The sequence below is a fragment of the Zeus faber genome (assembly GCF_960531495.2).
Source record: "Zeus faber genome assembly, chromosome: 9".
NCBI classification, from domain to species: domain Eukaryota; kingdom Metazoa; phylum Chordata; class Actinopteri; order Zeiformes; family Zeidae; genus Zeus; species Zeus faber.
In genome coordinates this window covers 4,085,791-4,229,969 of record NC_137197.1, presented here as the reverse complement: position 1 = coordinate 4,229,969, position 144,179 = coordinate 4,085,791, and the positions used below count along the sequence as shown (strand labels likewise).

The following is a 144,179-nucleotide window of genomic DNA, read 5'->3' as shown; positions in this document are numbered from 1 at the left end:
GGAGCATCAGTAATGACTCTCGGCAACTGGTTGCTCTTCCAGAAGGACCCCGCTGTTGCCATGACGCTGGTTTCGGTTTTTGTCCCGTCGGGGCGGGATTGGGCGGGTTGGGGGGCTGAGGTTAGGTGAATGGATTATCTTTTTAGTTTTAAAAGCTGTTGATAAATCACCAGGTCACTCATTTACCAGCCTCTCAGCCCTGTCTCGTGCACGCTCTGCTTGCTGCAGGGTGCGCAGCCCGACGCTCCGGGGAAGCTCTGCGCGCTCCGCTCTTATTGCCGCTTTGTTGATAATCGCGGCGACGGCCGTGTTTGGAGACGGAGTGTTTGTTCTCGGTTTCCATGTTCGTCGCTGCCGCCGAACGCTACGCAGCTCGCCGGGTGTTTGTCGCAAAGTTCAATATTTGTGCTTCGCTCCGAGCTGGAGGGACTCCTCCTCAGCTCCTCGGCCTAGTGCTGCCGGAGTACCAGGATGTGCAGGCCTCCGGGTTACGATAAGCCCTCCCCCACTCCCCCGCCCTGCGCTCCTCCATTAGAAATGTCATAGTTTCCAGAGTGGGATGGAGGCGGGGGGGGGGGTGCAACTGGACCGCAGCAACTATTGCAGCCAATAGCGTAGCGGGGGATTGCTTCCGCGGTTGTTGTTTTTTTTCCTCTCTGTGTATCTGTCTTTTCTTTTTTTTTGGGGGGGGGGGGATTCGTCCCCCCTCTTCCCCTCCCCCCCGGCCCTTGGTGACCCCTCTCAAGGGGCCCCTCCAGTCTCAGCAGTGAGAGCTGTTCTGCTTGGTTTGTGTGTGTGAGAGGGGAGGGGGGGGCTTTTTGGGGAGGGGTTAGTGTGTGTGTGTGTGTGTGTGTGTGTGTGTGTGTGTGTGTGTGTGTGTGTGTGTGTGTGTGTGTGTGTGTGTGTTGGGGTTAGGAGAATTGGGGGTGGGGGGATTGAGTGGGGGGGGGGGGGATTTGGCAACTCCTTTGATCAGTAAAGCATAAACAAGAGGCTTGAAAATGGGTTGGGGTGGGTGTGTGTGTGTGTGTGTGTGTGTGTGTGTGTGTGTGTGTGTGTGTGTGTGTGTGTGTGTGGTTTGGGAAGGGGGAGGGAATGCTGAGTCAGGCTCAGTGTGGGACAGACAGACAGACAGACAGACAGACTGGCAGAGAGACAGACAGACAGACGGGCAGACAGACAGACAGGCAAACAGAGGGACAGACAGACCGACTGACGGACAGAGAGACAGACAGGCTGCATTACCGCAGGGACCCAAAAACTCTCCCTCACTCTCCCCTTCAGTCCAGCTGTTCCAAAATCTGCTGTTATGCGCTCGTGGATCAAATTAACTCGGAACTTGTGAGATCAGTCTGTTGCTTCCTCTGAATGTCGGCGCTTCGGGATAATGTTACGTAAAAAAAAACCCTAAAAACAACTGTGACTCCGCTGACGTTACTGTGCTGACAAAGACGGTGGTTTACTACGGTCTGTTTCATTACTGTTTCATTACTTCTGACCAAGTCTTCAGACTGAGATGAATGACTCCAGATAAAAGTGGAGCAAGTAAAAAGCATAAATACTTACTCTTAAATGTATTTCAATTATTAAAAGTAAAATTTCTTGTCATATCCAATGACCTGATATAACAGAGCCTGTAATACTACCACGCCCTTTTTCCCCCACGCATGGTGCTCATGTCTACTCTGATTATCATTTACAATAAAATAAAACAGGTGGAGTCAAATGAATCACCGATCATGAAGTGACGCGACCGTTCGAAATGTAGTAAAGTAGAAATATCTCCTTTGAAATGTCGAAGTAAAAGCGGAAAAGTCAGTACACTGTACAAAAGTACGGTAACTAAGTACTTAAAATTCATTACCTTCGACCACTGTTGACTAACGTAAAATAATATATTTATATTTCATGTTTTTTTGTGTTATCTTATATTCAACGTGACGCAAAACTTGACGGTCCAGTCTAAAAATAAGCCCAGATTCTGTTTCGTTGCTGCTGGAAAGTTATCTTTGGGTAAATATAAATGTGTATATCTTGTTGGGTTTCCAGTCCGCAGCAGCGCAGTAACCACCGGCATGAAAGGCCGCGGTGGAAACAGTGGCTCAGGACGGTTTTTGGGGGAAAAGAACAAGTGAATAGCGGGTTTTTAGGTCGTAGCTCAGTCTGTGCCTTTGTCCAGCAGGTGAAAGCTTTGTAAATGTGGCGCCAGATTGTTAAAGCCCCCTTGCACTCGGCAGTGTCCGGGCCCTTCCAGGAAAAGGGACCCCCTGCGTGGAGGCCCGGGCCTGACCCTCCTGAATGGAGGAGGGTCCCGCTCGGCGGAGCAGGGCTTCCTGTATTAGCTTTCCATCTTAATCAAGCAACAAGTACCAACAAAGCACTAATTATCAATGCCCTCGCAGAACGCAGCACAATGCTGCTGCAGGGCGCGCCCACCCTGCAAAGGGAGCACAGAACAGCCCCCAATTCTGTTTGCAGCCAATCAGAGCCCCTGTTCAACTGCGAGTTAGAAGAAGTATAAGTTAAAGGTTTTGTTGTACATTGTTCACTATTCCTATTTTTTCAGCTGTTATGTTTGTGAAGATTTTTGATTATTTATACCTTTAATGTACAAGAGCGTTCTGTGACTCCCCTTCCACCTTTCAATATTTTAACCCGTTCGTTGCTGCTGATGGTAATATACACGTTTATTTGGTTTTGCTGATAAGTGTAACAAATCAATCTTAGATGATCTTTTTTTAAATCTTTAATTCCCCCCAGCCTCAATAAAGTTTTTATTTTTATTTTTTTTCGAACACTTAGTGCCGCTCGTTGTTTTCCTATTTGTCATTTACTTTGGGCTGATTTTCATGTAGTCTTTTTTATAGTATTTCACTGCAGTTGACTCTTTCCGTCTAGTGTAAAACAGACTGAGTTTATTCAGTGCGTTTAGGTTTTTCCAAACAAATACAGCCACTCAAAACACTTTGCAGCTCATGCATCTCAGTTTCCATCTCCTGGAACATCAACACATAGTTCACACAGTAACGGCACAGTGCGCTGTGAGGGGCAGTCAGGGGTGAAGCGCTTTCCCCGCCTCCCCATCGAATGCCGTACACGTCTCTATGTTGTTATTATGAATGTAATCTAACGTTGTGGTTTTTGTTTCCTCCCTGCAGCCACATCGACCAGTCTACCACCTGGCAGGACCCCCGCAAGGCCCTGCTCCAGATGAACCAGCCGCCCCCAGCCAGCCCGGTGCCGGTGCAGCAGCAGAACATCATGAGCCCGGCCACTGGTACGTGCACGTCTCCAGATAAATATTTGTTTTTATTTTTGCAATATTTTTTTCCTATTTTTTCCCTTAATTTTAGTTGAAGAAAAAAAAATACTTAGCTTTAGGACTTAAGGACAAAAAATAGGAAAAAAACTTTTTTCCCAGGTTCTATATTTTATCCCTATTTTTCTCAATTTTTATTTTCATCCAGACGTAAATATTCTTGCTGCATGTATCATATATTAAATATTACATATAGATTAGATTGAGAGAGCGGTAGGGGTGGATCTATAGCTACAGTGCAGTATATAGCCAGATAGATGATCCATAGATCATCTTTTTCCATCTTTCAAATCTTTTCATGTCCTCCTATACATCTGCCACGAGTCCCAGGGAGCCGGATCGTTCTCGTTTTTACTTGTCGCGGATTGCTCGGCGTTCCTCCCTCTGTCCGTGCGGCAGGAATTTGCCCCGGGTGGAGTTAGCGAAAGGTAGAACGTGACGGCTCCTGTCAGACATGTTTGGGAGCTCTTGGCGCAGCTTGGATCGGCGTTGGCGCTCCGTGGAGATCGCTGTTCTAACGAGCAGCGAGAGACTGGTCTCCATCAGCTACTCATGGTTCCTGTGGTTTGCATTAAAAAATAAAAAATAAATAAAAAGCTCAAACCAGCTGTCATTCTATTCTGTATATGATTTTGTTGGGCGGGACGAAGTTATCGCACTACTGTGTTGTCATGAAATGTGGACATGGTCAAATCAAGCAGTGTTAAATAAAGGATGACAATATATAACCTAGAGTTCCTCTCAACTTGAAGTCTGAAATATTTGCGGGACTTTTATTTTGGAAGAACAAAAAGTGATATTAAGTGATATTATCCGAGGATTTAACCTCAATTTGAAATTTTAAGCCCAGTTAAAAATCCCGCAATTATTTGCTTGAGATTTTATATTTTAATCCCCGAATTTGAGATCCCAAACAGATATCCTATTTGTTGATGAGTTTTTGGGTGTGGCCCCACCCCCCGTGGATCAGGGACGCTCTGCACCGAGTGACTTGGGGACCAAACGCGGCGGAGGAGCGAGCAACGACTTGACCCCCTCGAAGCGGCGATTCCGTTCACGAGAAATGAGTCGGATTCCTGTTAGGGCTCGGTGTCCAGAACCAGTGCCGCTACGGAACCCGTTCCAAATTCCCTGGAAGCGACGAGCCGCCTCACTAACGGATGTATTTCAGTTTAACAATTCCTCTTATTGGTGGCGACCAGCCCGATGCTATGCACCCTTTAAAGCCGTCTCTCGGTGTCCAGGGGCTTGAGTTTGTCGTGAAAATGGACGAATGCAAGTGACGGCCGACGGGGGAGAATCGGCAACAATTCGGAAATACGCTGCCCTCCCAAAAACAACTGATTTCAAGCCGGCGGCAGAACTATGAAGATGTTAAAACGTTTGCGTCACTCAGAACGGCATTCATCTACGGGAGTTCACAGTCTTTACGTCTTAGCGTTTTCTAAAAGTAATCGAGGCTAAAATAACCAGCGACAAGCTCAGGGAGTCAACGTTTTCTCGAAGGCGTGGCCTCCTGATCCCGGCGGTTCGCGGGCGCCGACCCAACGAGGGACTCATTAGAGAAGCGGACCGATGATTAAAATAGAAATCTATAGTTTTAGCGATGGCAAACTAACTTGGTGCCCGGCCTCCTGCAGGTCCTCTACCTGAGGGCTGGGAACAGGCCATCACGTCAGAAGGGGAAATCTACTACATCAACCACAAGAACAAGACCACGTCCTGGCTGGACCCCCGCCTGGACCCCCGCTTCGGTAAGGACCGGCGCCCCGGAGGCCTCTGTGTGTCTGTTGTGGATCTGCCGCCGTTCACATTCTCTTGACTGAAATGAAGGGGTCGTATTGAGACGCCCGGCCGTGTTTCACAATAGCAGCTGTTATTGTTTTTCATTTTTTTAGGAATTATACATTTTAATGGGGAAAAAAGTTTGGAAAGACGCGTTCCAATACAAACAATAAGTCCTTGAATTTTTATGAAAGTCATTTCAAACATCTGATCCCACGGCTTTTATTAATGGAACGCGGGGGGCTGTGGCTTTTTTTTTTTTTTTTTTTTTTTTTAATGATGGTTTTGATTGATTTATGCATTAATGATAATCATAAATGCATAAATCTGTCTGGAAAAAAGCTGCAAAACGATGTTTAACGGTCATCAGAAGTTCCCCGAACCGAACAAGACGTCTTGAAATTGCTTCGTTTGCTCACCCAGTAAAACAGCACGTATCAGAAACGTCAGTACGTCATTAAACCATTATTCACTTGCTAAAAATTAAATGTGGCTTCTTCTTTGGTCGATCGATTAATGAGTCATTAATTTAACCGATGATACAAAAGTTGATCGGATCAAACGTCAGTTCATCGTCAGAGTGAGGGGCCGGGGGGGCGGGGCCAAACCTTTTGTTTCACGTTTTAGTGTTTGAGCAACAGCTGAGTTGACCATTAATCCCTGAGGCCGAGTTCCGCAGACAGAGACGGAGAGACACAGACAGGTAGAGAGCTGACTGACTGACTGACTGACTGTGTGTCTGTCTGACTGACTATCAGTGTGTCCGGTTGTCTGTCTGTCTGACTTTCTAACTGACTGTCTGTGGTACTCCTTTTCCTATTTAAATGTTAAATTAGGAAATGCTCTACTGGTTTGATCATTTCTACTGTGAGCATCTGGAATTGAATGAAACATCATAAGTAATGATAAAATAATAAAAACAATAAATCTGAATCTCTCTCTCTCTCTCTCTCCTAATCCCTCTGTTTGCCAGGAAGGCTTACAGAGATGGAGGTTCCTGCTTATGTCACTCTGATTCATTTACGCTCGAGGTGCCGTCCTCGGAGCCGACATGTGTGAACAAGCTCGCAGCCTGTTATCTCTTTAATTTTACTTATTCTGACTGAGACGGGGCACTTAAAGGAGCAAGGCTTCCCCCCTCCCTTTTCCTACGAGTAAACTGTGCACCCCGTTCTGGAAAGTGCAAACAACGGGGGTAACAGGAGGAGCGGGGCAGCTGGGCGGAGGAGGCGGCTCCGATGGGGTAGAACTCTTTGAAGATTTACGAGAGAGAGAGAGAGAGAGAGAGAATGAGTTAACTCATTACGTGCCGTCAAAGTTCGCCATTTTGGTTCCATGTTACACAAAAGCTGCACCATGTGACTGGATTTTACAGTTTGAGAAGTTGCAGAAATGTCTCCCATCACTCCTGGTCCCTGTTGCCAGTTTCTTTTTGGACGTTAGAACACGGAGCCTGCTGGTTGTGGTTTATTCAACGTGGTACTAAACCACTTGTAGTAGTCATGGATACACAAACCAGTCTTTCCCCTTATCGCTCTGTAATATCCAGCTGTTCAGTACCAGTTGGAGCTTTACGGGATGGTCGGAGCTCCTTTAACGGAGGAGCTGCCGCGGGCCCCTCCTCCGTGGGGCCCAGCGCAGGCTCGGCCCCATTCTCCTGCCGCCTCAGACAGACTTGAATATCTGCCAGGCCTCTTTATTCTGCGGTCCAACTCTTAATCTGTTGCAGACCTTTTCAGTCAAAGAGCTCCAATGTGAGTTGGGGGGGGGGGGGAGACCCCCACCCACCCCCACCCCGTCCAGCCTTTTAAGACCCGGGGAGGCGGTGAAGAGCCAGCGAGCTGAGGGGGAGCCGGGGCTGCGGCACTCATGTTGCTGTTGTTGTTGTTGTTGTTGTTGTTGTTGTTGTTGTTGTTGTTGTTGACGACAGTGAGGTAAACACAAGAAAGCAGAAAATACAGTTTTTCCTAGTGATATTTTTAAAGAAAATAACTTTAAAAATTTGTTGTTTTTTATTTTATCTGGCATTTCAAAAGTAGTTGGTGTTCAACGTGCTGGTGCATGTGCTCCTCTATGTTCTTTCCATTGTCCGGGGGGGTCCGCCACCACCAATAAGAAGTGAAAGGCAGCTGCGGTGAATTTGCTAAAGCAGCATAAAGAAAGTGATGGAATTGTGGAACTTGTCATCCAACACGATGATCTAATGGATCGTCACTTTCAACGCGTAAGGTTGAATGTCTTGTTTTTTAGAGAGTCTTCATCGTTAGCCCAGTTCGGCGCATGGTCATGTGATTTCTCTCTGGCGGCGGCGGCTCCGCCTCGGCGGGCACTTCATCGCGCCGCTCATCTTTTCCAGGGGTGTGTCCGGCTCAGCAGGGACGCGGTCCAAACACTTCGCCGGATTTAAGCAACGGGCGAACATTTTTGATTCCTATGTTTTCATTTTTTGCTTCATCGCAAAGACCTCTGTGGTCGTACTTAACACGATGCCGTTTTTAATTTTTTTTTCCTTTATTATTAAACTGAGGCCAAGACATCTGCGGAGACGCTGTTAATATTCTCCATTTTCCATGCAGCTCAAACTCCAGACTTCACCGCAGCTCCACGTTCAGACTGTTTCCCCACTTTGCTTTATCTTGCATCTAGATACGCGACACCTCGCCGTGAGCCCCCTTTTCTTATTTTAAAACTTGTTAAATAGACAGCGGGCAAATATTTACTTGGGCTTCAAAGCGGCAGCCCCGCGGGCCCCGGAAAGGGCTTCCCAGAGCCAGCCCCACCCCCCACCCGACCCGGCCCCGGGCCCTACCTGCACCCGGCGTCCCGGGGCGTCGATACAGTGCACTGATGGTCTGATAAAGCCTTGTGTTTGCAGCGCGTTGAGTTGCACAGGCGCGTGAAGAGGACAAAAGACAGACGGCATTAACTTGTCCCTTATCTCCAGGTCTACCGTGTAACACACACACACACACACACACACACACACACACACACACACACACACACACACACACACACACACACACACACACACACACACTTTTATCCTATCGCTGTGGCCCAGAGCTGAACCTGCTATCTCGCCCACAGTTTTAATTCCCTGCTTACATACGCTCGTCTCATCACTGGCGTCCTATCACTTTCTTTCCTCTTCGCTGCTTACAGTTGCCTGTTTGGTCTGTGAGCGCGTCCTTGGCTTTTTATTTTGGTGGAAATAAGTTGTCTGGCGAGAACACGGCGTGCCAGTCACCTTATGTTTTCTTTTACTTTGGTTTGTTTTCAAGTCGAGCGCTGTGTGTAACAGATTGATGGATCTTTCCCGGCGCTCTTCAAAGCGCGCGTCTGGGCAGATCGGCAGCCGCTGGCAGGGCCGGCGCACAAGGACGGTTAATGGATCCCCGATGGAGGAGTGATAAGGACGCAGAGCCGCCCCCCCCCCCCCCCCCATTTCTGCCGCAGATAAGGAGCGGCGCAGTGAAGTCACACTCTCCCAGGGCTGGGATTGCTGTGTGTGGGCGAGCGAGAAGGTGGTTCCCCCACTGTGTGTGGGTGTGTGGGGGTTAATTTGGCCTGGGGGGGCCGGCAGCCGGGCGGGGGATGGGCGGGGCCTCGCAGCTTCCCAGGGAGAGCTCTGAGCCGTGGTTCATTCAGCCGCAGAGATAGTGTAAACAGACAGTGATTGAGTGGTGATGAGTGGGGTGTGGGTATGGGGGCGGGGGCGCATGAAAACCGTGTCCCCGACAATGCTTTGTGTTCCTAGAGCCTCCAGCAAATAAGCAAACAGCACTTCTCATTGGTCCGGTTACTGTAACACCCCGGCGCGCTTGTCTCCATGGCCGGGATTTAGACGTGTGACCCACTTTGCATGCACAGGTCGCTGAAAATCCACTGGTGGGGAAAAAGGCATGAAATCCTGGAGTGGAAGCACAAATACCCTCAGCAGTGGAATAAGTCCCCCATTAAAAGTTCTACTTAAACTAAAGTATTAAATTAGTTGAATGCACTCGAGTACCTTTTTCTACGCAGTGACCTCATGTTTTGTGAAGAGGCATTCAGCCCCAAAAGTGCTAGACTGTGCTAAACAGTTTAAAACCGTACTGTATTAAACTGAAGTCTAGACCTAGAGCTGCTCTAATGGTTCTCTAAAACTTAACATATGCAAGGACTGTTTATTTTCACTGAAAGAGTTTTCATACAAGCTATGCAACCAATGTGTCCAAAAAGTTTAACCCCAAGATATTCCCTTTGAAATATAAGGTGCAAGCCCCCTATAATTAATTATAAATTACTCATGTAAAGTACAAATGCCTCAGAATTGAACTGTTTTTTGTTAAATCACTCCCAAAGTCCGGTCCTTTTTACTCACATGTATTATGTGTATATAGACCCCCCCCCCCCAGGGTTAAAGACCAAAAGGTCCTAAAAAGCAGAGCAGCTGTTTAGGTTTTCCACTACAAATTGCCATTGATATTCAAAGCAGGTACAGGTTTGTTGGTGCTTGATACGGGGGCTGTTACCGAAACAATTATTTCCGTGATCGATCAATCTGTCGGTCACCATCAGAGCGGTGGTAAATGTGCATCAAGCGCCATCAGAGCCCAAGTAGACATGTTGAATTTTCTCTATATGCCACGTATAATGTGGCTCAAAGACACATGCACATTTATTATTTTACGTGACGGATTGCTTCGCCAATTATTTGATCTTCAAAATTTAAATCGGATACATTTTCAGTCGACGGCTGGATTTCGGTTTCATTGTTTCACTCCGAGCTGATAGAATCAGCTGTATCAGCTAAAGCGTCATGCAAGGACTGTAAGTCCGCAGTGCGATGTGGAAGCTCGTCGGGCCGTGTGCCTGTATGAGACAAAGCTAAGTTCAATGTGTGCAAACGAAACGCAGTGAACAAACTGCCTCTGCTTGGGACGTGAGGCTCGGCCTGGGAAACCTCACGCCGCAGAGCGTTTCCACGTTGGTCCCCTGAATTCAAACGGAGTTTCGGAGACACGTCCGTCGGTCTGTGCCGAGGGATAAGCTGAGATTTGGGCTTGTAGAAAGCAAAGCGCACAATGAGTATCACTCATGACTGATGCAATGCACCAAACTAACAAAGCCCGTCTCAGTCGGGGAGTGGGAGGGATTCAGGTCTTACAGGAATAGCGGTTGATTCAGACTTGGCAGAAAAGCTCGGCTGGGCCGGCCCTCGTCCTACTCAACCTGCTGTACTGGCTCGGCTTTCCGGCAACTTCACCTCGCCGACAAATCACAGAGTCGTCACACTTGTTATGCCGCATGTGAACGCAGGTGATCTGTTTGGCCACCAGTCATAAAACTGCTGAAGCAATTATCTGTTACTCAATGAAAGTGGTGTAACTTCTTACTCCAGTGAGGGATGTTTTTACTCGTTTAAGTGGGCACTTGATGAAAGAATTGAAATGTGTTTCTATGGGGGTTTGGAGACATTCGAATGGGAAAAACTCTGTTAATCTCTTGTTTAATACTGTAACTGTGATACAGATATTGCACACATAACCTGACTCAACTTGAACCTGTCTGTCTACCTTGCAGCCCTGAACCAACAGAGGATTACCCAGAGTGCTCCGGTGAAGCAGGGCGGCCCGGTGCCCCCCAGCCCCCACAGCGGAGTCATGGGGGGAAACAGCCAGATGAGGCTGCAGCAGCTGGAGAAGGAGAGGCTCCGACTCAAGCAGCAGGAGCTCCTCCGCCAGAGGCCTCAGGTGGGACACCGGACCGGCCGTTGAGAAAAGACCATTGGAGTGAGGGAGTGAGGGAGAGAGGGGAGGGAGGAACAGAAACCCTGACAGTCAGGTGCCTGAAACCACAGGTGTGACCTTTTCCTACACGGCCTGTTTGAATTTACCGGTTCACTCAAATAGAAACCAAACTTTTTTTTTTTCTCTCTTTAGTTTTATGAAAGCGTTTTGATTTTTGAGATTTGTTCAAAAGGTGGCAGGATGTGACGATTCATATAAAAGGGACACGATACAAATCAATACAATTTTGACGAGTTTTTTTGTTTTTTTTAACCCAGCCCTGGTGCAGATATCCCACTATGTCTTGCATCTCGATTGACCAGCCCAGGGTGCAGGGAGGTTCTTTTCCTCACCGTATCATTGCCTTGAGTATATGGACTGTGGATCTTTTTCCTTAAGATCTTTCTTTCATTGTAGTGCACTAACTAGTCACAGTCTCTAAGACACCTCTGAACCACTCGCTCTCTAGTCATCAGTCAGTTCAAAGGCTCCCCAACCCAAACTCCTACTATTCCAGGTACTAAGTCGTAGAACCGCTTTGATCTTATCTTAATTGTTACTCTGCCCTAAAATGAAGGGCAGTGAGTCATCTGTGGTCGCTTTATCACTTCCTGACAATAGCGTGTCATCAGAACGCCCACGCAGGGCGGTGGAGCTCAGTAGTTTACACAGGGCTGTGTCACTGACAGGAACTGTATTTTTATGGTTATGAATGAGGGCTCCAACCGGTCTGTTGACAGTGGGATCCACGTTGCTCTTTTAAAGCTCCCCGTTTAGGAAGTGGCCGGGGATAAAGTCTACACACGCACAAAGCTACGAGGACAGGCGTGGCCTGCGCCGCCCATTCTGAGGAACCTGGGCGTGGCTTTGAGTTTCTACAGGACGTCCATATGTAGAGAAATGTGTTATTTGACAAGTTAAAAAAAAAACTAAAAAAAACAAGCCAACTTGCCACAGCTTTGGAAGAGTACATCCAAGCCTTTTGAATCTTTCAATTATCCAATTCCACATCCACACTGACCGGTTAACCAAAGGGCGTAATGAATACAGAAATGTGGAGATATGACCTCGAAGTGCAGCCATGGAAAGCGTGCATACACACACGGCGTGCACCAGTATTTCAGCAAAACTGACGTTTGATTTATGCAAACGTCTCCCAGGCCCGAGGTTTCAACAGTTATTGGGCTTTGTCGTGCTTGTTGAAAACGGCCAATTTTGAAGTTTTGCAGACTGCGTGGTGAGATAGAAGTTTAATTTTGTCGCCTGACACACCCAGCTACATCCCGCACTGTAAAAGTGTCAAGATTGGTAAATACGTACGCAGCAACCCCATAGTACCAATGCAGCTCTGGCGCTGATCTATCACGCCCAGAGGAAAGAAAAGAAAAAAAAAAAAAAAGACTCCATAAACGTTGTTTACAGTACGCAACCCTCACAATCAGCTGTAATCAAAAGCAGACCGTTGACATGTGTGCGTGGGACGGAGGGGGAAAAGGTCTTGTTGCTCAAGGAGGAAACGCACTCAGGTACGAGTGCATCTGAAAACACAAAGGGAAGGAAGAAAGAAAGAAAGACATGGAAAACATCCTTAAAACTTTCCTTCCTCAAGAGCTAATGAGCCCAACAATATGTTTTTTCCCCCCTTTTTCTTCCCTTGGAGGATACAGAGTCCATTTCCTCCTGGCCACAGCCAATAAAGGCCTCGGCTAACCGCTGGGCCGCCTCGCGGTAATTTAACACTCTCACTGAACACGTCATATCCCACTCGCTGCCTTCCCCGATGTTGTCCTTGGCTCGGGGAAAGTTTAATGAAATCTCAACTCGCACAACCAGCCAGAGTCAGTTGACTCGCCGTTCAAGGACATATAGCGCAGAAGGTAAAGGAAGAGGAAAGGAAAATATTTAAAGCGATAGACGCTTTGCGGAAGGTTTTCCGCTGGATAGAAGTAGACCTGCTGCCGTCCGCGTTTACCAAAAGCTTGTCGCTCCTCTCCGTTGTCTTGCATCGCTCCCACCAACCCTGTGTCAAAAACCTGTCCCTCACGCCCTAAAATATGAAGCAGCGAGTCCTAACGGCCCGTGCAAGTTCATCAAATAAAAACGACTCCCTGCGGAGTCATAACCGTGGTGTTATGTTGAGACTGTAAACACAGCACGCGGACAAGCTTTCGCCACTGAAATCAGTTCCTTTATTGACAATCGATGTCTTAAAGTGCACCGTCCGGTTCCTTTTTTTTTTGATGTACGACACAAACCAGAATTTGACGAGACGATCGGAACCTTCTCCCTACTTTAGTTTGCGACCCCCCCCCCCAAAAAATAAAAAGAAATAGAAAAATATGTTGTGCACCACGGAATCCGTGCTCGTCAGTGTCTGGGCTCATATCGAGGTAAGGATGTGTACAGTACCAACGTTCTGCAGAACCAGGGTTCCGGTGCGGGGCTTAATCCGGTGCCGCGCTCCGTCGGGCTGCAGCCTGTGTGTTATGTAAGTGGAAACTCTTTGTGTCGACGCAGAGGGCTGAGCAAGCAGCCGGCGTTCATGTAGTACCTAAATATAATATTCTGTGCAGTGACAGAATGAGTTCATCTCCCTTCTGGCGGGCAGGAGACGGATGAACTTGCGTTGTGGTGACACCGATATAGAACAAAAGGGCTTTTAAGCCGCTGTGATGTCCTCAAATTAAATAAACCAATTGAGGGGGAAGGTGGGAATGATCTGTTTGCCTGGAATGGTCCACAATTCTTTTTTTTTTTTTTTTTTTTTTTTTCTTTTCTCCGGGGGACTTCCAGTTGTAGAACAAACCCCATCTCAATTATTTTTAACCCGGGTTCTTCATGACTCCACTGCACGTAATCAATGTTAAATCTGAGTCATCGCCATCTTTGTGTGTTTTCAGGAACTGGCTCTCAGGAACCAGCTGCCAACCAGCATGGAGCAGGACGCCAGCACCGCTAACTCTGTGTCGTCCCCCATGGCCCAGGATGCACGCACCATGACGGCCAACAGCTCTGACCCCTTCCTCAACAGGTGGGTTCACACACACACACACACACACACACACACACACACACACACACACACACACACACACACACACACACACACACACACACACACACACACACACACACACACACACACACACACACACACACACACACACACACACACCTGTGACGTAGGCCCACGGCGTCTTTGTCGGCGTTGTAAAGTCGGTTGAGGGGTGAAGTTTGTCTGGCTGCGTTTGACGTCAGCGCTCTTGGCTCACGTTGCGATCTGGCTCTCGACTCACTGGACCGACCCAGTCCGCGGCCCTGGAAGTCTTTGTCAGTTTTCAGCTGCCAAAGTTACACAAGCGAGGGCCGGACTCGGGCTTAACCCGCTTCACATGGCGATGACTCACAGAGCCGTCAACACCTACCGGGGTTGTGCTGCACACTGTCGGCCCCCAGTGGGAGGCTGTGGTACTGCAGGGGATCTGGAACGGCTGTCAGTGGTGGAAAGTGACCTAGGACTGTTTCTAGTCCATAATTCTAGTGTCCGTGCTTACTTGATTCTACTCTGTTTCATGGACATCCACTCCATTACATGTCAAAGCAAAAATCTACACTTTTTAAATCTTCTTCCTTTCAAGGCTCTTTTGCATCAGGACAAGTACTTTATTAGGAATGTCAATGTGCAACTTTTACTGAAGTAAAAAGTCGGGAGTACTTCTTCCACCCCTGTCGGTGGTTGTAATGGGTCGAACCCAGTGAAAGCATCTGTCGTGCACCACAACAATAATACAATCATAAAAGAATAGTGATGTAATCAGAACAACTCAGAACAAACTTTTCACCAAGTTAAAGATCTGAAAGTGCTACAGAGAAAAAAATGAGGACGCACAATAAATTAGACAGTTTACGGCCCAGGTTTATGGCACCTTTTCAAAAAGCTCTGAGCTCAGCCTTCCGTCGGCCGGGGAGACAAAATGCTCCATTTCCAATGAAAAAAAATTAAAATAAAATAATAACCCGAATCCAACATTCGGAGTTTGAACGGCAGTAGACCCTTTCGGTAGAACCCGGAAGTGGCGTGCAGACCGTGTGAGCGCGGATCCCACTCACAACGGGCTGAATGTGGGTCTGAATAGCGAGCGGCCATGAGAAGATGTGGTCTAGTCAGTAGACGGCCTAATCTCCCCTCCTCCGCTCTCACAATAGCTTCATTCATCCCGCGTCCACCGAACCCGGCTTACATATTTCCCTCTGCTAATTAGAGCGGGCCTGTCAAATCTCTCTCTCTATTCCATTCTTCCGGTCTCTTACTCCTTTCCTCCCTCTCCACTGCTCTCTTCCATTTCCTCCGCCTCTTCAGATTACTTCCCTTTCTTGTTTTGCACAACAAAGTAAATGTCCATATGTGTTTCATCCTCCCATGGAGTTCGTTAGTTAGTATTTTTGTGACGCCATGTGGTCAATCGTTTGAGTAAAACCAGTAAACGTGAGTGTTTTTGGTGTGTTTCAGTGGGACGTACCACTCCAGGGACGAGAGCACCGACAGTGGGTTGAGTATGAGCAGCTACAGTGTTCCACGCACTCCGGACGACTTTCTCAACAGCGTGGACGAGATGGACACAGGTGAGCACCGGGTCGGGTGGAGATGCCGCAGCTGTAGGAGGCGGTTTTGATGCTGAACCTTACCGTATTTTCACGACCATAAGGCGCACCGTACTAAAAGGCGCAGTCTCAGTTATGTGTGCCATTACTGTATTTAACACACACATAAGGCGCACCGGATTATAGGGCGCGGGTTTTATATACCGGTACATATCCTCTACTACGTTTAAATACCTCTACTGCGTATTTAAAAATAGAGCGGGAGCAAAACTGAGTATGTTTGTGCTTTATTCATGTATTTATTACAAAGTATTAATCAAACCCATCGAAGTCATCATCCTCTGTTTCTGAATTAAACAGCTGCGCTAAATCAGACATGCCAGTTTCCCCTTCTTCGCTGTCAGAGTCACTTTCCGTGCTTTCTGGGCTCCTCGGAAATGATGCCGGCTTTTGCGAAAGCTCGAACAACAGTGCCAGCAGACACGTTAGCCCAAGCATCTACAATCCATCCGCAAACTGTGGCGTAACTTGCCCGGCGCTGCCTTCCACTTTTCGTGAAACTGTGGTCTCCGTCGGTCATCCATCGCTCCCACGCCGCTCGCAGCCTTACTTTGAACGGCTGCTTCACACCGATGTCGAGCGGTTGTAGTTCCTTTGTCAGACCTCCCGGAATAACAGCAAGCACAGCGTTCATTTGTTTCACCTTGTTTTTCACATCGGCTGTGAGATGGGCACGCATGGAGTCACAGATTAACAGCGATGGTGATGCGTGGAAAAAACCACCTGGTCTCCTTACATACACCTCCCTCAGCCACTCTTTCATCATCTCCTCATCCATCCAGCCCTTTTCATTTGCCTTAATAACGACTCCAGCTGGAAAAGTCTCTTTAGGCAAAGTCTTTCTCTTAAAAATCACCATAGGCGGCAGTTTCTGTCCATTTGCGTGGCAGCCAAGCACAACAGTAAACGACGCCTTTTCATACCCCGTTGTGCGTATCGCTACCGTGCTGGTCCCCTTCTTCTCCACCGTGTGATTCACCGGGATGTCGAAAGTGAGCGGCACCTCGTCCATGTTGGTGATGTGGCTTGGCTGGATGCGTTTGTCGGCGATGTGTTTGCTGCAGTAGGAGTGGAAGCTCGCCAGCTTTTCATTATAATCCGCCGGACCTTGCTGCGCTACTGTATTCCTGGTCCGGATGGAAAAATGGCACCGTTTCATAAAACGAAAGCACCACGACGGACCTCCTTGAAAATGTTCAATTTTCATTTCTTCCGCTAGCGTTACTGCTTTTAGTCGAACAGTGACCGTCGAAACGCTCGTTCTTTTATACACAATCCACGCCCACACTTCCCCCTTTAACGTTCTCATGGTGGTCTCAACAACGTCCGCAGTAACAACACACATAGGGCGCACCGCACTATAGGGCGCGCCGCACATTTTGAGGAAAAAAAAAGACGTTTATATGCGCCTTATAGTCGCGAAAATACGGTATATAACTACACACATGCTTTTTCTTATTGATCCCCGGGCGGGAAATGCAGGTGTTACAGCAAAAAGGTATATGGATATGCTGTATGTTTTATACAGTGTCAGGTGATTCAATATTTGGACTAATGTGAGCTTCAAGTACAGATTGTTGACATTGAGGAAATTGACATGAATATCGGTTTAATTACTTTGAAACAACGCTTTTCATGCAAGGGCCCCTTTCCTCGGGAAACCAAAAGTACAATGAAAAATCACTGTTATGTTGAAATAGGCACTCTTCTACTGGTTAGATATCTTTTTGTATGAAAGTGACTTGTTGACCTTTCTGACACACGACCAAACTTTCAGTATCTTCATCCACGTTGTCATCCAAGAGCATAAAACAACCTGTTCCACTGTAAACTGCTCATATACACCATCACCACAGTCAGGCCAGGAATGAGGGACTTGGAGGTTTTAGTTCTTCATCCATATCTCCTGCATTTCCCGGCTTGACGTGACGACCAGCGGCTCATTAAGCCAGTTCAGTCGAGTCTGCGGCTGAATTTCCATCGAGAGACATTCAAAGAAGTTGTTTTATGGTCTTTGGGGTCTGGCGATGGGCGATGTGTCGGACACGTCATAAACTCACTTCATATAAAAGATATCCAACCAAGTAATAAAAATAGTGCCTTACTGTAACAGGTAATCTGAGAAAGGCTGTTATTTCTAAGTTATGAAACCAGTTTTCATGTAAATACTCAGGTTGCAGCTGTAAATCTGTACTTTGAGCTTTGATTGTTAAAAGATTCAGTTAAAATACAGAACAACAACAGAAGATGTGTCAGAATACTATATTTAGGATTGCACTCAGCAGTAATGCAGTGGCCATGCTAATGAATATGCATCGAGCCATATTGGACAGATTGGAGACACATTCTCGTATAAATTGGTCTAGTACATAACCAGATACTTAAGATGTTGTCTTGTATATTAATGTAGTGTTATGTCTTTAGCCTCCCCCAGCAAATGCCCTGACGGTAAATATTTGAGCATCCATCGAGCATGTTGTGCTACTGTTTGAGGACGCGCATCTGGTGTCGCACGTAAAAGCTTGTCAAATGTTGCCGGAACACTCACCCGCCCCCGCGCTCTGATCCGTGCAGGGGACTCCCTCCCGGCCTCCATGGCGACGCAGCCCAGCCGCTTCCCGGACTACCTGGACGCCATCCCCGGCACCGACGTGGACCTGGGCACGCTGGAGGGCGAGAGCATGGCGGTGGAGGGCGAGGAGCTGATGCCCAGCCTGCAGGAGGCGCTGAGCTCCGACATCCTCAACGACATGGAGTCCGTACTGGCAGCTACCAAGATCGACAAGGAGAGTTTCCTCACATGGTTATAGAAGTCGTCCACCCCCCCCCCCCCCCCTCCCCGAACCGCTCCACCTGCTTCTATCTGTGAAGGACGCCTAGATGCTTTTTTTTCTTTTTTTTTTAACAAGACATTTCAGCACGCCTCTCGGACATCTCGTCTTCCGTCTTGACGTAATAAGACCCACCTCTCGTGAGGCAGCGACGCTGTGTTTTTCCCTTTTTATCGTGTCTGCGTTTTCAAGGCTGGCCCATGAACAGACATTCTTTTGGGGGTCCCCCGACATCCTACGGGGCTCGTCTGTGAATCGATATGGAAATTGGTTGCTTGACCCGGATGGCAGGGACCGTCTCCTCCCTCCCATCATGCTGAGCCGCATGCACTCTGAAACGACAAAGAGGACCGTCGCCGTCTGGAGTTACCTCCGGCGTAGACTCTACCCCTTATATTCGGCCTCTTCTGTCTTTTTTAAAAAACTCTTTAGATTTCAACGAGCCTGAGAAACCAAAAATGATGTATCTGAAGCGTGGAGAACAATACTGATTTGGAGTGAAGGGGGAGGGGGGGAGGTGTCGGACGGGGACCCACTACGCTGCTGCTTGGCTGTGCCAGCACGCCGCGGACAAACCTTCTCGTCAAATCAAGTGCCTTCTTCTGCGTTTTTACTTTTTTTTTTTTTTTTGAGCTACAGAGTCAAGAAAAACAAGCGATTTACCAAGTTTCCGTATTGCAGCAATAAGAACTATCCAGAGACTGTGTTCCTGAACGTACACATCCTATATACGCTCATGTTCAGTAATCACCTGTATTGTTGTTGTGTCGTTGAAAGGCATATTATAATGGGATTTAGGGATGTTTTTTGTTTTTTTTCTTTTCTATTAAACCCTAGCTTCTTTGTATCTCAGTCTTATCCAAGTCTAATTCACCGTTCGGCCTTGGTTTTTATCTTCATAGTAATCCTTTTATTTTAGGTTATGACATGTGTATTATATCTTAGATCAAACGGCCTCTTGCTTTGTGTTTCACGTGGATGAACGAAGACGCTTTCAACCCGTCGGCTTTTTACTCCGTTTCCTTGTACATGTATCGATGTTTAATCATGCGCCTGAATGAACACATTGCAGCTTTTCTTTTTCAGTTTGTGTAATTAACGTTGGGATGCTCTTTGAACATTAACCAAAAAAAAAAGGTAAAAAAAAAAAAAAAAAAAAAATTTAATAGATAAAAAATTCCGTAGGTTTAACGGAATTTATAACACTTTGATCGAACAAATGAACTAAATAATAAGGCGAGCCGGGGCCCCTCCAGGCGTGTGCTGTTCCGTGCTGGGAACGTGTTTTAGCAGGTCGGTTTGTGGGTTTCGAGTGGAAAAGTCCAGGGTTTGACTGAGTTACACAGCTTGTATGATTTCTCACGGAAAGAGGAAGAAAAGAGACGAAATTGGAGAAACAATCAGTTGTGATTTCGGTCGGGAATCGCAACGGCGTTTCCAAAGATTTTTAGTGACCGATGTTCCCGCTAAACCCTCTTTTTACCCAAACTCGGTATGATTTGTAATCAAACTTTATATGGAACAAACTACAAAAAAAGTGTATAAGCTAATGAGAAACGATGTAGGTTTTGTGTTTTTCTTTTGAACGGAAATGTCTGCATAGGTTTTAGGAGAACTTCCCGTTGTACAGACCAGATGGTTTTCGATAGGTCCTCGAAAATAGTGATTCCTCCGGTGCGTTCGACTGCAGTTTACATATTTCTTGGAGCGTTGCCACGGCGACGGTGGAGACAACACACAGAACGATTCCTCCTCACCCCCCCGCCAGCTGCGCCGGGCTCTTCACCAATATCAAATATTGATTATTGCGGCACGAGGCTGGACATCGCCCGGGGGACTGTGGTGAAAGAGCTTCGACGAGTCCATTTTGGACTCCAACAAATGCCTCCGTTTGGTTTTGCCCACGTGCAGTGAATAATCAACGTTTGAATTGATGTCGTTGTGTTGAGAGGATACTTTACTGGCAATTTCACCCACACGTGGATTCGATGAAATGTTGCACAAAAGAAGCGATGGCCACTCCCGGATTTGAGGCGTTCGGTGAAGATTATTGGGATATTCGACCGTTGTCAGTACCGCCCAGCGCTCGTCTCAGATGATCACCGTGTTATATCGGTTTAAAAATGTTTACATGATGATGACCGAGGTGCGTGCGCCTCCTGCCGCCGGTGGAAAGAAAGAACAAAGTGTGTTGAGGGCAGATTACTACACTACTACTACTACTACAGCATTATGTTAGATTTATCTTTATTGATCACGGCGAGAAGAGTAAACAGTGTTTGGAGAGAACAATGCAACTAAAAGGACTTTATACTTCCTTGTTTAAAGAGTGGTACACTACAGTTCCCGTACTGCACGACGACACTAAATCGACTAAATGACGCGTATTTGTCGCGGAAACACGATGATTATTTTGATGCTTAGTTGGCGCGTATCGTCATTGTAGCCGTAGAACTAATCACACGATTTTAAGGATTTTTTATTTTATTTTTTTTGTATCTAGACTTTTCTAAATGCACCTCAAATTACTTTTTTTTTTTTTATCCAATAATGATCTGTTCATTTTTGATAGATATACGTGCATGTGTTCTAGAACCATAAATTCTGTTACATTGTATCTTTACATATGAAACTTTGAAATTGGCCTTGAAATAAAGTATATACTTTGTGGTAAAACTGTCTTCTGTGCATTTCACTGTATTATTCATTTTGTTGAAATTTGCAAAGCTATTTATTGTTTTATATAATATTGGCATAGCTCTCGAGTAATATGCTACATTTTACTAAAGAAACAGCAGCTTTTATATCATTTATATATATATATATATATATATACACACATATGTAATTTATACATAATACATCATTGTTTTATTTCAGTAAGTGATGGTGACTGATTTGGCTCAAGACAGATCCATATTTTGGTGAAAGAAGATGAACTTAAGTCCTGTCACACAGGTATCGCACAAGACAGGATCATGGATGACGATGCCAAGCGGCGTTTGCAGTGAAGAGTTAGGTTGGTGTTTTGGCGCCACAGGTACACAGTGCAATATGTCCTTTTCCTTTACAGGTTCCACAGCCCCTTGAAATGAAATACAGTCACATACGTAATGTAACTTCAGTTCCTTTACTCGCAGGTTCGCTACGGATCCTAATTTATAGTTATGTGTCAAAAATGACTCATCGTAAAGACACAGGATGTATCATGAAATAACTCCGGAGATGCGGGAGGATGTGTCTGTACGATGGCCCGTGTTGACATCTAATTTAAACAAATAATTTGCTATAATTAGCAGCTATATTTTACAGCATGATCTGGGAAGCCCGAAGGTCACAAAAAATAAAAACATTTGCGACAGAATTCTCCAAAGTCTGAACGTGTGATATTTATCTTCCAAAATATATCCGCTCTTTCCGGGGGTTGGGCTGCATAAAGCAAAGGTCATGCAGGTTAAGGTTAACTGTGCACGAGTCCTAGAGGGGTATGAAGGCCTGTTAGAGATTTACAATTTAAAACTCCCTTTATAACCTCAGATATTAGGAAAAGACCAATCTCCATCAACATCACAGCCTGTGTCCAAATGACTGAACCACAATATCCATTCACACCCATGCTCACTGTCGCCTCCTGGTGGCCAGGGCCCTGAACTGCAGCCTCGCAGCCAGTCAGGTTAACAACATTCACTTGGAACTAATTCTCACCAAGTTATAAATATAATCTTTAATTTTCTCCACCACTTGACACACACACACACACACACACACACACACACACACACACACACACACACACACACACACACACACACACACACACACACGCACACACGCACACACGCACACACGCACACACACTTTGGGAGGTGCAATTAGTTTAGCCAGCATGTCTTTGGCCCTTATGAAACTAGGGCACTGGGTGGAAACCACCATGTACTCACAGAACCAGTGAGTTACATACAGACCCTAAACAAACCCACCAAGGTGTTTTTATTACATTTATTTTTATTATCAACATTAAAACTTCAACCTGGGGTCTGCCAATTCTCTCTTTTTTTTATTATTATTTTTTTTAAATGTCCAAATGATTTTTGTAAAATATTAAAAAATGTATTTTAGACAAAAAAAAAAAAAAACCAAAAGATATTGAGTAAACTCCAACCATTCATACAACTTTAATAATTCATTTTTATTTCACTAATCAACTGAAAACTGATTCGCAGCTTCTGATGTTATGCTGTGTTCAAAAACCTCGGAATTTTCAGAAGCGCACTGTGTCTGACAGACAGAACTGGTGCAAGGCTGAACTTCTGTAAAAACACTTTGTATTATTAAACAGCCTCTACAAACTTTTAGAGTCGTAAAAACAAAGAAAAGGTGGATTTTACTGTTTTATTCTACACACAGGCCATTAACACCATGTCTAGATCAATAAACTACTATAGTTATCGGAGTCAAACATGGACCAGATTATAAAAACAAGTACAAAAAGCATTTCAAACCCTAATGCAGAAACTTTATTATATTTGCGAAAACAAGAAAAAGGTGGATTTCACGGTTTTATTTCCATACAGACCAGACCAGACTAAATCTAAAATAAAAAAAGACAGAAACCGTAAGCATCATAGCTGAGTATATAAATAGGTTAATAAGGCATAATAGTAATGTTGTTATAGGCCAGGCTTAAAATGAAACACATTATATTTAAATAAAACCTAGGGGGTGCCTACCCACCAAGGGGTCCATGGACTACATAAACTATTTAAACTTGACAAAACGTTATCAAAAAGTGTATCGGTATTAAAGTGTTATGTTACTGTACAAATTGAAATGAATGTGTGAAAGTTAAAATGATGTCTGCAAATTTCTGTAATATAGCAGTTTTAATTTGAAAATGAGCACTTCCTAGTTTTTACACACACACACACACACACACACACACACACACACACACACACACACACACACACACACACACACACACACACACACACACACACACACACACACACACACACACACACACTCGGTCACCATGTAATATTACTTGAAGTCCCTTTAAAGGGAATTCAGTGATTTGCTTCTAACCACATTACTCATGTTAGAAAGTAATCTCTAAAAAGACTGAACGATGTTGGACTGAACTGTGGAGTTGAACTGTTTCTCACCACTTTTGTGCCTGACAGCCCGGAGTTTGGCGTAAAATGCTGTTTTAGGAATGAGCACCTGGAGTAAAAGACAGTCAATTCATGCCAAGCCCATCCCGTGGGCATCTCAGGGCCCCGTGGCAGCCGCCGGTGCTGCGCCTGCGGTGTCGCACAGCGGGGAGTCTTCGCTCCGGCAGGAAAATAAATCGGCTCCTTTGCGCCCGAAACAAACAAAAGACAGAACCATCCCGTTGGTTACGTTAGCACTAGCTGCATGCTAATGCAGCCCAGTCAGACAGCGGCGCTTTGAGGTGAGAAACTAGAGACACGGGACTGGGTTCAGCACAACATTTAAACATGGAAGTTACTCCGATGTAAACGTTTGTATATTATCATCACATGGTTAACGCGACTGGGTGTGGTTTCAGCGTCCTCATCGGAGCAGAGGGAACTGCCCTTTTTTTTTTTTTTCCCCCTCTCCCCTTCTTCCATGATTTTGAAACATAATTTTATATTGTTGCCGATTTATTTATTTTAAATCATTCAAATTTGGCTGTGTGGTTAATAACACATTGTTCTGTGGTGTGAAAAACTCAGAACGCAATTTTATCTTCACTTTAAAAGATACCTTAAAGAGATATATAAGATAATAAGAAGTATGGTGGTGCTTTGCTAATGGACACAAAGTGGGGCTGTGGATGCCGTGCTTCAATTCTCATGGAGAACTTGAAAACTTAAATAATGATAAGTCAAAGAAGTTGTGTGTGTGTGTTGTGATAGAGCTGATTGTAATGTATAATCATTCAAGTAAGTAGTCAAATTTAGAATACATCACAGTCTTTATCAGTTTGTGTTGGAAATGAAACATGTTAAGAAAGAGAATGAAAGTATTGTGTTCATTGTATAGTTTGCAATAAACTATGTATACACTGTTATAGGTCAAAGAATGTTTGCACTGAACAATTGTATGATGTATGTATTTTGACTTTGGTCACTTAGTGATTCACATTTCAGGTCAACAGGTGGCAGTAACTAGTAGTCCAAGAAGGAGGATAAGTAACATGTCGTGTGCGGGTGATAGAAGTTTGGAAAGCCAGAATGGCGTCCAAGGAAGGCAGACGTGGTAAGGACTTGAAGTCCACACCGCCAGCTTGGAGTATAAACGGCCAGGGTCGCTTCAAGGTGAAGGGTGTGGCCCGGAGGCAGGTGTCAAAAAGGTGCCGAGTTGGGTTTGTCGACCGGTACCGCGAACATCGTCAAAGCAAGAGAAAGTGTCCACACAGACGCTGCGGATGCTGTGCACGAGAATGTTCTTCGCCAAGTAGGCACCGACATGGAGGAGGGCAAGGGTTTCGTACCGAGGGACAATGGACTGGTACCGGGGCGGGGTCCAGGTCGGGCTTTGATTTGTGTAAGAGGCGTCTGGAACGGCAACCGCGGAGGCGTCGGAAGAAATCGCGAATCTCAAAGTGAGATGGGCCATGTTCCCGCCATCTGCTGAGGTGCCTCTAAATGAAGCAGCGGGTGACGCCAACGTGGAGCTCACCCCGGTTGTATGTGATAAAGTGCCCAACAACATATGAAATGAGGGGGGATTCCAAACCCTCTAAGGTGGTCCGGGGGCCATGCATTTAACATTCCAACGCATCCATCTGGTGAAGGTTAAGAGGAAAAGAGGCCAGAGCCGTAAAAAACACCTTTTTTTCCCCTCGCAAATTCAAATCCAACATCTCAACGTGACCCCAGCAATTTAAACCTACAGAAAATGATAACAACTGGGAAACCCTGGCGCTCCCCTACGGTACGTCAAGAAACTCATGAAAACTTACAGGATTTACCCAATTGCATCAGAACATGTCTCAAACGCGCACAAATGAGACGGAAGGACCCCCACGTAAAACATGCACATCGTCGTCTGACCAGCGATGGACATGTGTAACCAGGTCCCCGCGTGCGTGGTCGAACGCTGCCCACTGCTCCTGGCTGCCCCCCGGAGGAAGGACAAGCCAGCATGGGTCAACTGCAGAGGCCACATTTCACTGTCACTGCATGAATGCATGTGTTGTGCTGTGTGACAAATAAAGATTCTTCTTCTACACAGAACTAAAAAAAAAAAAAAAAAAGGTTAAAATGGCAGCTTGGGGGCCCCTAGTGGCCTCAGTGGCCCTATGCAATCGCATCGTCTGCATACAGCAAGAAACAGGCCTGAGTTTACAAAATGTTTCAGTGTGTGGGTCTTCACTTTTCAGTTCAATGTTGGTTTAGGATGTGTCTTTTACCACGTTCATTTGTTAGTTAATTATAAAAAAAATATAAATAAATAAACAAACAAACAAACCAAAAAAAAACCAAGGTCAATGGAGCTGTTACGGCCTTAGTGATGTGAAAACATCCTAAGATATTGAAATAAAACAATATATTGTCTTTTAAACACCCTTTGTAATGTATATTCAATGTTACATGTCTGCCACAATAATGTAATGTCTTCGAATTGAAATATCTTCATTTGGGGACTTTTCTCAGCAAATATTGATATATGTGATTATTTGTTATTAATTTGATTAATTAATTACAGGTCATGTAATTCATTAGATCATTGTTTAATCTATTGACAGCCCACATATATATATATAGCAATGTAGTGATTGTTGGAAATAAACTATGCTAATGGAAATATATCCTATACATCAATCTTAAAAAACAAACAAAAAAAAAACAAAAAACAGTTGTGTAAATGTAAATGTATTATATAGTAAGTAAATAAATGTTTCCATGTTTTGAAACGGCTGAAGGCAATGGTGCCAGCACAGTTCAAGTACTTGTGGAAGGTCAGGAAGTTAAAGATATCACGAAAAGCTGAATGAGTACACTTCAGATATTTTCATTTCAGGGTAGTGTCATTTTTAGTAGCACCTGAGTTTTTCCATTGTGAAATATGTTCCAAAGATACATATGTATGGATATGTTAGATTATATTGTTATTTTCAAATGCTATAGTAAGGTTATGTAAGGTTAGGTGGTCGTTCATTTTTTAGTGTCAGGGATAGTATTCAAACTATCATATTTTTATTTGTAAAGCTGCTTCGACGACAGTATCAATGTGCAGTTGGATCAGGCAATACTTATATCAGTATATTATAATGCATACTGTATATGTAGTTACTTTATTTGTACAATCTTTAGTATGTTTATAGTTTGGGTAATTTCAGTATAATTTAAAGTTGGTGCCTCTGTGAAAGCTTTAAAGGGCATATTATTTTTTTATACTGTGAGAAATTATAAGTCATTTCTGGTCACGAGGTTGATTTTATGTTGACAATATTTTGTTAATTTTTAGTTATGTAGAAAAAGGTGTCAGAGTGTGCACTGACCACCCAACCCCTTTTTAAAGGGTTTTTACAGTATGTTTGCAGATTGATGTCTGAAGTATTACAGTCAATTACTGAACAAATAAAAAAAAGTTTGTTACAAATCTGGCATTTGTTGTATGGTTTTCCTATGTTCAAATTGTTTCAACTTCAAGTGATTATTTGTCACAAACATACGGTCATACATACACAAACAGTGTGTGTGTATATATATATATATATATATATATATATATATATATATATATATATATATACATATATACATACACACACACACACACACACACACACACACACACACACACACACACATATATATATATAGATATATATATAGCTATCTATATCTATATCTATATATATATATATATATATAGAGAGAGATGTGTGTGTGTGTGTGGCAGCATGATGGTTGCAACACATGAAAATGTGACGTGAAGGCCTGTATGCGCTCACGTCACGCATGTACTCGTGCTCCCTGCAGAGCTCTCTTCCGGGCGTCCTGAAGGAAGTGACGCACGTCCTGTCCGCGCGCAACCTCGTTTCCGCATCGGAGGACCACGCCCTCCGCGTGGGCGGAGCCCCGTCCTCGTCGGGGCCCCGACACAACGGGCCCCTGCGAGGGTGTGGTCGGGGCCCCGACGCAACGGGCCCCTGCGAGGGTGTGGTCGGGGCACCGACGGAGCCTGCCCGCTACGGAAGTGCAGGATCTATTATTTACAGGTGAAGAATTCACGCAAAACACAGTTTTTACTCAATTAACTTGCACGGCAACGGGAAGCACCAGGGAGACGTGCGTGACGAGGCGCGGGACGTTTACATTTACACATCATAAATAACTGTGTATACATCTGGTGTGTGTGTGTGTGTGTGTGTAAATGTTTGGACGTTTGTAATGAAACTTAAGAATTGTATTATTTTGCGATATGTTCATGATGACTGAGTTACTATGACGTGGACGCCAAAAGCCCTTCGTTGTGATTTTGACCCGGCGGCCATTTCAATTTTTTTCGTTTCTTTGCCGAGACGCTTTGGAGCGCCTGGCGAGGCTGAACGTACCTGTTGGTAGCTGAGGTTTTGGTTGCGTCGACGAACAAACAAATAAGCGTTTACACCGGCATCTTTGTTTCTCCAAAATAATCGAGGTAATTTTAACAGAACGTGGGAAACAGGGTAAAAACGATGGACAACAACAGGTGAAAACAGTTTCCACCAGGTGTCTCTGATTGACGGATGCTGCATTCAGGTAAACTCGGAAATCGTTCATTCGGAGTCGATGGTCCCCGCGTGTCTCCGTTGCTCGGGAAAACATGGGACACGTACATTCGCAATGAATTAGCGTTTTTGTCAAGCCTGTCGAGTCTACAAGCATCTGCGCAGGAAATACAACTACAGCGTAGGTTCAATCGAAGATTGACGTGACTTCAGAAAAAATAGGAACTTTGAAAAGGAAACACTGTTCAATGTTGTGTGAGCCGGCATGCTGCCGCGACGTCACGTGTGTAGTCCCGGAGAACTCGGGCCGTCATTCTCCTTCCAAATTATAATTTGGGATTCGGATTTAAATGGTGGTTCCGTTGTAGTTTCCCACTAGCAAGTTGGATTTTTACGAGTTCCGACTTTAATGGAATGCAGCAGGACTTCCTGTCGGAACTTTGTTGTTGTACCACACTAGGCCACGAGGGGGAGGTAAAAAAAACTAAAAACACTTTAAATTAAAAAGGAAATATTTACTCAAGACCTTTTACTTAAGTAAAAGTACAAAACCCCAGCTCAAAATTACTGTCGTAAAGTACCACAATAAAATGTTTCCTCAGGTAAAAGTATATACAGTAAGTAATTCTCTTAAATGTGAAGGATTAAAGGTAAAAGTAATACTGTACTTACTTTCTGCAGACGAGTCTCATTCATATCCTGATTACAATTTACTGAATATCCTCCAAATACTGTGAAATGTATAAAGTGGGAATTTACAATGAGATTGTTCAAAAATAATGTAAATATAAATCAGTTTCGTGCGGTTCCTAACGGCACCCAGCTCTCATGGTCATGCTTGGAAGACATAGTTTGTTCAAATCAATTTTATTAATTACATGAATTACAATATATATCATTATGTTCCCGATATTTATTAAATATTACGTGGAGGAAATTAAACGGTTACATTTTATCTTTAATCGCATCAAAAACTACCACAGACGAAAAGTTCGAAGAATGCGTAGGAAAATATTTATGTGTGACGATATACTGCATATGGTACATAAACAAAACAAATACACTTCAAGGTAAATACCTCTTCATGCTAAATATCTGACGCCCATTCGGAAACTTAACTTGGAGTAAAATACCAAGATGAGCTTTGAAACGACGCGGCGATGGCTTTCCCTTCGCTCCTCCACAGTTCGGGTTTTCAACGTGGCGGTGGCAAAGGGGAACCTGGGGCCCCCAGGAACCAGGGGCCAAACCGAGTGGGAACTACAGACGCAACACAAAGTCTTTTCACAGGACTCCACACAAAACGATACGGAGAACAAATAATATAATTAGTTTATAAAATTCCATTTCAACATCCTTTACAATATGTAACCCCCCCCCCCCACCCGCCACACACACACACACACTGAATACCTACATACAGTATATACGTATATACATAAATATATATACTGCACGTAGGTATTCAGGGTGTGTGTTCTATTTGTTAAACTCTGGGTCAGTTTGTTTCAGGCTCAGGAGTGGCCGCCGAGGATCTCGTCTAAATTGATGTCTTTCATCCAGTCGTCGTTCCCGGAGCCGGACTTGAGCAGAGAGTCTATGAAGTCCGAGTCGGTGTTGATCCCCGGGACGGTGTTGTCTCCCTCGGGCAGGAAGTCGAACGTCAGCCTGTTGGCCCGGTTGCTCTGGAAGCTCCCGGACCCGGGGCTCGGCGCCGAGAAGCTCCCAGCCGGGACCCTCTGTTCGGGGGAGGCCTGGCTGGGGGCCCCGAGCGGCTGGGTGGCTCTGGGGGCGGAGCCTCTGAGAGCGGCGGGGTTGACGGGGAGCAGCCCCAGGTCCGGCGCCACCTGGTTGGGGGGTCCCGGGCGCCGCTGCTGGTAGGGGAGGCCCGGCACATCCAGCGGTGCATTCTGAGACGGCGGCGGGGCGGGAAGCCTCCTCATGCCGCCGAGCCCCGCCGCCGCCTGCTTGGCTTGGTTGCTCGGGAGCCAGCCGGCGCCGACGCCGGGCATCAGGCCCCCCAGACTCGGTCCGGACCCCAACGTGGAGTGATGGTCCAGCGGGGGCCTCGGGTGCGGCACATTGTTCACCGGGGGGAAGGAACTGCCTCCCTGCGCGCCGGGCCGCTGGAACCGGGCTTTGCTGTTCAGACCGAGTCGGTTCTGACTGTTCTGCTGCTGGAAGGGGCTGATGCAGGAGCCCCCGGAGACGAACCTCCTGTCCCCCGGTGCGGCGGCCATCTTGGAAGTGGCCACGTTGGACAGGTGGCAGGACAGGGACGGCAGGTTGTTCTCGGAGCCGTTACTCAGACCTGCAAGCAGAACAAAAGGGCCGATTAGAGTCCCCAGGGGGCCCGTTGTGGCTTCACTGAGCAACGTGCATGAGCGTGTGAGCGTGCACCCACCTGAGAAGAGGCTTCCAGGCTGCACCGCCACCAGACCCCTGCTCTGGTCCAGTCCCCTGCTCTGGTCCAGACCCCTGCTCTGGTCCAGACCCCTGCTCTGGTCCAGTCCTCTGCTCTGGTCCAGTCCCCTGCTCTGGTCCAGACCCCTGCTCTGGTCCAGACCCCTGCTCTGGTCCAGACCCCTGCTCTGCTTGTACTCGGGTGGCGGCCGCGTCAGGTGGCGAGTGAAATGATCCTGGGGGTCTTTGTCCTGAAACACAAAGTTAAAGAAGCAATGAAGGAAAGCGACCAGTGGACAGGGGGTCCACTCCGTAGTCCATGTGAACAAAGCACTATACACAAACCAACCTTCACATCATGACTCAAATATTATGACTAAAATATTTGACTAACTTAAAGGACCAGGCCGGCGTTTACTAGTCAGTACACACATTTGACACATTACCTCCTGACATGAAACCATGGTCATATATGACAGACGTATATGAAACATGACCATGATGCAAGCTCTTTTGACCCTTTTTTAACTTTAAACTGGAATAAAATCAAGTAACTTTGACGAACGTAGGTGTGAATATGTGCAAAAAACTATATTTCAATACAGTTTCTGGATTTCGTAAACGTGGAATATAACTGTATACGCCCAGACCCCTGAGGTACAATCACATTTCCTCCATTAGAGACATCTGATATTGTTCTCGGTGCCAAAGAAAAGCCGAACATCAAGTCACTTTTCTTTAATAACGGACATGTTGGCTCTTGTTATCGGATTTTTGTTTCGAGAAAATTTTCTCATGATTATACATTATTTCAGCCAGATATCAGACACTCGTAGCAGTACCAGTCTTCCCTAATTTGGCAACGTACAACACCACCCCCCCCCAAAAGTGTCATTTTTATTGTTGTTTTTCAGGTTGATATTTATCGTTGGGTTTCTTGAATGATATCATTTATATTGTTTATTGTTAATCTAGTTCTAAACTCTACAAACCCAATGAATTTGGGCTGATCAGGGATCCGCTTCTCACCGTTTCGCCGATGTGCCTTTGCAGCGCCAGCGTCTTGGCCGGGCCCTTCTGGCCGACGGGGGCCGGGGGCCGCTGCTGGGGCTGGGCCGACGCCCCTCCCATGGAGCCGTTACTGGGAAGCCGAGGGCCAGGGACCAGCGCCTTGGAGAGGGACACAGCAGGGGGGGCTGTTACTGAATAGTACGGGTTGGGAGGTGGATGCTGTGGCAGGGTGTCAGCGGGTTTACTGATTTTGGACAAGACGTCTTTCTATTATTTATATTATTAAACAAATAAGTTCTGTTGGAACAGGGGGGTCAGTATTGGGTAGAAACACGGCAGATTATGAGCTAAATAATTATATGAACTGTTATTAGAACGGTTTTCTTCAGGTCAGGTGGAAATGTAAGTGATTCAGAACTGTAAGATTCAAGATTCAAGATTCAAGATTCAAGATTTTTATTTGTCACATACATATACATACTTCCATACATATATGCAGTGAAATGTAATGCAACGCACCCGGTGATAGCACACAATATGTCCTAGGAAAAAATAAAAAATAAAATAAAATAAAAAGTAGAAAATTCCTTTCTAATAGACCGACTAACTGACTCCTAAAACGTAATACAGTAAGTGGAATACTTATAGAATAAGATAAAAATATAAAGAATAAAATACAATAAAAATAAATTGAAATAAAATGGAATAGATAGAAGGAATATGCCTATGTATATACAGATATGTGCATTTAAAGTGGCATGTGAATTAAAGTGGCATGTGAATGTGAATAGAGGGAGTAGTGTTTGGGATAATACAGTAATACATATAAGCAGTATTTACTTATTTTTACACTGAACTTCAGCCAGATACTTCCAAGGGTTTTGTTTAATTTCTTGCGATGTGTAAAGGTCGTATCTAGTGAGTTGGTTCATCTACAACAGGTAAGGGTGAGGATCGCTGGGAGGTTTTAACAACGTCAGAAAGGTGGATGCAGAAGAACGTGACTCATTTTGACAAAAAGGAATATATCATATCCATAAACCGAATTTAAGACCTCATCCGGACTCTCAAGGACTTTTGAAGGACGATGAAATGATCCGGTTTCCGGCGCGTTAGCCGTCAAGAAGAGAGTCCGAAACAGCTTGTTGATCCGAGGCGACGCGGGACCCCGAAAAACAAAACCAGGCGGCGACACCGACGCGCCACTAGAGGGCAGACCTCCGTCAGGAACCGGCACCGGGTGAATGGAGCCATTGAAGCTTCAGAATGTGGTGAAGGATACTCCCTCCCTCCCTCCCTCCCTCCTCAGAGGAACAGGGAGGACTAGGAAAAGAGAGAAGGCTTTTCTTTCAGGGGGAGGGGGAGTGAGAGTCCTTCTCAGGGCTTCTGCTTCCCCCGGATAATTTCGTCTAAAGAGAATGGAAGGAATCTCTCAGACAGACAGCAGGAAACGTGTGTCGATGGGGAGCTGGGCGCCACCTCCATTCCACAGCATCTTCCCTGCGCTCGTCCATGTTCGGGCCCGACCTCCCGAAACACGGGTTCAAAACGTCCAGAGAGCTTTTTATTTACTTTTTTGTGTTGAAAATGTATATATATATATTTTTTAACCTCTTAATCACATGACGCGTCGACCCAGAATTCACCCCAGAACCCTTCCCTCTTCCCGATGGACGGGAGACAAAGGTTCCTGGAGATGACCAAACATCTGTTTTTCACGTTCGCCGTAGAAAAGGGCTCGATCAACGGCAACGCGTGACGCCAAACGTTTCCTTGCGAACGCCGAAACCGGAAGGGATCGGGTCGAAGGGAGAGAATCAAACTCCGACCGGGAGCGGGGTCCTCGGCGCGGCTCCTTGTGGGTCAGGGAGACCCTGCAAAAACAAGCCAGAGCAGCGTCCGCTTTGAGCGGGACGTCTGTTTGGGTTGGCGCCGTTGCAAAATCCCTCGTTGACGTCAGCAAGTCGCACGCGTGCAGGACGTGTACGACCTCCCGGCCGCGCCGACACTTTACGGAGGGAAACCAGGACCGGGTGACGGCGGAGCGGGTTCCATCTCATCGCACCGAGCGGTAGAATAAAGTCACTAAAAAGGTCGGACCCTTGTTTCTACCCCCGCACAGTCCAGAGCCTTAGGGTACCGAGGCTCCCGGTAACAAGCCTCACCGTTCCGACACTCCTGGCACCGTGCCTCAAGGTACCGTGCCTCCTGGTACCGAGGCACCTGGTATCGAGTCTTGCGGTACCGAGCCTCACCCTACAGAGCCTCACAGTAGCGAGACCCCTGGTACCGAGCTTCATGGCACAGAGCCTCACCGTACCGAGGCTCCTGGTATCGAGGCTCACGGTACCGAGGCTCGGCGGGAACCGAGGCCCCCGGAGTTCCGGCCCAAACAGTGGCTGCTTCTGGCAAGTCATGAATCCACCGAGGTTGACCTTCAGAACTGTGAGAACCTTGAGCGGCCGCAGCGGCTTTCCCAGCGGGTAGCCACCGGTTCTGTTGGACCTGGTCCGCTGGAAGGGAGCCCCCCCCCCATGTACATCTGAGTTATCCTCTCTTTGTCATCCTGACGTGTCATAAAACTGTTTTCCACAGCCCCAGCCCCACCCCCAGCCCCACCCCCAGCCCCACCCCCACCCCGCTCATGCTTCACAAGCCTGCTCCTGCTGTAAATGAATACCACATGTGGCTGGAGCCTCGGAGAAGGAGGGGAGTGATTCATCCCGCCGTCCCGTGGCGCCGCTCGCAGGCAGCTGACGGGGCTCCGCCACTCGGCCCCGCCGGGCTCCGGCCCTCCGGCCCTCCGGGTCTGGCGCCATCCCAGGGGACGGGAGGCCTCGGCATCTGGACTTGGCCACGGCTCCCCGTTCCCACGGAAAAAAAAAACAAAACCAAAAAAGCAAAAAACCAAGCGCTCCCTTCACGGCAGCGCCGCCACAGTGACCCGGCGGGTCCGACCCCCACGCGGGCCCCATCGTGTCCCACGTCCCCCATGCAGCGAGAGCCACGGTGCCCTGAGAGTCACCAGCACCCGGGGCCCATGAGCCTCCTGAGACCTGGAGGGTGTTCAAAGTATACTGACTGTCTATCTGTCCATCCGTCTGTCTGTCTGTCTGTCCATGCATCTATCTATCTATCCATCCATCTAATACACTGATTTTCATATCTACGTCACATAGAATCTCTCCCCAAAACAAGTCTGGATGGGGTCTGATCTGCTTTGTTCGAGGCTCTGTCTTCAAACAAAGCAGAGTCATGATTCCACTTGATCATTAAAGTTAGAACCTTAATTATCATGGTGACTAATGTAGTGGAATAGAGGAGCCTCGCCCCCAACACAGAGCTGCACTGTGCCACCGGCGACGGGACTTTCCCTTTGAAACGCTGGAACGCCTCTTCTCGCAAAACGCTCCCTCCAACGCCGCAGTGTCCTCGTCTCAATTTGTTTTCCTTTCTGGGGATTTTGTCACACCCCAGACTTTCTCTGTGGGAGTTGCGGAGGGTGTCGAATTTAACGTCTGGCAGGTTTGAGTCGACGGCCTAAGATTAGGCTTCATATTGGGCCTTAAAAATAAATAAATAAATAAAATAAATATTAAGTCCCCGCCCGGCTGAAGGGAAGGGAAGTTCCGTCCCACTTGAGTTACACGGGGGCATTGGAGCCCTGTTTCGGGACTTTAAAAAAAAAAAAAATTATTTCTATGGCATCACTAATTCAATTCACTGTGGGAAGCGACTCCACTCGTTTCCCCTTTTTCCCTCTGTGAGAACCCCCTCCCCGCGCGCCTGGCATCAGCTAAGCATTTAACCCCTCACATGCCAACTGCAGAGCTGAAAAACTGGGAGGCCCCAGAAGATTTAGCTGTTTTTTTTAACTATAATATACTGGAGCATGGTGATTATTTATCATAGTTTTAGTAGTAGCACATAGTTCTTTTAGTCTAAAAAAATGCATTCAAGAGGTATGCATATCGAAGGCTGCAACTAGAGATAATGGATGGATCTGTCTGTTTTTTTAGGTTTTTTTTTGATAAGCTGATTTATTTGTGCAATTACTTCAGAATAACTGAGCCACAGAATGACAGTAGAGCCAGCTTCACACCCAAACCGTAATCGCACACGTAATCCGTGACCCAGTTCCAATTAAAAACCTGACCGACGGCACTTCTGGTCGTAGTGTCGGACCCGAATATGTCGCATCAGTTGGAAAATCTGAACACATCCCGGAGCCCGGATAGCACGCGGAAAATCCAACTGGTATTGTGGATTTTTGTTTTACTATGATTTTGTTGCCTGTTTATTGATTATTGCTTTGTGAAAAAATTTTTAACAATCACAATAAATAAAAGAATGACAGTATTATTTGGTAATAAGGTACAAAATGACGGTAAATTCTCATCACAAATGATCTGAATTGAAAACAGACATCTCGAAATTGCCTAAAATTGCTCTGTAACTTTCCATTTTCAGGTAAAATTTAGTTTTTTAAGTAGTTTAAGCAAATACATTTTCTGCTGATCGACAAAGCATTTATTCAATGAATTTAATGAATTAGGTCAAAGGGTCATTTCCTGTTTTTGCCTGGAGAAAGGGGCCGATGGTTATGACTTTATTCTGACTTTGACCTTAATGCATTTTGAATTGGGGGGGAGGGTCTTGAACGGACGCGGGATGAGATTGGGAAACACATATTTTAGAAACCATTTCCATCAGACCATATGTTACAAACTGTGGTTAAAGCCACATCAAATGCTGATCCTATAAAGCAGGGGTTTCAAAGTACAGGCCCAAGGGCCACATCCGGCCCACCACACAATGTGATGTGGCCCGCTACAAGTTTATTATATATTCTTAAGTTTGGCCATAAAATACATTTTAATTGCATGATAAATGCATACAATTTTACTTAATGTTTTCAGAATCTAAAACTGAATAAAATATAATATTTTTAGAGGGTTTTTTAAGAAATACTATCTACCATGATCTACTACTACTAACCTTTTTTTTCTCCATTATACTGTTAATACATTTATTATTTCCCCATATTTCCAATTTTTGTTAGAATGTGAATTGTTGTTACAGAGGTTTAATGTTTATGGTTAATGATCATCTTTCCATCAGCCAATTCACGGATGTGGAAACATTTATTTTTCCTTTGATGTTCAACGTGGCCCCCCAGGAGAGCTCAATCCGCCCAGTGGCCCCCAGGTAATTTGAGTTTGAGACCCCTGCTCTAAAAGGTTAATAATGATTTGCAGATTTCGAGGTGTTTCTCTTTGTGTCCACGGTGTAAATGCGGAGCCGGCGGTGGAACAGGTTGCGTTTTGGCTGGCGGAGGGTTTGTCACCTCGCCCTGTTTGCTCCGAGTCTCCGCGCCTCCCTCCTCCCATGTCACCCGGGTTCCTCGGCTACGAGCGCCAGCTTGTGCGGCTCGAATCATCGCGTCACACGAAAACGGCGAGAGATACCGTTTGTGCAAAAATCAGAGAGATAGAGAGAGAGAGAGAGAGAGTGGGGGTGGGTCTAAATCTCCCCAATCATAACAAATCAGTGATTCAACCTCCAGCACCGGGCGAAGCAGATTACTGTCATTTTCCACCACTTGTCCCTTGTAGCGAACAACTTCCAATTAGCAAATCCCGCTGTGCATATCCGCGGTGCTGACGGGAAGCCACCATGACAAGCAGAGAATTAGAAGTCCTGCATGTTAATCCACCACGCTCTGGCAATCTGTGTCACCGTCAAAACACTCAGAGGGGAAATACACATCAGAGGGAGTCACGGCCGAGGCAGCCGCCGCCGCCGCCGCCGCCACAGCTGTATCTATCTGCTAGGACCCCAAACAGGAAAAAAATAAAAGATAAATAAATAACGGTGTCGCATCGTCCCCGGTCGCGAAGGTTGACCGCCCACAGCCGAGCGAGGAGCATGAGAGATGATCCGGGAGAGCAAAGACTGAATCCCATTAGGATCATCGGGGAGCCGGCCCCGTGTTAGTGCAAAGTGCCGGGAGGGTGCAATTAATTCTGATTGGAGCAGAATAAAGACGCCGTCATTAAGAATATCCTGGAAATGAACGGAGGAGGGGAATAAGATGAGGATTCTATAGAGCGGCAGACGATCAGACTCAACCTCTTTATTGTTAATACCAGCGGTTGGAAGAGCATTGAATATCTGCACTAGAGTAGATGGAGCTCCACCAAATACTCAAACTAATTACGATTAAAAGTCTTAAAATGAATTAGTTACTCAAGCATAAGTAAGAGCCACTTTATTTAAAGAAAAAACGTATAAAAGCGCTTTGGATATAGCCTATACAGTAAACATTCCAGTCAAAACCCAGTAGTTAATCAGCAGAGTTATCCGAATAATGGGATTTTCAGGAGAGCCTGGACCGATCAATGGAAATGGAATAATGTTTAAAGAACTATTTTTAAACAACGGCCAAGACAGAGCGCTCTGTAGTTCTCCAATGTTCTAAATGTAGAAGTAGAAGATCAAACCAGACGAAGGGGAATAATAAAGTATGATTGACTCGCAAAATCGGAAAAAACGCAAGTTGAAAAAAATTATCCCTTGTTACAGTGGCATGACTAATTGGTGACTAATTGGTTACTTCCAGCCAGACTGAATACTCCAAATACGGGTCGTAAAGTCATTTTGGTCTCGCGGGTTTAGTGAGACATTCTGTCATCAATCCAACACCGAGCTGGTAGAGTCATTCCATTATATTCTACGGAGAAACAGCCTCAGGTATTTACATCCAGTATCTACAGGGGCCGTCGGACTGAGGCTCTTACCTGTCGTTGAGACATCTTGAAGTGGAGGCCTGGTCCGTGCTGAGGAACCGACTTGGGCTGCAGACACAGGGATGCGGATCCTGGAATCTGAGGACCCTGGTACGGGAGACCCGGGCCCGCCGAGGGCGACTGCTGCTGTTGCTGCACCGAGGCTTTGTTCAGGGAGTTTGCCATGCCAGGCATGGACTGGCCCGCTGTGGGAGGCACTTTGGGACTGAAGTGCAGCGTGGGCTTGGTACTCATGACCTTCATGTCCAAGTGGCTTCCTCCGTTCTGCCCGTTGGCCTTGAAGAGGCAGTTGTTGATGCCTTTGCTCTGCGGAGCGATCCTCGGCGGAGGGTTCAGTGAGGCTAGGCTGGACACCTTGTCCTGGGAGAAGGAGCTGTTGGTGGAGTGGGTGTTCACCGTAGAAGCCCAGGTGGTCATCCCCCCTGGTGGGTTCTGGTGATGGAGGTGGTGGTGATGGTGGTGGTGGTGGTGCAGCGCGCCTGGCTGTTGCTGGTTTGCCGCCATCTGCTTCAGCTGCTCTGCGTGGGACATCTCTGGCCAGCAGGGCAAGGCTCTGGGGTGCCCGGCCGGACTGTTGGACTTCTGTCCCGAGACGGCGGAGGTCGTGGCTAGAGAGGAGCTGGATAACGTGAAGGACGGCCCCGCCGAAGCTGGCCGGAGCTGCGGTGAGCCGCAGTGGCCGTGGCTGAAGTCTGGGGAATACTCAGTTTTTATGGGCTTATCCATGGGGGAACACAGGCTGGCGGCGGCCCCTGCCGAGCTGGGCCGCCCCAGGTCCAGGCCGAATGTGTCGTCCTGCTTCAGCATCTTCTCCAACTCCAGGTCGTTGAGCGAGGGCACCGTCTTCGTCAGCTCGTCAAACAGATCCTGGAGCTCGGGGTCGATCTGCCCGCCACCTTCGTCTTTGTAGCTGAAAATCATCTCTGAGGATGGCTGGCCGCAGGACGGCACCTCGGTGGGCTCCTTCTTCATCTCCTTGAGCGTCATGTTGAAGATGTCTGCGCTCACTCCGTGGGGCATCATGTAGTTCTTCCTCTGCAGACCGCCGCCCATGGCTGAGGAGCCTTGAAGAGACTGGGAGAAGTGGGGGCAGGGTCCATGTCCCAGGGCGCTGTTGTCCACCCGGGCGCGTTTAAAGTCGGCCCCGGCGAGGCCGCACGAGAGGCCATTCTGCTTCGGTGCCGGCCCGGATAAGTGCCCCTCGATCTTCCGCCGCAAAGTGCCTTGGAGCTGTGAAAACAAGATAAGATACAGTAAATGAGAAATAGTATATCCATAGTTCATTTTAATACACCATAAGAAAAAATAATAGGTTGTCAAACCGGATAACCTCAGCTTCAACCTATTAACCCCGAGAAACAGGGAAAAAATGAATGGATGTGAATGTAAAAAATTAAATTCAAAAGTATCCTCAAGAAAAATGTTTGATAACAGGAGCAGAACAGAATATCGCTCTCCTTTCAAACCGAGCCTTTTAAGTTGTGACCCAATTTAAATGATGGTGATAGGTCTGAGTAACGCGACAATAGATTGTACAACCAGCTCCAGGAATGAGCATGTAAATGAATCTCATTTCACACGGTGCTCCAAGGCACTGAGACTCTGCTGACTGGGCCAACTGGTGAATCTGACAGGAAATAAGACACATTGCTTTCCTTTACGAAAATAAAGTCGATGTTACATTCATTACAGTCATGGCCAGAAATGTGTAATTAAAAAAATATATATCTGAAATATATTTGAACAAAAACGGCCGTGTTGGGGCCCATTTCTCCTTCCTTTGTGATTATAACCCATTTTATAAATAAACAATCAAAAAAATAAGAAAATTCAAATGCATTTCTGTATTTCAAATGAGCCAGTGCAATGACTTCACCATGCACAAAACATATTCAGTTGAAGAAACCATTTACAGTAACATGAGAGTCAAAGTACAAAGCAATTTCGTATAAGACGCCAAATTAAAGAAAAACCTTTATTCATCCCGGAGGGGGATACATAATGACACGACGCCACAGCGAGGACCCAAACGTGAGGGTCTCCAGCGGTGGTAAATAACAAGGGAACCTATTTCTCTCCTGGGAAAAGAATCAAAAAGAGCATTTGATAAAGATATTTAGGAATCTGATTCAGTCGAGCGCAGAGAAGAGAACGGCGCCTTTGTCTATTTCCTTTGTTTGCATACGTTCTGTTCTGCTGCACCGAGCCTCGTTAGATAGACGACTTCTCCTTTGTTGGTGGAGGGTCTGTTTAACATGCTGCTGCAGAGATCTGACTTCCCCCATCTCCTGGTTTTTTACACTAAAATACACTCACACAACCTCCAAGAGAGTTTTTACTATTATAATAATAATAAATTCATATTATATATAATATAACAACATATTGATAATGCAAATATTAATATTATTTTTATTATTATTATTATTATTATTATTATAGTAATAACAACCTATATTTGTAAAGCACCTTTCATAGAAAACATGCAAAAGTGCTTTAATTGAATAGAAGGCAGCCAAATAGTAAAAAAAAAAGCCAAATGCATTTAATAATAATAATAATAAAAATAGGTAAATATTATATTCATTTTCAGATTTGGGTCATAATTCAAAGTCCTGAAATCTGCTAAATGTAATGTAATTAGCTTAGAGTTTAAGTTATAGAGAGAACTAATAACAAGAAGATATGGAAAAAAAAAAAAGTTGTTCAGAGTTTTCAGCTGGGCATTGTTATTTCTTTGGTTCCTTGAACTGAACCACGAGTCATTATCTTGGATCCAGGAGCAAAGTGCTGCGTTCAGGACAGCTGTGTACACATAAAAGATTTTCTGCTCATCATTTAACGTAACGCCAGCGAAGAGGCACAGAACCAAGAGCCCAGACCGCCCACCAGCCGACCCCGGCCGCGGGAGAGGGTATCGGCGCGCTGCAACTTTCACTGTGGGAACAAATTTGAGGCCATCTCCACCTGCTGCCGCACATCACATTAGGGTGATTCACGGCCGGAGCGCGGGGACCGATCGCCGCGGCTTCGCTGGCGTCGCTGACGTCGCTGACGTCGCTGACGTCGCTGCTGGGAAATAAGTAATTTCCCCCTGGGATTATTAAAGTATTTCTGATTCTGATTCTGATTCTGAACCCGGCACGCGCTCGCTTTCAGCCGTTTCCTCTGCACCTTCAATCACGAGGCCGAATGACTCACAAAATAGAGTGATGACGGCACCGATGGCGATGAAGGTAAGAGTGTGACTGAGCCGCAAAGCAGCTCCAGCATCGATCAAAATCAGCAGTGGAAAATGTAGTATTTGTGAATCTGGTGCAGGAAACCAGCTCTTTGCCTGGAAAGTCACTGTATACTCGTCAAATAGACTAATAGCAGTGTACTGTAATACCCAAGATAATTAACATCTAGGTATTGATATGCAGATACAAAGATACAAATTCAAAACACTGATGACGCCAATCAGGTCACAGGCCTGGTTCGCTCGAAAGACCACAGCAACGCTTCACACCGAATCCGTGACCGCGTCCGACAGTCAGGTCCTCCTCCCTGGTGGCCGCCGGATGAACTGTCCGCATCACAAAATATGTCAGGGAAAATGGGACAGCTCTTTTTTTTCCCCGGTACGACGGCGGGTGTGTGCTCAACCGGACTTTTACCCAATACTGATAAAAAGGAAACTGGGCCGACGTCACTTCCGGGCGTGGCGTCGGACCGAAACGCGTCGCGTGAGTCGGAAAATGCGAACGCATCCTCGAAGCGATGACGAAGTTCCGCACCGCGTCATCGTTTTCCGCTGCAGAATCCCACTCCCCCCAGGAGCGAACGGACTTCCGATTTGTTCGTTGCCGTTAGTCGGAGTCTGTGTGAAGCGAGCTCGAGGCTTCGCGGCGCTCTGCACCTCACCACTGAAACGAGGCTGGAAGACGCCTCGTTCCTCTGCTGATTTTGAAGCTCTAATTGCTGAGACTTATAAACAAAGATTTAGAGAGCGTCGTGAGAAGGGAAGACGGTGTGCTCCTCCTCCGTAATCAAACCCCTTTTCCTCATAGTTCTCCCACCTCCATGACTATCACTGCAGCCCTGCAATTATGCAAAGAGGAGAAGTCGACCCGCTCTCATATTCATCCTTAAGGATCTTCTCCAGAAAGAGGTTTGAACGTGAAGCAGCTGAAGGGGCCAGACTCTCCAGGGCCCCTAACCAGGCTCCTGGACGCATTACAACCATTGTAATCAGAATTATACATAAAAATACAAATTAAAAAAGGGTGGGGGAAAAAAAAAAAGAAGATTATCTCTGCAATCAAGGAAAGGTTTGTCACAAAAAATAAGTGACTTTGGCAATTGCGTCACAGTTCAAAGGCCATAAAGGATTAAATGACGAAATATGTTTTGGTGGTGCGTCGGACGTCTTACTTTTCCCCAAACGCAGGTCGATGAATGGAGAAGTTCAGGCCGGGGATCAAAAGTTGCTTTCATGGTATTGGACGTAATTACATCAATACTATTGAGTGTTGGTCAGATGTCAAATTGAAATGTAATCTGCGTTAATGTGCCTAAAATAAACCTCAATATAAGTACATTCCTCCTGTGATTGGATTTCTTTAAGCTCGGTGAGCAACGCTTTGTTCTGGAGCAGCCCCGTGACCTTTAATTCGGTATTTCCACTATTTAGAAAAATGAACATTTCTGCAGATAAGATTTTATCTGCATCGTGAACATTTTGAAACAATCCTCAACCCCCCGCCCCCCTCACCCCCACCCACCCCCACCCCACAACCGCTTTCTCTCGCTCGCCTCGTCTGGAGCTCCAGAGGACACTCAGGATTACTGCCGATGTTTCGAGGCATCGCCTGAGAAAACACGGCATGAATAATGGAGGAGCGCAGTGGATACGCGGCTCCGGCTCCGCTAATGCAGCCGTGTCATTTCAAAATGGACCGCGGGCTACGGCGTGTTCTCCACTCAAAAGGTCATTGTTAAACCCCTTCAAATGGCTTCCTGTTCTCGGGGATTTTTTTTTTTTTCCTTCCCCGGGTGGATAACAGATATTTCGGGGCGTCGTTTGCTTCACTCTTCATTTAGGAGACGGAGGAACGACGGATGCCAAACCGATGCCGCCGCTTTCACCGCATTTGTGTTTCAAGTGAAAAGCATCCAGTCGGTTTCTTGTTCAGTGGCCCGGAATCCTCATGACAGATCTCGCCGAGATCCGAAAATAGATTTTTTGATTAACATTTAATGAGCTCAGAAGCTCTGGATCACTTTGAAAGTGACTCCTGCTGAAGGAGAGAGTCAAACATACGTACGGAGCCGCTCGGATGCCGGGAGGACACGCCGCCTGCCGTTTCAACCAGCCGGGTGTCGCTTACCTTTCCTGGGTATTTACTCAGTGTCGCAGCCACGGGCGCAAAGGAAACATGTATTTCCATTAATCACCGGCCTGAAAAACGACCTCCGCTCAACACAACCGGGTCAAAAAAAAAAAAAAAAAAAAGAGGCAGAAAGATGCATCTGAAAGCGATCGATGGCGGGAGCCGCCCGGCGAGCAGGCGCCGGCCGCATCGCACTACATTTAAACTGGTTTTGCAGCCCGTGTCTCGTGGCCGCCCCGTCCGCTCTCATTAATCCCGCGTTCCATTCGATCAGCGTTTTCCCAAATGTGCAAGAGTGCGTTCCCTCCCGCAGAAATGACAACGACAACAGAACAACAGTTTGAGTGCAAAGTGACTTGGAGCCTGGAGGCCTCGCGGGTGAGAGACGCAAGCGGCCGAATCGTTGGCGTTTCATTGCGGGGGGGGGGGGTGAGCTTCCCTCCGCAGCCTGTTGCCGCTAGGAGGGCCGACCTTGGCGCTGACAGCAGAGGCTTTCCATTCCTGGGAGGGCGGAGGGTGTGGGGGGCGGTGTCGCCTGGCGGCGGTGTCGGGGCGCGGGACTGAGCGCTGTGGATGGGGCCCCGGGGTCAACCACCACGGGACTCAGCCTCCAGGTGCCGCCTGCCAGTCCGGCGGCGCTGCCCGCAGAGCCGTGCACGTGGCGAGCGTGCACGTGTGTGTGTGTGTGTGTGTGTGTGTGTGTGTGTGTGTGTGCGTGTGTGCGTGCGTGCGTGCGTGCGTGCGTGCGTGCGTGCGTGCGTGCGTGCGTGCGTGCGTGTGTGTATGTGTGTGTGTGCGTGTGCGTGTGCGTGTGCCCTGCGCTCCAACAATCTGTGTTACCTCTATGAGTCGTAGAGGTGGATCAAATGTTAACAGTCGATGGGTTTTTTACATAATTGTGGCCCACTTTAGAGATTTCATGAAAAACATTTAGAGTGTTTTGTATATCCTGGTTTAGTATATACACCTGAAATATGTCATATAATAAAACAGATGTGGAACCTATCCACCAATATAAAAAAACAATAATGTGTCTATCATGTTTTAATCCGCCTGAGAGCGCAATAATATGGTGATGAAAACACACAGTGCCGTTTCAGGATCAGAATCAGCTCGTTCCGCAGGGTGCATTAACATTCACAGGGAATTTGTTGTGGTCAGGAAAAAGAAGTTCAACAGTCTGAATAAAAATGGAGAGAAAAAAAAGAAGATAATAAAATTGAAAGAGAATCTTTCTATTTTTAAGTCAAATATATACAAATAGCCCAAAAAAAATTGAAATTATTTGAAAATAAAATTGAAACAGTCAGAAATATAAAAATATACAGAATATACAAAATGTGACACTATGCACAGCATCAATTATTGTTATGGGTATATATGGTATAAATTATAAATATGAGTTATCTCCATGATATGAATATCATATAACGATGTGATTCTTTGTTTCTTTTCATATACGGTAGATGAGTATATAAAGACAGACAGAGAGAGAGAGAGGGAGAGAGGGAGGAGACCTTTAATCTATTCACCAGAGCCTGTAAACACGTTGTAATCTGCTCCGGTGAGAATAACAAACCTTCCTTTCAGACGTGGAACAAAAACTCACACACACACACACACACACACACACACACACACACACACACACACACACACACACACACACACACACACACACACACACACACACACACACACACACACACACGCACATCCAAAATAAAGGAATAAATATGACTATTGTGTTTCTAGGGAGACGTAATATTTATGAAGTTCTGCAGGTTACACAGAGGCTTTTCAGCTGCGTTTCCCCCCAAAATAGCAACGAGAGCCCAGAGAGCGGTTCCAATGATCCGCTGTCAGATTTAATGAAGCTGCTTCGCTGCTGGAGACTTAAAGATTGTGAGAAATGCAAATGAAGCGACAGATATCCAACAAGGAGAATAAACAGTCTGACTTTGATTCAGCCTCACAGCGCGTACAACAAGGACACGCACGCCACCGACACGTTTCCCAAAATTAATTGTTAATCAACGAGACAACAGCGCTGTTCAAATGTTCATTTGTAAATAAACGAAATAATGACAGACCACAGGCACACTGTGACATCATGCTCATCAACTAAACTCACTGGGTGATCCTCTAGTGCATTTTGAGGCAAACGGAGAGATGGACGGACGGACGGACGGACGGATACAGAATAACAATCATAATCAGTCTTTATCGCTCACTCATCCAAGGACTACTTGGATGAGTGAGCAGACTTTAAAGAACAAAAAGATGTAAAAAAAATTTTTTAAATAAAGGCAAGAAAACTTAAGAAAACTGCACTTCACCTTCTAGAAAACATGATCCCACGGTACGACCACCAGCACCAAAACCCCGATCCAAGTTTTATTACAACCAGACGGATTACTGCGATCACGCCTTGATGTCAGATATTACTCAGTTAAGAGCAAAACCCTTAATCTGCAGAATCGGAAGGAGCACGCATGACCGCCATCTTCTACGATTGATTTTTGAAAAAGCTTGACGTGGTTTTTAAGTCTCTTCATCTCAGCTTTTTAATCAGGATTTAACTCTTTCACTGCCATTTCTTTAATGGTTCGGGGTCCTTTGTGTATTGCACTCTGATGAACTTTGACCTGGTTTCCGTTGGACAGACAGAGCCTGACCTGCAGGGTTTTTTCCTCTCCGAGTCGACCAATCACACGACGGTGATTTTGTGGAGACGTTGAATTCACAGTGTGTGAATGGGTGTTGCCACGCCCAGCCGACACTGCCTGCGTACATGTGACCGTCCCTGCAGAGCTACGCAGCCCAGGGGGTTCGGGGTAACCGCAACCCCCGCAAACACCACCCGAATCTCAACAACGGGTCAAACGCGCCGGTTTGTCGGCCTGTCAGACTTCCTGTTGGGAGGCGGGTTCGAAGCAGAAAAGACAACGTTGCAGATAGAAGTGCGACTTTGTGATTTCGACTTGCGTATCCATGTTTTTGGGGCGTATTAAAGCAGCCTTATTTCTTCTGTTTTCTGCAGGTTGTGGTTTACTTCACGCGCCACCGCCCCCCAGTGGACACGTAACGTTATACGCCAAATTCCTCCGCACCCCCGAGCGTAAAGACAAACTGCCACGCCAACGTTGCCGAACGACACCGTGCGCGGTTGGAGATGTGCAGACGGAGAAGCAGCATCCAGTTGGTGTGCTGGATAGTACGGCACTGCACTCCACTGTGGGTTCTGATTCTGAAGCCACAGTACTGTACGTTAAAATTTAAAAAAAAACGACAACCAACGGCACAAATAGAAAGATGGTTCCAGACGCCGACGCCGACGCCGACGCGGTCCGTCCAGTTTTGGAGCAGAATTTGTGGAGGAGCAAACAAAGAGCGGTTTGCTTTCCGCAACCTGTTCGGCTCTGGAACCTTTTCCAAAGCCGAACAGGATTCCATCTGTTTCTGCCGCACAAAGGCGGCGCTCGCTCTTTGTGGCGGCGAGCTCCCCGGGCGGCCGTGCACGTGCATGCACGTGCATACACGTGCACGTGCTGCGACGCTGCGCCATCGCGCCGCAGCGCCGGGGACACTTCTGGCTCATCAGCACTTCCTGACACAGAGGCTCCAGAACCTCCAGAGGGGAGACGGAGCGAAGGATGAGCAGAAAAAAATTTAAAATACAGAGAAGGAGGGAGGCGGGGGGGGGGGGGGGGGGGGGGGTTGGGGGGAGAGAGGGCGAGAGAGAGAGAGAGGGGGAGAGCGAGGGGGGGTTGGGAGGGGGAGAGAGAGGGGTGGCGAGAGAGAGAGCAAGGAGACTGTGGTGAGGGAGAGAGAGGCAGCTTATGATAAAAAACAACAACATGAAACCATCATGTTAACAGAGGCATTCAACATTCAGTTTATTTCATTTTATTTTATAACATTTATTTTATTTCATTTTATTTTATTTCACTTGATTTCATTTTATTTTATATTTCTTTCTTTTATTCTATACATTTTAATTAATTTCATTTTATCTATATTATTTTATTTTATTCTATTAATTTAATTTTATCTCATTTTATTTGACTTTATTTTATTTTGCCTTCATTTAAATCACTGTGTCCTGACCCAAAAAAATATCAGTGGAAAAAATCATTAACGTCAAACCGTCACTAAACTCTGCGTCTCTGTTCTGGATTCAAACGCTCGAGTTCACCGTGACGCCCCCGCCCCCCAACCCCCCCACACCCCGAGGCGACAAGAAGGCCGAAGGAAGCGCTCCCGAAAATAGGGACGTACGGACCACAGAGGGAAACACTGTACGCGTCCTAAAAAAATACCAAAACACAATGAACAAGCGACGCAGTGTTCCCTGCAAAGTGTCTGGACATCAGATCCCTGAGCAAGGACATTCCTCCCTGACATCCAGAGCCTCACCAAGAGGAGATACTTCAGGGAGGGAATTTATCATGTCTTCGTTTCGGGTTCCAGTAGAGACCCTCAACGTCCTAATCCAGAGCCCGGCGAGCAAATACAAACAGGATCTGTGCGGAGACGTAAAGGACCGTTCATTGGCTCAAACGGCTTTGAACGGGTTCAAAAACAACGTCTTCCTCTTGGTGCCAGGCGGTGGTAGGAGACGGGGGCTTCCCTGCGACGTCGACTGGAATTCAAAATGAGGTTCAACGTGTTCGATGTAAAACAAGAGACCGTGTTGATTTAACGAAGACGGCATCGCAACATCCATCCACGCTGTGTGGGATCCACCACGGTCAGGGTGACAAATAAATCACAATTATTATAATCGTATTCCCCACACACACACACACACACACCCACACACACACACACACACACACACATCTGAGCTAATCACAATCATTTAAAAATGTAGATATATTCCACAATGAAAGGTTTTCATCCAAATTTGAGCAGAATTTGAAGCCAATGAAATGTTACAATGAACATGAAGTTTGTGCGTCTCCCTAAAAGTTAATGTCCCCACGTTGAATATCAATACACGCTTCCGTTCATGAGCGTGTAATTAAAGCAACACAGGCTCCAGGTCCGCGCCACACGACGTGCTGCATCGCGAGGCGACAGAGACACGACGATGGCAGATATTTTGCGGTATTTCCACAGCCGGGGGGGGCGGGGCGTGACGTCATGTGAGCGTCACGCCCCCCGCGGACGCAAGACACGGGGGGGCGTGGCGCTTGGCGAGACGACTCACGGGCCCATCACGGCGCAGGGAGCTGCCCGCCTTTGTTGACAACTCTTTTTAAAAGTGTGTCTTGTGGCCAAACATCGAGCGTCTTTGACCAGGTCACAGGTCACAGGTCACAGGTCACACATATCGCTCATTTTTCCCGCTTCACTTGCGTCTCCTGCGAAGTTGGGAACCCCGATGAGTGCCATGGCGGGCTGTATTTATTGACGTGTAAGTATTTCTTAATTGAATAAACAGAAAATGTGCTATATCGTGACATGCATCGTTATCCAGGTACGGAGTGACCTCGATCGGGGTAGAAGCTGGTGTCCATACGGCCCAGTCCTCAGAGGGTTACTACGATAGTGGCATGAAATGTACAAAGGAAAAGACGGCTGTTTGCAATTATTGGAGTGACCATGAATGGTCACCTAAGCTTCATGGTCCTGAAAGCCCCCCCCACCCCCCCCCCCCCCCACCCCCACCAGATCCGCCCTGCCCCTGTGCGGCAGCACCACCACCAGCAGCAGCAGCAGCGGCAGCAGCAGCAGCAGAAGCTCGTCCTACTTGATATTCAGCGTTGGGCCTTGTGCCTGATTCTTCTTGTCAGGTCCAACAACAGGGTGTCCCTGTTGGCCGTTCGGAGGGGGGTGGGGGGTGGGGGGCAGGGAAGAGAACCTGAATAAATGTTCTGGAGGGACGGGATTGGGGTGGAGGGGCGGGGGGGCAGAGGCACCAGCCAGGCTCTGCCTCCACGCCACTCCGCAGGTCACCCACATCGCGTTGACAAGCCGTCACATCACATCACAGACGGCCATGTGGCTCACGCAGCCCCGACACCGCTGTCACCTCGCATCCGCACGACATCCTCAACCAGCCCGAGGTCCACCTCAGGACCACGGGAACCAAAAGGACTAAGGGACCACGGGAACCAGAGAGGACCTTGAGACAACGGGCACCACGGGGGAAGCAGGGACACAGCAGAGGATCATGGGACTATGGGCACCACAGAGGACTATGGGACACGGCACCCTAAAGGGCCGAGGGCACCGCAGAGGACCACAGGCACTGTAGGACCACGGCACCATAGAGGACCATGGGACATGGGCACCTGAGAGGACCACGGGAACCACAGAGGACCACAGCCACTGAAGAGGACCACAGGCACTGCTGGACCATGGGCACCACAGAGTACCATGGAACACGGGCACCCTAGAGGACCACAGAAACCACAGAAGACCATGGACACCACGGAAACCCTCCATGTAACATGAGTTGGATATGTTAAATGCATATTTGTGGTGCTTTGTACTTTACATTGGAAATGGATTTGGCAGTGTCATTTATCAGGCTTACACGTTGGATGTAAGGCCTCAGGAACTATAAGACCTGTAAGGCCTATACATATTTTCAGAAAAAGGAATTTCTTTCCCAAAAGGCATTTCTGCTTTAAATGTGCAATTTATGCTTTTTTATAATTGTCAATATTAGTTATGGTCAATATCAATGTCAATATTCATAATTTATTTATTTGTTTAATTTGTTATCTAAGGCCGAAATAAGATTGTGTCGACAATGACAATATATATATACAGTATATACAGTATATAGCCATTGTAACATACATGTATAATGTATATAGCCATGTACTGTGTATATACTCTGTATATCATATACTGAATGTGTTATATTGAAGTAGCAGCAAGAGAGGTAGGTTTGAAAAGAGGGATGTTTTTTTTCCTGTCTCTGCTTCCAGTGATATGGGATCGGCGTGGCCCTCTCCTGGTTTTAGAAATAACCTTTAACCCAGATGTAAATCCCCCTTTTCTCCTTGTTCCTCTGTGGCAGCGTTTCATTTAGAAGCAGCGACGGCCGTTTAGCTCCTCTCAGGCAGAGACGTGATAAAACAGAGGGATCAGCGTCAGTTCGGAGAAAGGCCGTTAACCAGCTCCGGGAGCGCCGCGGAGGAATGCACGGCGGCTGTCAGCTGCATGTAGGCCAAGCTGCTACTCCAGCTCAAAGGGTTTAATTTAGCGGTAACACACTAGATCCTCATTTGCCAACGCTCTCTTGACTCGGGGAACACCCTCGTCCTTCGCCAGACAAGTAACACGCCATGCACTCTGCACGGCGAGGTGCGTTCGCCGCGGCGGCGTGTTGCTGTGAAGTGTTATTTGCCGTGTCAGGGGGTCAGGCGGGAGACATCATTTTACGGCCCCGGAGACGGCCAGAATGTGTGGGAGCGGGAGGGAACATGGATCGGATGGTTTTTTAACACATTTCTAGAGCTCAGATATCCAAGAGCATGCAGACACCAGGGGTCAGTGTGATCATGAGAGCAGGGACGGAACCACTGGCTCGGGCCGTGCATTTCATTCATGTTTCAGTGAGTGTTCTTTTTGGAATTATAGCCAAGCTGTGTATTTAGGCAGCTGAGCGTTACGGTGTTGCTTGTAGGAGAAACTGCAGTGTGCTTTGTGAACTGCCACTGGGGATTCAGTAAAAACTGTGATTTTCTGCCACTTAACGTCAGGTGCCTTATAAAAGTGTCTTAACATGACACATTACACGAGGATGAAAATTAGTAAAACTGCAGAACAAACTTGTAAAAAAAAAAAAAAAAAAACACACAAGCAAGTGAAGATTTTTCAGACCATAATTTCCCTTCAGACCAGCTCTGCCAACCGGCCCGATCACCCGGTTAAAACATGCCCGCGGCTCCCCTGCCGTGTTTACACCCATAAATGGCCATTTCCATACAGCCGTAAGCACCTTTTTTTCCCTGGGCCGAGCGTCAGGCGCAGGCAGGGCCTGCCTCCGGTCATGCCACAGGAAAAGGCCCATAAGCGGGGAACAAGTTCCCTTCCTGTTTTCAAAGACGATTCCTCCGGCATGCAGGGCCGCTTCCTGCTCCCCGCTCGCATTTCACCCTCGCAAACATCTGGCCGCCGCGCAGCGTGCAGCTGCAGCCGCCCCGATCCAACAGTGCCACTGTGTTGAACCGAGCAACGCCGCCATTCCATGCCGAGCCGCCGAGCACAACAGAACCGAGGAATTTCTGCCGAGCCTCGAACAGAGACCCAAACGGGTCGCACGGTCCTGCTAATTAACCCATCCCCCGTTACCCTGACAACTATTTGGATTTTTAAATACCTTGAATGTTCTGCATGTAACACACACACGGACACACACACACACACACACACACACACACACACACACACACACACACACACACACACACACACACACACACACACACACACACACACACACACACACACACACTCGCACACTCGCACGCCCGTGAATCATGAAACAATCCCCATCGATATCTGGTGCGGCTGCAGCAGAGTGCCCCTCGCAGCGTGGCCGTGGTGATTTCCCAGTGAAACAAGGATCCATTTTGTGTCCCGTGGGAAACATGGGTTGAGTGGTTAATGCCTTGCTAATGCTGCTCCTTTCAGCTAGGCCTTGATAATCTTCCCGCACTTAGACAACACGCATTTAGCGATACGAGCCGCCGCAACGGGGGGAAACGTTTGGAGGAAAAGCACGGCGGCGGAGGGAGAAACAAAGGGGATCCTCCTCCTCGTCACCGTGGCCTGTTCACGCCAGCGTTCATGACAATCCGCTCTCAGACGCTCCAGTCGCCGACTTGGGGGCACAAAACCACGCTGCCCGGCTTCAAAAAGGTTCCAGCAGAAAGAGACAGAGAGGGAGACAGAGAGGCAGAGAGAGAGAGAGAGAGAGAGAGAGAGAGAGAGAGGGAGGCCTGAAGCATAAGGCACAAAGGAGCGGGGGGGGGTGGTTCGACTCCCACTCCATCGGTTCTGACATTCCAAATAAGGCTCGCAGAGTCCGGCGCTGGCACAGCCAGACACGCAGAGAGCTCGATAAGCCGCTGGCGTTTGGACTGGGAAACAAAGTTGTGCAAGAACAACAACAACAAAAATAAAAAAGACAAAAATAAAAAAGAAAACAACTTACGTCAATAAAGAAAAGGCTGGAAAAAAAACAAAACCTCCCGGCTCGAGAAGTACACTGGTTAATTTTAGTTTTGTAGGGACACGGAACTAAGTTCATACTGAGTCCAATCAGGAAAAAACATTCACGATCTCTGTGTGTGTGTGTGTGTGTGTGTGTGTGTGTGTGTGTGTGTGTGTGTGTGTGTGTGTGTGTGTGTGTGTGTGTGTGTGTGCGGTGGTGGAATCTGTGTGCATTCTGTTTGGCTCCAGTAATAAATCATTATTAGTCTGAGATTTCCCAGAAGTACACAAACAAAATATTATATGATCATTTTAACAGGGCGAGATACAACCACACACGCACACACACACACACACACAAAAAAACCTAATCTTTAATGCAGAGTTGTCTGACTTGCTCTGATTTGTGAAAGGATTGGCTTTACACATCAATTCCCAACCAATCTCCAAAAGGATCCCACTGTAAAGATTTGCAGGATTTGAGGATCAGACTGAGGTATTATGAATATTAAACCATAAACTAAATAGACACACGGCCCCGGCACCACGGGGAGGCTCGGGGGGGCGGTGGCGGCGTCAGGCCCCGGCACGCAGGGTTCAAGGTTGCGCCGCCGGCCCGAGTCTCTGGGCAAGTTCCTGCAGGTCCACGTCTCCTGCGTGGGGCTCACCAACGCGGCGCTTCAGGTCTTTCGACGTGTCGCAGCCGGCGCCGAGGGAAGGGAGCGATCCCAGGAAACCTCGCCAAGGGTCCGGAAAAACAACTTTCCCATGAGCTCATTATCAGGCCCAGAGAGCTCACCGTCAGGTTGTGCATTGAAGTTGGCCCTATTGATATCTCAATTTGAGAAGCGGATCCTTTTTGTTTGAGACGTTGTGAGTCTCTTTCAAGATTCCCCGCTCGATGGCGCCCCCTGCAGCTGCCCAGCGGGCGCACCGGCCTCGTGCAAGGGTGAAGAATATGGTATTAAAGGGTAATTTATTTATTATTTTAAACCTGGACTTAATTTTTCTGTCCAAAAATCCAATCGCATTCTTCAGGATCGTTTTCTGAGAAACCCCAAACGCTAAGAAACTCACAAGCAGGATTGACTGACCTGCAACGCGTTGTCACAGGGTCGGTCGTCAGTTTGCATTGCGTCATATATTCATGCACTTCGCAAAGGATGTTAAAATGACGTGCAACGATGCACGAGGCACAACACATGCAGGAGGTACAACCGTCAGCTGCCGCATTTTAGTGCAGATCAGGCTTTAGATTTGAGGCGGACCGGCCTCTCTTTGGGGCCGACGTGGCATGTTAATGAGCTTTCACTCCTCTCGGTTCGGTGCCTCTGTTTTGTCTGAGAACGCAGAGCGACGCTGGAGACGCTGATGCTTCATGGACTGAATTGAGGCAAGAACCTGCACGCAGAACTGCGACGAGGGAGCCCAGCCAGTCAGTTTAGTGCTAAATACTGAGAGTTCATCTCCCCCCCTCCGTAATATATTGCCCGATTTAGTCACTCAGCCTCACAAAATCCTAACAACCCACTTACTGCTGATCGCTTAAGCCGGGGCTGCACAAAGGGCTCGTCTCGTTGAAGCATGCACGATTTGCGTTTGCTTTTGTCACAACCATGTGTTTGCAAACGCTAAGGCTTCTTTTAGAATCACAATCAATTTGAGATAAGTTGCAATGGCCCTCTTTACCCTGGAGAATATTTGTGTTAAATCTCTTAAATGGGACCTATTGAGCTTTTCCTTATTTTCTGTCATAAATACAATGTTCCAATGTGGGATGTTCGTATCAGACGAGGCCAAAGTGTCAAATAATGAGGTAAAGTAACGACAAAGTAATGGCTGTGAACAAAGCGCTCAGGATTCCGACCGCTCTGAACGCACCGTTTCCAAAGGGTTTTTTCCGCTCTCTGCAGGATGTCTTTATATGGTCATCTGCTCCATCCCATCCGCTGTGCGTTTCTCCAAACAAAACAGATAAACATTTGTGATTTTCTATTTATTGTAGATGCATTAATGAATTTACTTTATTTTTATTTTATTTTCAGACGTTTACACGAAACAAAAAGTCCCCGCCCGTGAGAGTACCGGTGCCTCACGGTGCGGTGTCCGTGTCACAAGCTTGGAGCACGGCAACGAAAGTCAGAACAGACTTTAAAAATCGGGCCTCGTAGATCTTATAGTGAAGATTCAGCAACCGGAGTGATTATTTCTCACATTTGTTCCGAAACGGATTTTGGTGGACTGATGAGGTGAAATCACGGAACTTTATGGAGTCAATACAACAGAACCTGGAAGCCATGCGCACACCCCATTGGCTCAGAACTAGGGGCTTGGCTTTTCATTCTCAATTCAAGCTACACACACTTAAACAGCCTGTTTTGGAACAGTCTGGGTTTAGAGGCATGTCACAATGGCTAGAATGCATAATCTGAGTGGTATGTTGAACAAACAAACACATGTTTTGCGGACCCCGGAGACATATATTAACCTGTGTAAGAAGGAGCAGAATAGCAAATCCCCTTTAAATAAACTCAGAAATTAAACCAACAATTATCACAATTACAGCTTTAAACACCGTCGCATTTACTGCAGAAATGCGTCCGTGCACCTTTCCAAGCTGTCTGTCGGCCGACTTAAATCGTATTCATTTCAGAAGAGGAGTAAAGCACGGGAACACCTACAGACCCGGTGTCAAGGAAGCGGAGCCCGGCTGGCTCCTAACAAAAGGGACAATCAGGAGAGAGATGAAATGTGATAGACTGAAAACACAACAAAAGCGGAGATGCTTAAATGCAATTATCTGGCGGTAAACAAGTCCCAGAATGGAGGTCTGTCGCAGGCCGTTATCATCGACGGCGGCGTTCACTTTTCTAACGGGTTTTCTGTAAGCAGGCCGCGTCCGCTCCGCTTCTTGGTCAGTGGTTTAAAGCAGCGGCAGCCAAGCAAAACAAGTCAAAAACACTCGGATTTGATCTCTCACATGAATATTTTATCCCAATGGAGCGTAGCCATCGATTACAGTCACACCAACCCACGTCTGCTGCTCTCAGGGTCGTGATGAGCTTATCAATCTCTTCGGTCCTGAACACGCTGAGCCCCTTATCATTGGCTTTGTTAATACTGGAATACTTCGAGATTTCCTTGCGCCTGAAGCTGATTGATGATCTGATTGGACGTTGCTTGGACGGAGCCTTGCATCTTATTTACCATCAAAGAAAGCGCCGCCCCCCCCCCCCCCCCCCCCCCCCCTGTTTCTGCTGGCTCACACGCCGGCCGGGAAATAAGAGGGCGCGGCGGCGTTTCCTCGGTTCCAGTTTTGGTTTGAATCCGAGCGCAGACCTCAACGCCTCGTCCCTTTGAGGTGATTGCGATCCGCCCTTGAATTACCAACAGTAATTCCAAACACGCTCACACCACGTAATCTTTGGACTCGGTCGCCTCCCTCCCGGGCCATGTTTGCATTTCTTAGATGTATTCCCAGATTTTGCGTCTGGCCTTGCGGCGCGGTGAGACGCCGACGCTGGGTGTTTTTTAACATTCAGCTGGAGCAGAACATCACATTCGCCGAGCAAAACCCCTTTTTGTCAGTTATTGGCACATTCAGCTTTGACCAACTGGCCCGATAATCAGCCCCCCTGGCGGTCACGGCATCCATCCTCCGCCTGTGGAGTTGTTGTCTCTCGCCGCGCGGTCTCCCCCGGCCTCCGAAAGGAAATGTTCCGGGTGATTTGCGGACGTCCCACCCTGGAAAACCGATTCCAGAGAGGTTGAGCAGGTGACCGGGCAGAAAGCAGCTGCGTCTCTGCCGTTTCCTCCGCCCGTCTTTTTGGATACTCTGTCGGACGCGCCCTGAGAAATAAAACCCCGGGGGCCACACCGCCAACATCCTCCCCGGGTGCGAACCGCACCAGCCTCCGCCACAAAGTTAGGACTCGTGAGCGTTTCCACTGACACTGGCGGATTCGCGAGCCGACGCCGAACCCGGGACCGTCGGGATCGTGCTCCGCGTTGTCTCGTTGAGATTAAAATATCTCCCGAGAGCGTGGCCAATGAATTTAAGGGGGGGGGGGGGGAGTGTTGAAAATGAGCTTTTCTGGTGGGGACATTTCGAGGGTGATTTGTGGGATTTCTGCGAGACTCCCGGAGCGAAGAGGGAAGGAGGGGGGAGTGTGGGTTTAGTGATTGGGTGCGGCGTCTGAATGCCCCGTTACACCGCGTTCTACGGTTTCTACCTCTTACAAGCCACCTCGCCGGGCCGCTGTTCTGTTTCGATTTTGGTGGGAGCGATTCGCCACGATTGGAAATACAGAAAAAGGATAAACAGGTAGAAACACCACTGGATATCTGAGAATATGTGTAGCGCCTTCAATTAGTGGCCAACAGTTGATTCAGAATTGAATTGCTTCCTCTGGGGTATTTAAATACGTTAATAATAACATTATTATAATAATAATAATAATAATAATAATAATAATAACAGCCCTGGTGATGGCATTGGATTGCAAAAAACAAAAAAAAAAAAAAAAAAAAAAACCTGTGATGTGAAATGTAAATTCTCCCGACAACCCTCCTTTGATGGTTTTACATCATCTAAAACTAGGACACACTGAGGAGGATGTGTGGATTCAAGACACCAGACGCTGTACAACAAGGAAGGAAGGGCCTGCTTGGAACGTGTGTCATGATTCCTGGTAATACGCGGAAACAGACCGCCAGCTCTCGCCAAGCAGCGGCGAGGCGGCATCCCCCGGGCGTACGGTTATCACCAAGCAGCATCGACCCGATGAGAAAGCTGGCGGCCCGACCCCAACGCCCGCTGTCCACCCCCGTCGCAGCAGATTGCCGCCACGACGTGACCGGCGGGGACGGAGCCGGCTAAACGGCAAATAAACTGTCCGATGGCGGCGGCGCTACGAGGCGGCTCCGTGGCCAAACAGAAGGAACATAAGTCAATCAATCTGCGTCTCCTGGACGTCTCCACTCTACTCCTGCCTCCGCCGGGATTAGGTCGCCCGGTCCAGACCAGTCTGTAGATTAAAAGTACGGAGCGCGTTCCCGCCGGCGCACCGCCGGCCCACCGCCGGCCCACCGCCGGCCCACCATCAAGGTCGATCCTTGTCACATTTGGCGGCGCTTCTCCTTTGCCTTAATGCTTTCAAATGTATGCGTGCGCTAAGGCATGGGCTGGTACAGTGCCGACGGAAGAGACGCTCAAACAAAGGGGACATCTGGCTCCGGTGTCAACAAAATGAGATCACGAGCGTCAGAGCGGCATTATATTGCCGTCACATTAAATTACACCCTGTTAGGTAAAGGTCTGCGTACGCTGAGCTATCTGGATTTCCATCCCAGGATATGATATTTGGTCTGGGTGGAAGAGATTACCCCGCTTGCATTTTGTGGATTTCACAGCTCAGCTGGCAAGGCATCCATTCCCTGACTAGGCAGCTGTTTTTCTTTTTGTTTTTTTTTTCCCCTCCTAGCGCTGGAAAACAGATGAGTCTAATGAGTCCAACACAGCCGACGGCAGCGTAATAAAGGGAAAAAAATGTCTTCTTGCCATGGGAATTTATCTACCAAGAATGGAGATGAGGAGGAAAAACTTGCAGTAGCGGTCATTTTAATTTGCATTTTGTAAAAATCTATTTTGCACAAACATCCCAATTAAAATTATACTAACAGCACATTGAAAAGCTCCAACAGAAGAAAAACAGGCTTTGCATAATGATAACCACGAGTACAAGCGTTCATGTGACGCTGAGTGCTGATTTGAGACTGAAAACGTTGACCATCGACCACGTATCCCAATCTATTTCTCTGGGGAGCCCTTACTGTGTCAAAATCCTGTTTTAAAGTACTTTAAAATACATAAAAATACCTTTTCCACAGATAAAATGATCATGCTGATTTTTAATGCCGGAGTCTTTTGGACGTTACAGCAGTATATAGAGTCAAATATTCCCAATTTACCTCAATGCCTTCATTTACCTCATGTTGCATATACTGTTTATCCTGCACTTTGGTAAATATATTATGTTTACTTACATTTTCATGCATTCATATATTCTTTGCGTGCTTCCTGTTTTTACCATATTTTTATTCCTTTTTTTTATTAGTATTGTTTTTACAATGTTGTGGCTGGCTCTGTGTATTGGAATTTAATAGGCAGCAATATCTGCTTCCATGCTGTTTTGTTGTGCCTATGGAAATAAAAACCTTGAACCTTGCACAATATATTAGGGGGGGGAAATAAATCTATAAAACTGTCAAAAGTAATTACCTCTAAAGGGAGCCAGTCCGGACCATAGACCAGTGGTATTCAAACTTGTTCTGTCGAGCCCCCTTCCTCTGAGTAAAAGGACTTGACGTCCAAATACAAAAGTCCAAATAAAAAAATGTGTCGTATGCAGTAGTGTAAAGCGACAAAATAAAAATACTTTGTTAATGTATTGAATTATTTCTTTGGGAGTATCTGTACTTTACGTGAGTCATTATGAAAGAGGAGGAAAACTGGTAAATTACGTTAGTGACGCCAGTTCTCACCAGTTTCAGGTTTGAATCATGGGTCATATCAGCAGCGAGCCGACTGTAAACCAACACCCTGGAGCCCTGTTCAGAGTTGCCAGGTCTGCGGTTTTTCTGTGGAATTGGGCTACTTTTTAAGTGTTGAAGCGGGTTGGTTGTTTTTTTTACGCGGGCCGGGGGGGAGACTGCGTTAGTCATGGAGACCTGGTAACCCCGCGTGTGTTCAGTTTAGTTTTTGCGGCGTCGCTAACGAACCAGCACAGGTGCGTCCCAGAGAGCCACGCCCACAGCGGCGGCCTCCTCCAGCGGTGATGCGGCCCCGCCCACACCTGCACCTGAACCTGCACCTGCGACAACTGATGGGGACCAACACCCACGGCCATGTTTATGACAAATGTCTCCTTATGTGAGGGTTAAAGATGCGTCAAATGCAACAAATATGTTAAAAAATGGGCAACCAGAAAAAAATCGGAGCAAAAAAAAAGCTCATAGAAGTAAAAGAAAGGTTTGGCTTTTTTTTCTCCACAGCATTTACTTGTACTTTTGATATTTGAGTACCTTTAACATGAGTTACAGTGAGTTTAAGACTTTTACTCGAGGAGTATTCTAAAGAGTTTTTTGGATATATATTATACTCAAGTGCAGTTTTTGACCACTTTTTCCACCACTGGTCATATGCAAACTAAGGTAGTTTATAGTAAACGGAGTAACCAGTCACATTCATTAATGGCCTTAATTGCTTTCCTCACACGTTAACGGGGGCCGAACGGCTCACAACTAATGAAAATAAATTAAAATATCAACAAATTGTATTATTTCGGATTTTTTTTATTTGTATTTAATTCATTTGTATTTATTATTTTCATTATATTATTATTATTATTAGGGGTCCAGCCTGCTTGTTATTGTTTAGTTCTTTTTTATCACTATTTTTCTTGGCATTTTTCAGGCTAAAAACATCTGGAACAGGACAACCACTGGAGCTATGGACACTGTTGAGGTCTCATTAGAACCTGGATGTCAAAGACATCTGGTGGTGCAAGTTTCATCCAAATCAGCTAAGGAATTAGTGGCAGAAGAAATAAGCGAAAAACGGACAAAATCTGACTGGAATCACCGATAATGTTGATGTAACGAGGAGTGACAGCACAAACTGATGCTACTGGGAACTCAACAATGTGTAATTGGTGTCAATAATTGTATTGCTGCCTGCAGCTACATTTATTATCATCATCATTATTATTATTACTATTATAACTATCATTATTACAATAATTTTTATTACTACTATTATTATTATTATTATTATTATTATTATTATTATTATAATTACCTGTTTATCTTTCATTTTCTCACGCCCCACCTTGCAATTCATCCACGGCCCACTAGGGCTTGAATACCGCTGCCATAGAATGTATAAAATAATAATAATAGTAATAAATAAAGAAACAAGACCTTTGGGATGAGGTGCATGTGATGGGACAGGGTGTAATGGGTGCTGATGGATCTGGGTGCAGCCATGTTGGACGGCAGCGAGATGCAGGATGTGGGTGAAGCGTCCAATAGAGTCTAAATAAAGACGACAGAGAGGAAGCTGGGGGCGGAGAGAGAGAGAGAGAGAGAGAGAGAGAGAGCGAGGGAAAGGGAGGGGGAGGAGCGGGGGAGTGAAGGGGCTACGGAGGAAGAAAGGAATGCTCCCTCTCTCCCCCTCTCACTTTCACTCACTCTCCCTCCATTCATTCTCTCTGCTCCCTCTATCCTGTCTCTCTATCACCCTCTTTTTTCCCCTCCCTCTCACCCTCCCGCGCCTCACTCTGTTTTTTTTTAACTCTACTCTTTCTATTCCCTCACTCTCTTCCTCTGTGTTCTCTTTCCATCTCACACACTTCATTCTCTCTCTCACCCTCACTGCGCCTCACTCCCTTTCCCCTTTTTATTCTCTCCCTATCTCACAGGCTTCCCTCACTCACTCCCTTCCCCCTTCTTTTTTTTTTTCCTCTCTTTCTCTCACTCCACTCTCTCCATCTCACTCTCCTGCCCCTTCATTCCACATCCCTTCCCCCTGTTCACTCTCTTTCCCCCTGTCTCAACCTCTCTCTCTCTCTCCCTCCCCCCTCGGGCTTCGCTCTCTCTATTCTCCCCTCTCTCGTTCACTCTCCGTCTCCCCCACCCTCCCGCGCCTCCTCCCTCCCTCTCTCTCATTATCACACACGCAGCATAATAGCCGCTTGCCTCTCTCTCTCCCTCTCTCTCTCTCTTTTTTTTTTTTACACCAGCTATGAAAAGAATGCGGCATCGCTATCACCCCGCGGCGCGCGGGGACGGCAAAACGAGCGGCTCGTCGCCCCGTCCTCCTCTTGGTTCCGCTCGTCTCCGGCGCAAGTGAACGCGGCCCCGCCGGGTGAGCCAGTGGTGCGGCGGCGGACGCAGCCGGCGTTAACACCCGGTCCAACCAGTCACCCTGCGTCCATTTAAAGGACGACGGGTCTCTGGAACGCACCCCGACCGCCGGCCAACGCCAGCGCCGCTCACAGCTCCCTGTGCCCTGCTCACGGAAAGCGTCCACCCAGCAGAGCTCCGCGTGGGGTGGATTCACCGCGACCACGCGTCTCAGTTTCGAGCTGCGTGTCCCGAGTACGTCCCGCAGATATCACTAAAAAACACCAAAATGTCCCGGTTTTCAACATTCACGACCAAATCGTCCCGGTTTTTCCACCACAATTAAAATAATCATAATAATAATAATAATAATAATAATAATATTATACATTTTTTCAGCGCTTACATATATGATATCCTGTATAGAGACAAGCAGAAAAGAGCGGGCACCAAGACCCCACCGGAGAAGTGGCCGTCGTCATCCACACGCCCACTCGCTCCCTGTGAATTGGGTGTTTTCAGGGGTGTGTGTGTGTGCAGGTCCGGCGCTTCCTCTAGGCGTTACCTTATTGAACGAACGTGCATAACGGTGACACTCTCTCAGTCCCCCTCCCACTCCCACCCGCCGCCACCTGAGTGCCAAACGTGCGGTACACTTTAGGGTCCCGGTTTGGCAAGTCCCACATTTGCAATCATCCGCTCCATTGAAATACGAGGACGGATGAGCTCTACAAGGGTGTTTTTATCTTAAACCCGTCATATTTTTCACAAAAACATAAGGACGGCTTAGCCCTCTTAAAGCAGCCGATCCTGGTGGTTCACCACTTTGGACGCAGGGCCGGAGACAGCGCTCTTGAATTAGTTCGCCAGTGTGTATGGGGGCATTATCATCCTGGAATATGGGAGCCTGGTGAGGGAACAGTGTTTGCACCACAGGGGGCAAGCAGTCTTGTAAAATGGCCTTATGGTCCTTGGCCGTCATACAATCACGCAGAGCAATTACTGGAACCTATGACTCGCACAGGACGGCTGCCCAAACAGATCCCCCACCAGGTTTAACGGTTGGAAACAGACATTGTGGATTGAAGGCTCCAAACGTAACCCCATCTGGAAGCAGGAAGCCGGGTGAAACATGACTCAGCACCCTATCACTTTTGTTCCACTACTCGGGGGGCCAGGTTATGTGTCTTTGTGCGTTGGCCTCGGATACCGGCGGTTTCTGAAAAGCGGCCCTGCCTTAAATTCCAGCTCTGTGAAGGCCCGCGACGACGGGCCCTTTCTGTCGAGACCGGCTGATTCGATTCCGTCGTCTTCTTTGAAGCTGTCCTGTGTGGAGTTGATGCACGATCCTGTTTGTCCGTCCGCACGGAGCTCTTCGCTGACGCAGTTTGTCCTTGTACACCAGATGCTGTCATCATTTCTGAGAGCATTCCACTCTCCACATTAAATAATTTTTCAGTATTTCTGACAGAAGCACCTGTGTCCTTGCTGACTCACATATTAAAATGCTAATAGTCAGACCCCTTTATAGCTGGCACCAGGCTTGGGCGATTGGACAAATGCATCAGCAAGCGACGATTGGATGAGTCAATCGACGATTGTTTTTTGGGTGATTTTTGTCCTTTTATTTATATATAAATGTAATGGTCTCTTTCAATTCGGCTGAATTCAACCCTGCAAATTCTTTACCTGTCTTTAAAAACTAGTGTGTCAGCGCCAACAATTATATGCGTCACCTCTCCGTGTCATTTACTTTCCGGTGAAATCTCGCTTTTGGCAAACCACGTGGCTTTGATGTCACGCTCAGCCAATCAGAAGCTTGGTTACTATCCACCACAGTCCACCAATCAGAGGGGGGATTACTGGACGGATCCAATCAGCTTCAAGCCATGTGGAGCTTTTGGATTGTGTTGACGCTTTCGACCAGCGGAGATGGAGATCTCCACCAGCGCTGTAAATTACAGGCCGGAGATTTATCCCAGCCCGATCGGTGACAACGGTTTCGAAAAACACGGGAATATATCGGCAATCGATGTTGGGCTGACGGTGGCCGGTAGGAACATTTTGACATATCACCAAACCCTATCTGACACATACTGCAAATCAGTCATAAACCCTCTTCTGACTCACCACTGGAGCTGTATTTGTAAATGTGAGATGAGTTAAAACTCCCTCCAACCCCAGTGCATATACTCGTACAGTCATGATGTTGGAGGGGGGGCTATAGCCCTCTGATGATGCATATCGGAGGATATTTCTGTACGCTCAATTTATTTAAATAAAATAAGTCACTGCTAGACGGGTATTCAAGATGAGCAGCTCCTGGTTTCTTTACCGCTCTAAGACGCATCGCACTCAATGAGGTGGGAGACCCCTGATGCAACAGCACCGTGTGAAGGCCTGGCCCGAGGCGAGAGAGGGGGAGATGGAGGGAGAGAGAATGAGGGAAAGAGAGGGAGGGAGAGAGAGAGGGAGAGATGGAGCCCGGCAAGGAGTGGATGCCGTGACACCTCCCCACGCCGCTGCACCAACACAAACATTCCAGCTGCCACTTCTCGGTCGCACTGGCAGAGCGGCGCGAGGAACAAGAGCATCTGTGTTTCACCGCAGGTTCGTATCTGATGCCGCGGGCAGGAGAAAGCCCCCCCCCGCCCCCCCCCACCGCCGCCACCCAACCCCCAAAACCATTGAACATTCAAACGACCACGGTGAGAATGGGACTGTGTTCCACCTCCCCAGTTCTGCTGGAAATTATTATTTTGGCTGCCCGAGCAGAAAAAGTAAAAAATGCCTATTCAACAACTTCTTTGGGAGGAGGAATGAAGGGGGAGTATCAAGTCTTCAAATGGAGTTTCTGCAGAATTTCGCCTCCCAGTCGCTGACGTCTATCACGAAAAAGAAAGGTCCACAACACGACATTACATTCATCAATGTAAACAGTGAGTCCATGAACTCTACAGCGTGTGACCCAGAACCTGCCAGTTACTGCGCTCGTATAACATTACAAATGATCCCGTTCCCTGCGGACCGCGGCAACAAAGAACAGAGCGGGGGAGCACAATGCAAATGGAGTTAAACTCTGACTCGGACCCCGGAGAAGCAGGGGAGGAGGGGGAGAGAAGGATGGGAGGAGGGGGAGAGAAGGAGGGGGAGGAGGGGGAGAGAAGGAGGGGAGGAGGAAGAGAAGAAAGAGTGGCCGCTTGTGCCTCTTCTCGGAGCCGCCGCTGCTCCGGAGCATGGGAACCTCGGCAGCTTGGCCGCTCTCTGAGAAATATCCTGAGCTGTAATGTAAACATGTCTGAACTCTGATCCAGCGAGCCCCCCGCCCGCCCGCCTGCCCCCCAGCCCGGCCCCTGCCCGGCCCCCCCGCCCCGGGCGGCCCCAGCCGGAACGCTGCGGACGGGGTTTGCCGGTGACATCAGGAGTGCACTTTCTCATTTCCTGGGCCGGGTATTGACCCTGCGGAGAATGGTTCGTTTGAAGTGCTGCAAGAAGCAGAGGAACCCCCTTCACTCCGAACCCCCTCTGTCCCGTAGGAGAGAGAGAGAGAGAGAGAGAGAGAGAGAGAGAGAGGGATCTACGATGACCAGCAACTACCATGAAGGCATGATCAATCAATCAACCAATTAAAGTTTAATTACACAGCACATTTCAAAACAACCACAGGTGACCAAAGTGCTGAACGGGCTGGAAATAATATAATATATAAGAATATAATAATATTAAAGAAGCACCATAGGAATGCCGCTAAACACTTATATCGCATAGCTTAAATTTAAAGATATATAAAGCAAATAAAAATAAAAGAGAATGAAACCATTCACGCAAAAATGAAGATAAACTAATGAGTAGAAAAGTATGAGAAATAAAAGAAATAACAATAAAATCAAATAAAATAAAACAAAGGAATAATAAAAAAAATATATATATCAATAAAAGAATTTCAGGACAACAGACAAAGTCTCCAGGTTGACCGGTTACTCGAGGGGAATGTCACCGAATAAAAGTGTGTTTTTAACACAGACTTGAAGGTTTCTACAGTTGGGGCAGATCTTATGTGGAGAGACAAGCCATTCCAAAGATTAGGGGTCAACACTGCGAAGGCGCGGCCACCTCTAACATGTATGTATTATAACACTGTCCAAATGAATAACGTTACTGTTATTTCCAAAGACATTTGGAATAATTGAGGGTTTGCTTTGAAAGTTGGAATTCTTAAACATGTGATTTTAAATTCATGAGAAATACCATGAAATATATCCAAGGCCCGACAACGACTTTCTGAGGTGGTTGCCAAGTTGGCATGCGTCAGCTTTCGGTTGCCAAGACTGACAAAATGGTTCCCGACTTTTAATCATTTTATAATTGGGTGAGATCACTCGTTAAATCGTTGAATCGATCAACTGATCGGTCAATTCCAAACAGATGCCGAGGTTTCCCAACGCGGCCACCGGACCGCAGCAGACGGTTGACACTGTCCCATATCTGGTTATCCCGGGGCCACTGGGCAACCGTTACTGACGATCCCTGATATTGATATGGTGTGAAATCTCTAAAATACTCAGGGTGATCATTAGGTTTTCATTATCCCACGTAAGCACTGATAAGAGCTCCATGTTTTTTTACTTTTTATTATTTCTACATGACAATGTTCAGCATGCGATGAACTTAAAAACCATCCGCGGCTCACGATTCCCGGGAAGGAATTTAAGAACCACGGCACCGGCAGAGAAGGGGAGCGCACGCGCCCACGCCCGGCGGTGACGGTGTGGCGGGATCGTCGGATCCATTCCGGGAAGCCGTGGCACGTCAGGTGCAGATCGGCAGATAAGCGCGAGCGCGGCTACGGTCGAACTGCCGCTCACACGACTCTGTGGCGCGGAGTTTTCGGCCGTTCGACGCGGTGCTTGGCTGTGGCGCGGCCGCTCTCCAGAAACCTTGCCGACGGTCGGCGGACAAGGGGACCTCCGACTCCAGACAGACCCTGTGTGTGTGTGTGTGTGTGTGTGTGTCCCAGTCTCCCCCGATTCCCATACAGAAGCAGCTGCCCGTGTTTGGCTCTGCGTGCACCTTATCTCCTTCTTTCACCTTCCAGCCTCCACACACACCTGAACTTGCTGGTTCCCACAGAGCTCCGGTTTCAGCCGCGGCCAGAAAAGCACTTGTGGAAAGATACTCCGGAGCTGGCCCTCCGCCCTCACCCTGCGCGCACGCGCACACACACACACACACACACACACACACACACACACACACACACACACACACACACACACACACACACACACACACACACACACACACACACACACACCAGCCCATTTACCCCGCCACCCCCTCCTTACGCCCCTGCTCCGGCAGGAAAAACCTGACTTACCTCAAAGAGCTCTCTCAGCAGAAGAAATCGCATCAGACATGAATGGATGGCTCCACAAGGCCGCTCTCAAGGCCACAGACGTACGTGATCCTCTGGAAGGCCGGGGCCCTATCACTCAGTACTAATTGATATGACAAACTATTCATTTCAGCATCGTGTGAGGATTAATGGTTTTCATAGCTGGTTATGGACAGAAGTTTATTATAGTTGAGTCAACGTTGGTTCTAAAAAGGCGCAAACACAACCCCTGTTGGACAAGGTCCCGCACAGCGCCGCCGCTTCAAAGATTTAAATGTAAAAGAATCAATCAAGAGGAAACTGATCTCATTTGAAGGGAGGGGGTATTCCAAAGCTTTGGGGCCACAGCGGCAAACAGCAGCAAAGCTGAAGTTTTAATGGACTAAAAAGATGGATAGGATAAGATAACGTGAGACAACATTGGAAGCCCTGCTGCACGGTGGAGCAAACAATGCTGGGTTTCAAAACCATTGTGCTGCTGCTACAATAACTCTCCCCCTCTCTCTCCTCTCTCTCTCCTCTCTCTCCTCTCTCTCCTCTCTCTCTCCTCTCTCTCTCCTCTCTCTCCTCTCTCTCTCCTCTCTCTCCTCTCTCTCCTCTCTCTCCTCTCTCTCCTCTCTCTCCTCTCTCTCTCCTCTCTCTCCTCTCTCTCCTCTCTCTCCTCTCTCTCCTCTCTCTCTCCTCTCTCTCCTCTCTCTCCTCTCTCTCTCCTCTCTTCTCTGGAACAACAGAAATGAACAGAAGGCTTGAGAGGGACTTCTCTTCCCCAAACCCTTGAGAATTTAAAAATACTTTGAACACCTGAATTTGGATGAATCACACTGAATAGCAGGACGACTGGAATGAAAATACTGCATTTGTGCTTTATAAATATACGTCGCACAGACACCCGGCGATGATTACAACACTCGGGTTCGATTTACAGGACTCACTCAAATCTTTTATTTATTTTTAGGGTTTTTTTTTTTTTTTTATAAAGGCCCGCCGTCCACACGCAAACCACATATAAACCATTATTCACTGAGCACACGGAGAAAGAGGAGGTGCGGCAAGGTCGTGCTGATTGCTTGTTTCCAGCGTCACCTTGTGAGCGAGGACAGGTGGAGGCCTCCGCCCGCCGCCAAGGACACGGCCCCAGAACAAAAACACCCTAAACCCCCCCCAGCTAAACTAAACGAAACCAAAGCAAAGCAAACTCTCCGCAACGGACACGATATCTGCCGAGGAGCCGCCGCCACCACCGCCGCCGCCGCCGCCGCCGCCGCCGCCGCCGCCGCCGCCGCCGCACCGGCCCCGGCACCGGCCCCTCAGGTTCCTTCCTTTCAGCGTGTCGGCACTTAGACGGTATTATCCCATGAAGAGCGGGGATAAGATGGATCCACAAGATGGCTTCTCCAGCGCTCTTCAAAGACAGCCCTGCCTTCCCATCTGCTGCTGAATAACACATGAGCGTGCACGTGTGTGCGTGTGTGAGACGCTACTATTCCAGATTCAACGGCTGAAATCCACGAGCGCCTTTGATTCCGCGCATCCACGCGCCCGCCCTTCCCGGTCCTCAGTCTGTGTGTACTCTGCGTTTTGTTCCGTCCGCCGTGTTTATTTCCGGCGCGGGATCTTGGTTTACAGCGAAAGGTCGATCGTCATAAAATGAAATAAAAGGAGTTCAGAGGAAAAGGAGGGAAATAAAAACCACTCCAGAGGAGGAGTTAATGAGAGTCTCAAAAGGCAAAGAAAATGTCCCTGATTTACACTCTGCTGCTTCTCACACACACACACACACACACACACACACACACACACACACACACACACACACACACACACACACACACACACACACACACACACACACACACACACACACACACACACACACACACACACACACACAGATATAAGCTCTGGGTGTAACAGAACGCTCACCCCTGGGACGCAGAGGAATCTTCCTGTCAAGACGCTTTAACAAGGTCCCATCACGACCAGCTCATTTCTCCATTTACTTTTTAAGAGAACAAAACCATTTTCTGCAGCTCTGAGGATCATTCCTGAGTTGAAGTGAAACATGTATTGACAGTGAACTCCAGATGTTTCAGAACTGACCTAAACCAAATATCACATGATGTTTTGACCAATACTTTGGGGATGACAGACAGACAGACAGATGTATAGACACATAGATAGACAGACAGACAGACAGTTTCCAGACAATAACTAGTCTCATATCACAATATTGATATTATTATTATTATTATTATTATTATTATTATTATTATTATTATTATTATTATTATTATTATTTTTATAAGAGGGATGCTGATAAGAGCTTGGAGGAATAGACGGTTTCAAAAAGGATTCCTGTTTAAAAATGTAAAACTCTGCTGCTCATGGTGGTACAGTACCTGTCAGAGTTATTTCCCAGTTCAGGTTTGAACACGTATCACAGTTTGTTTTGAAGGTTTTTGATATATTCACACATATTCTTCAGCCTCAATCACCGTTTCTAAGAGAGCACACGAGGCTTCTCCTCTCACCTCAGCTGCACAACCGCTGCACTTTCCACCGTGCAGGTTCTAGGTCAGATGTCTGCTTCTAGGTCAAAGCTCCGGCACAGTATGTACGGCGCAGCGCTTCTCACTCGGGGACAAATCTAAACGGCAACACACGCTTGGTTCGCGCCGCACTGCTCCGGAGGGCGTGCGTGGTGATGTCACGGTAAAGCTACAGAATGTCCTGTGGAACAGAGATATTCATTTCATGGGTCATTCAGCCGGATAGTGGAGCACATTCCAAACCACTGCAGGACCTGCGTGTGTGTGTGTGTGTGTGTGCATGTGCGTGCGTGCGTGCGTAAGTGTGTGTGTGTGTGTGTGTGTGTGTGTGTGTGTGTGTGTGTGTGTGTGAGAGCATGTGTGTTTTCTAGACGCTGACACATGGCAGTGTCATCACACGGGGTGATTTTCAACAGCCACATCCTCCGAAACGAGCGCCGATTAGATGCAGCGCGGCTGCAGTCGATAAAGGACCCCGCCGCACCAGCGTCTGCACCAGCGGCTGCACCAGCGTCTGCACCAGCGTCTGCACCAGCGGCTGCACCAGCGTCTGCACCAGCGGCTGCACCAGCGTCTGCACCAGCGGCTGCACCAGCGGCTGCACCAGCGGCTGCACCAGCGGCTGCACCAGTGGCTGCACACCTGCCGAAGCAGCTGCTGTGACGTCAACGTATAAAGTGAAAAACTGACTTTTATTCATGTCGTATTAACGACGGATCAGCAGATTTTGTACGCAGAGATTCAAGTGCTGAATAAGGAGATCAATTAAAATAGAAATGCGCCCCTTTAAAGTCGTAATCCGGGAGATTATTTTCTTAAAAAAAAAAAAAATCCCAATTTGATATTTATCCCGTACTTACAGTATTTAGCTGGAAACATTCATTCAGTGTATTTGCGCTGCGCATGTGCTCTTCTCTCTGTCCTTTCCAGTGTTGGTGGCGGGGTCCGCCACATGCAGCAAGAAGTGAAAGGCAGCCGTGGTGAATTAGTTAAAGCAGCATAGCTAAATTGTGGTCGGAAAACTGTCGATATGGATGAGCATTCACAAAAAAAATTATATTATATAATTTATATATATATATATAAATTCCAACCACCTCAAGTGGCCAAGATGACAAATCCTTCCATCAGAATTTAAAGCGACGTCTTGGAGCGAAGACGAGGGAAAACCTGGATGTTGAAAAGAAACGTTGCCGTTTCAAATTGGGATTCTGGGACTCGTGGTGTCATCCACCAACACAGACGATCCGGCGGTTTGACACTTAAACATCGAAACAAATAAACAAAATGTGAAATACGGTGAAAAAAATCGAATCAAATCAAAATCCCCGGCGACGTTTTGTTCATATTTCTTTCAGAATTTGACTGGGAGCGGCAACCAACCCAGAAACAACAAAGTGAAGACATGTGAGTCTACACAGGGAGAATTGGAGTGACATCCAGTGCCGCGGCATCGCCGGCGGCCGTGTTTACAACCCGTATCTTCCAATGAGCGCTAATCCCCAATCGAGGGAGGAGATTACCGCGCGGTGCGACGCCCGTCTCCCTCGTCTTCCGACCGCTGCGTGGAGAGGCAGAACGTCTCCCCGCACAATGGGACGCCCCAAATCCCATCCTGCTCCCGGTGAAACCGCAGCGTCCGTAAACAGCAACCGTAGCTTTAAAAGAGGGGCGGGGGGCAGTGGGCTGGGTCCCAAAACCCGAAAAAGTGAAGGAAAACCCTCAGCTTTTCCACGACGAAAAGCTCCCCCCCCCCGGCTCCATTCAGTTTCGGGGGCCCGGTCGCCGGGCAGAACAGGGGGCAGTGGAGGAGGAGTGGCGCTCAGTAGGACGACGCCCCTCAAGGACTCTATGGTTGTGGGGGCGTCGCCTTCGGAAGACGCAGCCAGAGCAGAAATGGAAGAAACGTATAATAAATACATTTTGTCGTGGTGTCAAACCACTGTAATTGGCAGTAACAGCCAGTTGAACCTTCTCCAGGAACACAGACATTATTATTGTTGTTATTATTATGATTAATATTATAATTGTTATTATTATTATTATTAATATTATTATTTCTTAACAGGAAAATAAGTAAATTTAGTAAAGTGGGGGAGGTCGGTGCAGGCGGGCGTGGTCAAGGCTTGGTCTTCAGTGTTTCATCCGTCGTGGCGGTGCTCTAATTCAAGTTCCGTTTCTGTTGTACGTATACTTCCCCTCGTACATACAGTACATACATATAGTACATACATACGCTCGTACCCGGGCGGAGTACAGACTCAACGACACAGAACCATGAATGCTCCGCCCTAGGACCCACGTGTCACTCGGGGACAGTAATGAATCCGTGCAAACCAATGCGGACTGTGTTTAGGATTCATCTGCAATACACCGTCAACCCCCGTGGTGCATGCAATGCAATACACCGTCAACCCCCGTGGTGCATGCGGTGCAATACACCGTCAACCACCGTGGTGCATGCAGTGCAATACGCTGCATCCTCCAATGATCATCACCCTGTTCAACCGCTGCATCACGTACATACGTGTTGTTATGTTTGATGACGGTTATTTGTTCAATTGTTTCATTTTATTCTTTCCTACTTGTTTCGCACGTTCCTATATCAGCACGTGACCTTTGACCTCTTGACTAGACACCGACACCATGACTGTGCCACTACTTTCAGCTACTCCACGTGACCAGGCTGCTGCTGCTGCTGCTGCTGCTGGTGGAGGTGGAGGTGGAGGTGGTGGTGCTGCTGCTGCTGCTGCTGCTGCTGCTGCTGCTGCTGCTGCTGCTGAGACTTCCTCCCTGCGCCGGGAGGGGAGGCCCGGCCGCCATGCACATAAATCCTCGGCGTTGCCGCTCGCGAGGGGGGGGGGGGGGGTGCTGGTTCCCAGATCTGTCACCGGAGCAAGATCAGGAAATAACAGAATCCTCCCAAGGCGACTCCAGGGCTTGTTAATCACCAGGAATGCCTCCGCCGCCGCGTTTCAGCCTGGGCCTGACACCGGACGCGGCCAGGAAACGCGCCCGGTGGCCCCGCGCCGCGCCCCTCGCACGGCATCGTCCGTTAGACCTGCCACAACGGAGCATGACGGCGTGCGCCTTTGGTTTTTTATTTCTATTGTTATGTTTAGGGTGACGAGGCCTTGAGACCGGGAGGGGATGGCGGCCTGCACAACACCATGACAGCACCCAACGCCTGTGAGATCATCTCTGGGGCTGTTTTCACGCCCAGTGCACCGTCCCGTACAGGAAGAAGAGAGGGAGAGCGCGCAGATTATGAACGCTTCATCAAGAGAAAAAACCTTTTCTAAAACATGAGTACCCAGAAGCTTCCAGCCGCCGTGTGTGTTACCGAAAATCATTTACCCGACTCACTGGGGAAGTCATCTCTCCTCTCTCTCTCTCTCTCTCTCTCGCGCTTTTTTGGCATGGGGCGGGAAACATAGGTTTACATTGCCGAAGCAAATAGAAAACAAAACAATCTAATGTAGAAATATGAGAGAAAATTTTGAATATGTACAAATGAGTAAAAAAACAAAAAGATTATTTTTAACTTTGATTAAATGATTTAATATCAATTAAATCAAATTAAAATAATAATATATACAGCATATAGTTATATCTCTAAATATAAAGTATAGATAACCTCAAATGAAAACAACTCAGTGTAAACTCCCTCATTTGCTGTGGCAGAGCCTCCTTTGTGTAGATGTGGAGCGGGCGGCACCGCTGAGTGCTGGAGGTTCTGCTCCAAACCTCCCATGATGCATTGTGCTACTTCCTACAACCTGGAACAGTCGCACTTCCACACGATGAGCAGCGGGAACAGTGGATTCCAGTGAGTAGCGGCCCCGCCCTCCCCCTCCCTCCGCGCTGGGAACCAGGAATGTGTTCTCTGATAACGTTCACTTGTATTGTTTCTGTTTCTCACTCCGTTCGGTATTGATGTGGAATCTTTGTTGTGAATTTATGAAAATATTTTATGATGAAATGAAACGTCCCCAGAGGCACAAATGAACAAACACTTGTGTTGTTCTGCGGTGACGCCACATGGACCTAATTACTACACTGCTGCCAGATACTATATACATACTATATATACTATAGAAAATATATCATATATATATACACTATAGATACTATAGATACTCTCCATACCATAGATACTATTTCACATTTATATACTATGTATACTATAGATACTATATCATATAATATACTATATATACTATAGATACTCTATATCATATGTATATATATATATATATATATACATACTACTATAGATACTATATACTATATAAACTACATACTATATATACTATACACTACATATACTATATAAACTACACACGATATATACTACATATACTACACACTACATATAGTATATACTACATATACTACACACTACATATACTACATATACTATGTACTACATATACCATATACTACATATACCATATACTACATACGACATATACTATATACTACATATTACATATATTATATACTACATACTACATATACCATATACTACATATACAATGTACTACATATACTACACACTACATAAACTATATACTGCATATACTACATATTACATATACTACATATATAATATACTACATATACAATGTACTACATATACTACACACTACATAAACTATATACAGCATATACGATGTGCTCTATATACCATACACTACATAACTGTACTATGTAATACATATACTACACTCTACATATAATATATACTACATACTACACATAGCATATACTACATATAGTAAGTTCTACATATATTATATACTACATACACTAAATACTACATCCTACATAAAATATATACTTACATACATACTACATATACCATATACTACTTATACTATGTACTATATATACTACCTGTGCTTCAGTTCTTTAGTGTAGCTGCCACCTGGCCACATTGTCTACTCAGCCTAGTGTTACTTTACTTTGTTGACTGTGGACGTGTGTTTACCTCCATTTCACCTCTTTCTACTTTCTTCACTTGCTCTGTTTGTGCTGCTTAATAAGGTCATTTAGATTTTTGTCTCATCTTTCATTTCATTCCTGTGCGCAACTAAACTTGTCCGGTAAAATATTTCTGTAACGCGCGTCAGATGTTACACTGAAAAGTTGGAGGCGACTGTCGTAACACATAAACTGTGACGGTATGGATGAGGAACTGAAGGGATCTTTGGCGGGCGCTGAGGTCGACGCCCCGCTCTCGTAGGTGAAGCTTATTTTTGACGTTTTTCAGCCCGACCCGCTTTGCACTCGTGTTGTGCTGGATAAACGCAAACACTGGAGGCGTGGAGAATAAATGCATGATGAGGGTGGGGGTGGGGGTGTGGGCGGGGTTGTTTCTACAACAGCACACTTTGTTATTTTGGCTCCGGCCGATAATTATGAGCAGCGAAACACACATTAACCCCGGGGCTGATACAAACACGCTCACCAGCCCCGCGCTTCCTTCGCGCCGTTACGCTGCGGTCATCACTTTTAAATAGAACAGGCTCCTCCGGAGTCGACTTCAGTGGAAAACGCTGCGTAGACGCCGCTCTCGACCTCCTTTACGCCGCCGCCGCCGCCGCTCCGCGCCGATCGCTGTTGCCCCCGTCGCGTTCGCGCCGAATCCAAACAGCGACGGAGCCCGAGCGCCGCACGGTGCGATCCCTGCGCTCCACTGGAAGGCTGCTCTCCTTCTTTCCGCTTTGCTCCCTTGCTCTTTTTTTTTTTTTTTTTTTTTTTGTTGTTTTTTGTTTTTTCTCTCCCTACCGCGGCCCCCACGCAACTTCATTCTGTTGACGCATTCGCCCGCCCCTATCGCCCCGGGGACCAAACACCAGATCTGGACGCCGTGCCTCGCTCAGGGGGCGTCGGAGCGTCTTTCCGGGGCGGAGGGGAAACCGGGAGAGCATGCGGGCTCCGCACCGAGCCGGAGGGATTCGAACCCAGAGCTGTTAACCACCACGCCCCTCTTGATACACTGATCTTTATAGGCTGTAAAAACCAGTCCTTAGAAACGCGTGGACTATCATTTATGTCGGGCCCCTGAACGGCTGTGACGGTGAGCAATGAGCTGCAGCACATTGTACGTTCATCTCTGAAATAATACCTGTGAAGCCTCAGGTGCCGACGAGCCGTGCGACCGCGCAGGAGCCACGTGCACTGGAGAACATCAATGAAAGCCTGGGAGAATGTCATCCGGCGTTCATTCTCGGCTCTCTTGCAAATTGATAAATACAATTTGAGGTAATACGACGGTGATTTTGCGTCTCCCTTTTGTCCATTTTTACAAAGCGCCGCCACGCTCTCGAGGAAGAATGCCGCGGAACGGCCAAGCTCCAGTCCATTGGTTCTCAGAAATAACGTAGGATTGAATCCTTTGTCGACGCCATTGATGATTCCAAGTGGACGATGGGCGGGACCTGAAGGCGCCCACGGAGGAGTCATGAGCATAACCATGAAACAAAAAAAAAACAAAAACAGAATTGTTTTTCTTTTTCCGTTTATCAGCGGCAGACGGCCCTATAAAGCAGAGACATCTGCAGCCTCTCGCCCCCTTTGACATCATATTGAGACATTCCTTGGGAAATATTTGGTAGCCTGCAGTCTGGATGTTGAAATCCCCTTTGCCCAACGAAAGAAAACAACTAAATAAATCTTGCGTCTCGCTGACCGTTCCCTCGGCAGATGCCGAGCAGGAAGCGGGGGCTCCGCCGGAGCTCCCAGGCAGAGCACCTCCTCGCTTCTCCCCCAAAGGACTATTCTTAGTCGCCGGGTGGAGGACTGCGGCCGGTGGAGAGGAAAACACCGTCGCCGCTCGCTTGTTTGCCGCTCACGAGCTCCGACGGCGCCGCGTGACAGATCGACGGCCGGTTCCGGTTCCGTCACAAAATTCCGTCCTCGTCATAGTAACACAACATTTTGGAATCCACAGTTTTCTCAGCGGTGACGTTAACTTCGGCATTTACCGGTCGGAGACAAAAAGATAAAGACAAGGAGTTTGAAATGAAGCATCGCGTCCTAAAACAAGAGCCCTTGTTTGTACTTGAGTATGTTTAGCTTTGGTCAGAACCACGACCCATGAAAGGTTAGGCTACCAGTACATGTACTTTATATGAGACATCAATAGATACGTTCTCCACTGCTGACCTATAAACAGAGACTTGTTTGATTTGATCGAAGAAAAAAACACAAAAAAAAAAACAATAATTCTTAGACTCTTCTTAAACGACAGGAAGTTAAAACGGGAGACATAAGACACGGCCATGCGGGCCGGTGAAGCAACCGGGGAACTGAGCTCCGGGGCCGGTGTCCTCCCGGTTCAGCGGCAAACCGGCCGTCAGGCAAACCTTCAGTGACACCGTCCCAAAAGCGCAGAGACAGAGAGAGAGAGAGACAGAGACAGAGACACAGAGAGACAGAGACAGAGAGACAGAGACAGAGACAGAGAGACAGAGACAGAGAGAGAAGCCTCTGAATCCGAGTCACGGCGTCGACTGCAAAAAGAGTCGATTCAGATGCAGGATGCCAGGCGTACAGCAGGCACCGAAAAGAAGCACCAAAACAGCCTCTTCGCAACAGATTAACACCGGTTATTAATTATTGAATGAAGTGGGTCAATGAGATGACGGTCGCAGAAAAATATATTGATTTCTGCAAACACCGCTATAAAGATTATTCCCCATTTCTATACGACCGCGTTTGAGTCTCCTTTGGTTATAATGGTACTGTTAGAGGCGGAGCCCGGTGGAAAAGAGAGGATTTCAATTCACAAGACGTAGGACTGGCCTCCTGAAGCAACAAAGTACAAACTGGTGTAAGAGAGCTGGAAACAACAGCACAGGGGGGAACCAGGTTGACAGACGTTGCCGTTTCAACCGGCCGTCCTTTCAACTAATCCCCCTTTGGCGGCAAAGAAAGGAGAGAAATCTTTCATCGCAGAAAAAAAAAAAACCTCGCTCGTGGACAGCTACGCCTCACTCAGAAAAACTTCTCTCCGCGTGACATCCAAATAAAAGTTAAATACCAGCGAGAATGAGACACTAGTCTGCATCCAACACGTCGGATGATCCACAAGGTGCTTCTGTTCCGCTTTGACTCACAGTGAAAGACTCTTGACTCGGCTTTCAGCAAACACCAAACACCCGACGCCCCAGTGACCCCGTGACCTCAAGGTGTTTCCTCTGCAAACAGCCGGCGTGGCCCCACAGGACGGGATCTGTTGCAGGATGGGACCCGCTCCAGGAGGGGGTCTCCAGGGCGGGATCTCCTCCTGCAGGACGGGACCTCCTGCCGTGGGATGGGACCTCCTGCAGGACGAGACCTCCTGCTCCAGGACGGGACCTCCTATAGCAGGTCCCTCTGTCCAATGAGTCTTGGAACATGTGAACTGCAGCCATCTTCACTGTCAGAGTTCCCATCATTATCACCATCATCACCATCATCACCATCATCATCATCATCATCACAACCATCATCCTGTCTCCAACCAACCACTTCTAGAGCAGATGTTTCCAACTGGTAGACCACATACTAATGCAGACCGGCCCGCTCAATACATCTATTTAGCCACCAGCTAAATAAATGTTGGGCCCTGAAGCTTCCAGTAAAGACCAACAACGGTCAATCAATGATGGGATTTTTCAACAAAATAATTGTATGGATTAGCACTTCAAGGCTTTTGGTGAATCGGTGAAGGTCACTTGAAGAATATGAAGGTGGTTTTGTATTCTGCTTTACAAATATAGCAACACTCTCAACAATGCAAACTGTGGTACACACTGCAGAAAAGCACTGTTACCTGGGCTGAGCAATGTTGACGAAATCCAATATCACAAAATGTATTCACTAAATACCTTGATATTTACAATTTAGCGGGATTTTGAGGAGGACAAAATGTTTTTTTGAAATACTGTAAAATCAACCAATCATTAGTAATGTGGATATTATGACCATTGATTACAAAAGAAAAACAGTCCCTGAAGTTCAGAAAACTATATCACTTTACAGTGACGCTCCTTAAATACAGTAACTACATCACGATACGATATGTACTTTCATATCACGATACGATATCTGGTTTCATATCACAATACGATATCTAGTTTCATATCACGATACGATATCTGGTTTCATATCACGATGCAATATCTAGTTCCGTATCAGGATACGATGTCTAGTGTCAGATCGCAATGCAATATCTAGTTTTACATCACAATGCAATATCTTGTTTTGTATCACAATATGATATCTGGTTTCATATCACAATACAATATCTAGTTTCATATCACGATATGATATCTAGTGTCATATCGCAATGCAATATCTTGTTTTACATCACGATGCGATATCTAGTTTTACATCACGATGCGATATCTAGTTTTACATCACGGTGCGATATCTAGTTTCGTATCACGATATGATATCTAGTGTCATATCGCAATGCAATATCTAGTTTTACATCACGATGCAATATCTAGTTTTACATTATGATGCAATATCTTGTTTTGTATCACGATATGATATCTGGTTACACATCACGATGCAATATCTAGTTTTACATCACGATGCGATATCTAGTTTTACATCACGATGCGATATCTTGTTTCGTATCACGATACGATATCTAGTCTCATATCACGATGCGACATCTAGTTTCGTATGACGACGCCAGCTCCAGTATCGTACATCAGTATGGAGGTCTGCGCGGCGATATCGATGCGAATGCGATTACATCCCCGCCCGGAGACTCACCGCGATGCGGGTGTTGACCCTGTGCCCTCCCTCCGGGTTGGGGGCCTTCTGCTCCCCGTTGCTCCGGCCGTACTCCGGCGGGGGCGGCGGCTGCTGGGCCCTGGCCCCGCCCTTGGCCTTCCTGCTTCCGGGTCCCTGCTGCGCGAGGCTGAGGAGGTGCAACGTGCTCTCGCGCTCGCGGTCGCTGCTCTCGTGCTGCTCGCGCTGGTAGCGGCTCTCGCAGGTCGCGTGGTGGCGGCGGCAGAGCGCGATGCGGGCGCGCAGCCGCTCCACGATGGCGCTGTGGAGCTGCGGCACCGAGGGGCCGCGGTGCGGGGGCGGCGCCGGGCCGCCCGGGGGGACCCCGCCGCCGGGCAGCGCGCCCAGGGGGCCCAGGGAGCCCAGCATCGGCGCGAACCCCCCCGGGGCGGCCTGGGCGGGGGTCGCTTCGCCCATCAGGTCCACGCTGGAGGAGGCTGGAGCGGCGCGGTGCGCATGGACCGCCCGCGGGGACGAGGAGAACAACAACAACAACAACAACAACAACAAAAAAAAAAAAAAACCAAAAACCCTTCAAAAAATAAATGTGGAACTGGAGCAGTGGGTGTCACTGGGTCAGAGCCCCGGTCCAAAGCTCGAAAATATTTAAACTTCCACCGTCCCGCACGGAGAGCCACGCAGGCCTGGAGACGTTAATAACCCTTATAATTAAAAAGATCTGTGACCGGACCGTCACCGGGTCACAAACACCCCCCACCCCCGGTCCAGACCATCCACAAACCTTCAAGGAGCTTTAACTTCCACAGGTCGCGGATCCAGTCCGTCCACCGCGGATCCTTGTGTCCAATTCAGACCCAAATGACGCGGAACTCTTGTCCGGATCCAGGCGCTCGGGGAGCGGAGTGGGACCGGGACCCGGAACGACCATCCAGACTGGTCCCCTCAACTTTCACACTGGGCGACATTCCTCTTCCTAGCAGCCCCTCTCCCTCCTTCTCCCTCCTTCTCCCTCTCTCTCCATCCAGGGTCTCGGAGCTCTGGGGCGCACGGGGTTCTGCCCGTTCCCCGCTCCTCCGCTCCGCCGGTCCTCCGGTCCGCCGATCCTCCGGTCCTCCGGTCCTCCGGTCCTCCGGTCCTCCGCGGCGGTGTGACGGCGTGTCCGCTCCGAGCTCCGTCCTCTCGGTGACTACAACACCCTCATTGTGTGAACGTTCCTCCCTGACAGAACACAGTCCGGGTGGAAGCGGAGTCCAAACGCACCCCCTGCCGGAGGGAGGATGAAAATGCATGGACGTAGACCCTGCTGGGGTGGTCGGGAACTTGAATTAGAGCTGAAGGGTCATAATGAATATGCAGCCAGGACCACGGCAACAAGTAAGAACCTTAACATTGAATGTCTGCTGAGTTACAATTGTAGTTGAATTGATAATATATTGTTTGACAAACAATATTTTGTGGACGCAAGTTTCTTTCCAAAGATATACATTTTTTGTATTCTCTGTCTTAGTGAGTGTTTATTTTGAAAGAATATAAAATATCTTCAGCATCTACTTCTGTATTAATCTGTGAATATCAATCATATCTACGTTAAATGTTATGTAAACCCACATATAAGGAGCCAAAGTTATAGTTTATTATATAGCTAAAGTTTATTTTATATCAGCTCTCAGTATTTAATATCAAATAAATATTCAGCTAATATGTTTGCCGTTCTCTCCAATAAACTGGTGTGGTTTTACCATCATTGCCCGCTATGGTGGCACCGATGTGGGGCCACTAGCAGTTCCGCCTGCCACACCCCACCTAAGGGGGTTTTCTCGGGGGCCCCCCAACACGGGGCCAGTTTATTGGAGAGAGTGGCGAGAGGTAACGAGCCTGGAGCAGGTTGAAGGTTGTCCTGAAAAAGGCTCTCCCTGTGCGTGTGGGGATCGGTGATTTTAACCTGTGTTCATCGATTGCTCTGACAAACAACAGGTGTACAGCCACCCATGCTCCTGGGCCCAATTAACCCTCTTAACTACACCCAAGGCAGGCGTGGCTGCTTAAATCACACCACCCCCACGCCAATTTTTACAGTTGTGTCTTTGGAAAAGCAAACATCTTGCACACTAGTCTAGGGAACCCAGTACGGACCCTGGAGTAAGGAGAAAGTATTTAACTGATGAGTTGACAAACTAAAAGAAATTGAATATGAATTATATAAAATAAAAGGCTGACAAATTATTTAGAAAGTCATTGCACCATCATCATAAGTATTAATGCATTGACAATTGTATATGGTATCTTGGTCATTATAGCATTGTTGCTATCAATGGCTCTGCGGATGCGGCACGGGACGCACGGGCCGTCTCAGCGTCCGATTAGAAAAAGATATTGCGCTAATGATATGACAGCGCAAACACGACCGTAAAGTTTTGCCTCCGCGGCCCTTGTTTTGCGTCCGATTGGGGATCCGTGGAGATGCGTGGATTCAAACATGTTGTACTTTTAGATAAAAATGTAATTTGTGTTTTTAGCCTCATGTGCAATGACTATAAAACATTTCAATCATTTGAGTAAAACTATAATAACTTACTCTTCCCACACAGTTCATTTAATACATGAATAAAATGTTTGTATATTTACATTTTTACTTAAATTCTAGATCTCACTGAATCTGAATTTAACAATTTAATATATTTATATATTTTACTCTAAAGTACCACAAAGTTCATTTTTTCAGCTGAACGCCAAGGCCTTTCGGGTGCAGGAGCCCGATACGGAGCTATCCATGGTCCCATTAGGTTCGATGCCAAAGTTAATTTTTGTCAAAGTCAAACGCCTATTTTGTACAATACATTATTCAAAGTTTCAACAACTTGCTTTTGGAGACTGCTGCCCGTTCCGCTTCCTTTGGATGCCGTGACATTAATAATAATTTTAATAATAACGTCAAAATATTATTTCAGATCACTGGAAAGTCCGGGCATGACACCCCTTATAAATAGTGCTTCAGTCGCACCAGCTCTCTGCAGACGGTAATAATTTCACTCTAACTGCGTGTAGCTATTAATGCCGGTGTTTGTGAATTGGATGTTTTTGGCAATGAGGCTCATTTGCATAGAAAGTTATGAATGTATGAATCATACCTCATTTAAATACGTGCAAATAGCACCGGCGCACTGGCTGGACGCCAGTGCAGTTAGGCGTGCATTTCACCGTTTGCAGGTGCTTTGAGAATTAGATGCTCACTTTTTATGTGAGTGTGAGTATTTGCGCCGGCTTAGCCGCCACAAAAGCGGTGCAATCCTTTTGTGAATTGGCCCCACTGTTTTTATTTGTTTAATTTTGAAAAACGGAGAACGGGGAAGCGCAGCGGAGCCAAGACCGCTCCCCTCCATTACGCATATGGGTACGGACGGGGGGGGGGGCATGAGACGCATCATGGGTGGCCATCAGCGACACAGGACTCCCCTGTAAGGGGCAGAAGACATCAAACTGCTTCTTCAGGACTCCCCAGCAGGGGGCCGCAGACACACCACACGAGTAGCACCTGGAATCGAACCTGGTTCCTGTTGTCCCTGAGCGGAGTCGGAGTCGGAATCTTCTCCCTGAGTTTGCATGAGTTTCCCTTTGAACATTTGGAGACATTTGGGTACGATGAATGCATTAAGGTAAGGGTTTCCAACCTGGGGTGTCTGACCCCGACAGGGGGCTGCCAGAGATCGCAGGGGGGTCGCGAGGCCTTGGACAATTTGAAGCATAGGGTTCTAATAGTCAAATATTGGTTAAAAAATCCTGATCTGAGTATAAGTAAAATATATATTTAAACAAAATCCATGACTATATGTGGTAACGTATCGTAAAATGTATAAAGACCTTAGACATTGTACAAATTCAGACAAAAACGGACGCTAATCAATACAATACATGGGAAAAAAATGTAATTTCCCTCCTAGCCTTATAGCTATGAGGCAGATTTCGAAATTCCGCCTTATAGCACCTGAAATGAAGCGTAAACGCAAAAGCACGATGCGCATCTTGATTTATTTTATGTCCACAATTTAAATCTACCATTAATACAGGAATAACAGAGTCTCGTTTATCCCAAATATACTGTACCACGTCACCATCGCACTGGCGTTGTTTTGTCATATTGCTTCACAAAGTCAAGACAGCTTTTCATACATCAATGTTAGTAGAGACAGATTCCTTGTTTTGTTTTTCCTCCTCTTTTACACTTATCGTCTGCGAAACACAATAAATTAATAAATTAACACACGGGCAATCTACAGATGCTTTTACAGTAGTAGCAATAACAGTGGTTGGAAAAAAAACAAAGAAGGATCTCCACGAGTACAGTATGTCCGCCCAGTGTCAGCACATCACCATCTACCACAACACACGCACAGTCTCTCTACATAATAAATTACGCGGCGTCCGTTTGTCTTTTACTTCGGGGGATCGCGGGGGGCGGGGGAGGGGGGGCGCTCGGTCGCCCTCTCTTCCCTCGCTCTCTCTCCCTCCCTCGTCGCGAATCACAGTTGGCCAGGGGGGGAAATGGGGCTCCGCCAGTGCGGTCCGCCGGCCGGCCTCCCGTACAGGAAAGGGCGGGTCGCGAGCCAGCATCGGACGCCAGTGAGATTCGGTTTCCAAATTTCCAAACGTAAGGGGAACGCGACGGACTCGCCTTCTAAAGCGAGCTTTGACCCCGTCGCACATCGCGAAAAAACCGCCCGCTCGCACGTGTGAGTAAAAATAATGGTAAAAAGAATACAAAAAGGCAGTAAAAATGGTAGAAAATACATTACGATCATAATCTTAATTGAGCCATGAACAATGGCGTCTTCTGTGGCTTGACCACACGAGTAGCTGTGAACAGGGTTTACTTCAGACGTGGTTCCAGCCCACAGTGAAATACTGGATTTTGGTTTGGCATAAAAAAATTCAAAAAAAAAATCGAAATGACACCGTCCCAAGTAGAATATGGCTGCTCCTTTAGAAACATTGGGAATAATCATAATTCCGAAGGGAGAAGGAGGCACTGAAAACCAGAATAAAGACAATAAGGCAATTTAAGAATCTTAACAAGATGGCCGGAGTTTACCATTCTCTTCAAGTTCTGATCAAGTTCAAATCGGCGGCGAATCCTTTCGGTTTTGTGGCAAAACTGTCGCTGCAGGAAAAGTGCCTCTTTTGTCTTTTGTTTTTTTTCCTGTCATTTTGTCAAACAAGTGCAATTTGCAGGTTTGCTGACGCTGCGCCTCCACCTCTCTCCTCTCTCCTCCTCCCGAGCTGCAAATAAGACATCGCATCAAACACCTCTGGGAAGCCGGCGCCCGCAGGCGGGAGAGCTGCAGCGCTCTGCCGGCCTCGTCGAAGCGCCTGGATGTGAATGTGGGGGCACATGACGGGGGGAGCCGAGCGGCCGCCGCGCCGGAGCGGCAAGCACCTTCAGAGGGAAGACGGGAGGCAACGGGGGGCGGGGGCGTGAACCTCTGAAACCAGCGCCTTCCTTCCTTCTTCCTTTCCCCCGCGACTCCTCCCTCCAACTCAATCATTACCTCGCTGGGTGAAATGCATCGAGGATTTAACTGAAATGAATAAATAACCACCGGAGATCAAACGCGGACGGTTTTTTCCTGCCTCTCGTCGTTTCCGCTTCCACCGTACGTCGGCGCCGGAGCTGTGATTTTTTTATTTTTTTATTTTTTTATTTTTTTAATGGTACCTGCGTATAAATTATTGACCTGGCAGCCCCTGCGGCTGTGGTTTCCAGCTTGTTTTTTTGATTTAAACCAAAGAGACAGTCGTCTAAAGTTAGCATGGCGGCCTCTGACAAGGCCCTTTGTTGTAAGGCCTTATTTCTTCCTCATGCCAGACATGCACGGCTCAGCAGAAACCATCGCCTGCAGTGAAAATAATCTCTTCAGTGATTCTGCGGCGCTCAGCAGAAAACGGCAGATTGAAGTCAAGGAGAGAGAGGCTGCCTGGTGGCGGAACAAAAAACTAAATATATATGTGTGTGTGTGTGTGTGTGTGTGTGTGTGTGTGTGTGTGAGAGACTGCATGTTGGCGTTCCTGAGACCAGTAATCATTCCGTGTGTTTTATCGCAAGCCGCCGGTTAAAGCCGCGGTAGCCTCTACGTTACAGGAATTAAAAAAGGAAGGAACCTGCGAGAGCCGAGGTTAGCTGGAGTTAAAAGACTTGAACACGGACTGGGGGGGGGGCCGCAGGCTGAGGCCGTGACGAGGTGCGGAAAAGGGGCGTTGCTGTTTTGACCTGATACCACTCCCCCGCGGACGGGGCGGAGAGGAGCGGGATCGGCTATGGCTTCTCGTCCCGGTGCGTTTTGGCCGACGCGCGGCCCTGAAATCGGACGGGCGGACGGGGGGCGGGGGGCGGGGGGCAGGGGTTGGTTTGTGGGTTTTTCCACCGCGCCCCCAAATCACGCAGGCTAGTGTCAGGACTTGGCGACCCCCTTGGCGGGCTCGGCCGACTGCCGCACGTCGGTCCACTCCTGCATGGTGTTCTGCAGCGCCCGGGTCTTCTCCTTGTCCACCTGCACGTAGTCCACCTTCTCATCCGAGGTCACCGAGGACGTGGAGGGCTGCGCGGGGCGGTAAATGTGGAAGAATTAATTGAAAGTGAGGTCATCATATGCAACCAAACCCACAGCTATGACACCCGAGATGTTTTTCATATAAAACCCGCTACAGACCTCATGACACATTTCCGGTCAAATACACTAATCCAGAGGTTCTCAACAGGGGGTCCGGGGAGCCCCGCCCCCATGGGTCCTTCAAGAGGTTTCAGATTTACCCAGAAAAAGTTATTATAGAACTTCCCTTTTATTTAATTTCCGAGACGTCGGCAGCATTGGAGGACGTCCAGTAACAACTGTTTGGATCCTAGTTTCACTGTTATCTCCCTGACCAGAGAAGAGACACCAAAATGATATTTAACAATAAAAATCTGATGAGATTTGGGTCCCAGAGACTAAATCTTATCAAATATGGGGTCCCAGGCCAAACGTGGATCAAACTGGGATTACATTTTTTACATCCTTGATGTGAAAAAGGTTGAGAATCACTGCTCTAAATATCATTCGCTTAGGAAAACAAAATGGTGTATCACAATATAAAAACATCCTAATTTCATGCAAGTACCATCACACACACACACACACACACACACACACACACACACACACACACACACACACACACACACACACACACACACACACACGTGGACTGAACACCATCTGTGTGACTTCATTTACTTTTCTACAGGAACTGGGGGATCCGGGTTGGAAGTCCAGGGCCAGGTAGTCCACGTTCCCACACTTCCGGGGCGCGGGGCTGCTGGTGCCGCTCACGGCCGGGGAGGTGGACGCTGGGTTCTGCTGATGGGGGCAGGACAGAACTGCAGGTGTTAAAATGCATTGAAGTGAAATTAAAGCTAAACAGTTGCCCGTGCGTCCTGTTCCCCGCAGACGTTTAAGCCTCTGGGGTCTTGGTCGTTTCGGTGCCGCTTGGCCACGCCCGTTCCTTTCTACTCAAATGATTTATCATTTTTGTCAACTCAAGAAACTCTTTCTAACTTTCTTCTCATTCTTGCACCGCAGAAACCATTTCATAGTTCTCAGAAAAGTGGAGGAACAATCCCTTTTTTTTGTGTCAGCAATGTGGGAACCAGGAACAGTCATGGTTCTTGGAACTCAGTTTTGAGGGACTTTTTTAGCTCCTACTCCAGGGCAGGGACTAACCGGCACAAGAGGAACCTTCAGTGACGTAAGCACACGCTGATGGTTTCAGTCTAAGACCACGGTCCCTCCGACTGAGCACAGTCCGCCCGGTGGGGCCCCATCGCTCTGGGCGGGGACCAGCCAAGTACGCTCAGCGGAAATGTGAAAATAACCAATAAAAATAGTATTTTTGTCGCAGATGTATTTATTTATTTGTTTATTTTTTCAGACGCCAATCGAATGAATTAAAGTTCGCCCGGTAACCCCCGTGAGGTGTCCCGATGCGAGCCCGTGCCTTCGGCGGAGCAAACTTTTGAATCAGGCCTTGTTGTGATGAGTGAAGATTCGGCGACTGGACGGTGCCATCATTTCTCGCCTGCAATCTGTGAACTGATGAGGTGAAGCCAGTGAAAGTGACGGAGCAGATACAGCACGGAAGTCACAGCAAAAAAACCCCACCGGCCGACGTCGCTTCAGTGTTCCTGCTGGCGCTGGTGTCTAGTTCTCAGGAGGCCCCGGTTCCTGGCTCCCCTCAGGGAGACGCCCCAGCTGTTCGGTGCCAGAACGCCCACAGAGCCAGACACGCTGTAGGGATCCAGTCAATCTATCGACAAACCGTGGCGTGAAACCTTTTATCGTATTTCCTCTGTAGAAGGTGCTGGAGCGGAGCCCGCGCTGCCTGACGGGGCTGCACCAGCGCTCAGTGAATGGAAGAGAAGGTGACAGAAGCACACAGGAAGCAGCCACTCCCATTTCCTGTCTCACCATAGGAACGTAGTTCTCCTCGCTGTCGGCGGAGTCGGTGCTGGTGATGCTCTGGGTGGAGATGGGGCGACAGTGCTGGGAGTTCATGGAGTTCATCGCAGGCCTGAATGGAAACAACACCGGCCTCTTAGCGCTAAAACCCTCTGGGCCCCTGGGGGCCACAACACAACATGGCTGCTATTAAGCTCTGTTGATCTGTTTATCAATGTGTGTGTGTGTGTGTGTGTGTGTGTGTGCGTGTGCGTGTGTGTGTGTGTGTGCGTGTGTGTGTTCGTGTGTTGGGGTTCATACAGACGACTTCAAATTGAATTTCAAAGGCCCTCAATGACTTTTTCGAGAGCTGTTTTTCGTCATGAGGACGCCGCACAAATGTCAAAATCTCCCCCAAAGGAAGAACATTTTCATGGAACGTCAATAAAGGTTCACGTGGTTAGGTGCGGGGTAAGTCATCTTTCTAAAGAAACAATCTCTTGTGATCGACTTTTAAATATTAACATACATATTATAAATGATTATAAATATAAAGTTACGATTTATACACAACAACAGCACTAAAAAAAATGTTTACTGTACGAGCAGAATGTCTGACTTGCAGTGTCGTGAGGACGACAAGTATCAAGGGAAAAACGCAGTGAGACGCCATATTGACAAAAAAATGAATTGCAATGAGACATTGTAAAATCTGATTTATGTGACATTCATTATTATATTGGATGACAACATTTGCAGCAGTGAAAGCACATCATGCTTATATACTTATATACTTATACCTAAGTACCGCCGCACATAAGACGGGGATTTTCCAGGATTTACAGTATTTACATTTAAAATAAGATAAAGTACTTTAAGCACATTAAGGACCATCTGTGAAGCCTGGTGTGTGTGTGTGTGTGTGTGTGTGTGCGTGTGCGTGTGCGTGTGATACCTACATTGGCCGCGTCCAGGACATGGTGACCGGACTCTTAAATGGCAGCTCATCGATTATTCCGTTGCTCCTCAAGTCGAGAGGCGTTGGCTTCGCTGTGGGAAAACAAAACACGAAAGAGTCGATCGGACGTCAGTGAAAAGGAGGAATTTATAATCACAACAACTGGAGGGAAATTCAGAAAACATATATATATATATATATATATATATATATATATATATATATATATATCTCACATCATCTGCTTATGAATTGAACATTCTCTGTGGGAAAAGATAAATGTAACTTTAACAACGCCCTGGGAGGAAATTCGAGAAACTATCGTGTAATTGAAAGTATAATAAATTGACCAAACCTCTAAAAAAAGACCCTCACAAATTAAATTATTTTTGCAGACCTCCTACTGTGAGTTGCTGTGGGTTAAATGTTCTCATCCTAATTCATTTAGACGGCAAATCGGCGCATCATGTTTTAACATCTTCATTTCTGCACGACAGCACTACAACACTAAAACGTCCCAGTCGTCAACACAACCCATGGTCCTCACAGGAAGAAAAACCGTCTCCCACACAACGCACGGTGAGGGTCCGGTCCGCGGCACAGACTCACATTTCCTGTTGGGTTTGAGGTTTCGGTTGATGGGCGGCGGCGTGACGTCGCTGAAGCGCCCCGGCCGCTGGCACAGGGAGGCGGAGCTTCCCTTGCGGGCCGGCAGCGTCGCTGAGAACCCTGGGAAGTCGAAGTGGTGCGGCCCGGGGCTCATGGGGATGTAGATGTTCTTGGGACTGTCCGCCTGGGCGGCGCTGAGCGGGGACGAGCCGGGGTTCATGGGAACGTAGTTGTCCTCAGAGTTGCCGCTGTCCGAGCGAGTCAGGGGGGCCTTGGCTCGCTGGGGGGGTAGCGGTAATATTGTGATTTTAGGATAAGTGATTTTAAATGGTGAATTTCACATTCATAGTCCATACTCATTTATACTTCATTCATATCCCATACCTAACACTTGTTCACCGCTGCAACATTATTGGATAGTTCCTAATTTGCCTTTTTGGTGGTCATATTACACAAAAACTCAAAATTCCTGAAAATACACATACAGACAGTACATATGAACAGTGGCACATGATTAGAGAACCACGGACCATTGACTCCTGAGGACCATGGACTCCTGAGGTACATGGACTCCTGAGGACCATGGACCTACATTACTGTGGATTGTGAATAATCCCTGTGCACTAGAGGAGACTAAACACACAAACCAAGGGCTGACGAATCTCTGTCTTCAGGGTTTTAACTCCTGACGGTGTCGCTGGGTGTCTGGAAGTGGCACCTAATCTCATCTACTGTAAAGACCAAAGGTCCTCGAGGTTCAAAGAGTAGCAGCGACTCACCAGGTAGGAGCTGTAGCCGTCGTTGACCGACTCCACCGACTGGCCTGAGTTATTGAAATATATCGGGCGGTGATGGTTGTTCGTTTCAAAGGAGGATCCTGGGGGGGGGCAGAGGAGAGAAATTAATGCAACCACTAATCCTGAAATTGAACCTACACCTCAAGCGGGACACCACAACGCTCCACGTGCTACGGTGGAACCGTCACAACGCAGGTGGCGTTTCAGTGAATTGCCTCCAACAGTTAAATGATGAGGAAATGGTAACTGAACATTGTTAGCAACATGGAACCCAATGATAGATGAAGCAGATTCTCATGTTGAGGTGAAGCTTCCTCCACACAGTAAACAGCTGAGCGGTCAAAAGGAGCAGCAAATGAGGGCGTTTAACTCAGTTGCATTGAGGCAAAACCAGTGTTTTAGTTCACAGTGACTGTGCATGTCAGCTTGGATGATCATATCTCACCTTTTTGAAGTCATTTTTGTACTAAAATTAATATTTTTTCTAAGATGTACAGCAGTGACAATGGAATCTATGTATTAGAGCTGGGAATGTCACAGAATTTGTATATTCCAAAATGCAAAAACGACAGCAGTTTGCCCTGAAAAGCTCCACTGGGGGTTGACTTGGTGTTAGACGGTGCAGCCGGTGTGTGAGCAGCCCGGTTTCTGGCTGACAAGAGGTCAGAGGTCACGTCCCATCCCTGGCCATGTAATGCCCAAAGATGGGGCGCACAAGGTGGCACGGTGGCGCAGTGCATTGCACTGCTGCCTCACAGCAAGAAGGTCCTGGGTTTGATTCCCGCCTGGGGCGCTGTTGGCACCGTGCTCCCAAACAGGAGCCTTTCTGTGTGGAGTTTGCATGTTCTCCCCGTGCTCACATGGGGTTTCCTCCACCTCACGTCAGTAAGGACCCCCACTAAAAAACATGCACCATCATGGTCTGACCAGCGATGGACAATTATCACCTGGTCCCCGGGCGCGTCCACGTACGCTGCCCACTGCTCCCGGCTGTGCCCCCAGAGGAAGGACAAGCCAGGATGGGTCAAAAGCAGAGGAACCATTTCACTGGCCACCATTAAAAGCATGTGTGTGTGCAAGCATGTGTTATAGTGTGGTGTGTTGCGTGAAGAATAAAGACTGTTTCTTCTTTCTTCTTCAAAGCACACTCAGAGCCGCTCAGAGCCGCTCAGCGTCCCTGGGCCTCCGTCCGTCCGTCCTCCTTTTGCCTCAGTATTTATCAGGCTGGAACGAGGCCTCGTGGCTTGAATGCCATTAGCGTCTGAGCAGAACCGCGTCTGCCAGACCGGACGGCTTTGTCCTGCTGAGCGGCCGGGTCCTTCCCATGAAACCACCGTAAAACATGTCCCAAATGAATTGATGCGCATATTCACAGAGAATGTGAAATAATTCGTCCATTGTTGTTACACTAATCTCTGTCGCAATGTAGCTTGAATGTTACTCTCCCTTGTAAGTCGCTTTGGATAAAAGCGTCTGCTAAATGACTAAATGTAAAAAAATGACTAAATGTCCATATATTGAAGTATGCAACGCCTACTGTATGCTCCGCTTGGTTGTTTTTTAACCGTGATGTTATTTGAGTGTTTTTCTTCATCACAAAGTGAATTACCCTAATCGTCCGGGCAAAAAGACGTTGTTACGGACATGAAGTGTCTCTTTAATTTATTTTATTTTTTTTTATAAATAAAGATTATACATCTTTGAACTGTCATTGTTTGTTCCGGTATTTTACACAAAGATCAAGATAAGATAAAGTGCATCCATTACCGTAACAGCTCTTTTTTAATCTTAAATTGTACGGACGTGTTCAGGTTTTTCAATTTTTGATAAGAAAAGCATCGAAAAAAACACCAAAATTATATAGTTAAAAACAACTCAGCGCACCATGACGTGGGCGCTGTGTACTTTAATATTTAAATGAATTACTTCACATTCTCTGTCAATATGAGCTTCAATCCATTTCCGGAAATTTGGTTTCATGAGAACGACCCCGGGCGGAGGTGAATCAGCACGACGTCGGAAGGAGGCGACGGAGACGGAGGGAGAGGAAGAGGAAGAGGAGGAATCACATCCTGAACACAGCGATACCACAAGGCGGGAAGACTGACGACGACGGAGCCCACGTAAAAAAAACTAAAAACTAAAAACAACAAAACCGGTTAAATATGTTGTATGTTAAATATGTTATATGTTAGATGCTATATGTTTAATGTAAAATATGTTTAATGTTAAATATGTTGAAATATGTGGTTTGAAAGGTTCAGTTTGCGTCATCAGTGGCGACTGGGTTCCACGTGATCACAGCGTCACAGTGGATCCTCGTTGGGAAAACAGCTGGAACCCATAAACAAACACAGAGTTTGTTCCGTTGGTGCGCACAGGGTGTAGACACACTTCCTCGCAGGCACAGCGTCCTGACGTAGGACACCAGGCGCTCCATCGGTCTTCCGTGGGAAACTCCGGCTACAGACTCGCTCTGTCGCTGGGGTTGTGGACGGAGCGTGTGTGGCAGCTCTGTCAACTTGAAAAACACCGTCAGCGTCCCGTGGAACGACACGGAAGCGGTTTTGTTTACAGCTCGGAGGGGAATCTAAATATGAGAAATGTAGGTGGTGATATGTGCGATTCCAACTGGGAATGAATGTATTAGTTTGTGTATTTGTACCATCTATGCTGGATTGCACCAAGATGGAACAGACCCAGCGTTAGAGGAGTCCCACCGGAGCTCACACCGCTCTGCCACGTGGCTGCACCGTACCTCTGTGCAGCCGGATGTTCTCCACCGCCGGCAGCGTGTTCCTCCGAGGGATGACCGACGCGACGGGGGTCACCTCCCCGTTCTGGCTCCCCAGCGACTGGGGGCTCCCCCACGGGCCGTCCGACCCCTGGCTGGGCTTGGGGGGGCGGGGCGGCGGGGCGGAGGAGGAGGACTCCGAGCCGGACGGCGTCACGGCGTTGTGGTTCTTATCGAACGTGCGCGGGATCTGGTAGAAGGAGCCGGGCGTGGTCGGCAGGTCGTAGTTGTCCGTGGCCGCCCGCTCGCCGCCGTGCACGGTGGCGAGCGCGTTGCAGGGCGTCTTGAAGGTGTATACCTCCTCGTTCTCAAGGTCCAGCTCCCCGAGGCCCCCGTGTGCGGGCCCCTCGGCGCTGTAGCCGCGGGGCAGCACGTAGCAGGCCTCCTGGGCGTCGGCGTGCAGCGGGTGCTGGTGCTTCCCCGGCTTGGGGAGGCTGTAGAAGCCCTGCAGCTGCGGCCCCAGCCCATTCACACAGTGCGACAGGCCGTGGGAGAGCTTCTGCCCCGCCAAGTCGCTGCCCACGAACAGACTGCTGCTGCGAGTGGACTGGGAGAAACTGGCACTCCTGCAACACACACACACACACACACACACACACACACACACACACACATACACGTTAGTCTTCATCGTATCCATGTTCCAGCAGCTCCATCGCAGACACACATCACATCTGCCACCTCTCTCGCTGCCAATCTCCCCGAAAACAATGGGAGTAAACTCCTCATCTCCTCTCACTTATTTTGACTGATGCAATGAACTAAACTGCCACTAGAGGGCAATGCACAACTACTGCAGAGATGGGAGATTTTTTTTTGCACCAACTGGGTTTTCTAGCGATCAAACATGAGGGCCAGTGCTGGCACACCTTCATCTCAGCATGTCTACTGTGTGTTATTAAATGAATACATAGCTCACATTTCTGCCTGTTGATCTGACATGTTAGCGTGTCTGAGAGAGAGGCCCTCCTTGTTGTGATTCAGAATTTTTTTCTTTCCCACAGTTTCCCAGCCCGGGTCAGCCACCCATGGGACATGGTTCACTTATTCCGTTCTTTATGGGATGTGACCCCCAGCGCCAAGTGCAGCGACTGCGCTGCAGCTTGGACTCGTGTAGACGGTCAGTTGAGCAGAGGCCTTCCCCTGCTTTTTGAAAAGCACCGCCGCTCCTCTGACCGGGACTCGTTTCTCCGGCGCAGATTAGCGTAGATCAAGATCATGACTTCTTTCTGGGGGACGCGCTGCATCAATGTGATGCAATTAATGCAGCCGTGAGGTTGCGCCCTCTGACGACCTTCTTAATTCTTTGTGTCAGATCACGCCGCCTTGCATCAATTCCTGCGACATTGACTGCAGGCCACGGCGTCTCATACATTAATCAATAACCTTCTCCATCAGTCTGGTTTCCGTCACCAAGGCTCCGCAGGGCAGCCTATACAATGATTCACCCAAAGCTGGCCCACTGGTGGTCAGCCTGACGGAATGTCATTGAGACATGATTCATAAGGCGCCAGAGCCACGTCGGCAGTGATTCATAACCTGTTTCTTGATGAGCGCTGCCGTGCGCCGGCAGATGCGGAGCGATGGAGGCACGCCTGCGTAATGCTGATGAGATGGACCCAGAGCTTTGATTTCCAGCGTTTCAAGAGGTCCCCCACGGCAGATTTATGTGCAAACGGGAGGGCCGACGGACCCCGGCTCGGGGCTCAATCTGATCCTGTGGAGCTGATGGATTGCGGTGTCAGCCTCATTGATCGCGCCCTGCGTCGGCCCTACTCTGGACGGTTTCACATGAGAGCTGCCTCTGGTTCTTGGAACCGGGTATGATGAGGTGAGCCAAGGTGGAAAACAAGGATTGCATTGGACGTACAATCAAAGAAAGAAACGTGCTAATAAAGGCACAAAGAAAAGTATCCTCATTGGACTTCTATTTGGTTGTGCTTCCCGTTCCGGGAAGGGCAGACATCAATAGTGGTATTGCATATCAGCCGAGATCCGGGGCTGGGTATCCGTACAGGAGAACATCACTGATACAAAAATCTTAATCTTCCAAAGGAACAGGTCAGATTTGAAAAAAAAATGACTTTGATTTCAGCTTTTTTGACACATGGAAGTTTGTAAGATGCTTGTTTGATTCCATTATTTGATGTCCAGTATGACCCAAAACGAAACCGCCCATCCACCAGTGAATGTAATGCATCAGATGGGTTCCCTGTATCGGCGGAAACTATAAGTCTGTCCCCAACCGTGATTATTAGATTCTGATAAAAAAAAAAAGGTCAATAGAGTTTATTTATCAAGGATATCGAAACTCTGCCTATTTGCTTTAACAAAGAAATGATTTTCATTCAACACTTTTCTGTCCAGTTTCCTATTTCCATCAACGTGGGGCTTTGCCTCAGACGGATAATGTACGTAAAAAAAACAATAGGATTCAGGCTCTTTTGGATTGTCACAAAAGCAAATATTTCCTTGCGGTTTAAATATGAAAGACAATCTCTCCTTTGTTATTTATTTGAAACTAGAGTCCAGAAGCACAGATTGGCAGCGGACTGATCCATCGCACACGTTTTATCTTTCTTCAACAGACTGATCTAACGTGTGCGTCTCCCCATCAGCGCTGCTGAGAGTCTGTGTCGTTCCCGTCCCAGCACCAGTGGTTCTAAACCTCGGGGGGGCGTCCAGGAAGAGGAAATGCCATGAACCTGTAGGTTGACCTGCATTATGGGATGGCAGGAAACCGGGACCGGCCGGACGGCGGGGTGAGGAGGGGGGGTCGCGACCCTTACCGTGCGCTCTCCGTCTTCCTGCTCATGCACTGATGGAGGAGGAGGTAGTCCTGCGGCGCGCTGTTGGACAGAGCGCTGTGGTGCGAGTGGCGCGCCGGCACGTCGAAGGTGAACAGCAGCGGCGTGCTGGAGTGCACGGGCGCCGAGGGCTTCCGCTCCCCCGTCACGGGGGGCACGGAGCCCGGGACGTCCGCGCCCTGGGAGCGGGGCAGGTGGGCCGAGCGGCCATCTGGAAACACACCGAGACAAAGGGAAGTGGAGTGTGAGGGACTCAATTCACCGCATGGAGCCAGGGACAGTGGGGTCAGAGGTGCAGAGGAGCTAGTTACACGTATTGAAGTCCTCGTTAGAGGACGTTTATTTCTATTTTTTTATGTTTGGTATTGAGAATGTCCATGTCACATCTCCCCTTCCTGCATCAGTTCAGAACTTTTACAAAAATGTTTATTGTTTATTGTGAGGATCGCCTCGAGGAGCTTGGGGTCTTCCCGGGGTCCGAGACGACATCACACCATGACACACAATCCCATAAAAACCCACAAAGATGTGCGGGAAAACAATAACAAACGAAGGTTGAAAAAAAAAAAAAGGACAGTGAGACACGAGCCGAAGACGGACAAGAGCTGCCACAAAATTCAGATAACATGTTGTGATGGTGGCGTTTGGGCCTCTCCCTCATGACCATCTGTGCTCACGGCTCCGCTCGCCTTGAACGACAGGCTTCAATTGTAAAGCGCTGGGCGTGGCCTCGGTGTCTCGCCGAGCGCTGAATAAACACTGCTTTCCATTTAAACGATTCACCCACTAACATTTGACACAGCCCTTTATGGTTTAGAATTTAACAACTCCAGCGTGACCCAGATCATATGCGCTCCGGCAGTGTGACCCTCTGCCACGTGGAAGGAAAGAAAACATAAGCTGAGTAAAGCTTGCACGGCATCCTCATTTTGTTGTGATGATCAATGGAGTCAAAGGGCGCAGGACTCAGATTGATGCTTCTAAGCCTCGACATGCGCGGAGCCTCCACTCAGTGGCTCTCAGGCCGCCCTCTAAACATAATCAATAGAGCTGAGGTATCTATCCATCTCGCGGGAGCGGCACAGCAAACAATCCCCGGGCTTTTGGGGCTGAAGGAGCACATTAGCGACACGGCGCGCGGTCATAAAATCCCACTAAAGCCCTCGCCGACCAGGGTCATCCTGCAGGCGCCGCGGTTCCATCAAACTGCCCTTTGTTTCGAGAAGTGCCACTGCCCAGCGATAGAGTCTGAACTGTTCCTACAAGAAGCCTCTAAAGAAAGAAGCCCTCGACGGGTCTCAGGATCCGGATAGAAAACACAATAATATTCAAGGAGCACTCGTGATGACACTAGTGGGTGCACACGGCGGCGGCCCACTCAGGTTGGACCCGCGGACCGGTTTAGGACCGGGACCCACCGGTTGAGAACCACCGCTTTAAAGTCAAGACCAAACCGGGGCCCGAACGGCGGCGACGCCTTTGGCAGGAAAGCAAAGTGAGGAGGCGCATGTTGAGCATCACGCTGCAGGAGAGCGGAGTGAGCCTGACCGCTTATCCACCCACAGCACCGAGTGGGAGGGAAGAGCACCGAAAAATAATCAGAGTGAAAAATACATCTGTGTCTAAGTGGAGTGCTGGCCTGAAAGGGTGTCGGTCTACTCTTGTGAACGATAGGATATATTCATTTATTATCCAAATGACCATCGGGAATTCCTCATGATATTGATAAACAGTGCATCACAATATTTGCTTATGAAATTAAAATACAGTGGGAGTTCAGCGGAATCATGACTGTCATAATAAAACCCCTTCTAAGTCGTCCTACAGTGGCTGAGAAGCACCAATAGGCGCGGGGCTGTCGAGTACCAATCAATTGGGAAACATCCACACGGGCAAAAACGCCGCAAGGACCCGGCACGAGCCTGGAACCTGGAAACAGGTTCTTACCGATGCACAGAAGTACTGCACATTGAACATCTGCAGAGACGGTGGAAGTGGTAAACACGTCAGCTGACCTCCTGATAACAGAGCAGTGGCCTGCAAACCAGGAGGTTACAAATGGACGGCACAAAGAGATGGGGTGTGTGTGTGTGTGTGTGAGTGCGTGCGTGATAATGCGCGCATTTGTCTGTGTTCCCACACACACAAACACACACACACACACACACACACACACACACATCCACACCCAGGCCCGGGCTCAATCCCAGCTCGCTGAATGAGGTCACATCCAGGCCTGGGGGAAGAGGCCACGGCGGTGGGGTCTCTGGGCCGGTGGACAGCGAGCTGCCCGGGCTCCACACAGGCAAGGGACTCCCCCCCCCGGCTCCCCTCCTCCCATCCAGTCAACCCCCCCCACCGCCCAGAAACCGTCCTCAATTACACCATTGTTTGGAGGGCTCCCTCCTTCCCCCGGGCGAGCGGAGCGTCATCTCGTTTAGGCACAAAAAGCTCTGTACTGTACAGTAAAAGCTTTCATCCTGAGAACACGGGCGGATATATTGATCTGTTTTACATAGTGCCCCCCTCTCTCCCGTCCGCCCACCTCCCTGCGAGGGAGAGCGCTGCGAGGAATGAACAACCTCCCTGGCTGGAACAACCAGGAGAAAAGGCCAAAGTGGTGCTTCTGTCATTTTTTGTTTTCAAAAGCAAAAAGCACGTTGATAGCATTCCACCCAGTCCGTGTTAGTGTCTCCTTTATCACATCCGGTCTTTTGGAGGTTTTTCATGCAGTCTGTGCATGGCGGCCTGGTGCATGTGTAAATAAAGCAATATACGTGTACACTGGGAGCTTGTCAATTCGTTCAATGGAGTTTTGCCTTCACTTTTTTTGTGCTGTTGCCATTTTTTTACCGTAAACAGGGTCGTTATTTTTGTGTATTTCGCTCGCTGTTCACGTATGTATTCTTGTAGTCTTCGCAGCATGTTTCTCAGACAGGCCTGGTTTTCGTCCTCACAGCCAATTTTGTGTTCACCTTGTCCTATGGTTTTATTGCATTCACAAGATTCACGGCACGCAGAATGCCACAGCCAGCGTAACGTTGGTCCGGATAACGTGCGTAGAGAAGAGTACTGTAGGAGGACAATCACACGGACGTCCAGAGGACCAGGGTTGGCTTGGAGGAGGACAGAAACCACCATTTTTCCAGTGGAAGAACCCTCACAGAGTGTGCGTGTTCAAGGCGTGTGCGCTCACACTGACCTCCCGATTAGCTGTCACACAGGCTGTCAGGGACGGAGGCAGATGAAGGACGAGAGTCCCGGCACATGAAGCCTTCGTGCCTCATCACTGACACTAATGGCTCCGGTGATGTATGCTGCCGCCGGAGCAGTAATTGTATCAGGAACAGAGGAACCGCAGCAGCGACCGGGCGGAACACACCCATATTATTTTCTGAATTTATTTTAATTTTTTCCTGAAACTCAGTTGTTTTTCCCCCTTTTCCCTGCATGGCGAGGTCACTTTGAGAGGTAAAGATCGGGAGAGGAATCAACCAAAAAAAGAAAAAAAAGAAAGAAAAGCCCCCTGAAGAACTCGGAGAAAAGCCGGAGAAAAGAACCAACGATCGGCAAACTAACTACCACACCGTTGCAGTTACAAGCAGAAACAGCAGTGATTGCTCTTCCTCAGACTTTAACACTGGATGATAGCACATTTATTCACAGCCATACTATAGTAATTCATGAGAATGACCTGTAACAATAAGCCGTTCTCAAAGTTATTACCGAGGCACAACTTCTTTTGTGGCGGAAAATAATTAGACGCCTTTATTTAGTGGGCTGACCGATGCCTCCCTGCCCCCAGGCCTTCATCAGGGTGCAGGTTATTTCATTTCATACTAATTCACAAGACTCCCTGCAACAGCGGGAGGTGGGCTAAACCTATTAGCGCCATGCAGTTACCAGCACAAAATGGAGGCGGTAAACAATCAATTTTCCGCCACCGAGCGGAAATCTCAATCGTCGGGCCGTCACAGGGGTGAAGGGACATTCAGGATGTTCTGGGCTTCGTGTTCCTCAGCCTCATGCGGAAAACAAACGGCTGCCTATGAACAACAGGGCTTCTGAACGACCCCCCCCTTCCGACACCCTTTGGCTGCTGAGCGACATATGGCCGCTCTGGGTCAAAGAGCAACTCCGTCCATGAGCAATTTCCCAATTACGTTGTATAATACATCACCTAGAACCTCATCTGCTCTGCGGCCATAATCTAATCCAAGTGGGCTGCCCCGTCTCAGGACGCCAAAATTAGAAGTCTGCCGGGTGTCTGAGGACAAGGACTTCTTTGTGGAGAACTGATTTCCTTCCAGTCCGTCCAAAGTTAGATGAGGACATTTTGATAATATAATCTGCAACGCAGGAAAAAACTAAAATTGCCACCAACCTACTGACACGATATCGAGCGGAAATACGTAGTAACGGAAAGTAGTTTCCTTTGCCAAATCCAGCGACCGCAGCGGCTTCACCCCTGAGATGTTCCATAGAAGATGAGTATCAAGAAGATGTACAACCCACCGGCTTTCAATTTGAGAATTTATTCCTTGACCCGAAAAAAAAAAAAAACCCAATTCCCTTAATGTTACATAATAGATTGCATTTAGAAATATCACCCCAAGGGCCAGAGACGGCTAAAGTGGTCGCCGTAAATTAACTTCAGATATGTGTTGAGATACGTGAGGGTTTGCACGGCGCCGCGCGGACCCCTCGGACGCTACAATCTTCTTTTTGTCGTTTAGGATTTACACAAGTCTGGGGGAGACCGTGCGCTCTTGACGGTGTCGTCTCGGTCGCCAGGAGGCCATGAATCCTGCTCCCGTCCTCGGGCGGAAGGGGGGCGTGTCTCAGGGCTGGAAGGTTGCATTACACCAGGTCATACGGCGTCGCACTGGAGAAAATTCCCAACGAAAGAAAATCCAGGAGCCTGGCTTTTAAGACCCGATTTTCAGCGCCTTTTTTTAAACACCGCCATCCGCAGTGATTGCGGGGTTTCGGTCCCTAGCGCGGACACCGGCTGCAGCCCAGACGGGTCGGGCAGAGCTCGAGGCAGACGATGGGAGCCATGAGACACCGGCCGCGATCAGGAGGAACGTAAAATGGTGAAATTGACTGGCCGGAGAGCAATTACCCAAACAACACGGCTAACACTGCCCCTCGGTCCTCCGCGGCCGAGAGAAGAATGGAGCTTTGCCGAGCGGTCGCTGATCACATTACTCCAGTGAGTCTGCGTGCTTGGCAGATTCATGTGACCAAGGCTCCCGACCACAATGCAACAGTGATTCGGCAATAGTCACTGGCAGCGGTTCAGAAACCCAGACAGGTCTCTAAAAGCATGATGACGCGTGGAGGTGTAGATACCGCGCACGAAGAGACGAGACATGAATAGAAACCATACATAAAAAATAAAAATAAAAAATAAAGGATTCATCACCATTCATTACAGCGTCGTTTTTCTATCCCTCACCGTGAAAAGTGGAACTGAGCCAAAGCCACCGGACGGCAGCCAAAAAGTAAAGAGGGCGTTTGACCCCAACAATACATCTGGGTGCAGAGCGGTCTTTGTGTGGAAACGCAGCAGTAGTACCTGCAGAGCTGCCCGGCTTTGAAGCAAGCTTCCCAACGGGCCGCGGGTCTGACCAAACACACGACAAGGATCTGCCACGCTGATAACCACATCTCATATCCGTCTGGCGCTGGAGGATGAGGAAGAAGGAAATAGCGGGGGGTTGGCTGGCTTTCAACCTTTATTATTCAGGAAATGTGGACGGAGCACACGTGGTCGTTTCTGACAGCAGCACGCGGCTCCTGAGGCTTCCTGGCGGAGCCACAGTCCCCCATCGTGGTTCATCACCGGGTTTCTGTACCGGAACCGCGGCTGTTCAGCACCTCGCTCCGGCGCGGTGAACTTGCCTTGGTAGACGATGCTGATTTTTTGTGCCCCCACTTTCAGGTATTACGGTAAAAGAACGTTGGGGACGGTTCGTTATGCATCGTTAGGGGCTTCAGCCCCGAATAGCTCGGCAGGGCCGACTCTGTGCCTCGACGCTTCCTGTCTGACGGTGTCGACTGTGCCCGGCTCTCCCACGATCCGTGCGCCAAAGCAGTGCGTTTTTATTTTAGATGTAGTTTTTTTTTCTTTTAATATGGATTAACATTCACCCGTGTTTTCTTCCCCGACACTGGAACCGGCAACCTACCGGTCCCAAACACACCGTACACTCAACTAGACCGACCTCCCAATGCACGATGGGAGGTTTTCAATCTAATAACCTTGAGTGCTTTTTTCCTCCTGGGTGAATGGGTCAGTCTGTTGGCAGTTTGCCTCGGCTGCGTGGAACTGTCGATCTGTTCCGTGCGCCTTTGTTTCCATGGGTCTGGTTAGCCGTGCTGTCTCACCACCACATGAAGCGCTGAGTTTCACCTCCCACTGGGGTCAGCGGCAGTGGTTCATGAAATATTTTTAACCCTAGTAACACTACAATTATACAGGATATCATATACACATATACATGTATATATACTCACGCATACATACATACATAACACGATGTGCACTGACTTGTGGGATTCAAGATTCAAGATTCAAGAGGTTTATTCGTCACATACATATACATACTTTCATACATATATGCAGTGAAATGTAATGCAACTCACCTGGTGATAACACACAATATGTTCTAGGAAAGGTATTTTTAGGATACCAGTATGTGTTAAAGAGGAAGGAGGGATATCTGCTGGTCAAAAACATCCTGACCACGGTGACCGCACACAACCACATATGAACAGTAAACACCAACAACAGCCAGAACCCAAGAAGCCACAGTTATCTTCCGTCAAGGAATCGCCTGATTATCTGGATTATTTGATTAATCTATGAAGGTCACTGAGAGATCTAAACCCAAAGAGGTATTCAGAGAAATGCAGATTCCTTCTCCATGTTTGGAGTGTGATCTTCCCCCACAAAGGGAGATATTAAAGAAGGACTTTCATAATAATTTCATGTTTTTTTTTTCAATAGGTGAATAATTTATGTTTGAATAATTTAATGACAGTTTTAGTGACTTTCAGCGCGGATCTTCTGGTTTGAGGAACAAAGCAGGAAGTTAGAAGAGTATATCCAGTAAATTAATGCTCCCCGTAACAGCTGAAGATGCAATGAGCCAGGAGAGTTTGTAGTGACGATAAAATTCTGATTTTGTCGATATCATTGTCTGGAATCTGCAATCTCTGAATCTGGACACGCATTCCACTTTAAAAAACGACCTGCATATTATCATTAAAATTTATTTAGTTCAGTCAGTTAAATCTCCATTAGTCAGTCGGCCATTTAAATATTCAGTTCCTGGATAACTCAGGCTTCAATTATGACAAACGATTGTCTTTGTCAGAGATTTCCCATTTCTCCTTCTTGCCATTCCTACAAAAAAAAAAAAACCTCACATCTTTCCACACCTTCAGCCAAAAGAACAAAAGACAATCCACAAAATCAGCATTTTTCTTTTTTCCCGGAACACTGAAAGCGATTGAAGGACGACAATCAGAGCTCGACGGCGGCGGAGCGGCGGCGGGTCCAGATGGAGGGAAGGAGCGGGAGGCGGGAGGCTTCAAAACAACAAAGCCGGGGATGGACGAGACACGGCTCCATTCAGTGGCCCCATTGAGCTGGATGGGGACACACACCACCCACCCAGGATCTGATAAAAACACACCAACCTCCACCTAAGCACCACCAGGGGAGCTGTGCACAACCAATTATTTATCCCAAATATACTTATTCCCAGTTATATTATAAAAATAGATTTAATATCCGTATCATCATTGCAGATTATTGCACTGTTGCTGGGCTCACAGCTTGGCATCATTGAACACAATTATTATATTTATTTTCTAACATATTTATTTCAATGTACTCTATATCTTTATATATATATATATCTTTATATTTGTACTTAATTTTTTTCACTTTATTATTCATCATTATTATTATTATTATATATAGTGTTATACATTATATATATATATATATATATATATATATATATATATATATATATATATATATATATATATATATACTGTTACATATTATTATTATATATATACTGTTATATATTATTATTATTATTATTATATATAGTGTTATACATTATATATATATATATATATATATATATATATATATATATATATATACTGTTACATATTATTATTATATATATACTGTTACATATTATTATTATATATATACTGTTATATATTATTATTTTATGAGGCAGCAAGTGAAGAGTCAGTTGTTGAAGTTGATGTGTTGGAGCAGCGTAAGGATCTGAGCCACTTTGACAAGGAGCACATTGTGATGCTGGACGACTGGGTCAGAGCATCTTCACAAGCACAGGTCTTGTGGCTGTTCCCGCTCTGCAGTGGTTACTACCAAAAGTGTCCAAGGAAGGACGAGCGGTGAACCGGTGACAGGGTCATGGGTGGCAAGGCTCATTGAAGCACGTGGGGAGTGAAGTCTAGTCCGTCTGGTTGGATCCCACAGTAGAACGACTGTAGAACAAGGTGTTGAAACAGTGAATGTTGCTATGATAGAAAGGTGTAGAACACACAGTGCATGGCAGCTTGCTGCGTATGGGAGCTCACAGTGTCCATGCTGACCCCTGTCCACCCCTGAAAGCACCTACAATGGACACGTGAGCGTCACCACTGGACCATGGAGCAATGGAAGAAGGTGGAGGTCTGATGAATCACCCTTTCTTCTACATCGAGTGGATGGGTGGGGTTAGGGTCTGATCTCATGGAGCATCTGTGGGATGTGCTGGAACAACAAGCCTGATCCACGGGGGCCCCACCTCCAACTTCCAGGACTTAAAGGATCTGCTGCCAACGTCTTGGTGCCAGATACCACAGGACACCTTCAGAGTCTGGTGGAGTCCATGCCTCCACGGGTCACAGCTGTTTTGGGGGCACGAGGGGGAGCTACACAATATAAGTGACTATTATTGGTGGTTTTAATGTTGTGGCTGACTAAAATCTGTCAAATATGGGCTCACTAGTTGGCATCATTGAATGGTTATTTTTTTATTTACATTTTTCTTGCACTGTTCTGTCAACTTCTGCTGCAACTGTATTACCTGCTGCGGATCAGTAAAGTGTTCTCTTGTCTTATCTTAAACACTGCACGATCTCTATTGATGAATTCCGTATTGTGCTTGTGCACGTTTTTAGAAATCGCCTTTTTTTTAATCTTTTCTAAAGAATCGGACCCATATCATGAGTCACAGCGGCCGGCATCCTCCTTCCCCGTTCGGAAGGTCAGGAATAATGGGCCTCTTCTTTGATGACTTTGATGATGGTGCACACAATGTCCCCTCAGTCTCTGTTTTTCAGCCAGGCCATCTTGGCTGTTGCCCTGGCAACGGAAAGTGGTATTCTGGGATGCACGGCAGCCACAGAAAGCAGCCAGCTCCGCTCCCAGACATTTTAATGGCAGCAGAAACCTGACCTTCCAGTACCACAGAGTCTCGTTAGTTCGGCAAAAATCAATTCCTACGAAGGGCACTTTGCGAGGGGAGGAGTCAGCGGCAAACACAGCTTGAGGAACACGTGTCTGTGTGCGTGGAGCGCGACCGAGCACCTACTTTAACATCCACAGCGGGACCTGCGGAAGGGGTTTGCCGGCCCTAGTTCCGGTGAAAACACACGATGAAGATGTACAGTGCACCACCTCCAGGGTTGGTTTTGCATTCGGGAGTTATTTGAATGTTTTTCTACAGCTGCGGTACACAAGCTGCACGTATTGTTGTGGAATAACAAATTTTGATATCAAAAGTTTAGACTCTGGGGTTCTGGTTAAACCAGTAATCGCCACAAAGTGAAGTGTGGCGACTAGAAGCTCACACAATTTCCACCTCTTTACACTCTTTGCGGCCCTCGTGACTCAGCTACACAGAAGAATCCTCAAAACGCAGTGGCCCCTGCTTCCAATCTATTTTTCCTAGAGAATCAACCTCATTTATCACTGGATGCCACGGTGTTGCTCATGCATGGTGTTGTATGTAACATGTTGTATGTATGCATCATGTAAACACATTCCCAGTTTTCGTTCGGGGGTGGGGGGGGGTGAGGGGCGGAGGCAGGAGGGGAAATCGGCTGAAAAGGCCTAAAAGTCCAAAGAAATAGACTCGACGACCTGGGAAATGGGTCGGAAACAATGGTCCAGTAACTATCAAAACAACAGTGACGTATCCATGAATAGGAAACGGCGCGTACAGAAGATGTGATCATCTCTTCTGAAAGAGCCTCTCAACGTGGAGCTTTCCGCCTCTGCCGCCTCCTCTTCTCCTGTGTGGCCAGCGGTTGTTAGGACACACCCGCTGGCAAACAAAGTGACGTGAAGCACTGTTTTTTTGCGTGTGTCTGAGTTTCAGTCTCGGTAGCTGAGTCTCTGAGCTGCAGGGACAGCACCTTAGAAGTGCAACCAAACAGGGTTTTATGTTCTGCATTTTCAAGATCAATACTAGATCATATTTCTCGGTTCCCAGACCAGTTGTGTTTTTTTGGTGATATTCACTGCAACCGTGAATATAGCTACTACCAACCTCGATATTTATGATTTTATGTCCCCCATGATTTTCTAGTGTTTTGCTTAAATTGGACAGTGAGCAACCCAAATAAGGTCCGTATCAGACGGTCTGTGAGAGAGAGACAGATTGGATGTGAGGAGCGGGGAATGGCAGAGAAACAGCCAAAAGGGTGGGAGAGGGAAAGAAAGAGGAGAAACAGGAAAGAAATGCGTTTGCATCATTCGGGAGGACCCGAAGGGATGCCATGGGCCCACCTCCTGCTCCCCCAGAGCCCGCGGGGCCGAGGGGGAGCGTCCGGCCGGAGCCGAACGCGGCGGAACCCTCGCTTTTGGAGGAGTCACTCTTTCCACCGGAGGAGTTTTAGGTCGCCGATAACGTTATCGACCCTGTGCGATTAATCCACGGCTGTGATTTTATAGAACTCCCAGACGTGACTAGGGCCTGAGCAACACTCCGGGTGGTTCCCACTCATTTATGGGTAGTATGGGAATGCAGACAGACAGGTACCAGAACCACAGTCCCCTGGTTCACGCTGTCCACTCCTCATGGAGCTAATAAGAAGTCATCATTTCGTAATAAAGCTTCATTGTTTCATAATCATGGCTCGGCAACCTTTTAACTTTCAGCGACCCAAAAGGCCGTCTCGCTCGAATGACCTTCATCGCTCAGATCAGCAGGATCGGATGAAGGAAGACCTCTCAGATCAGCAGGATCCTTGATGAAAATGTCGACAAATGGCCGCTGAGTTTTGTAATATTTGCTTGGTACGAGTGACTAACTTCTCAGGATTTCAGCCCCAGCCTTTCCCCTCCTCAGGAGAGAGGTAACTCCCACGTTTGATGGCACGCTGGCTGCAGCAGCAGCAGCAGCTGCCCTGGAGGAAAAACAACCGACCATCGACTGAAAGAGACGTTTGGATCAGGGTTCCACCATCGATACCAGCGCGGTCAAAGAAACATAAATCACAGAAACGGGGGGGGGGGGGGGGGCACAAGATCCCGGCGGGAACCGGCGGGTCAGCGCCGCGTTGAACGGGAATCTTTCTCCAACGCTCAACACGACGGAGGAAAAACAAACTGGAAAACAGTGAATTTTGAGGAATGCTTTCCGACTTAGCAAACCAGACGGCTGGTGCTCGCCTGACTGATCACCTACATATTTGCAAATCTATTTCGGCGACTGAAAAACCTGTCACACGTTTAAAATTAGTTTTGAGACTACTTTGTCTTCGTGACTCCCTTGGATGACGCCTGGACCGGGCCGCTCTATAATAACGTTAGCGCCGTACTTCGTTCTTTCCTGCGTTTCGGGACTCTGGTGGTCACACCTGACTGTGCCACATAATTATTATACAACTCTTGTATCCATTATCACAGAAAAGAACACCGCCTTGGGAATGATTGCAGTATTATACAGTGGGTAGCGGCTCAGGCAGCGGGATTATTGGAGGATGCATTCCAGTGTTGTTAATCATTTCCATCAACCATGAGCGGCTACGTCGGTTTCCCGCCTTCAGCTCCCGCTGGAGGTGCAGTGAAGGCCTCCCACCTCCAGACGCCAGGATGAAGGTTGTCGTAAGTTATCGTCAATAATTTGGATTTAAGAAAGATTTAACATTTTTGTAGGAGCCCAGTTCTCAGTTATTTTCCATTCCTTTGAATTCCCAAAACGACAGCACCTTGTTACCTGGCTGCAGGACTTGTCCCCATTTGAAAATAACTCAATACAACCTCTGTGATTCGGTGCCGAAACAACACTTATTTCAACACCATTTCTCTATTTTTACACCAGAATTCATAGTTCTCAAAAGGAAAACACGCCCTGCTTCGCTTTTATCGATGTCGCGACCTGTTTACTCCTGTTGTACTGACCTTTCATCGTATTTTGGCTGATGCTGCACAAAGTAAGTGCTTTGGTACCAAAATATGGCATTGAACGCCACAGAACCGTCCCATACTCCATATGATGGACAGTGCTCAGTCGATACCCAGAGCGCATCAAATGGCCGCACTCGGTTGTGGAGATGGAAGCAATTTGTCTTGAGTAGGGGCAGCCAGGTTTTGCACTTTGCATTACAGTTGTGTGTGTGTGTGTGAGGGTGTGTGTGTGTGTGTGGGGCGCGGGGGGGGGGGGGGGGGGTCGTATGGAACCCTCCCCCGTCTCTGGAGACGGAGCCAGCAAAGGTCCATAAATGTCTCTTATGCAAAGCCTCTTTTACAGGGAGGGTGCGGAGGCAGATGGTCTGCATCAAAACTGATTTGGGCTTATGTTTCTGAGTGTGAGTGTGTGTGTGTGTGTGTGTGTGTGTGTGTGTGTGTGTGTGTGTGTGTGTGTGTGTGTGTGTGTGTGTGTAAAGAGGGGGCGAGAGAGAAAGACAGAGAGAGAGAGAGAGAGAGAGAGGAGGAGGGAAAGGTGGGGGAGGGCACAACGAGTGTCTATCTGCGTGCACGGTCTATGAGCGAGCAGAGCGACGGGTCCGGTGCCTGTCTTCTGGACCAGATAAGGTTGTCGTTTGTCGGGGAAAAAAACAAGGGAGAGCCACATCCATGGCTTCCACCGTCCTCGGTTCTCTGTCTTTCTCCGACAAACCTCCGGGTCGCCGCCGACGGCAACCGACGCGGGAACAGGAATAGACGGCGGCCGACAAACGAGGGGCCAGTCGGCCTCGGGGCGCGCGCAAACAAGCGGAGAATAACAGGCGAGCGGGGGAAGACAGCGGAACCAGAGACTGTTTTCCTTTCGCGCTCCCCTCCACACCCGGCCACGCCGCGCGCACCAGGCCATCCGCCGCGATCGGCCGCGTCGTCAACGCGTCGGCAGATGGTCGGGAAAAAAAAAAAGAAAAAAAAAAACACAAAGCGTGTTTACGGCCTGGTTTAAGAGGGATAAAGCTGCGGTTTTGAGGGTTGATATTGGCTGAGTTTTACCTTTCGCTGTGTTTCCCTAGAGTGGGACGGATGCTTAAATACCAAGCATTTCGCAATTAAACGACTATTAATAGCATGGTATGTCGCAGTAAAAAGCCAACACCTACCCAAAACAGCTCTGGGGCCTGGCCTGTCTCGTAAACGCTCCCCATCCAAACATGCAAAGCAGGTAAATTCTCTTCATTATGGGATGTGAAAAGCAGAGGTTGCGGCACAAAACCCGGAGCAGAAAGTGGCTGTGTTTTATTGGGCTGCTGAGCTCCGCACTCCGTATAGGATTTCCCATTGTGTGAACCCTCCCCATTGTTCTGCAGAGGACAAGGATGGATCAGTGCCCGTCTCCAGCAAAACAAAGGATGGGGAAAAATCAATAACACTTTCGGACATGGCGTCCATTTGGCAGCGATGTTCCACTCTACTCTCTCAACAGAGAAGGGAACAAAAAAAAAAAACCTGCCAGCGATATCGTGTGGATGGTCGTCTGCTATCAGATTGTTGTTTTGTTTTTTTTTCTTGACAACCGAGCAACAAGCGCTTTAAAATAATAAGATAAAGCACAGCAGAGGAGTAATGGAAATGAAATGCTGTTGGGCAATGACAGGACGATGATAGACAATGATACTATGATGGGATAGGTTTGGTATATTTCAACCCAGGCCTAAAGCTTTGCTTCCCATCATGTACAACTCCTTTATTTCATCATTTATAATAAAAGGAGATTTAAAGTTCTGCTGTGAACAGTTATAAGTGACGGGAACAAAGATATTAATAAGGCCTGAGATGCCAAGTCTGACTTTTAAATTCAACTCAACAACCTGAGATGAAAGTCATATACACTTATCCTGTCGATTCTTTATGCAACAGCTAAACTGACCCAGACTCAGATTTCAACCGAAATTAGAAAAAGTTATCCATTTTAACTGAAACAACAAAAGGATCTTGTGTAGTATGGAGGGAACCTTTTTTTTTGTTTTGTTTTGTTTTTAAGCACGGGAAGAGAACAGCAAGGCCAAACCTCCGACTGATTTTTCAACTGGACAGGAAAAAATTGGGACGAAGAGCTGGACGAAAAACAGGACGAAAAAACGACTTGAGACACAGATAAACAAAAGAAAGAGAGAGGCTCAAAAAGAGGGAGCCGGTCAAAGTCTGGTCCAAGTCCCATTATTTTACCCATATGTGTGACCCAGATCTGTTGAGTTCAGAGCAGGACTACATGTAAAAAAGAGAGAGAGAGAGAGAGAGAGAGAGAGAGAGAGAGAGAGAGAGAGAGAGCAGGGATCCCACTGGAAATGCAAGGTGGAATTCCCTGACTTTTCCGCGACCAAATCCCCAAATCCCTGGGCTGATGAAAGTAATCAAATGTCATTTTAGTCAATTGTAAGCGAGACAAATAACTTGTCAGCATGGAGCCTTTACGTACTTTTCTACATAGTTATTAGGCTGCAGGCTTATTAGCCTCCAAAGAGAAAGACCAACATTCCCTGACTTTGCCCGTTTCTGGAAACTCCCAGAGTCTCCAGAAAGCCACGGTCCAAGGAGCCCTTGGAAGGCCCCTGGAAGGCCCCTAGAAGGCCCCTGGAAGACCCCTGGAAGGCCCCTGGAAGGCCCCTGGAAGGCCCCTGGAAGGCCCCTGGAAGGCTCCCGGAAGCTCCCTGGAAGGCCCCCCTTACCGTGGTTGTCGTCGGACTGGTTGAAGCCGCAGAGCTGGCAGATGGAGCGCACCCACTTGTTCATCTCCTCCTCGGTCTCGGCCACCAGGTAGAAGGTGCGGTCGGAGGTCTTGATGTCGAAGACGAAGCTGTCCTGGAACTCCTTCCTCTTGAAGGTGAGGCCGGCGTCCACCTGCTCGCAGCAGTGCAGGTCGATCACGCGGATGGGCTTCTTGGAGTGGTCGTTCTTGTAGTACTCCAGCACGTCGGGGTCGCCGCTCATCCGGCCGCTGCGCAGCACAAACCAGCGCTTCTTCCACGCCTGGAAATAACAAACAGACATGGGGCAAGATGGCGGTTAAGAGCAGATTAAAAATAACATGAAAACACTTCCTGAACCAATAGCCTCTGTTACACCGCGCTGCCTCACTTCAAAACAGACTGTGGCTGAAAGTACTTTTTTACTCTACTTAAGTGAAGGCAGGTGCTTGAAAAATGTACGTAGGACTTTCGACTTTCTCTTCATTACACTTAATCTTGATTTATATTTGTATATATTTGTAAATAACTACGACACCGCCACCATTTTATTTTACATTTTAACAAGGATCTGCGTGAACCTCATCTGCAGAAAAAAAGCTGCAGTTGAACATTATGAAGTATTAAACAGGCTGTTATATCAGGGCACTGGACTTTTTGATACTGCAGTACTAAACTACTTTTACACTAAGGACACTTAAGAGCAAGTACTAAAATACTTGTACCTTGTTAGAAATGTCAATGTGGTCACTTTCACTTCTATTTGAATACATTTGTCTCAGGGTATTTGTACTTTTACTCAAGGAGAAGGTCTGAGTACTTCATCCACCGCTGCTTCAAAACCTCCTTAGCGCGACAATGAAGTTATCTCGAATCAACGAGAAATAGAATTCCCATTACGGGCGGTTAGACGATCCTCCCCACGCGTGCTGTGCCGAGTGTTGCCGTGACGACGGCAAACCAAACAGTTGGGCTTCAGTTAGGGTGTTAACTTTGATCAAACAGAGCATTGAGCTCGGAGGGGAAGAAAAGGAAGACGTGGAGAGAAGAGCGAGAGGAGCCTGGCTGCACGCGGAGCAGGAGAGGGAGCTGCGCTGTGTGCGGTTGTGGCTGCTTTCCGTCTTGTCTCTCCGGAGGCGGCAGGTGTTACTCCTCCAACGTACTTCCTGGCCTGACATCCCTGGTGCGAGGGCGGCGCCGAGCGCGAGCTGGAGCTGCTCAGCGGACCCCGACCAACCAGCCAACCAACATCAACACAACAACAGGGCCTGCACGCGGCTTTTGAAAGCGGACCCCGCCCACTGCGCCGCTAAGGATCGCGCGTATACACACGACGACGCGCCAGTTCGCTCACGAGCTGCAGTTAATGACATTATTTACACACCCTCGTCACAGATCACCTCATCGAAAAACACACGTGAGCAGTTCCATAATCTATGCCAGGAGTTCCCAAACTTTTTTATGGGAAGGCCCCCTTGGCTGACTACGCTCTGCCTGGAGACCCTGGCCCTTTATTATTTGTCTATGAAACACTGCAGTAGACATGTGTGTTGGACCACACACAAGATGTATATTTGTCTATATTTGAGCACACCAAGAAAGATAAATGATGAAACATGCAATGAAAGAAATATATCAAATGTATTTTGTGAAATATATACATATTTAAATATATCGTTTGGATGAATATGATAAAAAGTATAAAATTCCCCCCCTGCAATTCCTTTACGGACCCCTGGGGGGCCATGGATCCCAGTTTGGGAACCCCTGATCTATTCAAAGAAAGTGCAAGGTCCGAATAGTGCAAGGTAAAAATAAATGAGTGGAGACGAGAATAAAGACAACTATGACTTCATAGCACAACTGGGTGAACGGGTGACTCAGAGGTGACGTGTATAGAGGTGGGCCCCGCGTGTCTGCACCCAGTGCCATCTCAAAGGGCCTCCGTGTGGGAGGGGGTCTGGCCATCTGCCAGCCATGCACTTCCTCCTGCCGCTGCTCTCACATGGATCCTGCTGCAGAGTCTCCTCCATCAACACAGAGAATGCCGCAAGGTCTTAGCCCCCCCCATCCCCCAACTATCAACACACACACACACACACACACACGCACACACGCACGCACACACACACACACACACGCACACCCACACACACACACACAAAGCGGAAACATTGATCATATTGTGTCTCCTGTGTTTTGTAAAGAGCTGCTCATAATAACTGCCTGTATGTACTGTACATGAGGACACACACACACACACACACACACACACACACACACACATACATACACATACACACGCACACACACACACACACACAATTTTCATCTGTATTTTCTTTTCCATCTTGGAGTTTTATCTGTAAGCTGTCACACATATGCTGTGGCATCACCTTTAAGCACAATATATAAAAATCTATCATATTGATCATAATATTAATAAACATAGAAAAATATTTAAATATTATTTCATTGGCGTGATTCCAATGCGGAGGCTCTTGAGGTTTTTTTTAGGTTTTTTTTGCAGTAGATCTTCCAGATGAGATCTGCAATATCCTTTAGAAAACAACGCGCAGCCAGTTCTTCCGTGCGTTCTCTCCCAGATTGCATTGTGGCAGAGTGAGCGCGGCGGTGTGCGTATTCAGGAAATGCAGGTGGTGTGATCGTAATCTCCGGGGAGTCGCTGAGGAGCTGCGGCGGCACCGGGGCTCGGACCGCTTTCCCAGTTGGTTCACCACCAGAGGAACGCTGGCGTGGGGCTCCAGGCCTCATGCCTTCATGTGCTTGTCCATGTTGTGTGCACAGTAAGTGCACCACCAGTAACAGGCTGTGTACAAGAGCTGTGCGTGCACTAACGTATAAATAAAGGTTAACTTAAAAAAAAGGCATAAAAAAAAGACCAGCCAGGGTGAAAAAAGAAAAAGAAAACCTGTTAAAAATAGTCAAGGAAATATCTCGTGCTTGTTTTTTCTTTCAGTTCCCTGTTACACAGTGAAAGACTTCTGTTAAACTCATTTCCATACGCAGGGATACGTTGGTGAGGTCTGGTGAGGTAATGTCAACACATCCTTATCTAAACTATACATCTATAGCTTAGAGGTATGGAGCAGGACGGAGGCGCCACCTGATCCGCCTCCTCCACCTGAGGCTCCACCCGACAGCAGACAGGCCTCAGTTGAACCGTTGGAATACAGTACAGCAGCAAAAATAAACCAATACAACAAACACAGCGCCTTTCCGACATTTCAGTGCTTCTTGGAGCGGTAACATACATACAAACAAAAGAAGACAACCAAAGTTTGTCCGGTCCATTTGTAATTCTGATCAATTTGTGTTCTATGAGGAACTGCTGCCACACTAGTACCACAAAGGAGAAATATCAGTGCACTTAACGTACTGTAATATTATTATTGAAGTATTCAATTGTATTATTTGAGCTATTAATCAATATTATTACTATCATTAGTAGTAGAAGTAGCAGCATTATAATATTAAACAATACCATCATTGTTTAATGTGTTATTATTTCAAGTATTTTGATATTATGCATATATATATTTATTATATTTCTGATGATCCTTCACTAAAATCAAGTGTTGGGGTTTGGATAAATGTGTCCTCTCCTTCATCACAATTGAACAGAGTAGTTGACAAGCTGATTGAAGACCAGCATCAGCTCTTTATGGTTTCTGGAAGCCATACTTCATTTGGATGCCAACTTCCTCATTGTCACACACACACACACACACACACACACACACACACACACACACACACACACACAAAAAAAAGCCATTGTACAGGGAAGCCAGGATGCAGAAGAGCAAGAGAGCGGTTCCTGTTCTCGTCCTGCAGAGGACTTCAGGCGATCTCCATCTCCCCCTCAGTGACGGGAGGAGGAGGGGGGGGAGGGGGTGGCACCGGCCCGAGCTCCAGCTCCAGCGACAGGCAGCCCACGAACGTTATGTCCTTTTCTGGAGACGGGAGAACATCACTTAATTGAGACTTGGACCGGCGCCCGGCTCCGAGAGGTCAGTGCAACCCGGGCAGGATTATTCCAGGCATCTCCCAGCGATAGCCCCGGCTGCGAGCGCAGAAACAGCCATCGAAGCACAGAGCACAGACAACTCATTTAGGACGGCTTTATCGCGGCTAAAAATAGAAAGAGCAGTTTCCACCGGAAAAGCGCTCGCTCTCTTCAGGCCAGCGCCAGATAATGCACAGCCTGGTGTGCAGGGATTAAAGAGACCCCTCGGTGCAATAACATCCCGTAAACAAACGTGAAATAAAGCATTGAATGGAACACAGAAAATGAAATACCAGTCTGTGCACAAGCAGGGCTTTTTTTTTTTTTTTTTACTTGAGACGACCCTAAAAAGACGGACCTTGCCCGTCGTCCGAACATGAAAAGAAAACCCCACGACTGGACCGAGCTCAGAACGACACGTTTTGAACGACTATGTTTCAGTTTGGGGCTGAACGGACCAACCTTAAAAGGCGGGAGATGAGGGGCCGACGAGCAAAAGACCTAAGATCTACAGCAAACCAACGCCCATGGACGCTCGGCTCTCTCTCTCTCTCCCTTCCTCTCCCTCCCTCTCTCCCTCCCTCTCTCTCTCAGAGCTGGGGGTGGACCACCCTGACCTGGGGGAGTAAATCATGAGAAGGAGGACAGTGTATAATGAGCCATCCCACCCAGCGCTGTCCTGCAGAGCATGTCTAAGACCATCCATCACGGTCCAAGTGCTGAGAAGCGAGGGCGGAGGCTGAGCCAGACCTCCCCCCACCCTACCCAGCCAAGCCCACCCCACCGCCCCCCACCCCCGCTTGTCAACTGGACCGACTCGGGGTTGAAACGTATGAATAACCCACGAAAGAAAACGGAAAGAAAATTGTGGTACGTGGTTGTTGTTTTTTTTAATCACTGCATATTTAAAGTTATAAAGGAATAACCGTCCAAATCAAAAACCAGGATTATGAATCTAGTGGAACTAAAACCTGGAGATGTCTCCTGGATGGCTTTTGCTCGTTTCTAACCCGGGCCACAGCACAAACATCAGCGACGCCTGCACGGAATAACTGTTGTTGTTATGGCCTGCACACTGCACTGTAACACACGCCACCTCCGTCTGCGTTCCTCACGCTGCCGAGATCCGACCGAATAAAAATAGCGGAACGTCAGGGGAGACCGAGTCTTGAAAATGGTCCCAGTCCCGCTCAGCTTTTACACGTCCGACCCGTTTCCGGCCCTGCAGTATTGCTGCGACGCCGCAGCACAGGCGCCGGTCCCGAGGCCCCGCCCCGATCACCGGCGCGGCCCCGACGTTCTCAAACCCAAAGCGCGGCGGCGGCTCGGCATTCTGCGCGTCCGGCGTGGCTCGGACGTCCGACCGAGTCCGCGCCGGCCCCCCCGCTATCCAGGGCGCGGGAACAAAGGACGAGACCCCCCCGCGTCTATTTTAAACGGCCCGGGAAGGAAAAAGTTTCCCATAATAAACTTTGCAGGAAAATCTTTTGTGGGAGCTGGTTTAAAAAAAATAATAATAACGGGATCAAACGTGATCTTGGTCTCCGGACTCCTTTTGTTCCTCGGCGTTGTTGACGAGTAGAAACGCTTTTCTCTATTTTCGGCCTCAGGCGCGACGATGATATTGTGGGAAAACAAACACATGGATCCGCTTCACAGCAAAACAATAGAAAATAAACACGATCCGAACAACTGGGTTGAGGAGAAAGGAGGCAGAGGCCGCGTGGAGAGCCGGGGAAAACCCGCCGCGGCCGAGCGGCACACTTCAAGGTAAAAACCAATATGTAGTTATCTCTGTCTATTTGCACACGGGTTTTAAGGGTTTTAAAGCGGCCACATCTTTGAGCGAAACTCATCATCCGCTTTCATGGAGAACGTGATTGTTGACCCTGAGAGCCGTGTCACTCCTGGCAATTATCCAGAGTGCGGCGATAAAGTGAAGCGGCCCGGCGAGCGCTGTAGTATTAGTCGACTGTGTCAACAGTGACACTGATAAGCAGCAGTCAACATGTTTTCAAACGTGCATGAGCAAACACTTGCTAGACTGGCCACGCTAGGATATAATAAGTCTGTTTACCTCACAATCTACTGAAAACAAGGGGGGGGGGGGGTGGTGGCAGCTTGTCTCTGGCTGACGGAGATCCACCTGGCCCTCCGTCAGCCAGACACCACACTGCCACACTCACACGCACGCGCACACACCACCACTACAGCTGCACAAACACTGCAGAAACAGCACGGTGGTGTACGAGAGGAGCTTGTAGGCAGGGCTGGGCCACACGTTGTTATATTATGGATGTTGTGATACAGGACTAGATATGGTCTGGAACTTGGGTTCAACGAATATTGTGACACAGTTAAATGTTATCTTTGAGAAGCATTGCGATAAAGTTCCAATCAATGCCTGTAGCCGCTTGATTATAATATCAGGATATGATTAATAATTCTCTAATATTTCTTGCGAGTAAATATCTTATGGAGGCGCCAGAAGTCCAAAATATTATCAAATTATCGCTATCGGTGTATTTGTCGGACGTATTGTGATCTCGTCAATGTGTCCCATCCCCGCTGGAAACCACCTCGTTTGTTTGTGTTTGAGATCGTTCCGCTCAGACGCTCAACTTGAACCGACGTCTCAAGCTCCATTTCACTCTGATCTGAGTGACGCCGCCCCCCTGCCCCCCGCCCCGCCGACAACACAGTGACAACACAGCGCTAATGCACCGGCGGCCGCCTATAGCCGTCTAATTATAACGATGGCGAGCTGAGAGGGATCTCATCTTGGCCCGCGGCCCCAGGGGGTGAGGCGTGGAGGGAGCAGAGACGGGAGGGGTGGGGCAGGGGAGGTTATTTAGCTTCCAATTTCAGTCAATAAGGTCCCGGCAGCCACGGTGGCTGGAGCGCTCCCATCGCTTCGCACGCTGTGGAAAATGGACGTTCATGACTCCGGGAATCCGGTGAATGCTCAAATGTAGTCTAGCATTGTGTGTCACGGTGGCGCAGTGCCCCCCGGGGCGCTGTTGGCTGTTGGCTGTTGGTTATCTCCCAAATAGGAGCCTTTCTGTGTGGAGTTTGCATGTTCTCCCCGTGCTCACATCGGGTTTCCTCCACCTAACGTCAGGAAGGACCCCAAAAACATGCACACATCATGGTCCGACTAGCGATGGACCCTCGTCACCAGGTCCCCGGGCGGGTCCACGAATGCTGCCCACTGCTCCTGGCTGCCCCCCCCCCGGAGGAAGGACAAGCCAGGATGGGTTAAATGTAGAGGCCTCATTTCACCGGCACCATCCAAAGCATGTGCATGTGTTGTAGTGTGGTTTAATGAAAGATTCTTCTTCTCATTGAGGTGAAATGCACTTTGTTTGTGCTGGGGGAGCTTGTCTTTCTCAATCCAGATTAAAACTTTGAGGGGCAGGGATAACGAAGATCGTATCAGTATTAATGCACATCGTAAAGATCGTAAAGAATGAAGCATCCATCTCATGTCAGTCTTCAAATCAGAAGCAAACAGAGAGCCATCCGGGCTGCATCAGAATGGGCTCCGTGAAAAGAGGAACATTTTTGCAGACGACGCGGCCGCCTCGGACGGCGTCGGCACAACAATGGCTACCTCTGTACGGCAAACAAATGGCGAAGACAAATCTTTGACCGGATGCCCAAATCCTTGTGACTCCGCTTAACGCAGACAGCGGGCGACAGAGCTCCAGTTATTCAGCTCCAATCAATAGCAGGTCACACATCAGCCTGCATTCCACACACAGATGGAGCTCCGCCGACCAAAGGGACGCAATTGAGTTACACTTGACACATCGCCAAGGCATTCGGACGGCACGAAAAACAGCCGGAGGGGTTTCCACTACGACGCAGCGCCGTGACGCCCGGGAGAAGAGCGGGTGAATCAGCGCCGCGGCTCGTCCCGCGGACCAGAGGAGGAGGCACGTCTGAGGGGGGGGAGGCAGAGCGGACGTGCACGCTGGCAAACACGAACGGAGGCACAGGAGCGGATCCCAGGTTCACACTCCCTCCGTATCGTTCTCTACGCCCACTTCACCTTCCCCCTCATGAACTGCGCTTGCTTTCTAAAGCCCAAATTCAAGTCAGAGCTTTGCGTCGGGCGCGGTACAGAGGAGTCCTCGTTTCCACGCGGCACCGCGCTCAAGTGGAGACATTTCGGCACAAATTATTGTCTCTCGCTTTGCGCGGGATCCGGAGTTTTGTGTTTGAGGGAACTCCACTATTATCGGCGGAAATCTTGAAGAAAATTACGGAAAGAACATAGAATGTATGGATGCAGTGCAACAGTTTGTGTGGCCGTGGAGTGCACTGCAACCACATGGAAGTCCAGTTGCCTGCATCAAGACAAAGCCTGTCATGAACACAACTCCACATTTGGAGAAAACCTTGTGTGTTCTGAGAAAGAAATGCCAAAACTTCCTGAGGCGCGGCAGCCCCATATCACCAACATCCCAACCTTTGGCAGTATCGTACATATGTAACGCAGACCTGTCGTGATGACGGTCCTGAGTGATTCCACCTCTCACCAAACTGGTCTCCAACGTCTCGGCCCAAAAACGGCAAAAAGAACACGACGGCCGTCAAATCCATAATGAAGACGTAAAGAACTCTACGGACTCTGACGCACACGGGCTGCAGGTCAGAGGAGCAGAGTAAGAACTGAAGATGTTACATGTTATTAGCAGCGAAGCTTCACGCATTGATTTTCGGTTTTATGGATCGGACAGCGAGTCAGTGTAGGATGTTCAGAGGAGGTTGCACTGTGCTGAGATTCAGTGACAAAAAAATAAAACAAACAAACAAATAAATAAATGAATAAATGAATAAATGAATAAATGAATAAATAATAATAATAATAATAATAATAATAATAATACAAAACTGAAACAGACGGACAAATACAGTTTACCCACGCAAAACAAAACCCGTACGGACGAAATCTGATTGGAAAGCAAGAAATTAAAGAAGAAAACACACGCAGCAGCTGCACCGCTGGCGTCCCGGTCGCCGACAGGTGTCACTTACTGTTGAGCAGGCCACGCCGGGCTCTGCCCACGGCGGCTGAGCTCAACCACCACCGGCTCTGAGGCGACAGGAGGAAGTTTGCACTCGAGTGGTACGGTTCACACCGCGTCGCCAGCTGCCTCAGACACACACCTCTGGCTCGAGTCCAACAGACTCACCTCTAACGAAACGCAGTCCGCACGGCATCGAGCGCTGAGGAGCTCCAGATGCACCCTGGGCCCCCGGGCCCCCAGGCCCCAGGCGCGTTCGAGACGTAAACATTCGGAGAGAAACAAAGTCAAACGGAGCCTGAAAGCGACGGGCTTTCACATCCAGCGGACGCATTAGAGCCGCGCCGAGGTTCATATCGGAAACCCGCAACGAGGGTCTCGAACGCCGACCTTGGACGGCGTGCAGCTGCGAGACAAAACAAAACACGCGCAGATAAGACCCCAACGGGGCCCTCGGTTCTCAGGGTGTTCGCAAAGAAGGAGTGGAGGGAGGGAAGGGGATGGGGGGGGGAGTGCTCACCAACTCTGGACTACCCGAAACAGACCGGATTCTTTCAAGGTTCTCTCAAGGTCCCTCAAGGTTCTCTCAAGGTTCTCTCAAGGTTCTCTCAAGGCCCGGAGGCCTCGTCTTCTCAGTTCCCCCGCACAGAAATGCCGAGGTCGCGTCGCCTTCGTCGAGGCCAGAGCCTCGGCTCTTGAAACTGACTCGACGCAGACGGAAAGTGCTATGATTCAGCTGTCACGGTGTTTTAAAGCCATTACGCCACAAGAGGCTGCAGTTATGTGATTCTAGGAACTGATAAGGGGCATGGAAAAGCACAACGCGAAACACTGCTTCACGTGGGCTTTCTGCCTCTGCACCGCAAAGTCAATTCTCTTACATAAAAAAAAAAAAAAAGAAGAAGAAGAAATGGTGGTGCAGCAGTGTGGTGAAACGTTGCACGAAAAAAACCTTGTAATTAAATGCTGAAAAGGTGAGTTCACCGCGGTGACTCCGCTCTACTGGAAAAGATTCTTATCTGCGTTGCTCTGAACGCTCCCTACAACAAGTCCAGTGATTATGCCTCAGCTTCCAGCGCTGCTTCACCCTCCCCTGTGAAATAATAGTGCAACGAAAGACGGTGCATGTCATGTAAAGGTTGCCGATGCCCTTAATTTCGGCGCTAAACCTTCTTGGCGTGTAAACGCTTCTGGTCCATTCTCGGGGCTCTTCAAAACATTATTTTCCCTTCAGGACGTCGACGTTTGCCGCTAAAAAAAAAACCCCCAACATCCGGTTCGTCTCGCCGCCCGCGGGATCGCGGCGAAGGTCGTGGAAGTCGACCTTCACCGCGGTTGGTTCTCGACATGTGGGGCCGTGAGTCGTTCACCGCCGGCCGAGCGACTCAGAAAGATCACTCAAAACAACGATGACACTTCCCTGCTGCGGTTACGTGACACCGAGTGAGGTTAGCAGCGGAGCTCGTTTTGACTTTCACTTCCGTGACAGTGACACCTCAGTGAAATGTCCCTTTACGTTGGCGTTTTTGTTTTTGTTTTTTTTTTCTTCCTGATCGGCAGACAAATGCGCAATGATTGGATGTTTGGCAGCAGGGCTGAACGTGACTCAGCGGCGGCAGCGAGGAGCCACGCGGGCAATGAAAGCGATCCGACTCGCGACGCCGCTCCCAGCCGCTTTGTGAGGGCCATTCACCGCCTCCTCGCGGGGCGGCGATCTGCACAATCTGCCGCGCACTAGGCGGCGAGCGGCCCCTCGAACCCTCCCCCGGGCGTCGTCGGCTTCGATGTGCGGCTGAAGTCCCCCGTGATTGGGAGAAGGCGCGTCTCCCGGGGCCCCGTCTGCTCGTCAGGCGAGGAGGCTGCGCTTATTCACCGTCGGCGAACTGTGACAATATGACTAATGGGAGCCTTTTCTCTTTTTTTTTTTTTTTTTTGCGGCGGATCCGCCGCCTCGAACATCTGCTCCCGCTCGAGCAGAAAAAAACAAAAAAAAACAAAAACACAACCCTAAACCTCCAAATGGACTGAAACAAGTGGGTTGATCGTCTTAGGGACCTGTTCTCTCTTAAACAAGCACAAATGGATGCGTTGTTAGTGGTGGAGCACTTTGCATGTTTCCAAGTCAGCTTCACCGTGTAGCTTTTTCCTGAAGCCAGTCCGCCTGACGTTGCCTTTGTGATGTGGTTTTTATACATTTATCATATTCAGCGGGAACAGTGTGTAGTTGTACACCGCAGTATGGAGGAAATATAACTTTGTGATTATTCTCATCGACTTAGTAACGGTGATATGATTAAGATCTGCTGTAAAGCCCGTTCAGGAGCCCCAACCACTTTACTGCCTATTTCTCAAGCGTTAGGATTTTGGCTTCGGTGAGACATTCTAGTTCAACTGAAATAAACCACTTCTTGTCATTTCAGTTTCAGAAGGCTTTGTGGAAGTGTTTTTCGGGGGAAGGGAGCAACACGACAGAGCGTCAGTCCTCCTCCTCCTCCCGGGCTGGATGTCTTTGGCCCCGCTGCCCTTCAGCTCACAACGCTCCCGGAGCGGGTGGAAGCTCTCGCTGTGGGGCCGGAACGACCCGTTTCTAGAATAACGTCGGTTCAACTGAGAGCGCTGGGGGCGCGGCCTATAATCCGCCGGCCACACCCACCCGGCGTGGCCCCGCCCTGTTTCACAACCATGTTTACAAACAGTTCCTGAAAAGTGCGTCGCTGTTTGTCTTGGATCCTTATCTCCTGTCACCCACACAGCCGTGGGAACTCTCCTTTAGGGCACAAACACACCGTGGTTAAACCCACTCCACAAAGCTAACCTGCTCTCAGTGCCTTCCACCGACAACAACTTTATCAAACAGACAAGTTTAGGAAAAAGTTTTTGGTCAAAATTCGATAGAAAAATAAAAGGATAAAACCAAAGACGGTTTCCGGGAGAAAGACACGCCTCGAGGGTTCAGTGCACAGTCGGTGGAATATTAATGGGGGTCAATGGGTGGATTTCGGGAATTTTTCAAAAAGATTTTTTTCTATTTCATAACGGACACAAATATGTCGAAAGCAGCGGACGCATATATATTTTTTTGTTTTATTAAATTTTATTTTTTAGTAAATGTAACTTTATTCCCTTATCCTATGGATGATGTCTGTGTCAACCTCTTCAACCGACACGCCCCGTCGGCGTGGTTACCAAACTGCTGAACAAGCCGCCAACATGGACTTGAACCTTATGGATGAACAGAGTTGGAGGTTTTCCACACACGCAACCTCCTGGAAGCTGAGAAATAAGGAAGATTCAGGGTTTGACGTTTCCTTAGTAGCGTGCGCTTCCCAGTGGCCGGTGAAACGGTTAAGAAAGAAGGGAGCGGTGTGTCTGTCTAGACCAGGGGTCTCAAATGACCCGGGGGCCACAGGCCAGGTCGTCTTCTTCTAGGGGGCCCGCGTTGGACTGCAAGGGAAAACGGGCCCGTTTGTTTTGTTTTAGTTTGGGTTCTTTCTCCCGCACATGAATGAATTTCCTCGTAATCCTGTTGGAATTATCTCAGTTATGATCCATTTAATTCTGTTTTTATATGTTGAAAACACTGAATACAGACGAGTGGATTCGTTAAGCTTTGTGATTCGAAAAAACTATTTGTGGCCCAGATTTATCATTATATCATCACCACGAGGCGGGCCGCATTAAATTGTCTGGCGGGCCGGATGTCCCCCCGGCGATGGAGGCAACGCGGGTTCTGGTGATCAGCCGGTGTCCAGGTTCACGGTCACAAACACTGAGCTGTGACGACAACGTCTCCGAGTGACTCCAGCTCCGTCGCTGCAGGACGGCCGCGCCCCCGTTGGCATCCCTGCGCCCCAACCATGCACGAACCCGCGACCGGATAAAATAAGAGAAGCCTCCGCAGGACGGGACCGCGTCCGCCTGGGGACAATGAAGAAAAGCAGCCGGGGGCCTCCCAGTGCACAGGCCGCCGGTTCCGCAGCAGATTGAGGGAGTCGTGTCCTCCATTTGGGGGGGGGGGACACAACAAAACAATCAAACCGTTCGGTGTGAAAACGAAAGTAGAGCTGACGCGGTTGGAACCCCTGAGAAAAAGGGTTTTTGTTTCTCTAGGTGGAGGGAGTGATGGAAATCTGAACCCTCACGAAAAACCGTCACGACACCTCTGAAAAGGCCCAAGCTGTCCCAGGCTTTTGGAAGGGGGTGGGGGAGGGGGGCACCGTCTGCCGAAAAATACAAGCGAATCAATAACTGAGCCGCCCCGGGGCCTCCGAGCGCAGCATGTCAGGAAAAATAGAAACATAAAAGAAAGGCAGCCTCAGTTCAGCATCATTTAGCCGCGGGAGGCTCGTCCACAGTTTGAACTCCCTCCTCTTCCGAGGGTTTTGGGCCGTTTTGCGTCCGTGGGGTTTTCCCCAAAACGTGACGTGTGTTGAATGGGCACGAGCCTCCGCCGCGCCGCGCAGGGCCGCGCCCGCTGTGATTGCGTAAGCAAACGCTAGATGTCGTCTCCAGCCTGGGAGCGGGAATTCTGAAGCGGCTCGCTCCCAGATATTTGCGCGGCGGCGGAGCAGGACGGCCTCCAGACCAGCGCTAACGACAGTCATATGACACAGTCCCAGGGAGCGGCAGGGGCCCTGCGTATGACCTAATGCCAGCGACAGCCCCCAATAATCTGATTTACTGTAAATCAAGTTGCAAATAGTCCCCCCCCCCCCCTCGAGACATCACCTGCGCCTCCCGTGTCTGAACGGACTAGACTTTGAAACGGTAAATGAACTCAGTTGATATTCATCTTCAAATGTTCTCTCCCCCGTCCCTCGCCCCTTCGCTTTATCTGTTATTTCCAGCTTCACTTCCTCATTGGGGGTCACATGGGCAGGTGGGACACCGCAGCCCGCCCGGCTCCTGACTCTGACCTGATTCCTCACTTTCGTGGTCGTCCTAAAAACCGCAGGAATTTCTTTTTCTGTTTTCTTTTTTTTTTTTTTCCCCCCACTCCCTTAAATACAAATCCTCCCACAGCAGCGTACCTTGCCCGACTCCGCGAGGAAGCGAAAAACATTCGTACTGCGAGCCCAAATCACAAGACAATAATCACTGGGATCTAATTTCCTTTCGCAGCTGCACTTATTTTGAGCGCGGATGATAGATGTTGATTGATGGAAATATATTTATAGACCTCCAGGCAGATTTAATTTCTCTCCCCATCATGGGACCGCCGCATCACAGCTTCCTGTAGGTGCCATCCAAAAGGAAGTCTGTCGTGGGTTGTCACTGCCATAATTGCATTTGGGACAAAACGTGGTTCATGGTTCATGGCAAAGCACAGGATGCCAGAAAAAGGCTTTGAAACGCAGATTTTACAGCCAGGTCGTCATCCATAAGGAAAGAGAACGAGGGAGAAACAGACAAAAAAACATGATTTCGGTGTTTATTTCAGCATTTTTTCCCTGTGGCTCTCAACTTGAGGTCCAGGAATCCCAGGGGCCCTACAGGAGGTTGAGGGGGTCCAAAGTAAAATGGTCAAATAGTTAAACGTCACCATTTATTTCCCAGACTTTAGAGAACGTACGATAATGAGCGTTTGGATCCTAGTTTCACTGTTTTTTTTCCCCCGACTATAACAATCATATTACACGCCCACACTGGGAATGCCAACGTGCAACAGCAAGACATCTCAGATCGGGGTCCCACGCATGCTGGCGAACGGGGTCTGTGGCTTAATGCGGATGAGACGGAGGGGCCCCGGGACGAAAAAGCCTGATATCCCCGCTGCAAAGTCACAGCCGGTCCGTCCACCTTTCCACCGAGAGATGATTTGACTCCCAGCAGCACAGAGCGATTAGTGGAACCGGAACACAAACATGTCCACTGAAAACAAATCAACCAATCCAAGATCCACACGGCGCTGCCCTCCCCCGGTGTGGGGGCCCGGTGGGCACATGAGGACTCTCAGATAAAGTGGAACAAGGAAAATGTCTGTGGGAGCTCGGCGTCTGTCAAAGCAGGAACTGGGAGGCGTTTGGGCGCTGACCTCCGAGGGCAAGGACTTCCCAGAGAACCCCCTGCAAAACAACAGCGGAGAGGGCAGCTGACGATTCCTACCCGCCGCCCCCGCCTCCACCGCCCCCGCCCCCGCCTCCGCCGCCTCCGCCACTGCCGCCACCGCCGCCCTCCTTCCTCCGGGATCAACTGGGTCCGAGCTCTTTGAGGCCGGCGTCGGGGGGAGAGCGGCGCGGCGTCACGATAGCATCTGTCTGGAATGCGGGGAGGCTGGGCGTGCAGTATGTGAACCAGCACGTCTGTGATGTCAGACACAACACGAGGCGGCGGGGACGCGGCGGGGACGCGGCGGGACACCGCGCCGAGGCCGCCGACTCGCCGAGCCGCCGACATGGATGAGTCATACGCCGGTCATGCGGCGTACACGGAACACGCGTGACTCACGCAGACGACAGCGACGCTCGTGCTTTAAATTATGACCACGTGAGCAAAACCCCTCCGCAGCACCATCCTGACGGAGGACTGTGAGTGTTGTCAGATGGAGAGGCAAAATGACGCTGCTCCTCCTACCACACCTTATCATCCAACTTATGAGAATATGTCCGCTACACCAGCTTGAAGCTGTTTTGTTTTGTTTGTCCGTCTCATGAATGGATGAATGGATTTGCCAGACGCCACCGATGAAGGACAGTTTAACCCTCAAGCCACCGACAGCGCCCGAATCTGACCCCACGCAGGCAAAAGATTATTATTTTTTATTGTTTTAAAGGTCGTTCATGAAATCCTTCCAAAGCGTCTTGATTTTCACACACACACACACGCTCACACACTTCGGTCAAAACAACAACCTGTCGCTGGGCTCTCAGGGGAATCAAACGCCGACCACGTGGCTCACGCAGCAGCTTTCACACACTCAAAAAGGAAACACAAACATGTTTTCCCGCGGTTCAGATACGGCAGCGTCGATGAGATGAAATACTTGAGAGTGAAAGTAAAAGTTGTTTGTGGGATAAAAGTATGAGAGTACTCCATATTAAATGTACCCGAGTATGAAAAATAAAAGCTCTTCATATTTCAGTCAGGGGAACTCCTATCTCACTGCCACCGTTTTAGTCTCAGTGTGACTGCTTCAGCCTAGAGTGCCGACGGTCAGCTTTTGGGCGACTTGGTGTTTCCCTCTCATCGTCAACAAAAATCCTGAACTCATGAATTATGAAAATAATTCAGGGCAAAAAACAAAAAAGTACTTGAGGGTGTTGCAGGTAAGCGTGGTTTAAAAAAGGCAAGGCATGTGGTTTGGAGTGCAGTGGAGTTGAAGTGCAAACACCATTATAATATACTCATATCCACAGCCAAACCCAACTCCGAGATGTACTTTGGTACTTGAGTAAAAGTACACAACCCATCGGCGCTGGTGTTTGAATAGGGGGTTTGACTCGGCGCTGCCACCGTCACATGGCCGAGGACGCGCGTCTCCCACACGTGTTTGCGCAGCCGGGCCGTGCGCGTCGCTGTGGACCCAGTGAGTCACCGAGCGTCACCGGCGCCGGTAAACAATCCCCGTGAAGCCGGAGCCGCGAGGGGCCCCGCTCGTCACTCGGCACACACAGGTCGTCTCCGGTTTTCGGCGGTTCCACCCAGGCTCCAACCGTCACACCGCTGCCGAACTTTGCATGCGATTTGCATGCCAGGCCTGGGGCGACGGCGGCAGCGGGGCGGGGTGGAGGTGGTGGAGGTGGTGGAGGTGGTGGAGGTGGATTACGTAACCCGGCGCTGAGGCTTCCTCCCGGGAGCTTCAAACGTGCCGTTACGCCGTGAGGCTGTAAAGATGAACGCTCGCTAAACAGGGCTGAACGGGCGGCAAAGCGCCGGACATCCCAGGGTAATCCAGCCCCCCCACCAGAAAATATAGAAAATACCTCATCCTCCACCTTTTTGAGGTGTAAAGCATGACAGATGTCAGAAGGTGGAGCGGGTCGTCTGGTCACCGGAAGACTGCCTGTTCGATCCCCCGGGCTCCTCCTGGTAGCGTGCTGACGTGTCCTTGAGCAAGACGCTCAGCCCCCTAATGTCTCCCTGGGCGCAGCTACATGCAGCCACTGCTCCTAGATACTACGTCAGTTATGCTCCTAGATACTACATCAGTTATGCTCCTAGATCCTACGTTGGTTACGCTCCTAGATACTACGTCAGTTATGCTCCTAGATACTACATCAGTTATGCTCCTAGATCCTACGTTGGTTACGCTCCTAGATACTACGTCAGTTATGCTACTAGATACTACGTCGGTTACGCTCCTAGATACTACATCAGTTATGCTCCTAGATCCTACGTTGGTTACGCTCCTAGATACTACGTCAGTTATGCTATTAGATACTACGTCGGTTACGCTCCTAGATACTATGTCAGTTATGCTCCTAGATACTACGTCAGTTACGCCCCTAGATACTACGTCGGTTATGCTCCTAGATACTACGTCAGTTACGCTCCAAAATACTGCGTCAGTTATGCTCCTAGATACTACGTCGGTTACGCTCCTAGATCCTACATCGGTTACGCTCCTAGATACTACGTCAGTTATGCTCCTAGATACTACGTTGGTTATGCTCCTAGATACTACGTCAGTTGTGCTCCTAGATACTACGTCAATTATGCTCCTAGATACTACGTCGGTTACACTTCTCGATACTACGTCGGTTACGCTCCTAGATACTACGTCAGTTACGCTCCTAGATACTACATCGGTTATGCTACCAGATACTACCTCAGTTACGCTCCAAAATACTACGTCAGTTATGCTCCTAGATCCTACGTCAGTTATGCTCCTCGATACTACGTCGGTTACGCTCCTGGATACTACGTCAGTTACGCTCCTAGATACTACGTCGGTTACGCTCCTAGATCCTACGTCGGTTACACTCCTGGATACTACGTCAGTTATGCTCCTAGATACTACGTCAGTTATGCTCCTAGATACTACGTCGGTTACGCTCCTAGATACTACGTCAATTATGCTCCTAGGTCCTACGTCGGTTACGCTCCTAGATACTACGTCAGTTATGCTCCTAGATCCTACGTCAGTTATACTCCTAGATACTACGTCAGTTACGCTCCTAGATACTACGTCGGTTATGCTCCTAGATACTACGTCCGTTACGCTCCTAGATCCTACGTCAGTTATACTCCTAGATACTACGTCAGTTACGCTCCTAGATACTACGTCGGTTACGCTCCTAGATCCTACGTCAGTTATACTCCTAGATACTACGTCAGTTACGCTCCTAGATACTACGTCGGTTACGCTCCTAGATACTACGTCAGTTACGCTCCTAGATACTACGTCGGTTACGCTCCTAGATACTACGTCAGTTACGCTCCTAGATACTACGTCAGTTACTAGGATGGTAAAATGCAGAGAAATGCATTTTGTTGCCTCAGTACTTGTGCAATGACAATTAGTTGAATCTCATTTTATCTCCATATCTCAAATATAAAATGTATTCGCTGCGAATCACTCGGCTGTAAAATACTTAAAATACTTTAGCTCGACAGCTATGGTTGCCCGGTCGCTCCGTTCAACCGGGTTTGGGCCGTCGTCAACCGTCTTGTACCTCGTCCTCTGCCCTGGAAATCAATCGACGCCTCTATGAACATCACTCAATTATGAAATGATGACATTGCGGGGCAGCCACCTTCACCAGCGTCGGCAACTGCTTCCAAAAGTCGAGCGTCGGGCCGATAGGTCAGAGGTCAGGACTCTGAATGGAGGGCGTCGGGGCGTGACCTCGACAGGCCCCGCACCTCGGCGGTCCGAGACGCCGCCGGAGACGTCGGGGGCCCCGGCACGGAGCGGGTCAGGGAGCGGGTCTTCTTTGCCCCCCCCCCCCGCTGTTTGCGCAGGACTGTTCTGAAGCGGGGCCACTTCTCCCCTCACCCCGCCCCCCGCCCCCCGACGGCGATGAGGAAACAACCGGGGGCGGAGGGCGGAGGGCGGAGGGCGGAGGGTCTGAAGACGCTCAGCCATGGGTTTCCAGATGAAACCGGGCGGATGACATCATGGCGTCGGCTCGCAGGGGCACGGAGAGGCCTGGTGACGCTACGCCGCACATGAACGCCAGACAGCTGTGTTTATTGTCCCTCGCTTCATCTACAAATCCTATTATGTGCTTTGGTGAACAGCCCCCCCCCCCCAGCCGCACCTGGGAGGGACACACACACACACACACACACCCCTCCATGGAAAGCAGTAACATAACTGCACGTTTGGACGTGACCTCATCATAATCAGATGTGAGATAACGCCATCGTATCGTTTTGTTTCGTCGTTTCATCCGCTTACAAGCTGTTTGGCTGGAGCTCCAGACAGATGTCCGCTGTCAGGGGACAGACGGTTTTACCTCCATGTCGTCACGGAGCCCCCAGTGAACCCCCCCCAGTAAAGTCTGACTCCTCCTGGGTGACGTGTGTGTGATCGAGTCACATTGAAATATGTTTTGGGTTTTTAAATGACAGAGGGTTGTTGTTTTTTTTGTACAATCTGATACGAGGTGTTGTGGTTTGAGCTCCATGTCCAGCAGGTGCGCCCCAGTGGCACCTGGTCTAGATCCGGACCAGGTGCCACTGGGGTGCACCTGCTGGACCGACTGGACTCGGACCCCCCGTTGCTCCTCACAGCTTGCCCTGCGCTCACACTCACGTATCTCCTGAGTTTCTTCTCCGGGGGGGACTTCCTCAGCCAGCCCTGGAAGATGATCTCTCCTCCGCTCATGGTGATGCAGATTCCCTGGGTGGATGTGGCTCTGGTCCTGACTCCTGGTCCCCGGTGGGTCTAGTGCATGGCTGCGGTCCTGCTGGGAGCCCGCCGCTCACAGTGTCGGGATGGATGTGGTCCTGGTCCTGGTCCTAGTCCCGGTCCTGGTCCCTGTGGGTCTAGCGCTTGGATCACCCACTGCTGCAGTCTTCCCCATCTGAACACACACGGGGCTTTTTAAGGTCCAGCAGGTCCTTGCAGCAGGAGCGCAAAAAATAAAAGGCGCACTGAAGAACGCGCAAGTCGGCACTGGGGACTACGAGAGGCGCTCCCCCTGGTCCAGGTCCCGGCCCAGGTCCAGGTCCAGGTCCGGGTCCGGGTCCAGGATCAGGTCCGGTCCAGGCTGCAGACTCTGCAGACTCCGCAGTAGGAAGTGTGTGGACGGAGCGGAGCAGCAGCTCCTTCCCCACTCCCCGCCCAACGAGCAGGGCGGGGCCGCTCCGAGAGACGCGAAGTGCCGCAAACACTTAATACACACAGCAAAGTTGGGAATTCCACGATTTGACACCTCTAATAGCTCTGTATATATTTATATTATACCACTCTATCATTTGTATTTATTTTTTTATTTATATATATATATATATATATATATATATATATATATATATATATATATATATAGAGAGAGAGAGAGAGAGAGGGAGACTGTGTGTAGATTTTACTTCATGTATGCAAAGCTGCACAATTTCTTATTTTTGACAGTGTAAACTGTTTGTGCTTGGGTTATTTGTTTACTGATAATATTTAGGTTTATTGTATACAGCCACGTTTCCTTGGTTATCGTTAAATTTTTAGGTTTGCTGTAGTTTGACAAATGTTTGGATTTTCTTGTAAACCTTGAGGATATTGCCTTGTTTTCTATTCTTATGACTATATTATTATTATTATTATTATTATTATTATTGCCTACTGGTTGTAATGTGAGCTGCTGTAACACTAAATATCCGTCCAGTTAAATAAATGAGTGTTGTCCCAAGCTTTACATTTAAAATATAAATATGTTAAATTATCTTCGATAGTTGAATAAAAAAATATATGGTTTAATACAGCTGCTGTAAATAACAGCTGATAGGGTGGGGAAAGAGCGCCACCTTGCGGAATAAAGAAACCCCACGACGATGATGATGATGATGATGATGATGATGACCTCGGTAATGAGGTTGGAAAACCAAACAAAAAAAAAAATCTAACATATTGAGCTGAAGAGATGAGCAGGCCAACAGCACAGCGTGAGAAAAAGCTAAAGTTAAGGCAAAATTCATTACAGCAAATATAAGACAATCTGGTAAAAAAATGAATTAGAAAAGCTAAATATGGCAACACCAGTCAACTGAGAAAAAACACATAATTCAAAAGAAAATATATTAAACAAAGTTTTTTATAAAATTTATTTTACATCTCGATAAATATTCACAAATAAAACGTATAAAAACGTCTGGCTTATGGACAGCGATCTGACTACTACGCAGCGATACATAGGTTTGTAAAAAGGGTGTGACGACAACCACTTGTCAAGATGGTGCTTGACCCCCAGGGGAGTTGGGGACCACAGGCCTGTGGTCATCCACCATGAAACCATCCCACAGGTCTCCTCGTACAAACACCTCAGCCTTTTTACTGACAACTCATGGTTACTCTTACACAGTGACGGCTCGTGGTGTTGATCAAAAATGCATGTTAGTCCTACATCAGGCAGTCATGGAGAGCCTCGTCAGATACGGCATCACAGCTCGTTTTGGTGACACCTCCGTGCCACTCAGGTCCAAACTGGTCGGATGGACGCAGGCTGCGCGGAAGGTTACCGGGGTAAGAGAGCTTCCATCCATGCAGTCTACGTACCAACAGGCTGCTCTAAGGCCGCCAGGCAGGATAGATACTGACCCATCCCATTTGGGCAGATTTTTGCTTTTAACATCTTTTAACATTAACATCTTTGTATGTTTTTTGGATGTGGAATGGTTTTTTTTTTAACCCCTGCACGGGTGACGCTCAAGCCAAATTTTCCACTTTGTGGGAGAATAAAGTTCATCTCGACTTTAATGTTTGTCCTTCAGTCGTATCTTGAGGTGTGTAACCCCTTCATATATGACGCGAAGCAAAATAAAACAAAGGATTCTGACGCAGTAATTCAGCAAGTTTCACATTAAGCACGAGTGTGAAAATCTGGGAAACGGTATCACGTCTTTTATGTTGTCAACTCCCAGAATGCACTGCAGGTACCGCTCAAATCCCATTCCGAAGCCTCCGTGAGGGACGGAGCCAAAGCGCCGCAGATCCAAATACCTGCAAAGAAAAAGTGAAACCCAGCTCCGTGAGCTCTCTGGTGGAATCAGGACAGGACGTCATTTCCACTGACATGTTTGTGTGAAGAAGACGTAGTTACCATCCATACGCATCCACCAGCCCAGCTCTGCAAAGACAAGAGAAATGCTGTGAGAGACACATCAACACACGACCAGAGTGAAAAGGTCACAGGCCATTGAATAAGACCAGTCCCTAATCTGCGTGTCAGTATCAAGGCACACTTTGAAATCATTAATTTGGGCGTCAAGAAAACCCTTCTCCACCCAACTCCATCATTGCCATCACATGGAGTAAAGCTTGTCCTTATGGTGCGTTCAAGTCAACTCAGAAAACTCAAAATGACGACGTTCCAAACAGGAAGGACACAGTGTAAGGAACGGGGCTTTATTTAAGTCTTAAACCTGAATTCATAATTTAACCTGAGTTATACCTCAGTGAGCGAGCTACCGATAGCGTGACAACTGGTTGCTAAGTAACCAGTGCAATACCCCAAACTTAACTAACTCTGAAGTCCCCCTACTCCAGACCTGCCAAGTGCAATGCACCATGGGAGACTGTGTATTTTGCGCAGCCGCACCTCGGCCCATGAGGCGGTTCCCGAGCGGGGAACCACAGTTCGTTTTTGTTCTCTACACAATATTTTAACAAAACGAGTGCGTGTCCGTACTGCTGCAGCCTCTCCTCCAGCAGCTCCAGCCTCTCCTCCCTCAGCGAGCCTCCGCACAGCTCCCCAACTCCCGGCACGAGGAGGTCGACCGCGGCCGCCTGCAGAGTGGACGCAAACGGCACCGATCACAATCGCATCACGGCAGCCGGTCGGTGCTTTTCTGCTGTTTCATGGCTCTTCACTCGGAGCTCCCTCTTACCGTACGCCGAGGACGCCCTCCGTTGCCTCTTGCGTAAAAGGGCTTCAGGTCGTACGGATAATCAGTGACGAAGACCGGAACGCTGCCGCAATGTTTCACCAGGAACTTCTCGTGTTCCGTCTGAAGGTCGCAGCCCCACTGCAGAGAGGAGCACCCGAGGACGACGCGGGTTTGAGACAGAGGTTAGCTGGAGATTCAGCGACGTTTTTATTTTTAGACATCACTTCAGGGATTTTTTTCCCTTTTTTTCTGTAAAATAAAGATTACGTTTATGTTTTCAATCGTTCTCCTCCACAATAAGAAACTCGGTGATTATCTAGACTGTTAGTAGCATTGGTTGCTAAGGAAGATTGTGCAACGGGTTCGGATGAAAATCATGTGATATGGACAGAGAAGACAGAAAAGGCAGAGAAGGCCTGAAGCTACATCTGTTAGTTTTATGGAAAATCACAAATTAAGCTGTTTCACGCAGCCGGCCACAGCGCCCTTTGGTCTGCAGTAAGTGGAACACTGCAGACTGACAGTGTTGAAAACAAACACTTACATATCACATCCAGTCGGTCACAAAAGAAAATAAACATTTATTAATTTGACTTCACTTACATCCGTCGGGAAGACAAACTCCTCGGCGCTGTGGTTTAGGATGTCGATGGCCTCCGTGTAGGAGATCCTGATTGTCATCCAAATGTTATATTTTTGTCAGTCAAGGTCAGTGTGTATTTCAAAACATTTAGTTTATTTTAATATGTAACATACTCACACATTGAATTTTTTCTTCAGCATCGAATCCAGTGTGTCCTTCGAAAAAGGAAAAGAGGAGAAAAGTATCAAACAATATAAAAAAAAAAAAAGTTTGGATACAGTACAGTTTAAAACAAATAAGTAGAGTAAACCTTATGAATATGAATACATGCACAGACAACTGGCGTTGACCAAAAGTGAAAGAATTCAAATAAATCATAACAAGGAAAACGACACAAGAGACGCGAGGATAAAAGACTCAAAGACAAACGACGCAGCGGTGCAGCGCTGACACGGCCGTTCGCCCTCCTCACCCGGTGTCCCGGAGTCACGCGCCGGTGAAATAAATCCACGTCCTCCGGACAGTGAGCCAGGACGTGTTCCGTCGCCGACCTGAACATGTCCTCCATCACCTGGGGAAGCAGGAGGCACGCTCCCTCAGCTCAGCCCACAACGCCCAACCAGCCCACGGGACAAATCGGGACGGACCATCGTATCGATCATCCGCGAGCGAGGTGGCGGAGACGCACGGTTACCTCGGTCAGGTCCTCCAGGGACCGCGTGAAGGAGAGCTCGGCCTCCACCATGTGAAACTCCGCCAGGTGACGCCTGCTCTGGGAGTTCTCGGCGCGGAAGGTCGGCCCAAAAGTGTAGGCCCTGGAGAAAGCTCTGCAGGACGACAGGATGACAAAGTGTGCGACCTTGGATGAATGCCTCTCAAAGGCACCGCAGTGCAAAAACTGGACTGATTTAACAGATTAAATCTCCTTTTGCGGTTGCCCAATGCAATCTCTGAAGTGGACATCTGGCAGTGACAACGTTGGTAAACGTAGATCAATATGATGCATCTAGCTGAGTAAGGAAGAACTAGTTTACTTGTTTCCAAGCGAGGACGGAAGACAATACAGTGGCTTCCTCTTAGTTGTAGAACATTATATAACTGAAAACATTCTGAGGTTTTCAGGCAATAATGCTGGACTTACTACATGGAGAAAGCGTGTTGAGTGTTCACAGTTTTGGAAGAAGCAACTTGTAGTACATTTGACCCTTCTGAATTTCCCATGAAATAGCTTCCTTTATTCCTTCCTTTATGTCGAGGACAGAACTGAAGTGCGGAGTGCAATAAAGTCTCCCGATTTGAAGAAGATATCTTACAATAATTTTTTAAAGATTCTCACCCGGACATCACCTCTAAATGTAGCTGACCAGACACAGTGAGGAAGACGGGGACGGAGAAAAAGTGGTTCTCCTCCTTAGCTTCGCCGGCCGGCTGCGGTAAAAGAAGAGGTCGTATTTCTGAGAACACGCTCAATTCAACCCAATTACAACCACATGCGCAAACACTTGCCTTGACCTGGAAGAGTTCACCTGCGCCTTCGCAGTCGTTTGAGGTCATCACCGGGGTGTGGATCTGCACAAAGCCCTTTTTCTGTTAAAAGAAACCACTAGCTGGGTCAATGGGTCTTGCTCAGAAACCGACAAAGATCTCCCGCACCGATGTTCTCACCCTGAAATAGGACTGGACAGCTGCCGCGGCTTCACTTCGTATCCTCAGCAGTGAACTGAAGACATTTGTTCTACATCTCAGATGAGGATATTGGCGAATATATTCAAGGCCGTGTCTCTCTTTGATTTTGAAAGGAAAATCCTAAAAATAAATAATAATAGGAGGACACAGTGAGAACCTAATATTATTTGCTGGAATGTGACAGCACAATTGGGTGTCCCTGGAGGGTGTGTTATCATTTTATGGATTTAAGTCGTCTTACCATAGTGTTACATTGCCCGACTACGCGGATTTGTTCGGCTAAAAGTTCAACCGGCTGCTTTCTTTTTGGACTTTCTTTGAGACAACCAGTAACTTCAACTGCACTCCCAAATGTGAGCAGCCTTAATAGAAAGAAATGAAATACAGAATGAAAAGTACCATAGGCATATTTTATTTTTTACATATATACACATACACACACACACACACATTTATATATATACACGCTGTATATACATGTATACGGGTGTGTGTGTGTGTATAAAATACTAAGAGGGAGACATTCAAGTACACTTACGCATCGTTCAGCTGTGAACTGGCAACGATCTGCAGCGATTCTAAGCAGCTTCCGTCGTTCATATGAATGAATAAGTTGTCCTTCTGAGATCTGACGGCACGAACCCAACCCTAAAAGCCAAAAGTGAAAAGTATGTATATGATCAATCTAGTGTCGTCGGCAACATCCGTCTTAGGTTTTGACCCCCTATTGGAGGCTTCGATGTGGGGAAATTCTGCACACTGCAAACAAAAAAAAAAAAAAGGGACTTTTTCTGGGTATCACAGCGTACGTCATTCTGAACAAGAGTTTATTATTATTATTAGAATCGTTTTAAGAACAGGGTGTTTGCAGGTATCAGAGAGTTCAATTGAACACTTTAAAGACGCTTAAGACAGGCTTTTAACGAAATGTAAGACTTATTTTTGGACACATCACCTCTCTCATTCAAAGCATTGCAGGTAAATATTATGCATTCGGTATTTAATGACTTTTAAGGCCTAATATTTGCAAACCTGAGTTGAAGACACCTGCAGGGCCTGCAGACGCCCTGTGATAGATGTCTGCACCATCATACACAGCATTAACCCGACCTCTGGGCAACGTCTGCGGGTACGCAGGGGGCGAGTCAATGCCAATGTGAACCGACGAACGCACAAACGTTAATAACATGGGTGCTGAAAGCAGCTGTACCTGCACTTTGACGCTGGCTCCCAGCTCGTTCCCCGACAGAGCCTCAGATACACGGAGGGTCACGGCTGTTCTCCTGCAGTCATGTCGGAAAGCACACGCTGCCGCCCGAGATAGGATCCCGGTAGGCGTGAGAACAAGCTTTCTAGCGGCAGATTTGAACATTGCAAAACACATGTACTACCTACAGCAGATGACGTGACGTGTGTCAAATAGCTACGGTGTGTTGGTGGTGATGATGATGATGATGACGACACACGTCGCTGTGTTTAAACAGCCTCACGTTGTGTCCTGTGGGTGAATGTCAAACGCTTCCTGTTTAGGTCTGTCGCCATTGGTCCAAATCAGTCACGTGGTTTTCGTTTAACCAATGGCGTTGTTTTGGGTTTTTTTTTTTTGTTTTTTTCTTGTTTTTTTTCTGTGCCGCGTTCCAGTACGACTCGGAAATCGGTCATTCCGAGTCTGGCAGTCCACGAGCGAAAAGTGTTCCGTTGTCCCTGTTCGGGAAAACGTGGACACGGCGTTTATTTTGTGAATTATGGAATCTATACAACTCATGTCAACGTAACAGAGTGGGTTGGGCGAGGGTAGATGCGTTTTCAGGCGAAAACCCACGCACTTTTCGAAGTCCAATACAACGCCGCACAACAACGCCTTTTTTAACGAGGATGCAGGGTCATGGAAGGCCTCCCAAAATGTCTGAGTCGTCAGTTTTAAGCATGTTTATTTGATCAGCTGCGAGCAATAATTAAAAGTATTTATTATTCTTAAAAATATATTATTATTATTATTATTATTATTATTATTATTATTTCAACATTACAACCACCTCTAATAATCACTAATACTGTGTAGCTCCCCCTCGTGCCCCCAAAACAGCTGTGACCCGTGGAGGCATGGACTCCACCAGACTCTGAAGGTGTCCTGTGGTATCTGGCACCAAGACGTTGGCAGCAGATCCTTTAAGTCCTGCAAGTTGGAGGTGGGGCCCCCGTGGATCAGGCTTGTTGTTCCAGCACATCCCACAGATGCTCCATGGGATCAGACCCTAACCCCACCCATCCACTCGATGTAGAAGAAAGGGTGATTCATCAGACCTCCACCTTCTTCCATTGCTCCACGGTCCAGTGGTGACGCTCACGTGTCCATTGTAAGTTCTTTCAGGGGTGGACAGGGGTCAGCATGGCCACTGTGAGGGCACTGTGTGTTCTACACCTTTCTATCATAGCAACATTCACTGTTTCAACACTTTGTTCTACAGTCGTTCTACTGTGGGATCCAACCAGACGGACTAGACTTCACTCCCCACGTGCATTAATGAGCTCATGGGCGTCCATGACCCTGTCACCGGTTCAGCGGTTGTCATTCCTTGGAGCACTTTTGGTAGGCAGTAACCACTGCATAGTAATATCTAATAATAATATATACTTCTACTCTAATAATAATATATAACACTATATATATATAATGATTATAATATATCCCACCCCTTGACAGGTGCCATTTGAACCAGATGATCCATGTTATTCACTTCACCTGTCAGTGGTTTTAATGTTGTTGCTGATCTGTGTGTGTGTTCTAAGCTAATATGAGTGGTATTAAAATTGCAGAACAGACGTGAAGATGGCATCCGCCCGCCACAGTGCTCGCACCCCACTAGTCTCGCAAACCGGCCGATTGTGTGGTGTAGGTCCTGTGTGTGAGTTCTGGCACTGGGCGAGACCGGCGAAGCACAACCAGATCAACGCAGGGGTGCAGTGGGCCGGGCAGCGCGCCGGGAAGCGGGCAGGGCAGTGGCAACGCCGACCCCGCCCTGGACCCGACTGTATGCTGAAATATGACAATTAAGAATTTTTACAATCCTTGCCTCATTCAGAGGTGAGGACACCACCTCGATATTAAACCAAAGTCCAACGCATGTTCACCCCTGTTACCACGTTGATCTGGTATTGGTTGTAGCAGATGCAGTAAAAGCAGCAGAGTAGATTACATCTTGTGAGACAGACTCAGAATAATACTTGGTAACGTGACTTACAGGCATACACGATGAAACATGGGAGTACTTTTAATGAGTTACTTCTATTCGTGGCAGTGGATCATTTCTGACAAGGACAAACAGGTAATAATTTGCATTCCTCCAACATGCAGGGAAGGGCTATATCTGATCAAGCAATAATACAATGAAATGAAAAATAGCTCTTCACTGTGTCTTGGGGGGGGGCATGGGGGCCGTCCCCACCCCCACACCCTGTGGCGCCTGATGACACACGCCATCATTAGCAGGAACATGGCGCACTTAAAAAGTCAGCAGTGTCATTGTTATTAATATAGCACCAGCACGGAGGAAAAAATCACGTTCACAGCTTGGTCTGAATGGAGACCAGAGCGTTGACCGGGATGCGACCACCACCGCTCGTTTACACACCCCATGAAAGATCCCGGTTTGTCCCGGTTGATCTTATTCAATCCGAGCTTGTTTACCCACATGGTAAGAAAATCACCCTGAGAACTGGAATACCTTTGTTGCGATTCTGTCACAAAACAAACAAGACAGATTTTGAATTTTTATAAGAAAATCTTGAGAAACACGACAACACAACCGTTCCATTCTGTGGCCAATTTGACATGAAATGCTCCAGTATGTTGTTATTTGCTGTTACAGCCTTTCTGGTACCGAGGATGTCCTCCACCACCAGGTGCTGCTGCAGCTCCATCACACTTCACAGCGCTGCAGCAGCACGCCGTTCCCAAGTATTTATTCAATTACCCCAGAGTTGCCACCAATAATATATTTATTCATTTACAGCTCCAAGGTCTAATGAAATTGAAGCATGCCAGCATCATTCCCCCCCGCAATTATTTCAAGTATAATGCAAGGCACCTAATGGCTTTATTTGATAGCGAATAGGACGGCAGAGAACATTTATTAGAGGTTGCACGCAGACACATGTTTTCTGCAGATGAATAACAGTGAGGATGAGCTTCCCGTGACACCCGGCGCCGCCGTGGGATGTGAAATGTTCCGTCTTCTCAGGGTTGACGCATTCAATCATGCATGTGGGAGCCAGAGCGATGCTTGATACTCAGATCGAACCCTCCCACACCACAGAGAGAGCCGTGTGGGCCAGGAAGAGTCGCTCCGCTGTCTGCGGCACATGTTCGTTTTGGACGATGTGTGGTTCTTCCACATGTATGTATAAAAATATATATATCTTAAAAACACACCGGATCATCCCAGGTTGTTCAGTTTTGATGGGTTCAGTCAAACTACGCGGATCCTCCGCCACGAGGGGATTGCTCGGCATTGGTCTTGACGTCCCTATTTGGTCTTAACAACTTGTTAAAATCAATACATGATTAGTCGGCAAAACAAAGGATCTGGTTTTAAAAGCCGGGATCACATTAAGGACCCGGCGGGCTAAGTTCATTGTTGATGGATCCGCTCTCTAAGGATCCAGCCCGCCAGCGCCCAAATCACAATATTGACTTCTGCTCACCCTTTCCACGAGGCCGACATCAATCCTCCCGGAATATTCAACGTTCTCATGTAAAGGCTGCATTGATTTTACGTAGCACGGCTCGTTAAGTGCTGATTAGACCGTTATAATGATGTGATTTCAGGGGAATTGGGGAGGGTGACACGCAGCCAATCAGAGCGAAATGACAATTCCTGCAAATAGGATAAAACAAAACGAAATGAAATCACAGCCAGAAACAACCGAAAGTATGACAGTTGCTTCCAAAATACTGCAGTTGCGTCAGAGATGCATGGATGTTTGGGTTGAGCTCTGCCCGCAGGTTCAGAGACAGATATCCTGGCACGCGTGGGCTCGGGGAGCGCCGGAGCTGTTTGTGAATCACATCAACGCAGGTAGTCCCATTTGTAGGATGGGGATGCGTGCGGAGCGCGTCTCCGAAAGCTGCGAGGACGGTATTGTTAGAGAATGCTGTTTTAGAGACGGACAGTGTCTGGAAAATGCCAAAAGCACCGCGGGCTTGATCACGTTGGGGCGGCGCACTCCGCTTCAACGATCACCGGCATTTGATGGGACGTAGAGGGAACCGTGGGAATAAAAGGGCCATCGTCAAAGCCATTAACAATCTTAAGATAAACAGTGATGGTTGGAGCGTCGATAGACCTGAGACCTCCGATGCCGCTGATCATCTCATCTTCATTTATAGACATCTGAACAGCCACGTCCATGGACTAAACATCTAAATTGGTTTTCTCGACCGGAAGAAAGACTGCTTCCCATTCAAGGACAGACAGATCGTAAATCAATACACTGTACTGTCTGCCCTTGATTACCACGCTGCTATTTGATTAATTAGCCAGAATATTTATTGCTGCCATTATTGTGAGTTAAAGAGTTGGATGGTCATCATTAAGAATTAGAAGGGCTCTGCATGTCCGTTTTCATAGACAGTATAAAGTCTTGCTATCAAAATAATCCTGACACCAGATCACCCCCTGGATTTCTGACACGCCGGTGTGCCATAAATAATATATTACATTTGTTCTCAGATCTCGTGGGAGACTACCCGGCAAAAAACAGTGTTTTTTGCCGGGTAGTCGATGGACGCCGATCTGCATCCGTGCTCCCACCTTTGAATACGACCATGCGTTCCCGTGCTGACGGCACACGGTTGATACTCTTGCGTCCTACTATTTCTGAGAGAACCAAGTCAAATCAAGTCAAGTCAAGTCAAGTCAAGTCAAGTCAAGTCAAGTCAAGTCAAGTCACACTTTATTTATAAAGCGCATTTCATGCCAGGGCAACACAATGCGCTGAACAAAGAAATATAAAAAAGACAACAGCAGCAGCTACAACATCAACACCAGCAGCAACAACAGCAAAACAACATCAAAAACAACAACAGCAACGAAGCATGGGTGCCAGTGAGGCAGGAACACCCCAACACATGACTCCTCAAGTTGTTCACATTCCTGGTCAACTAGTTACCAGCGACACGTACCGCGAAACGTTCCAGTGCTGTGATACTGGATATCAGTACGTCCGTGGAACGCTTGTCACCCAATTTAATCACTCAGCAGGAACTACGCTGAGTGTAAATTAGCTTCCTGACTCGCTGCAAACCCATTAAACAACACATCATGTATCCATTTTAAAGAACAAGAAAACAACATATTCCATATTTCTTCGGTGCCATAACGGCCTCGAATTAACAAACGTCGTCTGGAAATTGGGTCGACCACTCAAATAGCATCACGACTGATTAATGTAAATCTTTGGAGCAAGATGAATTGCATGAGAAAAAGCGCAGTTATCCCGTCTTGTGCCCCCCCCCCCCCCCCGCGCACTCAGGCAAAAATGAGTCCACGCCAAGGAACAGCCTCCATAATGTGCAGAAACTGATGTTTTCCACGGTATGCACGCGGCTTTTGATGCGGTCATTTCTGAACGCATCGCAGCTTCAGCCGGACGAGTTCCTCTGTGGATCCTACTTGACATCCTCAGATAGTTCAGTCCCTGGACGGGGGCTAGGGTGGAGGATACGGTTGGGTGCGGTGACACTATTATCTTCACTGACTTATTATTTTCCTATAAATGTTCACCGCTGTGCACTCCAACGGACTGTCCAGGATCCACTTATTAATTCCAGGGAGGAAAAGAGAGAGTTTTGCTTCAGAGGCGACAGCAGAGACCATCCTACGTCCAGCCAGCGACACATCTAAATAGGAAATCTCAAAAAAACGATGTTTAATATACGAATATATAACACTGGCTTTGATATTTCCCTCCTGGTATTGGACGGTCGCAGAAATCACTCCGCATCCTCTGGAAACAGTGAGTCACGATGATGAAACAGAATTTTAACAGAATTTCAATCGGGGAAACACAATCACTTTTAGAGGAGACAAGGGCTGCTGTTGTTATTTCCTGAAAGCAATTCTGGCGCTCGGAAGAATCCCGTTTAAAATTTCCAGTAGAACGCAATCACAAATGTCCTTCAAAATAATGAGCGCCGCAAACGGCCCACATCCAGCATTTCAATAAGGGTGTTTTTTTGTAAATGCAAGTGTGTTAATTCTGGCTGAAGATAACAGCGGGCTCGAAGTCGAGGGCTGGGATGAGAGCATGGTCTCCGGGACGCGACTGCTCCCTTGAATCTACTGAGCGTCTCCAAAGCCCAAGAGGACGGGACGCACAGAGACGCTTTCAACTGAATGAGCTTTAATCGTATGTTTGTGTCAAAATATTGACAGAAAGTCATCAGTTCCCTCCAGAGTAAAGTAGATTAGAGTATAGTAGAAGTAGAGCAGAGTAGAACTAGAGTAGAGATAGAGTAGCGATAGAGTAGAAGTAGAGTACAGTAGAAGTAGAGTAGAGATAGAGTACAGTCGAGTAGAAGTAGAGTAGAGATAGAGTAGAGTACAGTAGAGATAGAGTAGAGATAAGGTAGAGTAGAGATAGAGTAGAGATAGAGTACAGTAGAAGTAGAGTTGAGATAGAGTAGAGACAGAGTAGAGTAGAAGAAGAGTAGAGTAGAGCAGAGTAAAGATAGAGTAGAGAT

The 144,179-nt window shown here is 47.9% G+C and overlaps 4 protein-coding genes across 5 annotated transcripts in view; 1 reads left to right on the top strand and 3 right to left on the bottom strand.

Moving 5' to 3' along the window:
- yap1 (Yes1 associated transcriptional regulator) overlaps positions 1-21,041 on the top strand; it is a 30,791-nt gene extending 9,750 nt beyond the window's left edge. Inside the window, exons 3-8 of one of the 2 annotated variants that reach the window (XM_080007179.1) lie at positions 3,159-3,277; positions 4,960-5,073; positions 10,673-10,842; positions 13,779-13,909; positions 15,389-15,501; positions 18,115-21,041. In XM_080007179.1, coding sequence (XP_079863305.1) covers positions 3,159-3,277; positions 4,960-5,073; positions 10,673-10,842; positions 13,779-13,909; positions 15,389-15,501; positions 18,115-18,350 — 883 coding nt within the window. In that variant the 3' untranslated portion in view covers positions 18,351-21,041. The remainder of the gene's footprint in view (positions 1-3,158; positions 3,278-4,959; positions 5,074-10,672; positions 10,843-13,778; positions 13,910-15,388; positions 15,502-18,114) is intronic. The other variant, XM_080007180.1, reaches the window with a different exon arrangement.
- Positions 21,042-29,571: 8,530 nt separating this feature from the next.
- Positions 29,572-80,929, bottom strand: maml2 (mastermind like transcriptional coactivator 2). Its single transcript, XM_080007515.1, has 5 exons — positions 79,508-80,929; positions 38,319-39,557; positions 31,537-31,677; positions 30,509-30,758; positions 29,572-30,415 (listed from the first exon to the last, which is right to left on the bottom strand). Exons 1-5 carry the CDS (start codon positions 79,940-79,942, stop codon positions 29,619-29,621), a joined length of 2,862 nt encoding a protein of 953 aa, XP_079863641.1. The 5' UTR covers positions 79,943-80,929; the 3' UTR covers positions 29,572-29,618.
- Positions 80,930-85,664: 4,735 nt separating this feature from the next.
- gab2 (GRB2-associated binding protein 2) lies at positions 85,665-131,047 on the bottom strand. Its single transcript, XM_080007516.1, has 10 exons — positions 130,880-131,047; positions 111,100-111,400; positions 95,899-96,127; positions 93,074-93,675; positions 90,298-90,395; positions 89,519-89,798; positions 88,911-89,001; positions 87,982-88,084; positions 86,752-86,874; positions 85,665-86,076 (listed from the first exon to the last, which is right to left on the bottom strand). The coding sequence occupies exons 1-10, from the start codon at positions 130,949-130,951 to the stop codon at positions 85,930-85,932; spliced, it is 2,046 nt and encodes a 681-aa protein (XP_079863642.1). The 5' UTR covers positions 130,952-131,047; the 3' UTR covers positions 85,665-85,929.
- A 1,309-nt stretch (positions 131,048-132,356) lies between these two features.
- On the bottom strand, positions 132,357-137,927 carry nars2 (asparaginyl-tRNA synthetase 2, mitochondrial). Its single transcript, XM_080006340.1, has 14 exons — positions 137,646-137,927; positions 136,974-137,083; positions 136,677-136,797; positions 136,415-136,555; positions 136,256-136,336; positions 136,086-136,177; positions 135,444-135,576; positions 135,222-135,320; positions 134,927-134,964; positions 134,770-134,836; positions 134,167-134,304; positions 133,968-134,065; positions 133,380-133,406; positions 132,357-133,279 (listed from the first exon to the last, which is right to left on the bottom strand). Exons 1-14 carry the CDS (start codon positions 137,817-137,819, stop codon positions 133,135-133,137), a joined length of 1,464 nt encoding a protein of 487 aa, XP_079862466.1. The 5' UTR covers positions 137,820-137,927; the 3' UTR covers positions 132,357-133,134.
- Positions 137,928-144,179: the final 6,252 nt, after the last annotated feature.

Coding starts and splice junctions, on each gene's coding strand:
- maml2 (XM_080007515.1), bottom strand. CDS start 79,942: ATGGGCGAAGCGACCCCCGCCCAGGCCGCCCCGGGGGGGTTCGCGCCG. Junction 39,558..79,507: donor GGGTCAACACCCGCATCGCG/GTGAGTCTCCGG, acceptor TTGTTTTCACAG/CTCCAAGGCACTTTGCGGCG. Junction 30,416..30,508: donor GCCTGGAAGCCTCTTCTCAG/GTGGGTGCACGC, acceptor TTCTGCTTGCAG/GTCTGAGTAACGGCTCCGAG.
- gab2 (XM_080007516.1), bottom strand. CDS start 130,951: ATGAGCGGAGGAGAGATCATCTTCCAGGGCTGGCTGAGGAAGTCCCCC. Junction 90,396..93,073: donor GAACATCCGGCTGCACAGAG/GTACGGTGCAGC, acceptor GCCCCCCCCCAG/GATCCTCCTTTGAAACGAAC. Junction 86,875..87,981: donor AGGAGAACTACGTTCCTATG/GTGAGACAGGAA, acceptor TGCCCCCATCAG/CAGAACCCAGCGTCCACCTC.
- nars2 (XM_080006340.1), bottom strand. CDS start 137,819: ATGTGTTTTGCAATGTTCAAATCTGCCGCTAGAAAGCTTGTTCTCACG. Junction 136,798..136,973: donor AGTTCACAGCTGAACGATGC/GTAAGTGTACTT, acceptor CTTTCTATTAAG/GCTGCTCACATTTGGGAGTG. Junction 136,178..136,255: donor GTGAACTCTTCCAGGTCAAG/GCAAGTGTTTGC, acceptor CTTTTACCGCAG/CCGGCCGGCGAAGCTAAGGA.